The sequence below is a fragment of the Amblyomma mixtum genome, chromosome 3 (genome assembly GCF_055824585.1).
Source record: "Amblyomma mixtum isolate Tamu chromosome 3, ASM5582458v1, whole genome shotgun sequence".
Classification (NCBI taxonomy): Eukaryota; Metazoa; Arthropoda; class Arachnida; order Ixodida; family Ixodidae; genus Amblyomma; species Amblyomma mixtum.
The window spans coordinates 269,625,938-269,770,116 of NC_143014.1; the positions used below are offsets into that span (position 1 = coordinate 269,625,938).

The 144,179-nt window shown below is 49.8% G+C and overlaps 1 protein-coding gene across 1 annotated transcript; it reads right to left on the reverse strand.

Annotated features, from left to right (window-relative positions):
- Positions 1-4,647: 4,647 nt before the first annotated feature.
- LOC149354714 (uncharacterized) lies at positions 4,648-99,156 on the reverse strand. The gene is made up of 3 exons (XM_089576027.1): positions 99,058-99,156; positions 8,128-8,280; positions 4,648-4,767 (listed from the first exon to the last, which is right to left on the reverse strand). The coding sequence occupies exons 1-3, from the start codon at positions 99,154-99,156 to the stop codon at positions 4,657-4,659; spliced, it is 363 nt and encodes a 120-aa protein (XP_089432153.1). The 3' UTR covers positions 4,648-4,656.
- Positions 99,157-144,179: the final 45,023 nt, after the last annotated feature.

Sequence of the window (144,179 nt, forward strand, 5' to 3'; positions counted from 1 at the left end):
CACGTGCCCCCTAAGCCACGAATTCACAGCCCTTTTCGGATAAAGCTCCGGAAGGCTCACTGAAACTTGGCGATTATCCTGGGTGATTATTTCTTACGTCATGACCTCATTTTGCGCGCATTGACTTCGTTTTTACAATGGACCACCACCTCGCCCCCACCTCTTCCCTCATCACAGGTACATTTCGAAAAAAATAAAAGATCAATGTGTGCCAGGTGTTTCTCACATTAGCTCATTTTTTTTTGTTTCCCGATACAAAATAGCCGGACTTCAGAAATACTTAAACAAAGCTCTGCGCTTCTCTTAAAACGCACCGTTGAACCGTGAAGAGAGTGTGTCCTGGTGTCTCAATCGGTTATTACAAAATCGCGTAGTGCGCTGCTCCTTTCGAACCACTGAGAGCAATGAGTGCGCTCTGCGTACTTCCAGCACTCACGACGAAAACACAGCAGGGCATTCAAGAAACAGAGATGACGTTTCATTGTTATTTGCTGCCTGTTTTCGGTTTTGTTTATTGGGGTTTAACGTCCCAAAGCGACTCAGGCTATGAGGGACGCCGTAGTTAAGGGCTCCGGAAATTTCGACCACCTGGGGTTGTTTAACGTGCACTGACTTCGCACAGTACACGGGCCTCTAGAATTTCGCCTTCATCAAAATTCGGCTGCCGCGGCCGGGATCGAACCTGCATCTTTAGGGTCACCAGCCGAGCACCATAACCACTGAGCCACCGCGGCGGGTCCTGCCTATTTTTATTATTGCGTGTGTTTGTGTCAATACTGCTTCTTTCGCGCGCGAGAGGACGGGATATAAATGTATTTTTCGTGCATACTCCAGCAAAGGCTTTTTTTACGGCTGTCATTATTATACTGTCTTTGTTGGAGTAGTGATAAATCTATGGTGGAAGCGAATAGTGCTATCCGACGAATAGTTTCGCATCGAAGAGATCGAATAATTCAGCCATCACTTCCGCCGTGGCATAATCAACAAACAAACCATGAATTTTATTTTTAACTATCGAAATAAAGTCGTACATTCAGGGCTTTCACGTCCCGAAAAGATACATTTTCTATAAGGGACAGCGCCGCAGTAGAGGGTACCGGATTAATATAGTCCGCCTGGAGTTATTTAACGTACGCTTGCATCGCACAGTATACGGGAGTGTCCGCATTTAGCTTTCATTAAAATACGGCCGCCATGGCCGGGGTCGGAGTTGCGACCTTGGGATGAGAACCTGAACGTCGCAGCTACGAAGTCACCGCGGCAGGTAAGAGAGCCCTTTAATACCCTTCACTTGTCATGAATCTTCCGCGCAACGTAATGGGATAGATTTCTGCGTTTGTAGGGGTGACTCCGTCGCACTGCTAGCAGTCTATTGTGGGCTAGCGGGGTAGTGGCGGGCCAAAGGCAGTGGACTGACACGTCATTTCTGCAGAGCAATTTATGTTGTGCAAGCGACATTCTGCGTGAGAATAAAAGATTTGATGTGTGCTGCTCTGCCGTCTCAGCTACAGGCGTCAATTGCTGTAGTAGGCTACGCTACGGCTGAAAACCGAGGTTTTTGCTACATTGCGAACATCTGCGTCTACAAAAAGCATTTAACGTCTTCGTTCGGATCGTCGAGGCTGTCGTTTGGTTGCCACGCGGGAGCAAGCTAAACTCTCTGCTCCCGGTAAGAAAACAGGAGGCGTAGTAATTGTTCTCTGTTTTCGCCCCGTAATCGGAGCCCCCCTTCCCCCCCCCCCCCCCCCCGTGTGTTTGTAGAAGTCGAATTGATATCTCGATCTTCGAAGCGCCGACTATGTGAAGAATTCCTTGGATACCTGTCGCCTCATCATGAAACAGAGGGAAATTGAGCCAATTCCGTGCTCGAGCTTCACCATTAGTGCTGATATTAGGGACAGCTATAGGAAACTGCAGGGCAGTAGGAGCTGGCACGCTTCATTACGCACTCGCCTGTTTAGCTATTGGGATAACACCCCCGACACGCGAGCTGCGTGTGCCTGAGCTTCGTTACTTATTTTTACCGACGTGTACAGCCTAGGAACCGCAGGGATGAAGGGGTGGTGTGGACGATGCTGTATACTGCGCTTCAGCACTGCAGGAAGGGAACAAGCAGCTGTACTTAGTTAACTGCCACTTCACCACATGCAAAATCAATTATGTATTCTCAGGAATAACAGAAAGCGAATTCAGGAGAATGTGACGCCTATAGCGGCCACTTCCACACCGTGGAGGCAGAGCTACGAGTGTGGAGTGCTATTGTTTGATAAGTTGACTACGTTTTATATCACACTGCGGGTGAAAACAAAGCACTGACTGGCAGTCCGTGCATGCTTGCTCGTTTATTTTATCACTCGCCGACATTTTTCAGTGGCAGAAAATATATATTTTTTTTTCATTTGGATAGAAACTCCCTTAAATCAAATTAGCTATGAACTTCGAAGCTGGGTAGTTAACTTTGCATTGCTGGCAGCGACTCAGCCAAGCTCTGCCGAAATTATTTTACCTAAGAGTTGGAATGCGTGCCATGTAGCGTCCGCTGCACTTCCCAGCCGCAATCAATTATGCCAGGCGGATATGTACTAGTTGCGTGCGCAGCCGTCGTTTGGATGGCCAGCCTGGTGGCACATTTTCAATTGCACCTTTGTATCCAAAGCTAAACTCATGCTTCTTTTCCCCCTAAGTACAAACGTGTGGAGGCAAAAGACCCGCACTAGAGCTCTGAGGAGAGCGGACGTGTCTGGCTGCTCCTCCCGCAAAGTATTCGTGCCTCTGGCTAGCGTTGCGGCTGGTCAGGGGTCATGCTGCGTGTCTCCAGCAAGCCCCCGACGCATGCGCGGCACTCCCAACGCGCTGCGACTCATTTCCCCTACCTGGAGCTGATGCTGGTGCTGCGGCGGACAAGCTGCCCCCCACGCACCCAGTACTACGAGCTGCCCCCCCCCCCCCCCCCCACCCTCGTCGGCACAACGTTGTTTCCACCCATCCGTTTGCTCTCGCACGCAGGTAACAGAACAGGGGAGTGGACACTCAGGTTCCACCACCTGTTCGGCACCACCTTGGTACGTAATGTTGCATGGTGTCGTGGCATGTGCTGGAGCTCAGGCTGTAGAAAGAGGCGACACGTTATCAGTTGAACCTCGCGCTGGGCCCGCTGAAATGTCCTAAGTCGTGATGGTTTTACGCTCATTTTGGCTCTATTGCTCTCGTGTGGAATTTGCCACACTCTTCTTTTTCTAAGGTGCAGAGAATGCCCCTCAATGCGCTTGTCAACCGTGCTCTATTTTTCGCTCTCGACGTCCTTTTCACACTATTTTTAGCACAGGAGATGTTGGAGTGCATTTTCTACTCTCGAGTCCAGTTATGGCGTTCTAGATAATGCAGACCGTGACGCACGTTACTGAGGACGAATAAATGGATACGCTTGTACTTCACCGCCGCTTGGACCCGACGTCTCAAAGTATTCGGGATCGTCGAATTATTCCGCAGGGCCGAATTACTGAACACGGGCTGAAGCGAATGTGGCATAAAGATCAATCCTCTTGGCGTGTTGACTCTTTCGGACATCCACGCGTCTCTAGGAAATTCCACTCAGCCGCGAACCGCCGCTTGGCATCAGAGGAGCAAGGTCAACCGCATCGCCACCACTTCTTGCCCGCGCGACTTACTCCAGTGATGCACACAAAGTGAACGAAGCAGGGGAAAACGTGGGGGTGCTTGCCAACGTCTTCGTCTGGGCGAAGCATTCCTCGTTGGCAGAGGAATAGGGCCTTCACTCCGAGGAGGAAGGCTGGCTGAGGAAGACGTGATGGGTAAACGGCGTTAGGATGGCAGGTGTGAAATCTGTCCAGGTATGGTGGCTGCTAAAGAGGATTAACCGGTTCACCTGCCATAGTGAAGAAAGATATGTGCCAGCTCAGCAGAAATCAATCCAGGAGGTGGGGAGGGTGGAGAGATCGCAAACATGGGCCTGAAAGGCTGTATGTCCCCACACGGGGAGCTGCGACAGGTGGCATGGTATGGTGTAGTATATTAAGTCAATGATTAAACAATATCTAGTCAGTCAATAGTCATCGGTCAATAACATTAGTCAATAATTAATCAGCTAATTAATGAACACAACAGTAGTACTTAATGCCACTGTATAAAGCTAGTATATAACGTGGGTAATTAACTGGTTTAATTAATGTAGCTAATTATTCAGGCCATCTGATGTCATGAGAGCGTGACGTCATCCATACGTCTGATGACGTCACGCCTACAACCAACCAGAGTACAGCAACAAAATGCACACATCGTCGAGCGGTAGCATCGGAGATCGGAGAGTGGAAGGTGTTGAAAGGGGCCGACTTGGAGCCACCAACGTCGTGGCAAACGCTAATACTTTCGCATTTCTGCAATGCAGTCTCTGCAGTGATTTTTTTATGTTTTTTAATCTGTTCACGTTCAAAATCTTTCAAAGTACATTTGTCGAAACGTTGGCAAGCATCCTGAGACTTTACCCTGCTTTGTTCACTTTGTGTGTGTCAAAAAACCACCTGCCTGCCCTCTCTATCATTGACTGCAATGAGAGATGACGATTATCGACTGTACTCTCCATTTTGCCATCTGACGTTAAAAATGCGTAAACGTGCTTTTGAACGCTTACCCTTCTCCTCATCGCCGCGTAGTATCTGAGGTGATCGGCCCTGAAACACCGGTAACAGATCCTCCGGGTGGGATTAGAACAGCCTTGTCTTCGGCTCCTCTCTGTGGATCCTGTGGGAACTGCGATCAGGCGTGTTGTATATTACCACAATTCAAGAGACAGACAAAGTTTGCTCGCAATAAAACTATATGACAACACACAGTGTCCCATCATGCAGCGATGCCGACAATGACATCGCTGTCCGCAGAATATGTGGATAAATCCGTACCTCCCGGCTATCGGCTCAAGGAACCAATGGACTACAGCTGAACGCCGGAAGTGCGTTCCCATATGGTGTCCCATCTCTTGTTAGGTGCGCATGTGGTGTCCCATCTCTTGTTATTGTGGGCATGTGGTGTCCCATCTCTTGCTAGTGTCCTTGTTGCGCCGCCGTTCATTTCTTCTTTGTCCATGTAGCTCAATTTCATTTCATCTGGGTCCGTTGGATGACGCTGCCCACCCGCCCGGTTAGTATCTGCTCGGGTTGAGAGATGGGCAGCTTCGTTGCCAGGGTTTGCCTCGTCGCTAGGGACCCAAAGAAGCTTCATACGCGTTTCTGGTTCCATTAGCTTCTTTTTAACTGTGGTCCATCCTATTTACCCGATATGAAGCATCCTAATGCTGACATCTAGTCCAATATTATAAATTTCATGCCTTCAGTGATGGCTGCGCTTTCAATACCGGCTTCTGCAGCCTCCACTATATTTTGTTTGTATCTATTTACTCTTGACAGTTCTTCCTATTCCGTCCACGACCGCTATCGCATACGTGTATTGCTTATGAGTGAAGCGTCTACATATGCTGCTGGCTTGAGCGCCAGAGTTGTCCCGACAGACTCTGCGCGTGCGCGCCTTGGCCCATTGTTGTGGTCACCCGCTGGTGACCGCTGGAATTCTGGCTCTTCTGGAGCGCCCTGTTAGCGGGGAAAAGATTAACCATCTTGAGTATCTCGTCGTACTGTTGCGCGCACAATAGCCTCCACCAATGTGCTGCTCTTTGCACTAGTATGATTTCGCTAGCAGTATTGTAAATGAAAGCCTTGACGCATATCATTCTGTAGTCATGCCTCCCTTTGCCGAACAAGCGTTTATCAACCGGGAGGTAAGGCAATCACATCCTACAGACGCGCTGTCCACCACAACTTTATTTTTACGCTCTGACGCCTAAGTTCAATTGTTGCTCAGAAAGAAGTTTGTCTATGCCAATAAGTTAACCCCCCAGCATGGTTCGCGCAATAAGCTGTTAGGGAAAAATGTGTCTAGCACGTGACTGACAGCCGAACGGATACTAGCGTAACTTTTTCTAAATAGCGGGTAACCGAAGTGCTCGATATGGCCTTAAGTGGAATGCTCTGTTTTTTTTTTTACTCCTATCCGATCGTGTTTCGTGCAATTCTTCCAACTGGCTAGGCGTATGTCTCAGTCTATGTTTCAGGCTAGGCCTAAGTTAACGAGGGGCTGGATTGGAGCTAATGGGTTCTGAATAATGGTTTTTGTAACAGCCGAAAGGGTACGACTGCACAAAGAAAATACGATGCATTAGGATGTTGTGTATGGCTAGGGAAGCGGTCTGACATGGAATGTTACCTGGCTGAAGCAAACGAAACCTAAAAGGCAGTTTGCGCGAGGCAATTTAAAAAGAACATGCCATGTTGAAAAGCCGTCGTGACGTCCGCGACCTGCCGTATGGTTCGTTCATTTGAGTCTTGAGCCATGGGCACCTAGCTGCGGAGTGAAATGGCATCGCATCTGGTATCTTCAGTTCAGAAGGCATTCGCACGTATGCTGGTCGACTTGTGCCAACGAAGCTAAAAAGGACTTCAGTGCATTCCATTGTGTGCCGAATTACTTGGGTGGTGTGCCCGCGCGCTTGCGCTTTTCGCTTTAAGACAGATGTCTATGGGCGTGTGTCAAGTCCCCAGGAGGAGTGCTTTACAATCTTCAAGAATATTTGCACGGTTATTTTAGTTCATGCAGCCCGAAAGTGGTTTCTTAAGCCTTTAATATACCAACTTTCAGCTTGAGCGAGAAATAGCCGCCGTATACCCCATGGGTTTCAGTAATGCTGCCTACCGCAAACGAGAGAGTATATAGAGTCACAGAGGCATGAAACGCTTCGCAGCGATCGACACCGCTATGTGGCGCTACATAAAGAGTCTTCAAAGTTGCGTCCTTCACTGCGACAATGAAGTGATAGTACCCCAAGCTTCACATCGCCCCGACATAACGACTGCGCCTACACCTGGGTAGCTTAGATAGCCCAAGTCAATCTAGATCACTGTTTAATAGTGGTCAGCGGAAAGCATTCAGTTGCTAGCGGCTATGCCAAAGACCACCTGCACTGATGTGGACAATACTGTAAACGTCGGACAACGTAGCAAGCTCAGCTTTCGCTGCAAAAATATGTTGCGCCACCTCACTGCGTGTAGGAAACGTGCTTCATCGTAGTTGAGACAATTTGTAACCGCCTTACCGAGGTCCTTCGCCAGTGCCGCTCCATAAGCTAGCAGCTCAATGTGTAGGGTGTTTACTACGCATGAAGCTAACAGGACACGAATATTCTGACCGTGTTTCAATGAAGCTTTTACGGCATCAGGACAGCGATGTTCGGGTTCTGCTGCAAAGCGAAGGGCGTTTTGGTTAAACTTGAAACTCATTTGCTGTGGAACGCCGCCCGTAAGGATTGGATGTTGGCAATACGGTGTGTAACAGAAACACTTATCCGTCTTAGCATCCTAAAGTGAGAATAAGAGCCCCCCCCCCTAACATAATAAGAGCCCGCCAACAGCCCCTCGGGTCGGTTGCAAGATTCTAGGAGTACCGCGTTGCTCCTCTCCACGCGACTATATTTGGTAGGAATATGGCTGTCGCGTCCTGACTTTCCCAGCGCAGCAATCCCCTTTATTCTGTCCTTTGTACCTCCCTCTGCAATATCATTTTCGTAAGTAATTACCTAAACATTTGCGCATAGGTGACACAGGCAAATTCAGCGATATTATGTCCGGTCAGAAGACAGGGGACCAATATTTTTGAAACTCCTTTAAGGAGCACCTCGTGAATCTATTCAGGTATTTGAGGACTGCCCGGAGGCTTTGTAAGGGCGCCGCTCACAGCCAATTCACTGAAACAATGTATGCTAGCTGACCAGGCAAGGTTGGGCTGTTTATGGTAGGGTAGCCTTCTACTTTCGATGTGCGGCGGGGCGAGGTAAAGGAATGTGATACCCTGAAACCTTAGATAGTGACATCAGCCGCGCCTGAGTCGAGCGACCACGAAGGGCGCATTTTAGCCTGCACCGTGGCCCACCCGGGCGACACCCTCAGCGGCTAGTAGTCGTCAGCGGCGGCTCTAACTTACGGCAGACCAGAATGGCGGCGCCGTTTTCACAAGAGATATTTGCAAGTATGATTTTGTTCTGTCCAAGGAATCACGAACGCTTACCTTCATTTCTCGGCGCGAGGGAAGGCTCTTGATCTGATGCGCCTCCAGTGGCCGTTCCTCCTTTTGTCTCTTCGTGGCCGGCCGAGTCTGCTGACTCCGGCTCCTCGCCACGCGAACCCCCTGGTGCCGGCCTCCTACTCTCAGTGTCTTCTTCTGCAAGGAGAGCAGATGACTTCATGAGCACGAGGCGACAGGGAGGCTGCGCTGCTGTGCGCCAGATTGAAAGTGTGCTGCCTACTGCAGCAAGGAATGGCATTCACGAGAGTAGCGAGACGGGTGAGTTCGCGGAACATGTCCAAGCACCAGCGCCTATCCTTGGTTTCTCCTGCGTCTCTTCGCCTGTTTTTTTCGTGCTGTTTGTAAAACAGGAATGACGCGCACGGTTCGCACGTACGGTTCATGTACTGTAGAACGTATTGGTCTCTGCAGCACGAAAGGCAACGAAGTTTGAGCGTTATGTTACTCCATGCTTTTTGTGACAAGCATAAGTTTTCCTGTTTTCTGATTAGTTTACGTCCTGTCGTGCTATATCCAAACGTAATTTTCATCTTAAGTGAAGAACCGAAAACTGTCTTTCTGTGTAAACTGGCAGCTCCCTTGCATACTGGAAGGATCTGTAAAAATCACTCTTCCGAAAATAAACGCGAGTGCGTTCTCGAGCGGCTCGCGGTTTCCTTACATCGAAAGCGGGTCCTGGATACAGCCACGGCGGCTGAGCGTAAAATGAGACCTTAAAGAGGCGCCCATGTCTATTTCTCTCGCGGCCGCGCACGAAATGCGTTGTTACAAGCCCAACATCCGTGCTCCCTCAAGGCGCTCTTGACGCGTGTGAATGTTGGTGAGTGCGCCGGAGCAATGCCTCAATAAAACTTTCGCTGGGCTACTCGGGGTCCATTATTTTGGGTCACAACTTAGCGCAGCATAAAAACATTCACAAGTGAGTCCGTTGTCCTGTGTGCCTGACTTGTGAACGTTGTCACGTTGCGCTAAGTGGCAACCAAAGAGAATGCGTAAATGGCGAGCTCAGCACGCCACGTAAACGCTTTCTTGCAGCTTACATTCGCAAAATGGTTCTCCGGATTCTTTGTGGAAGTCAACGACATTTGGATTACAGCTATCGTCGAAGTGCACTTACCGCAGCACCATGGAAGCGTGTGCTTGCTCTACGTGGGACACGTCGAAAGTGTACTAGTAAACTGCCACACACTAGCGTTCGTTGCGCGCATAATGGGTAGCAGAGACGTCCCAAGGACTATTATATGCTGTCAGGTGAATCGCCTTTGCCTGAACACGGCGTAAATGGCAATTTAAACCTCAGTGATGTTCAGACATGCTACGCGAAGCGGTAGCTCGAAGTAGTAACCGCCCGAGAATGACTGTTTTTATAAAAAAAGACATTAAGGAACGAGGACATATTTGCTCCATATTTTAAAACAATCCCCCACAGAGCAGAAGTCTAACGAGCAATTACTCACGATCTGTGGCCCCATATTGAAGCCTCAAAGCTATCAATCTTTCTGGAATAATCGGTTCGGATCCCACCGGCGGCAGTGTTGTTATTTCTTCTGCTTTTCTAATCAATTAGCTTTAAGCGATAACATGTTCAGTAATATTCTAAATTGACCAACACAACAAAATAAATAAATTAATTTAAAAAAAAATCTCCTGTGCCCCATGGTTTCTGTGGCTGTTGGCTTCTTTCATATTTATAACGAGCCCCTCATTCCCCTTCACTTGTTTGCTTAATTGCTTAGCGAGGGCCTCGGTTCTGGCAGCCTTGACTCCATAGGAAGCATAAGAGGGTTCTCACGCAGCTTCCACCCTCTCCGTTCGATGACGCTCTACGTCACACCTGCGGTAACTCAGGACGTTCTACGTCCGCCGCTTATGAACGTGGGTGGCGCTGATGAACACTCTCAAGGTTAGGTTACTTGTAAACATAAATACCCCCGAAAGCAGAAGATTTGACAGCCGTCGCCGTAGCTCAGAGGTAGAGCACCGGACGCGTAATTCGGAGGTCGTGGGTTTGGATCCCACCGGCGGCAGTGTTGTTTTTTCTTCTGCTTTTCTAATCAATTAGCTTTAAGCGATAACATGTTCAGTAATATTCTAAATTGACCAACACAACAAAATAAATAAATTAATTTAAAAAAAAATCCCCTGTGCCCCATGGTTTCTGTGGCTGTTGGCTTCTTTCATATTTATAACGAGCCCCTCATTCCCCTTCACTTGTTTGCTTAATTGCTTAGCGAGGGCCTCGGTTCTGGCAGCCTTGACTCCATAGGAAGCATAAGAGGGTTCTCACGCAGCTTCCACCCTCTCCGTTCGATGACGCTCTACGTCACACCTGCGGTAACTCAGGACGTTCTACGTCCGCCGCTTATGAACGTGGGTGGCGCTGATGAACACTCTCAAGGTTAGGTTACTTGTAAACATAAATACCCCCGAAAGCAGAAGATTTGACAGCCGTCGCCGTAGCTCAGAGGTAGAGCACCGGACGCGTAATTCGGAGGTCGTGGGTTCGGATCCCACCGGCGGCAGTGTTGTTTTTTCTTCTGCTTTTCTAATCAATTAGCTTTAAGCGATAACATGTTCAGTAATATTCTAAATTGACCAACACAACAAAATAAATAAATTAATTTAAAAAAAAATCCCCTGTGCCCCATGGTTTCTGTGGCTGTTGGCTTCTTTCATATTTCTGGAATAATGATTTTTGAAATAAAAGTGCACTTTGTGGCAATCAAAGGAATGAGACCAAGGCATCAGCTACACAGCACCGCATGGCACAAAAAAAGGTGCTGGGCGTCTCTTTGTCGTCTCCAGGCAGTGCACACGAAGGTATTAATCGTAACTGTAGTTTGACCTAAATTCCTCTTCATCACGCAGAACGCTCCCAAATCAAAGGATTAACGTAGTTTCCTATTCAACCCTTTGGAATGGCATTTCGGTTTCATCGGCTAGCCGCCCAAGTAGGCTATGTTAGCTGGCCCTGAGCGCTCCTGGCTTTCAGCTGGATCTAGGACGAATTTTTTCAACTCTTACGATGGCTCCAGGAAGATTAGCAGTGTAGCTATTCCGTATACTGCGCTGAGATTAGCCTTAACCGTAAGTTTTCGCTTCTGAAGAGACCCCTTTTGAATAATAGCGATTATTGCTCTGAATTGCGACGAGGGTCGAAGGGACTGATGAGAACTGCTTTTACATGAAGTCAACGGCCCGTATTAAAGCGGTAGAGGCACTAATAACCGCGCAGAACAGCAGCACGCTTCAACGCAGCGCAAGCACTGCTCGCGCTCGGTCGACCAACGTCACAGAAAGGTGTGCGCTAGCGGTAAGCTGTAGAAAAGTCGAACTACGAACTAGCGCAGTATGAGGGTACACTAATTACTACAGGAGTAGAAGGAGCTTTGCAGTTTAGTGTACACAAGGGACAAAGAAGGCTGACACTAACCTCCGTCGCCGGCTTCATCGTCGAGGTCACGAATGCCCCTCCGTGCAGCAAAAATCCTCTGGCGAATCAGGCGGGCTAAGAAAGCTCTGAACCCTGAGCTTCCGGGCATTGTGGACGTTACTTGTTTGGTTCTGGAATCCTCGAGCTCGCTCCAGAGCACGCGGCACGCTCACAAACGGCTTTCGTTTCCGAACCACGCGACGCAGGAGCGCCTCCGGTGACGAGGACGACGACCAAAGCTGCGTCGTGTTATTCAAGAAAAGCTCAGTGGTAGTGTTTGCAACATATATCTCACTGTACGTCTCCATAATATATCACATCGACCGAATTCCATAGGTGGAGTTCGTAAATTACTTGTGTGGTACCAACCTATAGATTCGACTGGTGGCCTCACATAAAGAATAATGTCGTGAAAGAAAACCGTGCTCTCGTTTGGCTGACATGATAGGAAATAAAAAATTTGCAATGCGGGAAGGCTCTTTGCGTATAAGGCTAGCTGTGTGAGGCCCACACTGGAAATCGGTTGTGTCTTCATCTCTGGTTACCCAAATTACATGCTCAGCACTTATTCCAGTTGCAAAGGTGCGGTTTTCGTCTTTACTTTGGAGTCCCAAAATTCGTATCTAACGCCTTTTCTAACGGTTGTCCTTTACCTGGAGGCCCTCATTTCCGACTCCCGCTTCCAACCGCTCAAGGGCTGAACCTTCCTGTGGTCTTCTGAGCCTACCTTCGGTGTGGCTACCCCTATTTTCGTTTCGCATCCCTCTGTTTTTCACTTGTTTATGACCAGGTTTCTGTTCCCTCAGCTTGTGTTTGCACAGATGCTCTTATCAAAGCTTAATGTGAACCTCATCTCTTCACTTCGGGTTGTTTGTTCAAATGCTGAGGTGGTTCTCTTTTACGACCATATTCTTCCATCCAATGGAAGAATTCTTCCCTACAAAGATGGCATGAAGTTAGTACAGTTTAAGCTCAGAGATAAATGGCAGTCTGAATGGAATATTGAAGGTAATAATAAGCTCCACTTAGTTAAACCATTTATAGAAGAATGGAAGTCATGCTCCCACCAAGAACGTATCATCGAAGTTATTTTATGCCGCCTCCGTATTGGACACACACATCTCACACACAACTTCCTACTTACAAAAGAAGACAAACCTGTTTGTGAAAAGTGCGGAGATGATCTAACAATAAACCACATATTATTCTCATGTACAGAACTTGAATCACTAAGGAAAAAACATTTCACTACCTTTTACAAAGAACACATTCCTTTTCATCCAGCATTGATTTTAGGCGAAGATGCACTTGTCAGTATACCCTGTGTTTTTAGCTTTTTAAGGGAAGCCAGTATTCTTCATCAACTCTAATCTACTCACCCTGTGCTTCACTACATACAATTATACACCTCAGCCGCTTTCTCAATCATGAGAAGGAGGCTGAGGTCTTTATCTAAGTTGTTGGGAGCCTCGAAATCCTTGCCGAGCCAAGGATGTCTGCGGAGGTAACCCAACCTTCAAAAGTTTCTGCTATCAGACATTTTTTAAAATTCTTGTCTTTCTTCATCTAGTTAGTAAAAATAACTTTTAGGCCCTTTACACCACCGTTTTTATCCACTTTGTTTTCAAACTCTGCTGAAGCATATTTTTTCCATACCTTGTTCTTGGCGCATGATAGCCTTAGCTGCTTATGCGCCAATAAACCCAACACAACACAACACACACTTCCATCCAATGGGAGGCACTTGGCTGCTAATATGCTGAATGGTGCTGTACTCGTGGAATACCTTGACAAATTCCCCCATAAATCTGTCGTCTCGCCACACGCATGTGGCAGCAGCCAAGAGGCGGCAGTCCGGATTTAGTCTCAGGCTCTTTTAGACTTTCCGTACGTATCCACAAATAACGGGGATATTTTGGGCTGAATCTTTGGCACCTTGGATTTTCGCAACATTCCTTGCAACGGTCGTCGTTATCGCAGATTAACTCTCACTTTAAGTACCTCTCGAAACATCAGAGATTCCTGTTTTTAGCCTATCCCTTGAGTTTTCGGTACCCTATATTGTGAAAGCACTCCGTTCCTTCTTAGCCCCAGGGCACTGCGGTGTTTTCTAAAACAAGATTGCCGACTTCTTTTGTAAATTGGCTCTCGTTGTAGCTGTTAGTTTTAGCCTGCCCAACCCAAGTATGTTGGTAAAATCCCGTTTCCAACGTTACCAAATTATCGCCGCTCGAGGCCGTGCTCGCTTACTACCTCGGATAGCCATCATTTAATGTAACCTTGGAATACATGTACATTCACATAGATACCGGCTCTGTGAGATGTCAGTGGTTTTAAAGTAATGGAGAGTCCCAGCCTCATTTGGGTATCTATGCGGATATGGATGCACAACGACAAGCCTTTGCATCTTGTGTAGGGGAGTAGAATCACTCAGGACTGACATTCTATCTTGCCGGCGTCTAGCACTTGAAAGGAGGACTTATGCAGAGAGCCCCTCAAGAGGTTAGGTCATAGCTCTGGGTTCTCCTTTGGCGCGAGCTTTCGAGAATATACGTCGAACCCGGTTTGTTAGTATATACATGAGTTCATTACTGCAACCGGCGGATTTAAATGTTAACTGTTCTCATAATTCTTACAAAATCTATCACGCTGTTGTGCGTTTTTGTTTTCATTATTCCCAGCCAGTTCTGTGATCTATTCATTCTTAAGAGAAGTTGCTGTAGGGCTAATTTTGCTGGATATTTACATCCTTACATTTTTTGAGCTTGTTAAAAATCAAGAATGCAATATTCATTCGGCTTCAGTACTGTATCTTATTCATGTGAGCCTTGATCATATACGCCGATATCGTTACAATTCCTTTAAATTTCTTCACCCATTTTCTGGGAAAAGCCCTGATGCCATTCAGCTAAGTTATAAAAGGAAGAAAGATGACGTTTCGGCTCCCAGCACGGGGTCCTTAGAGTGAGTGAAGGAACTTTATTTCCGCCAGAAGAAGACCCGTGCCCCTCCGCGTCCGCACGCGGGCGTCCGAGGAGGGGCAGCGTCACAGCTGGAAGACTAGCAGCGATATAGTTGCGCAGCTTATGCTGCCAGGCGGGTAGCGTTGCGTTCTATACTAAGGTCGGCGCTTCTGATTATGGTCGCCCATTCTCCTACATTATTAATTCTGCCATGCCCTGGGGCACTGGGGCATCGCGATATTATGTGTTCTAGTGTAGCGGTATACCCGCAGAACTCGCAGGCCTCCGCACACTCCCACGTGTCACCTCCTGTCCAGCTCCTCCAGTGGGGGGCTGCGATGTTCCTAGCCTAGAGTCTTCTCCAATCATAGGCCTCAGCCGAGCTAAGCGATCTATCCGTAGGAGGATAGATCCTTCTGCTCTTGTTTTTATTGTCTGTGATGCTATTAAAAGTATTGGTTTCCTCATTAGTACTGAATTCATGTGAGGTGTCCACGACTCCCCGGGGTAAAGAGGAGCGGGCCAGCCTGTGGGCGGCCTCGTTTCCAAAAAAGCCCGAGTCGGCTGGGGTCCGGATAATACTGATATTGTCAGCAGGGATGAAGCCTCTTAGATATTTAGCCTCCATCTCGTGGATGCGTCGCTTGCTGTAATTTCTAATTGTGTCTTTGTAGTCGCTTACTACATATTTGGTACCTAGCTGAGTTAGAGCTATCGCTATTGATCGCCATCTTATCACTTTAGATAGATCAATTTAAAGAAAGGAGGGCGAAGAGAACGGCCAGAAAAATGGATATCTGGCCTGCTACTCTGCACTGGGAAGGGGAGGACGAGAAGAAAGAGGGCCTTGATAGATGATGCTGAGGGAAGAAGAGATATAAGAATATGTGCACGTACATTTGATGGCAACATAACCGCGAGTCAAGGCCCACGTTACTCTACAAAACGTGAAAACGCCCGCATTGTCTGGACTGCTTGCTAACTCTGCGGCCAAGCGCCTAGTCCTCATAGAGTGGCCTGCTGTCCAAACGCTTCACGGCAGACGCCAGCATTAGCCTTCGGCGCGCATATGCTGGACAAACCACAAGTACTTGCTCCAAAGACTCAGTTAAGCCACAAGTAGAACAGTCCGGGGTGTCCGCTGGTCCGATGAAATGTCAGTACGTTCACGTGAAAGCGACGTCTATACGAAGTGTATGAATCAAGCATGCATGAGGCCATGGAATTCCACGCGGAGCCCAAAATGCCATACCCGGGTCTAGCATTTTCGGGCGGATGTTCCGAGTGTCTGGCTTTGCCCATTATCTCGCAATCGCACTTTATATTCCGAGATAAGGCAAGTGGCATCTCATCCAGAGAAAAGCACCACTGTACGGAGGTAACTGCTGAGAGCACTCTTTCCTTCAGCATCGGCTTTGCATACAGGCCTTCATACAGGAATATCTCAGGCAGAGCCATCACCCACGGCGGCTCGACGGGATGATATGGAAAGGCATAGCCTGATGGCATCTGAGGCTGATAGCAGTAAAGTGCACTTGAAAAACTGCTATCCGGCCGCTCATCCAGAGTCTTCGTCAGTGAGTGACAACAGTGTCGGGTAAGTAAGCGTAAATCTATTGATATTGGGCAAGCACGTGCCTCCACAACCATGCCTTACTTATAGGCGTTCCATGACAATCCAAGGAAAGCCTTGAGCACCTGCGCTTGAACGCTCTCTAAAGACTGCAAGCAACAAATGCTCATATTAGTCAGTACTGGGAGGCTGTATCGGATGTAGCATACGAACAGAGTCTGCTATATTCTTAGTAAAGATCGCTCCGTTGAACCCCATTTTATGCCTGCTACGAAGGGAGCATAGCACAGACTAGTCACTCTTTTCTTTAGCATACTGGTGTGCCTCGACCAAAGCAGACCACGGGCAGTGATAATGCCCAAGAATCTGTGTTTGAAGACATCATGTATCTCCGCTCCGTGCAGTGGTAGCGGAAAACAGATCTGCGCGTGAATGCGACCGCCGCACACTTTCCCAGTGCTAAGAGTAAATCTTGGCGCCATCGGTATTTCCATGCAGATGTAAGAGCTCGCTGCAGTCTTACATGCATTTGTGGGCGTGTCGAACCAGAATGCCAGATGCAGATGTCATGGAACACCATGGTAGACCTGAGGACGAGTGGTCTCTCCATCAGGTGTAGACTTGTAAACTGAGTGGCCCCTGAGATAGCTGACAATCCGCAGGTACAGCCGGCCGCCAACACCCCAGTCGTCAAGTGCTTCAAGAATGATGTCATGAAGGACGTTGTCGTAAGCCCCTTTGATATCCAAATAGACAGCCGCTACGAGTCTGCCGCGACGTTTCTCGCGTTCTACTGTCGCAACAATGCCTATGACGCTGTCGACTGAAGATCGTCCCCGCCGAAACCTGGTCATTATGTCCGGATAAAGGGAATAGCTCCCTATATACCACTCAAGTCTCACCAACACCATTCGCTGCATAAATTTTCCAACACAGCTTGCTAGGGCAACTGGCCGACATGAACTAAGCTCGTAGGGAGGCTTTCCTAGCTTCAATAGAGCAACGAGGCGGCTGATCTTCGAGTGTTTGGAATTTTGCCGGAAACAACGGTGTAAGAATTTCTTTAGATGCTGACACTGCGCCCGGCGGCGCGACCCGATCTTGTTTGCCGCTCCCTGCGCCTCCCTCGATAACGGACAGATGGCACCACGCGACGGGGGCTTGTCTCGTCGCCGCATTCCGTCGGCCGTAATGCAGGGGTAGCGCATGTGTTGCGCGATTGTTCGGTGCCTCGGTGCATTACGTGGGCTTTGTTAAGTGCGGCAAGGAACAGTAAGAATGCGGCTGGTGTCGACACCAAATCAATTTGGACTACTTCGTGTTTTACTGCTACGACTGCATGAACGCGCGGAACAGCAGCAAGGACGCGACGGTGTGATCCTTCCGAGCTCGTTACCGAAATAAATTCATTGAAACGCTTTTTTTTTTTATTCGCACGACTGCCAAGAGCATGGTCAACTGTAATACCTCTTAAAGATAAGCGATCGGCCTCAACGTGCATGCTTGCACACTTGGGCCAAAGACCCTATACGCTTATATTCTCACATTGCTTGATCGGTGATCTCATATCGCCGAAGCTGTGACGATATGAGGCCCTCCATGAAGAAAAGATGGTTAACATCGGTGACCTGGGTTGTTTGATGCGCACAGAAATCTCAAGGGCGTTTGCGCATTTCGCCTGCATCGCAATACTACCTCCGAAGCCGGGAATCGCCCCCGCACTGTCTTGATCGGCAGCAGAACGAGCGCCAAGAGGGGAAAGAAACCATCCGTCCCACGGGTTCTTCAGTGGCGGCGCTCAAAACGTTTTAGTGGCTAGTGCAGTGTACTTTTACATAAACGACGCGAAAATAATTTGCGAAAATGCCGCTGGCGTTCCTCCCGCCGAGCTCATCTTTTCCGCTCTCACAGATATTGCTGAGCGGCTGACGATCGCAAGCAAAGCTAGACCGGCATGCATGCGAAAAGGTCAAATACTTGAGGCTCTGAACTGGACTTGGTGGATGACAGTTCCGAAGAATTGCAGAACGCCTTCCAATGTGACTATGCTACTGTGACGTTCCGTGCGTGAAATACCAGGGCCCATACCTGAGAACATTCTTCTGGAGGGTGAGCGAGTGTGACGTTCCGTGCGTGAAATACCAGGGCCCATACCTTCGGCGGAATTTTCTTTGTGCTCAACCGTCCTACTCCCTTGTCACCCCTTAAAAGGTCCGCGTTCGGCGGCGCCGCCTAGACGGAGCCCCCAGTGGCGGCAAGCCACTGAAGGGGTATAATGGTACAAAGGCGCCGGCCGGAGGGAAAGCCAGCCCAATTAGGCATGCCTGGCCGTACAAGGACAAGAGAAGAAAGCTGCCGGCGGGAGACAAACGAAATTCCAACGACGGATGTCGGGGATGCCGCAGGGCGCCGCCGTGGAAAGAAGGAAGAAAAAAAAAACATTCCAGTCGGGAAAACAGGACATCGGGCGTGGCCGGCGGAGCAGATATAGCTGGCGAGTGCGGACGAAAGGCACGGAGAGAACGAGATCGTTCACGAAAAAGGGTCCTTCAGCGCCGAAGCCGGAAGGCGCGCAGCTTCTGCCAGCCACCGACGGATCGCAACTCCGGAGACCATCCATCGCCCCCATGACGGCGTCGCCACGTAAGCTCGGACACCCCAGCCTCTGTTGTACCATGTATAATTATTGATTACATCATTTTGTTTAAACTGAGCCATACGGTGTCTTCTTGCCTCTCCGTCCCGTGTGGACCTGCGCATTATGTGGGGTCGTCACACTGGTGTCAGAAGTGGGGTCTCAAAAGCAAATGTCCTCTGAATGCTGCGACATTCATGACTTCAAAATTGTAATCAAAGGGGAATCACGGGACTGATTGTGGGACTTCGACCCCCATTTGAGAGGCTTGAGGCACCGGAGGGCTGGAGCGGAAAAAATGTCTGTAACTGACGGAGCTCCCACTCCACAGCCGTCGCTCGGAGCAAGCATGCTGGCATTAGGAAGCGTCATTCCGACGTTTACGGGAGATAAGACAGGGGTTCCAATCTGCGATTTCTTTTCCATGCTAGAAGAGATTGGGAAAATGGGGGGGTGGTCCGATGCTCAAATGCTGGGAATGGCGAGGTGTAAGATGGCAGGAGCTGCTCATGATTTTGCTTGGCGAAACGAAAAAGTAAAATCCACAAAATCATTTGCGGAATTTAAGAAGCTCGCGTTCGAGCATTTCGACACTGAACCACGTCATGTGCGGGTACAGAGGTTCCGTGACGCCGGACAGATGGTAGGGGAGGACGTGCGAACGTTTGCGTCGCGGCTTCAGCGCCTAGCGCGCGATACGCTGAGTAGGGAGGAGGAAGGAGACCAGCTAAAGAAGAAATACGCGGAGGAACTACTTAAAGAGGAAATGACCGCTTTGTTTGTGGCTGGTCTGCAAGACCCCGTGCGCCGGTTCGTGCTCTCGCGCAAGCCGAGCAATTTCGACCAAGCCGTGGCGGCCGCATTGGATGAGGAACGAAATGAGGCGCTAACGGCGGCCGCAGCGAGAGTTCGCGTCATAGAGAGAGCGGTGCCCAACCCTGAGGTTGCTCTCTTGACAGAGCGGTTAGATCGCTTAGAGCAGCTGCTATCTCAGCAGGTGGAACGCCAGGTTGGAGCGGGCGCTCAACGGCGCCCATTCGCTGGAAACCGGAGACCGCCACAAAGCTACAGGCGCGGTATGCGAGATTTTGAAGAAATCGCGTGCTTCGCGTGCCAGGGTCGCGGACACATCGCAAGGTTCTGCCCAAACGTGCGCCGTGGGGAGCCACAAAGAGAAGCAGGCGAGACACGCCCTAAGCAAGCCTACAGCGAGGCTCCAGATACAGGGACAAAAAGCTAGGTTGTCCTCCCCATCCTGATGAGTGTGGGGAGGGAGCAGCAGCTAATGAGGTGGTGGTGGTTTGTGTGGCCGACGAGGCATGCCCTGTTGTGCGTTGCAAGTTAAATGGTTGTTGCATGGAATTGTTGATAGATACGGGGTCAAAGGTGACCTTGCTTAAGGAAAGCAGCTTTAACACGCTTCGAAGGAAAGGGGATCGCGAGGTGTTGGAAGCGTCTGGTGGTATGGCAACCAAATTTGTAGGCATAACGGGGGATCCTCTTGGCATAAGTGGGCTCTACCGGTTACACTTCACTCTCGGCGGAATTGCATTGGAGCACCCCTGCTACGTATGCCCGGACTCGGTGTCTCTGCCAAACGGAGTGTCAGGTATATTAGGGCAGGATTTTTTGAGAAAAGGGAAGGTAGTAGTCTCATTCTCTGAAGAAGAAGTTAATGCGGGGGGCTCAAAAGTTCCGGTTTTGAACAGGAGCAGGGCTGAGGTTCGCAGTACCGATATTGACACCCGTCAAACAGTGGGATCATTAGAGAAGGTATATTCGCGGGTTGCCGTGAAGCTGGTCGATGAGGCTGTCGTCCTTCCGTGGTCGGAGCACATTTTGTACGCTTATGTGCCTGCAGATGTAGAGAGCGGCGCCGTGGGAGTGCTTGAACCGGTCGACTCTCTTAGTAATGGACTGAAGGCAGCCGCGTGCCTCGTGACTGTTAATGACGCCCACAGAGTGCCCCTACGGGTGGTTAACTGTAGCCAGCAGCCACTGAGCCTTCCCAGGAACAAAACATTGGCTTTCTTCACCTCTGCGATAGAGACACATGAGCCCACCGATACGGTACTCGCAACTGTAGAGCATGCTAGTCCTTCGGCTCCTCCAAATGCGTTGTTCGATCTTTCCCACGTAAAATCCAGGGAGAGGGAGGCTCTGGCTAGTTTGCTGAACGACTACTGAGAGGTATTCGCCGCGTCCAACCTGGATTTGGGCTGCTGTGGCGTTATAAAGCACAGGATAGAAACCGGCACTTCATCGCCCGTTTACCAACGTGCGTACAGGATTCCTTACTCCCAACGTGAGGAGATGGAGCGGCAGGTGTAGGACCTTATTGATCGCGGCATTGTCGAACACTCAAAGTCACCATGGGGAGCACCGGCACTATTGGTGGAAAAGCCAGATGGCTCGTATCGATTGGTGGTGGACTACCGCAAACTAAATGCCGTAACTCGCATCGATCCATACCCCATTCCCAATATACAGGAGACGCTTTCTCAGCTGGGCTCTGCCAGGTACTTCACGGTAGTGGACATGGCGGCGGGATTCTGGCAGATAGCAATGGATCCGGCAGATGCTGAGAAAACGGCATTCAACACGCCCTCAGGGCACTATGAATGGAAAAGAATGCCGATGGGTCTGGTCAACAGCCCTGCTGTCTGGCAGAGAACCGCTGATGTTATCCTGGCGGGTCTTCTGGGGAAGCTGTGCTTCGTGTATATGGATGACATAATCATATACAGTGACAGTTTTGAGAACCACTTGCGCGATATTGAGCAGGTTTTGGTGCGACTAAGAGGAGCTGGTCTCAAGCTGAAGCCTTCTAAGTGCCAATTCCTCAAAAACGAGGTGAAATACCTCGGGCACATTGTTTCAGCTGACGGCGTGCGACCGGACCCTGAGAAACTAAGGTGTGTCTCGGATTTTCCATCCCCGACTAGTGTCCGCCAGGTCCGGCAGTTTCTCGGCCTGATCGGTTACTACCGAAGGCACATAGAGGAGTTCGCCAAGCTCGCTAAGCCGCTCACTGCCTTAACAGCCAAAAATGTCGCCTTTCGCTGGCGCAAAAACGAGGAGGATGCTTTTGGGGCCCTGAAGAGGAAGCTAATGAGTGCACCGCTGTTGCGCCACCCGGATTTTAATTTGCCCTTCGTTTTGGCCACAGATGCGTCAAAGTTCGCAGTTGGTGCTGTGTTATCTCAGGTTATCGAGGGCAAAGAACATCCCGTGGCTTTTGCTAGCCGACAGCTGAGCCCCACAGAGCAGAAGTACGGAGCTACAGAAAGGGAGTGCCTCGCCGTTGTCTGGGCAGTAAAGCACTTCAGATGCTACCTTTACGGCCGCCAATTCAAGCTAGTCACAGACTGCCATCCTCTGAAATGGGTTATGAGTGTCAGGGACCCTAGCTCGCGACTCGCTAGATGGAATCTACAGCTGCAGGAATACTGCTTTGAGGTGGAGCACAAGTCAGGAAAGACACATCTGAATGCTGATGCGCTCAGCCGTACAGCTGCCGTGTCAGCTATAGATGAGTTTGTCCCCGTAGTCGACCCCGCCGAATTACGCACAGAGCAGTGCAAAGATCCTGACCTGAAGCGAATAATCGAAAGCTTACAGGGCGCACCATCTCACCCCGAACAGCTAGGTTATTTCATTGGCAAAGACGGCACCCTGTGTCGGCGCACGAGGCCTACCAGGAAAGGGAGACCAGAGAAAACCGCTTGGGAGAGAGTCGTCATACCTCGGTCGTGGACAGAAAGGGTTCTTCGCGCGTTCCACGATGCGCCGTGCGCCGGTCATTTTGACGTAGCGAAGACACGCAGGCGCGTCGAGCGTTTGTACTTTTGGAGTGGCATGCGACAGGATGTTAGAGACTACTGTGCGAAGTGTCATTCCTGTCTGGAAAGAAAAACACCCAAGGGACGCAGGCCAGCACCAATTCAGCCGTTCCCTGAGGTTTCGGCTCCCTTCGAGCGGACAGGTATGGATATAATGGGCACATTGCCCACGACCACTTCTGGAAACAGGTACATTTTAGTATTTGTCGATCACCTTTCAAAATACGCGGAAGCGGTAGCACTCCCAGATCAGAAAGCAGACACGGTTGCAAGAGCATTTGTCGAACAGATCGTGCTCCGACATGGATCTCCGAGGCAACTCTTGACAGATCGGGGAACGAACTTCGTGTCGCAGCTAATGAGGAGAGTTTGCGAGCTGCTTAAGATCACTAAGAAGCAGACAACACCGTACCATCCGGCTTGCAATGGCGCGGTGGAGCGACTGAACCAAACCGTGGCCGGGTTCCTGTCACATTTTGTTTCGCGCGACCAGCGGGACTGGGACTTGTGGCTCCCGTATGCAATGTTTGCCTACAATTCCGCAGCACACGAGAGCACGGGCGAATCGCCATTCTTTCTTCTCTACGGCCGAGACCCGGACCAGCCTAGTGAAGTGCCAGAGGGCCCCCGTCGTGTCCCATACGCTTCACTGGACGACTATAAGGTTGAGCTAGAATCGCGCTTGCAAGTGGCGAGGGACATCGCAAAGGAGGCCTTAAAGAAAGCGGCGAAGCGCAGGAAGGAGGTACACGATCGCGGTGCTAGAGACGCGCCGTTTGATGTGGGGGACGGCGTGTACATCGAAAACTGCCAAAGACAGATTGGGTTGGCTCGTAAGTTCCAGACGAGGTGGAGAGGACCGTGCGAGGTTGTCGAGAAGCTTTCTCCGGTAAACTTCAGGGTCCGAGACGTGAACCGCCGCTTGATAAGGATACACGCAAATCGCCTCAAGTCGGCACCGGTTCAGTATTCACGAACTGAGGAGGGGGAAAGAGCAGATTTTGATGGGGACCGAAGTGAAGCGGAGCGCGCAGATTGTTCGCAAGAAACGCCCTCTCCTGCATTTGTTCGGCAAGCGCCAGAGGTTACGGCAGGAATGCCACCGGATTTACTTCATGCATTGCTGGAGGAAGGAGCGCGCGAGGTTGCCGCGCAGATAACGCCAAGAGAGGCTCCTGCCACGAGCCCTCGCGAGTCTCAAAGCAGACAAGGGGTCACAGAATTACTTGGTACGGCTCATGAACGCCGATATCCGCTTCGAAATCGGAAAGCTAAGTCGGACTAATGGCGTAAACAGAGCGGAGTTGGGGACTGGTTAAGACTGTGTAATGCTGCAGCTCATAACATTGCTATGTGCTTATGTGTTAAAATATCGGAGTTGCTAGTTAAACCTTTCTGCCATTAAGTGACACTTTTACAGGATGCAGAACATGCCCGACTTCCTTTCGTTATCTATATATTTTTTTTGTCTGTGCCGTGATTGTGCTGGAAGTGGGAGCTCCTTTGTAACTGTGGTAAATTTATTTCGTCCAGTTTGGACTAGCAAGGAGAGGCTTGGGTGCTGAGTTTCATGTTTGTCTGTGAAAGAAGATCAGTGCTGCCCCTGGAGACGCCAGTTATGACAGCTGCGGCATATGGTGCAGTGCAGTGGTGTTGTGTGCAGCGAAAAGTGTTTTGTCGGACGGAATGTGCGAGGCGATTCATAAAAAGAAGGGGAGCTGCCTGGACTCAAATGTTCGGAGAACATTCTTCTGGAGGGTGAGCGAGTGTGACGTTCCGTGCGTGAAATACCAGGGCCCATACCTGAGAACATTCTTCTGGAGGGTGAGCGAGTGTGACGTTCCGTGCGTGAAATACCAGGGCCCATACCTTCGGCGGAATTTTCTTTGTGCTCAACCGTCCTACTCCCTTGTCACCCCTTAAACGGTCCGCGTTCGGCGGCGCCGCCTAGACGGAGCCCCCAGTGGCGGCAAGCCACTGAAGGGGTATAATGGTACAAAGGCGCCGGCCGGAGGGAAAGCCAGCCCAATTAGGCATGCCTGGCCGTACAAGGACAAGAGAAGAAAGCTGCCGGCGGGAGACAAACGACATTCCAACGACGGATGTCGGGGATGCCGCAGGGCGCCGCCGTGGAAAGGAGGAAGAAAAAAAAACATTCCAGTCGGGAAAACAGGAGATCGGGCGTGGCCGGCGGAGCAGATATAGCTGGCGAGTGCGGACGAAAGGCACGGAGAGGACGAGATCGTTCACGAAAAAGGGTCCTTCAGCGCCGAAGCCGGAAGGCGCGCAGCTTCTGCCAGCCACCGACGGATCGCAACTCCGGAGACCATCCATCGCCCCCATGACGGCGTCGCCACGTAAGCTCGGACACCCCAGCCTCTGTTGTACCATGTATAATTATTGATTACATCATTTTGTTTAAACTGAGCCATACGGTGTCTTCTTGCCTCTCCGTCCCGTGTGGACCTGCGCATTATGTGGGGTCGTCACACTACCCTAACTGATGTTCTGCTGCAAAATACTCCACCGACCAACCGAAAATCGTGAAAATTATATATGCAGTGAATCTTTTTTAAAAACGCTCCCGGCATATTTTCCGCCGTTCATACCACCGTATTATTTGACACCCAAAAAGCGCAGGGAATGCAAAAAAACTGCTAGCGGCCATGAGATCGCCGATCGCAATTATTTGCTGCGCTATCGTGCCATCTCACACATAGTGTGCCTACATAGGAGGTTCTTCGGAAGGTGAAGAGATATATACAGGCTGGAGAAGCACAGACCGTTAGAAGCCGTTAGAAGCACAAACTCTTTTGTTTGCCGTCGGATGCGTCGTGACCTCCATGCTTTTGAACCCGGGATGCTCAGTGGTCAGAACGACTGTTGTGCCGCAGGACAGCGGTGCAATCTCGGCTGCGGCGACCGCGTTTAGACGGAATCGAAACACAAAAGGCGCCCGTGTGCACTGTGCGATGTCAGCACTCATTAAAGAATCCCAGATGGTCAAAATAAATCAGGAGCCCCCACCGTGGCCTCTCTCATATAGTTCATCTGTCGCTTCGTGACAGTAAACTGCACCATTCTCAGTTATTATTCCACTGCGGCCTGATCGAATAGGTATTGTGTGCAACAAACAAATTTAGTGCAAATAATAACTTTGCTGGAAGATGTGATTTCTTATATTCACAAGATTCGCCACAACACACATTTATTCGCAGTTTGATGGGCAATTTTTGGGTACCTAGGACGCCAGATCAAGGGAGCAGTTTTGACGATCACTGCATCCGTCTTCTTGGACGATGACTTCGTAGACGTCTCAGAAACATGCATCCCCTCATTAGCTAGCAAGAACAATATAACAGGAGTTACAATACTATATCTGTCCTGCGCCACAGGTTCAGGTAAAGTCCCAGCAATGGCTCACTGGTTATAGTGCTCGGCTGCTGACTCGAAAAACGGGGGAGCAATCCTGGCCGCAACGGACGCATTTCGATAGAGGCGAAATGCTAGCGGCCCGTGTACTGCGCGATATCAGCGCACGTTAAAAACCCTAGGTGGTCGACACTCTCCGCAGCCCTCCCCTACGGCATCCTCATAGCCAGAGTCACTTTGGGACCTTGAACCTGAACATGCAGCGCTGGCAGACGAGGGACAAAGGAGAGACGACACACACAGGGCGCTGTGTCGTCTCTCCTTTGTCCCTCGTGTGCCAGCGCTGCATGTTCAGGATGTCAAACCAACTTGCCCAGCAACACTCCCTGCTCAACCTTGAACCCCTTGGAACCAAACCAAAAAGGTCCGGCTGAGCATGCACCGAAGGAGCTTTAAAAACTGACATGTGATCAGCGCAAGTCTACTAGCCCGAACAGCAGTTGGATGCAAATGACACAATGCCTATAATAGCGGTAAGTCGGCTTTTGTACCCGGCTGGACTTCTCAGGTATGCCGCAGCAGCAAAAAATACATCTCATCCTTCAGTTGCATAGGCCGAGACAACCGTCCACGGGCTTGCGGAACGATCAACTCTGGCGGAGCCAAACCGCAACACAAAAGCCTAGTTTTAGCAGAACTTGTGGGTCCATGGTGCCCACTGAAACGCAGAAGCAGAGAACTTCGAACGTTTCCGCGTTTAGATGCACTCTGGCAACACAAAATATTGCCAAACACAGCTTGAAACGGCACCGAAAGCAGGGCACGCCGCGTAACCGCACCCGCCGCTCCGCAAGCGATATTGGCCGCTCCTCCACAGCGCTCCCGCCCAACTGCGGTCGGCGCATGCACTAGAGCGCGAGCATAATCTGTGCGCGTTCTCTCCCGCGGCGGGTGGTCAGTGTCAACACCTAAATATATTGTTACACTGTGCCGGAAACCATTGTTTCATTGCAATAATTAGGCTGCGCATATCGACTGTTCATGCCAAGGTGAGAGAGAGTTGAGTAAGAAACGCCCTCGGGACCAGTTGCAGACGAACGCCTGCACGAGGCAAATGCCGTGTCTAATTCAGGCATCGTGAAGAGCTAGTCGTAGTAGTCGTCTTGCGAAGGTGGCGCCAAAACCTTCGCCTTGGTAATAATACTTAGGCATGCACATGACCAATTTGCAAAAAACTTCCGCTGCCTCTTCTTCAGTGCGGCGCCGGTAAAGGGCCAGGGAACGGTGCCTGTCTTGCGGGGATGAACGCGAAATTCTGACAACTGGCCAGATTCGCGATAGAGGCTTGCGAGGGCCCAGCGATCAACAGAACTGTCTCCATCACTGCTTCCGTAACCTCTTGAGCTGGCGCTGCATGTCCTCTTGAGCTCGGCGAAAGAGGGCGAGATCGTACGTAGATTTTGTTCTTCTGAATTTTCTCTCGCTGCGCCGGCTGACTGCATGCAGCCTCACGAATTCCGCCTTTATAGAAGACACCCTCAAATTCTGAAGTCACACAACACGAACCATTACGTTGCCCTGACATTAACCGGGGCCTTGTTCGCAAAGAAGCTTCATTGTGAGCAAGGCTCCCTTGCCAGCAGTCAAAGCGTCTTTTTTCTTCCTTTCTTGACTTAGCTAATAGGCATCAGTGTTTCTCCATTTGATCGCCCAGACCAGAGGAAATTCCGTAATACTCTTTATTTCATCAGCTATTTTCTTCGTTAACACGTTTTGGCGGGCTAGTTGGTTAAGCATCTTGAATAAACAGCGCGAACGAAGACAAGCACAAAATACAAGAAAACGGACGACACAGCGCTGACTAACAACTGAGGGTTTATTGCTGATCATACAAGTATAAATAGATAGATGTCGGCAAACGTTGGACAGACCGGACGATGTATCAATAAAAGGCTGAGCGAACACAGCTATAAAGTCTCAAAAGTAGTTTCCGGTCACCTCGGCATTCATTGCCGCGATTGTGAACGGGCAAAGACTGAGAAAAAACAGTGCGTACCGCTGTAGCATGAAACTAAGGTCATAGCCAAAAGTCGGGAAAAAACTGCGAGGGAAATTATCGAGGCCTGCAACATATTCAAGCAGGGAAATGCACGTATAAGCACTCCTTCGCTAACACTACTGCAAAAAGAGCTGTCACTCCTGGGGGCTGATAATCTCCGCTGATTTCTAGCGCGCTTCTGTTGCTCTTGTCACATTTATGTTTTTTTTTGCACTTTGTATACCTTTCTCTCTCTCTGCCGACATCTATGTATTTATACTTGTATGATCAGCAATAAACCATCAGTTGTTAGTCAGCGCTGTGTCATCCGTTTTCTTGTATTTTGTGCTCGTCTTCGTTCGCGCTGTTTATTTATGATATTTTCTTCGGCTTTCATCACCAAACCCTGGCAGTCTCACTGCATGGGTATAGGCCACGGATGAAGAGGACAACTAAAACGCAGGCCGCCGGCTTCTGCAAATCTCACTGCAACTACTCGACATGGATTTTTGTGCTGTGGGTGTTGTTTCAATGGGCACTTCACCCTTTGTGTACTTTCTGCTCATTTCTTCTTTTTCTTTTATAGCTCATGTCCATGGTTCGTACCTATTTTACCCATTTGCTGTTTTTTGCACGTAATATGCTCTTCCCTCATTCAACAGCTCATCAGCTGCGCAGAATCTATTTCGCTGCTTACTTTAGACTGAATTAAATTCTGGAAATAGTGAGGAAGAGCTAGATTTTTATTCGTAAGATACGATCTTGCCGCCACAAGGTTGAATCAAGCTTCCTGGCACAAATACGCCGGCTTAAGGAAGCAGGATTTCCTGATCACACTCTGGCTAAAGTCACGGAAAGGATCTTGGCCAGGACCGGTAGGCCAGAGGTCATCGTGACAGAGGATGCGAGGAAAAAACGATCGGTAGGAATTCCCCATGTCCACGGCATTTCACATCGCCTAAAAAAAGTGGGGGCGAGGTATGGGGTAAACGTTGTTTACACCGCGAGGAATAAGCTTGCTGGTGTGTGCAGTGCTGTGCGAAAAACGCTTGAGCATGGTGGTGTCCGCCGGAGGGACAGTTGTACGATAGCCCACAGAAAAAGGATCACAGATTGTGACACAGGTGTTGTATATCGCATTCCACTTTCCTGTGGTAGGAATTACATCGGCCAGACCGGTCGGTGTATCAATGAGCGTTTAGCGGAACACCGGAGATCATTGAAAGGTGCTGTCTTCCAACCTCTCCTTGCATTGCAGGGGTTGCAGAAACTGCTTTCCCCACCTTGATAGGACAAACATCTTGTTCAGGCACAGAGATAAGGTTTGCCGGGAACTGATGGAAGCTTACTTGATTAAAAAAAGAAGGAGACGCGTGTGCCGCATCACCATCGGTCAGCCTGCAGGAACAGGAGGTTCCTTTTATGCGCAGGTTCTTGAGTATGAACAGACAGTACGGAGGATTGGCTTGATGTGATTACACTTGTTATCCTGTTGTTATGTTCGTTTTCACGCAGGAATGATATGTCATGCTTTCCTTGCACGCGTGGTAGTGGTTGTTGTGTTTCAATTTTGTATTTTCTAACGCCTTTAAAAAGCTTCCCTTTCCTGAATAAAAATTCAGTTGATAGTCTGCGCTTGTGTTGTGTCTCCTCGTTCGCTTTGGTCCTCGTTTTTTTGCGCTGCTAAGCATGAATCCACACCAACTAGCCCAACTTTCAGTACTTGTGACGATTACCCAAGGATTCAGTCAGCATTCCGGTTATTGCTTGGGCGGATGGCTGTATTTTGTGAGTGGCCGCCGGGCAGCAGTCAATAGGCGCCTACCTACGCGCAGGCGTGCATGACGCCACACTATCCTCAGCAGCTCCGTAGGCAACTGACTAAAACATTTTATTCGTCGGAAAGAGCTTGATGTTAAGAGGTTGCGTTAAGTGGTCGAGAGTATATAGCCCTCGACGACTTTGTCAGCCCACTCCGCCGCCAGAACTTCCGTTCTGGTCTCAGAGCTAGCCAGCACGGTCTCCCACCGCTTGAGGTAGGCAAGCTGTCTTGGCAATGCACAGTGCTGGAATTCCCGCCCGCTCGTTCCTCTGGCGGGCGCGAGATGGCACTACTAGCACCGTCTCTGCGAAGCGTTGCTGTTTTGATTCACCATCGCTGCTGACGACAAGGATTCGCGATTAATTCTCACCGAATCAGGGTACTATTCAAGCAAAGTATACGACCACGAGATGAAAGCAGAAAATGTTGAAGCGTGGGCACGAATAAGCTGAAGGAAATGAATTGTACAATGAAGCAGAAGCACGCCAAATGCGTTCACTTTTGTGCGGTCCGTGCTGGCGATAGGAAGTGACGGGTCAGGCTGGCGTCACATCCCATCCCGTGTAGTGAAGGCCTTCCTAGGAGGACGCTCGGAGCAGCGCGCTTTGAGAAATAATTTGTTTCGGTCACTCTGAGTGCCACAGCTACCTTTTGTACCAAAAATCTCAGCAGCAGATTCTTCGTTCACTATCCGTTTAATAATTCAGTCTGCTGCTTTCAGTTACATTATTGAAAAACGTTTTTTGGGCAATAAGACGTCGTCGCACAAGTCCTCGCCAACCCGTACAGTTGCTATCCTTTAATACAGTGATGTTTTAGGACTACGGGAGGAAGAAATAGTAGAGGAACAAGCTGAACAGAGAGACAGAAAGAGAAGGGGGCTCCTTGGCATCCACCACCGTACCTTGGCCAATCCCCCCGCGTGGGTATGTGCCATTTTCATGAGGAGAAGAAGAAGAAGAAGGGGGGATCAGAGAGGTATCAGGCAAAGTCAGAGAATAGGAATGAAAAATGAGTGGAGATCGCAGTCCACAAGGATTGTGAAGCCAGTGTATAGAACACTGTGATGGCTTTCTTTTAGACTGGGGTTGGAGTCAAGGTCCTGGAGCACTGGCCTCATTTAGCGGACACGAATACATGCGATGGAGCGATGCCTCGACGGATACTCCTAGCACAGGTTGCCATATTCTTTCGCCCCTGGCAGTTACAATGGAACTTTCCCACAATAAGCAGTAAGCGTTCAGGTCGCTGCTGGTATAATCCAGGATGCACGGATCATCCGAGCGATGGTCTTCAGCCTCTCGCTTTCAAACTAAGTGGGGTCGATGCAGTGTACGCAAACTGGGAATGAATGGTTTTAAAGAACGTTTCGAAGCACTCAATCGAGCACATGCAGCGCCTGAAGTATGCGCCGAGCAGTGTAGCGTCTATTGTCTGTACCAGCTTGCGAATGGCGTCCACCAGCCCCTTCAGCATCATGAGGGCTGCACGGTATTGATCTTAAAGCCTCTCTGCCGCAGGGTTTGAAGTCGATGACGCGAGTTCACTTTGAGGTTCCTCAGCAGTATGTAGGGTCGAAGCACTTGCCATACTCTTGTCACAGCGTGTTTTGATGAGCCTTCTCCGTTGAGCAAGACGCGGCATACTCGGACATGGCAGTCAGGCAGGAAGGCAGGAAGTTGGGAGGGAGGAACCATGGAGGGAATCTACTTGGCTGACATTACCAGTAGCTTTCTTGACATCTGTCTCCGGCTAGAGCCGCCTTCATTGTGTCGGAGCGGATGCACGGTGCGTCGAATTGCCTCTGACCAATCGCCTAAGCACAGTGCGCTATCGTTCATCCATGGGAATTTCTAGACGAGGCATCATGAGGTCCGTGACTGTTGGAACGTTCTAGCGCTTTTTCGTGCAGGGGACGGCGTTATGGGGCTCGCCACACTGTGAACACACTCTGGCGTTGTCGCAGGCTGCGCCAACGTGGTCGAAATTCCCGAATTTCTGGCATAGCAGTGGCTTCGGAATAAATATGCTCACAGCATGGCGAAAGTGGCCTACTTTCGCACGCGAAGGGGGACAGACGCCTTTTTGTACAACGTGAATATCGAGGCGGGAAACCCACCTAATAAAGATTACTTCTTTGGCCGGCTTTAGCACTGTGGGCAAGTATTCATTTTTGATTCCAACGTGCACGCCACAGATGGCGCCGGCAGTGGCTTCCTCGCCGGACGGAGCAGTATGCCGACTGCCATGCCTGAGATCTGAATGATGCCGCTCAGAGACTAGCGTGGCAGAGTAGTGGGCTTCTAATGACGACGTTCTTGCGGACACCACGCTGACGTCCAGGATTGCATTAGGCACAAGAGCCTCGAGCTCCATAGAGGCGGCTTGACTGTTAAGCCATCTAATGGTTTCGGTTGGGTGCAGAGGTAAGACGAGTCGATGAAATCAAGTGGCTGTTTCAAATATTTTGCAGAAGCATACACTATGTGCCCTAGCATTGTTTTCTGCTAGGTCCCCCAGTTCTTCACCTATAGCGAGAGCCAGAACAGCGCCTCGCAGCAGGGTGCAAGCGCGTTGGCAGCCATCGGAACAAAAAGGTCTCAAGGCCGGCGATGACGGAAAGATCGCGTGACCAAATATGGTGTGGCCCATACTCCCGCGCTACAAAGCGTCTATACTAATACCACAGCCAGGGATCTCCGCAGAGTCATAGAGGCCTGCGCTATATTAGCCCGACAGCGTTAAAGGCCGCGTGTCGCAGAAAAGCCGTCCTCGTCATCGTCATCAATGGCCGTGAGCAAAAAGTCCATGTAAAATCTCCACAGAAGCAACCTAGGAGGCAGGTGGGGGACCCTAGGTCACATGACCCACAATGGCACGTGGCAGCTACATTAATGAAAGGTCGCGAGAGGTTGCTCGGTAAAAGGCAACCTGAGACTTTCATCTTTTTTCATTCTTTCATCAAAACCTGATAACTTTCATCGAGGCTACAATAACAATTTTAAATGTGTTCAATCGCTGCGGCATTACCAGCCCTTGAATAATCCTTGAAAGAGCGTACGTGTCTCACTTTTTTGTTAAAAGAACATTACTCGACTATATTTAATGTGACGCTTACTAGCTGATGATCTGAAAGGCCTTTTTCAATGAACGCAGTGTACATAGAACAGTGGCGGTTAACAAACCCTACGTCCAGTATAGGAGAAGATCAACCTTGTACACGAGTAGGTTCATTTACCGTTTGAACCAAATTATGAGTAATCATAATATCAAGCATAACATCTGCGCTGCTCCCAGATTTTCCGCATGCTTGGAAGCGGCCCCAGCCTACACCTGGCATATTCATCATCATCATCATCAGCCTGACTACAGCCACTGCAGGGCAAACGCGCACACGGGATAACGCAGTGACCCCACCAAGAATTATTCCTTCCAAGGCATGCTAGGTCAGGAACGCCATGCACGAGGACGCATTCTGATGGGTCTTTAAAAATGACGGCTACACCACTACCCCTTGAGGTCCTATTCTTATGAATAACCTTTTAATGAGAAGGAAACACTATGTCATCGGCTAAGTCTTCGTGTAGTCAAGTTTCCTTAAGAACTGCTATGTGTGGGTCATAATCAAGCAGTTTAATTTCAAGCGAGACTTTCTTGTTTGGAACGCTGCGTACGTTAATATTAACCATTCTCAAGCATTTTTTACTAGATTTATTTCCGTTACTCTGTAACAACTGGCTATCTGTGGAAGCCACAAAGATGATGAAACAAATGGATCGCTCCAGTTTTCAGTGTGCAGTTTCGCGACAGCGCGAGAATTCGCGCGATGGGCCGATTTACTGTGACATCGTTGTCTTTTTCAGCCCTCTATCATTTTTTTCGTAGTCCTAGACATAAGGTATATTATTGATGTATAACTTATGAAACACCAAACAAACCTCCTGTTTGTTATTATGGTTCGGCTTTGCGCTTTGCCACAGTTTCTTTCGTACATCATGCACTTTCCTTGAAATGTCTTCACCAACTGCATATTTTCCCTTTAGTTTCTTTCCTCTTTTGAGTATCACAGTTTATGCCTGGTGTCTAATCGCTTCGGGATTACAAGATGCGTTCTGTCATCTCCCGGCTTACCTAATGTTAGTATTCGCTCAATTGGTATTAGGTCGAGTTGTAATATATCTTGGAAAATAAGTCTCTTCACGATTTTTTCAAGGGATTCATTTTTTTCTTTTCAGTTTTTGAGATGCCATAAACAATCAGATTTGATTTCTTGCTATAATTTTCAATTTGTCCTTGGAAGGACTTTACTACGCTTTCAAGTTTCCACAGCCATCCAATTTTTTCTTTATTTTCATTAGTCGGTTCTATTTCATATCTGCGTCTCTCATAGCCTGAGTCGCTTTGGGACGTAAAACCCCATAAACCAACCAACTAACCTTTCATATATCAGCTGCCAAATCCTAAAGTTGTTTTCAAATTTAGGTGATGTCGGGGCCTCGGTTCGATTGAGTACCTCCTCCCAGCTGTAATAATCATCGGATACCTTAGTGCATCTGCACGGGCACATGCCCGGCACGGGCACGGGCACGGCAGCACAAACAGTCATTAGAACGGAAGTATTCTCCATATGTTTTGCTCACCTGCGCGAGGTAGACAAACGGATCAGTGTTCTGCATTCTGTTGATGCTGTCATGTCCAGTGGCTGCGAAGTGAGCATGGGTCTCGTTTATAGCCTGAAAACATTATGCAGCACCCTGGAATCCAAATGCCGGGCAATCTTCGCGTGTTGCCGCAGAACGATGATACGGGTAGCCCCAGTATTTCAGCGTTAGGGGGCGCATTTCTTGACTCATGTCTTGATAAAAAGAAAGGTGGACATGCCCAGACAGATTCAGTATGCTGATGCCCGCATAGCTAGTGTTGAAGCATCCTAGAAGGCCAGAGCTGCACGAGGTAGACAAATGGGTTAGTGTTCCGCATTCTCTTGATGATGCCATGCCTATATAACAAGACGACAGTGATTATGGTACACCTCCGAGCCCAGTTTACGAATTGCGACTACCTGCCCTTCTTTAGAAGCCGCTCCATGATGAAAAAAAGCAGCACAGGAGTCATTACAGAAATTAGAGAAGCCTTCAAGGTCATCAGCGCCTAAGATCACTGAGTAAACATTCCTCCGATCGCCTTCACTTAATTTCGATGGAGGCGAAATTCTAGAGGCCTGAGTACTGTGCGATGTCAGTAAACGTTGAAAAACCCCAAGTGGTCGAAATTTCCGCAGCCCTTCACTCCGGCATCCATCATAGCCTGAGTCGCTTTGGGACGTTAAACCCTGTGGGAATCCTGGCTTTCCGCCGTTGCCTTTGCGCGGCCGTGCCGGCTTCCCGCGTTGTTTCTCCTCTTTCCCTTGCTCCCGCCTCAGGCGGTGGAGAGGCGGCTAGGTGACTAATCACTGTCATTTGACCACAGCTCCGCTCCGGCTCCCCAACGGCCTTTGCCATTGGCGCCTTTTGGCGGGAATTCGGGACCCGCTACGGGCGGCCGCGCACGGCGCGACCGTCCGAGCGGGGCCGAGAGAGAGAGACCCCTCCGAGACAGCGTAAGGTGCCTACGCTACTGTTTGTCCCTGCCGGCCTTTGCCGCTCGGACCAGTGCATATACTCGAGCTCGCCCGCTCGTGTCCTCTGACCTGCAGCGGCTCGAGCCTGTCCAGCGGGGTCCAGCGACCTCCGACAGGCGTACCTTGCGTTGTTTGCCCACTCTCTCTCGCAACCGGCCCAACGGTCGACACGAGAGAGAGATCACAGCACTGCCGCGGGGACATTCTCCTGCAGCGGCGTGCTAGCGGCGCGCATTGCTCGAGTCGCTTCGTGCGCGCAGCGGAGCCTTGCTCCTCGCCCGCCCCCGGGACGGGGTGACTATTGAGTGCGTGTGTACCTGCTGAAGGACGACGTGAATAAACGTCTCCTTTGTGAACTTGGAGGCTTATTTCTTTGCGGCGAATCGCTCTCCTCCCAGCGGAGGTTGAGTGCACCGCATCGGTCTCCCAGTGGTGTGTGGTGACGGCTGATCGGGGCCCTTGGCTCGCGCGAAGCTCGAACCCGCGGTGGGTGGTGGCCTGTGTCCACTTAGAAACCCACAACTGGCGCCCAACGTGCTAAGTCATTGGCGCTTACGCCTTTGATGGCACATTAGCCGAGCAGGTCGCCTTGACGATCACGCTTGCGCACCATGTCTAACACCCCCAGCGGGGCACTCGGCAGCTACATGTCGGCTCCCTACGGAGTTGTAGCTTCGTTTTATCCGCTGGCTGCTGTTCCTTCGAATAGCTAGACACCGTGGTTGGCCGCGGCCCCCATTGGGGTTTACGGCAACACAACCCAAAATGTCGACCACGCGGCTCCCATTGGAGTTGTATCCGGAGCACCCTGCGGTGCATCCGCTGGTCACATGCCTCAGCTGTGCAAGCTTTCCGCCCAGTGTGAAAGCAGTTCGTGTCACGCTGCCGCAACCGGCAGTTTCGAACAGCAGTAGCCGTGCCCCGCGAGCAGTCAATTCTGCTCTGGAAACGGCGAGGCGCTGGCCCGGTTCCCTACGGAAACCGCGCCGCTCATCGAACTAGGAGCCTTGCCTCCGTCGTTCGTGCAGCCCGCCCAAGCCTCCACTGAGGCAGGGGCGCAGTCGCTGAGGCCGGGGCTCCATTGAGCCAGATGCGGAGAAACATCGAGCCATACTCGAATTTCCCGCGCCCAAGGACGTACGCGGCCTGCGCGGTGGTGTGGGAATGGCCAACTATTATCGTCCTGTGCCCGCGTGCAGGCACCCTTGACCGAGCTCTTGGGAAAGACTGCCGCGTGGCGATGGGAGCCCGAGCAAGAGCGATCCTTTCGCCTCCTGTCTAGTGCCATTGCCGAGACAGCACAGCTCAGGCTACCCGACCTGACCAGACAGTTCGTAGTCCAGACTGACGCGAGCGATCTGGGTTTAGGAGCAGTTCTCCTACAGGAATTCGATGGCGTGCTGCAACCGCTGGCCTTTGTCAGCCGCTCCTTGCTGCCCTCGGAGAGGAATTATTCCGTGACCGAGAAGGAGTGCCTCGCCATCGTGTTTGCACTGCGCAAATTTGACGTCTACCTTGATGGAACGCAATTCGTGGTGCAGACAGACCACAGTGCGCTCAGCTGGCTGATGCGGCTCCGCGAGCCTGCGGGTCGGCTGGCGCGCTGGGCTCTCCTGATACAGCATTACGACTTTTCCGTGCAGTATCGAAAGGGGAGCACAAACGTGGTAGCTGACGCGCTATCCCGTGCCCCACTCGCCAGCGGCGCCTTGACGCCTGTAGGCGGAGGGGGCGAAACAGCGGACGAGCCGCCGGGCGGCAAGGAGGGGGAGCCCGCAAAGGGGTTAACCCATTCCGCTAACCAGGCAAGCAGCGCTTCGCAAAGCGGACGAGAGGCAAAGCTCTTCGTGAGCGCCTCGGAAGTGCCGACGCGAACGGAAATTTTGGCTGCAAGCCTGAGTGGGGACGAGACCATGCTCCCCTCTGGGATGACTGGAATCGTTTTCAGCCGTAAAGAGCTACTGAAAGCCCAGCAAAATGACCCCTTTTGTCGCGTAATGAGCGACGGTCTCAGGGAGACGGAGCGCCGTGACGCTACTGGTATTGTAGCGGGCGCAGGGGGGCAGAAGCCAGCGTGTGTCGCGGCGAACCCCGGGGATTCATATTTGCTGGACAATGACGGGTTCGTGCTGAAGTACATAGCCACCGATGACGAGTCCATCGACCCGTTCAAGGTGGTTATCCCCAAAAGTCTAAGAGGCGCACTTTTGCGATTCTCTCATGACGAACCACTGGCCGGTCATCTGAGTGGCTCCAAAGTTTTTGCAAAACTGAGTCAATCGGTGACGTGGCCCGGCATGAAGCGTGACATTTTCCGCAATTGCCGTTCCTGCCACGTCTGTCAAGCGGTGAAGTCACGGGGCGGCAAGCCGCCTGGAATGATGAAACCGATTGACAGTGTGCGTCCGTGGCAGATGGCCACCTGCGATTTGATGGGGCCTTTCGCCAGGAGCAAGCAGGGGTTCATTTACCTGATGGTAGTCGCTGACCACTTTTCCAAATGGGTTGAGTTGTACCTCCTTCGGAAAGTGTCAGCATGAGCGGTGCTGGATAAACTCCAGGAAGTGTTCTGTCGGTTCGGCTTTCCGGAAAGACTGATCACGGACAATGCGTCCTATTTCACCGCTCGGGTGTTCGGTAACCCGTGCCGTTCCCTCGGAATCGAGCACTACACCACTTCACCCTACCACCCCCAGTCCAATTTGACCGAGCGAATCAACCGAACGCTAAAGCCAATGCTTGCGGCCTTTGCCGAGTGTCAAAAGGATTGGGCAGACCATTTGAGCGAGTTTGCGTTCGCCATCCGAACAGCTGAGAATCGCTCAACTGGTTTCTCTCCCGCCTTCCTCAATTTCGGGTGGGAGCTGGCGAATCCGATGTCAAACGTCGTGCAGAGCCAGCTCGGGGATGAGCAGACGCGGGCAGACTGCTCTGCTTATGCGTCGACGCTTCGGGACCGGCTTGGTCGGGCTCTCAACAGAGCAAGGCAGAGTTTGGCGGCAGCCAGAGCCCAACAGAAGGCTCAGTATGACCGCAAGCACCACCGCCTGACTTTTCAGGTGGGTGATCTTGTCCTGAAGCGCAACCACGTCCTTAGCGATGCGAGCAAGGGGTTCTCAGCCTCGCTCGCTCCTAAGTGGCTTGGTCCGTACCGAGTGGTCAGAGTCTGGTCGCCACTCGCGTACCTGCTGGAGGATTCCCTTACGGGGAAAACCAGCCGTGCCCACATCGCAGACCTGAAGGCCTACGCGTCACGGTATGACGAGCTTGCGCCGGTACCCATTGGTATCAAAGGCAAGCGCAAAGGCACAACTGGTGCTGCGGAACGCAAGCGTACGGAGCACCGGTACAATCTGAGGCGACGGTCACCGGTGTGATTTATGCCGGACGGCGGACTTTTTCGCAACCGAAGGCACGCAGCCTCAGCTAGCTGGCGAGCTTTCTCGTCAGGCCCTACCCAGGTGAAGCACGGTGTGTTATTTTTTGTTGTTTTGGCAGCATGCTCAGTTCCAGCCTTGTGTGTTTATCAGTTTATTTATTTGTTTTGTTTGAGTCAGTTTCTAGCCACTTTCGTTTCCCCGCTTGTACGTCTGTTTTCGTTCTAACGTACCGAGATGTACATAGGCAAACTTCAGCCCGCTCGTGCTTGCTCTTATCTTCAAGAAAGAATAGATTGGATTAGGTGTCGTTTGTGCAGCGCGCCTTTTCTCATTTCCGGCCCGACTGTGGGTGGTTGGCTCGTTAAGGAGCCGTGTGTCGCGGTGCGCGAGTTTTGTGCGGCCCGTATGGAGGGGAAGTTGGCGGGGCGTTTGGGGCGATGGGGGGCGGAAAGTGCACCCTTTGACCCTCGCCGCGGCGCCTCTGGGCGCTTCTGATGAGGGGATCGTTGTCGCAGACCAGCGTCCGCGCACGTGCCGGTGAATGCGTGTTTCTGGCTGTGGCTGTGTGCGCGCGTAACCATGAGCCAAGGCGGCGCCTGTGAGTTGTGCCGTTGTGTGCTTCTGCGTGAGCGCGAGGATGAGAAGGACCCCTCGCTGTGGCCAAGGTTACACATCAGGACGCCGCCGAACGTCCGCGCCCGTTTGAGCCGGCGTGAAGGGGGTGCACTAACTGCCTTGTGCCGAACGGTGACGTCGTGTCCAAGGGCGCGAGGTTAGTGCTCTGCCGCGGCCCCGTCGTCATCAACGCACCCTACATCAACGGAAAGAAGACCGCCATCAGTCGTCGGCCCTCCCAAACCGTTCAACTTGAAGCCTGCGAGCGGTGAGCCGCCGACCGGCCCACTAGGCCGCGCCATCGAACTTTGAGGCTGACATCCACCTGTCACATAGTTGTACAGTTGAATTCACATCGCCTTGTGTACCGTGTATATAATCTGCAAACTGTTTTGATTTACTGAAGCGTATGCCAGTGTTTGTTTGTTTGCCCCTTTTTTTCCTTTGTTTGTGTGTTTTAGTTTTCTGGCTGGAACTGAAGTGTAGCTGGTTTTTTTTTGTGTATTCATTTCTTTATTTTGGAACTGAAGTGTAGCTTATTTTTTTTGTGTATTGATTTCTTTATTTTGGCCGCGTGCTTTGCCGATGGGTAGGAGGGCATTTAAGGAGAGGGGGATGTGGGAATCCTGGCTTTCAGCCATTGGCTTTGCGCGGCCGTGCCGGCTTCCCGCGTTGTTTCTCCTCTTTCCCTTGCTCCCGCCTCAGGCGGTGGAGAGGCGGCTAGGTGACTAATCACTGTCATTTGACCACAGCTCCGCTCCGGCTCCCCAACGGCCTTTGCCATTGGCGCCTTTTGGCGGGAATTCGGGACCCGCTACGGGCGGCCGCGCACGGCGCGACCGTCCGAGCGGGGCCGAGAGAGAGAGACCCCTCCGAGACAGCGTAAGGTGCCTACGCTACTGTTTATCCCTGCCGGCCTTTGCCGCTCGGACCAGTGCATATACTCGAGCTCGCCCGCTCGTGTCCTCTGACCTGCAGCGGCTCGAGCCTGTCCAGCGGGGTCCAGCGACCTCCGACAGGCGTACCTTGCGTTGTTTGCCCACTCTCTCTCGCAACCGGCCCAACGGTCGACACGAGAGAGAGATCACAGCACTGCCGCGGGGACATTCTCCTGCAGCGGCGTGCTAGCGGCGCGCATTGCTCGAGTCGCTTCGTGCGCGCAGCGGAGCCTTGCTCCTCGCCCGCCCCCGGGACGGGGTGACTATTGAGTGCGTGTGTACCTGCTGAAGGACGACGTGAATAAACGTCTCCTTTGTGAACTTGGAGGCTTATTTCTTTGCGGCGAATCGCTCTCCTCCCAGCGGAGGTTGAGTGCACCGCATCGGTCTCCCAGTGGTGTGTGGTGACGGCTGATCGGGGCCCTTGGCTCGCGCGAAGCTCGAACCCGCGGTGGGTGGTGGCCTGTGTCCACTTAGAAACCCACAACTGGCGCCCAACGTGCTAAGTCATTGGCGCTTACGCCTTTGATGGCACATTAGCCGAGCAGGTCGCCTTGACGATCACGCTTGCGCAACATGTCTAACACCCCCAGCGGGGCACTCGGCAGCTACATGTCGGCTCCCTACGGAGTTGTAGCTTCGTTTTATCCGCTGGCTGCTGTTCCTTCGAATAGCTAGACACCGTGGTTGGCCGCGGCCCCCATTGGGGTTTACGGCAACACAACCCAAAATGTCGACCACGCGGCTCCCATTGGAGTTGTATCCGGAGCACCCTGCGGTGCATCCGCTGGTCACATGCCTCAGCTGTGCAAGCTTTCCGCCCAGTGTGAAAGCAGTTCGTGTCACGCTGCCGCAACCGGCAGTTTCGAACAGCAGTAGCCGTGCCCCGCGAGCAGTCAATTCTGCTCTGGAAACGGCGAGGCGCTGGCCCGGTTCCCTACGGAAACCGCGCCGCTCATCGAACTAGGAGCCTTGCCTCCGTCGTTCGTGCAGCCCGCCCAAGCCTCCACTGAGGCAGGGGTGCAGTCGCTGAGGCCGGGGCTCCATTGAGCCAGATGCGGAGAAACATCGAGCCATACTCGAATTTCCCGCGCCCAAGGACGTACGCGGCCTGCGCGGTGGTGTGGGAATGGCCAACTATTATCGTCCTGTGCCCGCGTGCAGGCACCCTTGACCGAGCTCTTGGGAAAGACTGCCGCGTGGCGATGGGAGCCCGAGCAAGAGCGATCCTTTCGCCTCCTGTCTAGTGCCATTGCCGAGACAGCACAGCTCAGGCTACCCGACCTGACCAGACAGTTCGTAGTCCAGACTGACGCGAGCGATCTGGGTTTAGGAGCAGTTCTCCTACAGGAATTCGATGGCGTGCTGCAACCGCTGGCCTTTGTCAGCCGCTCCTTGCTGCCCTCGGAGAGGAATTATTCCGTGACCGAGAAGGAGTGCCTCGCCATCGTGTTTGCACTGCGCAAATTTGACGTCTACCTTGATGGAACGCAATTCGTGGTGCAGACAGACCACAGTGCGCTCAGCTGGCTGATGCGGCTCCGCGAGCCTGCGGGTCGGCTGGCGCGCTGGGCTCTCCTGATACAGCATTACGACTTTTCCGTGCAGTATCGAAAGGGGAGCACAAACGTGGTAGCTGACGCGCTATCCCGTGCCCCACTCGCCAGCGGCGCCTTGACGCCTGTAGGCGGAGGGGGCGAAACAGCGGACGAGCCGCCGGGCGGCAAGGAGGGGGAGCCCGCAAAGGGGTTAACCCATTCCACTAACCAGGCAAGCAGCGCTTCGCAAAGCGGACGAGAGGCAAAGCTCTTCGTGAGCGCCTCGGAAGTGCCGACGCGAACGGAAATTTTGGCTGCAAGCCTGAGTGGGGACGAGACCATGCTCCCCTCTGGGATGACTGGAATCGTTTTCAGCCGTAAAGAGCTACTGAAAGCCCAGCAAAATGACCCCTTTTGTCGCGTAATGAGCGACGGTCTCAGGGAGACGGAGCGCCGTGACGCTACTGGTATTGTAGCGGGCGCAGGGGGGCAGAAGCCAGCGTGTGTCGCGGCGAACCCCGGGGATTCATATTTGCTGGACAATGACGGGTTCGTGCTGAAGTACATAGCCACCGATGACGAGTCCATCGACCCGTTCAAGGTGGTTATCCCCAAAAGTCTAAGAGGCGCACTTTTGCGATTCTCTCATGACGAACCACTGGCCGGTCATCTGAGTGGCTCCAAAGTTTTTGCAAAACTGAGTCAATCGGTGACGTGGCCCGGCATGAAGCGTGACATTTTCCGCAATTGCCGTTCCTGCCACGTCTGTCAAGCGGTGAAGTCACGGGGCGGCAAGCCGCCTGGAATGATGAAACCGATTGACAGTGTGCGTCCGTGGCAGATGGCCACCTGCGATTTGATGGGGCCTTTCGCCAGGAGCAAGCAGGGGTTCATTTACCTGATGGTAGTCGCTGACCACTTTTCCAAATGGGTTGAGTTGTACCTCCTTCGGAAAGTGTCAGCATGAGCGGTGCTGGATAAACTCCAGGAAGTGTTCTGTCGGTTCGGCTTTCCGGAAAGACTGATCACGGACAATGCGTCCTATTTCACCGCTCGGGTGTTCGGTAACCCGTGCCGTTCCCTCGGAATCGAGCACTACACCACTTCACCCTACCACCCCCAGTCCAATTTGACCGAGCGAATCAACCGAACGCTAAAGCCAATGCTTGCGGCCTTTGCCGAGTGTCAAAAGGATTGGGCAGACCATTTGAGCGAGTTTGCGTTCGCCATCCGAACAGCTGAGAATCGCTCAACTGGTTTCTCTCCCGCCTTCCTCAATTTCGGGTGGGAGCTGGCGAATCCGATGTCAAACGTCGTGCAGAGCCAGCTCGGGGATGAGCAGACGCGGGCAGACTGCTCTGCTTATGCGTCGACGCTTCGGGACCGGCTTGGTCGGGCTCTCAACAGAGCAAGGCAGAGTTTGGCGGCAGCCAGAGCCCAACAGAAGGCTCAGTATGACCGCAAGCACCACCGCCTGACTTTTCAGGTGGGTGATCTTGTCCTGAAGCGCAACCACGTCCTTAGCGATGCGAGCAAGGGGTTCTCAGCCTCGCTCGCTCCTAAGTGGCTTGGTCCGTACCGAGTGGTCAGAGTCTGGTCGCCACTCGCGTACCTGCTGGAGGATTCCCTTACGGGGAAAACCAGCCGTGCCCACATCGCAGACCTGAAGGCCTACGCGTCACGGTATGACGAGCTTGCGCCGGTACCCATTGGTATCAAAGGCAAGCGCAAAGGCACAACTGGTGCTGCGGAACGCAAGCGTACGGAGCACCGGTACAATCTGAGGCGACGGTCACCGGTGTGATTTATGCCGGACGGCGGACTTTTTCGCAACCGAAGGCACGCAGCCTCAGCTAGCTGGCGAGCTTTCTCGTCAGGCCCTACCCAGGTGAAGCACGGTGTGTTATTTTTTGTTGTTTTGGCAGCATGCTCAGTTCCAGCCTTGTGTGTTTATCAGTTTATTTATTTGTTTTGTTTGAGTCAGTTTCTAGCCACTTTCGTTTCCCCGCTTGTACGTCTGTTTTCGTTCTAACGTACCGAGATGTACATAGGCAAACTTCAGCCCGCTCGTGCTTGCTCTTATCTTCTAGAAAGAATAGATTGGATTAGGTGTCGTTTGTGCAGCGCGCCTTTTCTCATTTCCGGCCCGACTGTGGGTGGTTGGCTCGTTAAGGAGCCGTGTGTCGCGGTGCGCGAGTTTTGTGCGGCCCGTATGGAGGGGAAGTTGGCGGGGCGTTTGGGGCGATGGGGGGCGGAAAGTGCACCCTTTGACCCTCGCCGCGGCGCCTCTGGGCGCTTCTGATGAGGGGATCGTTGTCGCAGACCAGCGTCCGCGCACGTGCCGGTGAATGCGTGTTTCTGGCTGTGGCTGTGTGCGCGCGTAACCATGAGCCAAGGCGGCGCCTGTGAGTTGTGCCGTTGTGTGCTTCTGCGTGAGCGCGAGGATGAGAAGGACCCCTCGCTGTGGCCAAGGTTACACATCAGGACGCCGCCGAACGTCCGCGCCCGTTTGAGCCGGCGTGAAGGGGGTGCACTAACTGCCTTGTGCCGAACGTGACGTCGTGTCCAAGGGCGCGAGGTTAGTGCTCTGCCGCGGCCCCGTCGTCATCAACGCACCCTACATCAACGGAAAGAAGACCGCCATCAGTCGTCGGCCCTCCCAAACCGTTCAACTTGAAGCCTGCGAGCGGTGAGCCGCCGACCGGCCCACTAGGCCGCGCCATCGAACTTTGAGGCTGACATCCACCTGTCACATAGTTGTACAGTTGAATTCACATCGCCTTGTGTACCGTGTATATAATCTGCAAACTGTTTTGATTTACTGAAGCGTATGCCAGTGTTTGTTTGTTTGCCCCTTTTTTTCCTTTGTTTGTGTGTTTTAGTTTTCTGGCTGGAACTGAAGTGTAGCTGGGTTTTTTTTGTGTATTCATTTCTTTATTTTGGAACTGAAGTGTAGCTTATTTTTTTTTGTGTATTGATTTCTTTATTTTGGCCGCGTGCTTTGCCGATGGGTAGGAGGGCATTTAAGGAGAGGGGGATGTGGGAATCCTGGCTTTCAGCCGTTGGCTTTGCGCGGCCGTGCCGGCTTCCCGCGTTGTTTCTCCTCTTTCCCTTGCTCCCGCCTCAGGCGGTGGAGAGGCGGCTAGGTGACTAATCACTGTCATTTGACCACAGCTCCGCTCCGGCTCCCCAACGGCCTTTGCCATTGGCGCCTTTTGGCGGGAATTCGGGACCCGCTACGGGCGGCCGCGCACGGCGCGACCGTCCGAGCGGGGCCGAGAGAGAGAGACCCCTCCGAGACAGCGTAAGGTGCCTACGCTACTGTTTATCCCTGCCGGCCTTTGCCGCTCGGACCAGTGCATATACTCGAGCTCGCCCGCTCGTGTCCTCTGACCTGCAGCGGCTCGAGCCTGTCCAGCGGGGTCCAGCGACCTCCGACAGGCGTACCTTGCGTTGTTTGCCCACTCTCTCTCGCAACCGGCCCAACGGTCGACACGAGAGAGAGATCACAGCACTGCCGCGGGGACATTCTCCTGCAGCGGCGTGCTAGCGGCGCGCATTGCTCGAGTCGCTTCGTGCGCGCAGCGGAGCCTTGCTCCTCGCGCGCCCCCGGGACGGGGTGACTATTGTGTGCGCGTGTACCTGCTGAAGGACGACGTGAATAAACGTCTCCTTTGTGAACTTGGAGGCTTATTTCTTTGCGGCGAATCGCTCTCCTCCCAGCAGAGGTTGAGTGCACCGCATCGGTGTCCCAGTGGTGTGTGGTGACGGCTGATCGGGGCCCTTGGCTCGCGCGAAGCTCGAACCCGCGGTGGGTGGTGGCCTGTGTCCACTTAGAAACCCACAACCCCCATTAACCAAACTGAAGCCTTCACTGAAAGGAAAAAGCCGCACCTTTCGTTCACGGGGATGGTCGTCGAACATAGGTTTTTTCTTCCTCCTGTCTCCGTCTTCCACCCATTTCTTCTCTTCCTCACTCGCCGGTAATCTTTCCTTTCTAGGGTTACCTTGTTTTTGTACTCCTCCCCCTTCATTTTTTCAAGTTTCTTTTAATTTTTTCCCGCCTCATCAACGCCCCTTCCCTAGTAGTTTACAAAAAAACTGCCTTAACCCTAGTTTTCTACTGCCCTTGCTTCCAACCCCACACCTCTTCTTGGCGAGTCTGATTGCACTTAGCTTAGCGAGCGTTCGTTTGCGACGTAACTCCGCTGTGCTCACTGATGGTTTTCGCTCTCCGTGTCTTGGATATTTCCCGAGGGTGCCTTGCTTATTCGAGGTATCTTTTTTTCGTGATTGGTCTTTATTTTTACCTTTGCTATAGCCACGTGGGCCCTAGCACGCGGAACCCGTGAGCTGTCAACAAAGCTGTCATCCTCGCGACGGTGCGAATCCATCTATAGACAGATTGAGGTGGCCGCTGCGATGACTGCCTTTTGCCTCGGGAGAAAAGGTTCCGTCCCTACCTCGTGTCCAGGCCACTTCAAAGGGGCGCTTGAAATACCGCAAGAGAGAGTCAGCCGGGCATCCAGACAGCGGCACGGAAACAAAGACCGCAGAGACCCTGCAATGAGCAGCGGCGGCAGGGAGAAGCAGACGTTTTTTTCCACGCTACCTGCTGGCACAGGTAGAAGAGAATGACTTCTTCGGAGAGGGTGGCTTTGCCAGAAATGGTGCTCGAGGCTCGGCTTCAGCGAATTCCACTCAAACTGGCGGTGAATCGCCCTCGCTGCCAGGAGTGTTGCATTACGATGATCATCCCCATCGGATTCGCTCTGAGGGGTCAACTGCGTTGGGCGGCAACCGAAGCCTTTTCGAGGGATCCCTGATTAGATACTCATCCAGTGCCGAGATTCTCCAGTTAGGCAGCTATGGGCATAATATGGTGTAAAATACGCGCATGGGTATGCGATGCGATGCCTCTTTGAGAATTGGAAATATGTCAAATAAACTTGTACAGTCTCCTCTTCAGCGCTCTCCGGCTCTGTCTAGTCGGTCACCGGCCGCCTGGTTCCTGAGCAACGTCGTCCACGCAACCTGAGGCATGACATAAAATCTGATCCACAACTCATGACAGCGGCGGGGTGGTCTGCATTGTGTCCTGGCTCAGGTTGGGGCAAGTGTATTGCCTTCCCTCTTTGAGTACTGCCAGGCTTAGCATATGTGCTGCTCTTCCGAGTAGTGAACGTCGGTGGCAGTAGCCCTTTTTAATTTGAATCTTGCTTTGCACCAACATCCTTGAGAGACTAGCGATCCCAACTGCGGCCAGCCATGGACTGGCGAAAGCTGCGTACGACAGACCTAACGTTGAAAACGAAACATGCTTTTATTCCTGCTAGCCGTAGCTCAGGTGCTCCATTTCTCGGTGGCAGATGCTGCGACTAGCAACATTTTTTACTTCCTTTTTTTATTTTTATTCATAATAAATAGCCACTAAAAGCAGATTTGCCTATCTCGGGGAGTGAGGACGAGGAGGAGGTAGAGGAGGAAAGGCAGGAAGGTTAACCGGAAAAATAATCGGTTCGCTACCCTACAAAGGCTTGCTACCCTGCAGGGGGAGTGAATACTCGTAATAAACATCGGCAACTAAAATTATAATTTAAAACCCAACGTTTCGAAGACGACTCGGCTCCTTCTTTAGGGGTGACTGGGGACAGTAGCTAGCGTCTTTAATGCTTTCTTCGACTGGTCGGTTTAGAGCGCTCTGGAGTGCTCTGACACGAATCCTCCTATTCGGCTGATCGATACCAGGCGCTCTTTTTGTATTCGGCTGGGTCTTTCGGAGCAGCGACCTCCAGCGCAGAGCGCTCTCACACGCTCCAAAAAGGAAGTCAGAGCGACCGGCGCTCTGGGTCACGTGAGTACTTCTTACCAATCGCGCGTCGCCGGCACGCATGCGGTACACTACGGCGCGGGTGCCGGTCGTCTTGTGTTTTGATGTTCTGCCGAAGTTCCGCGCTACCTTTAATCACACGAAATTGATCCGTGTGTCAAGCCTTGGAACGTTTATTCGCGGTTCGAGGCAATACCGACCAACGCTGTAACATCGAGGAGCGCACCATTGGCATTTTGAAGTACAAAAAGACTTAGCAGGACGCACCTTCTGCTGTGTATTTGCGCCTCATTTTGAACACATCTTTGCCGCTATGTTTGTGCTATGCAAATGAGATGGTCGAAAGAAGGAATTCGATGATGCGAAAGGTGCGGGAGTGTGGGGTGGAGGGGTGAATGTGTCAGCGACGTTGTCAGTCTGTGCGGAAGCGGTCAATGCATACTTTCGTTCTTTGACCTGCAGAGCGAAATCCCTGTGCACATACTGTGGGCAGGCTTCCCTTTGCACGGTTGATGTTGTTCAGGGTCTATTGAATGTGCCAGGATTACCTGCCTTTTTTGGTAATTTGTTTCGTTTCCGATGATGCTGATCTCTTCGAAGTTGATTCTGTGGCCTGAGTCTTCGAAATGTTCCTCTACAGGTTTGCGCTCTCTTTCAAAATTAAGAGCGTCGTTTTCACCCTGCCGAATTATTTCCTTTAGATTTTTGTTTTCGCCGACGTAGCTTGCGTCGCGGTCGGCGCAAGGAATTTTGTAGATAATGCCTTGGGCTCTTTCTCTGCATGGCCGGTCTTTGGAAACAGGTAAGCAAAGCGCAATAGTGTTTGCAGGCTTGTGCGCAACCTGGAGACCCCCTTTTTTTCGGATTTGGGCGATGGCTACGCTGGCACCACGGACGTAAGGCAGAGTGACGTGTTTTGGTGGTAGCGTTGGTTGTTGTCCATTATTTCTCGGTGCATGTTGTTGTGATCTTGCAGGCGGATGATTTTTCGAGTAAACTTGTTGTTTATGGTGAGTTCTTTGAATATCATGCGTTGTTCTTTTCTTCCGTCGAGTTCTGTGCTGCAGTGTGTCTCAACTCTTCTAAACAATGACTTCACCACTGATGCTTTATGGACAGTCGGGTGGTTCGAAGCGAAGTGGAGATATGGGCTTGAGTATTTCGATGGAGGCGGAATTCTAGAGACCCGTGCACTGTGCGATGTCAGTGAACGTTAAAGAGCCCGAGGTGGTCGCAATTTCCGGAGCCCTCCACTACGGTGTCACTCACAGCCTCAGTTGCTTTGGGACGTTAAACTCCATAAACCATAAAGGTTCTGACCGAGTCATTATTTCCAGAGTCAAACTGCCCCTATCGTAGCCTTGACTTTACTGTCACTGGTGTATTAAAGTGAGTTCAGTGGACAGATATCCTATCTGCCGAAAAACGTCCTTTATTAGACTCCACACATCGGCCATGCCCGTCACAGCCTTACTTTGCGCCAAGGTCACTTTGAGCAATGGTTGGTGAATTGCAGCCTATGAGAGCAAGCAGAGGCTATTGATAATTGCTATGTGTTGCGTCGAGAACCTGTGTTCTTCTAGAACATACTACAGCATGTTCTTCAGAAGGATATTGAGATTCCGCCTTATTTTTTAAGGTTTCCGTCTGCAATGAAAGACTGTAGTATTCTGTGTGATCTTTTCTGTGTTTTGGGGTTTAAATTGGGGAGGTAAATACGTATTCCCCCGTTTAACCGCGGCTGACACAGTTCAAAAACGCGCGGACCCCACCCTGTGGTCGCGAGCGCTACCGAGCGCTCGCCGACCGCGGCGGGCCTTGCTCTGCGGGAACAAAGGAACGACACACTGGCTTACACAAACAACGCATTTATTGCTATAACAACAATAACGCCAGCTAGCAACAAAATACACTGAGGAATCTAGGATGTCCTACTCACCAGCACGGTTACGAGGGAAAGTTCGCTCACTCTAGGGCAAAGGGATAAGCTCTGAGGCCGGACGGGACGGGGTGGCCGGAGCAAGTTCCGACCACGAGGCGCCCGCGGCGAAGAGCGGAGCGGCTCGCGAAACGTCCGCGAGCATCCCGGTCCCAAGGAGAAGAGGCCCCGTCGCTCCCCGCGAGCGTGCAGCAAAACGCCATCCGTGGCACTGGTGTCGCTGCGACGCGAGCGCCCTCCCCTGTTAGTTAAAGTAACCAAACTGAAAAGAGTGCGTTTCGGAGGAGCTACCTACAGCTGGAGTGCATTGCGGGAAAGCGAACCACAGGGGACGAACGAGTGCGTCCCCACAGTGTTCACAGGACTGCTTGGCCCCTGGAAAACCCAAATGACGGATCGCCATCCGGAAGCGCCGCATTCAACGAAGTCTCTTGTTCAAAGGATGGTGCTAATTGGTTTGGAGGATATATGCTGCTCAGGATGAACATGCTGACCGGATGCCGTTTCCTGAAGCGGGTGCAAGCCTAAAGGAATTTTGGTTCGCTGGAGCAGTGAGGTGTACACGGCATGGAAATGTGGGACGGGGTTTAAGGAGTGCGAGCCGAACGAGGTTGTTTTCCGTGCTATTAAGATGATGAAAACATTCTGTAGCGTGATGGACTTGCGTTCACTTCCTGAATTGGTAAGGACAGAGGTTTCAACACCCTTGCACCAAAAAAGTTTTTGTTATATTTGTTATCGCCACAAATGACAGCACGGCAACCATTTACTATCTTCCCTTTTTGTATGCTTCCTGTTAGGCTCCATTTTGAGATCCTTTTAAGAAAGAATCGTTCTGTGAGAAGCTGCACGATGATACGGGAATGCAAAATTGGGGGCGGGGTATTCTACCGTTGAGGGAACGGTAGTCGTTACAGAGTGTGACTAAAAGACTTAGCGTACCGAAGACGTACTGGCGCAGACGCATACCTGTTTTACGTACGCGAGTTGCGCACGCGCAGTGGTCTTACCCGGCCATGCTTTTGCCACTGTGCATGCGCAGCTCCCATACGTAAAACGGGCATACGCCTCTCCTAGTACGTCTGCGGTACACTAAATCTCTCTAGCTTTTATTTTGACGTTAGCGTCGCCTTTCCCTTCACACTGAGCGCGCACATAATTCCGCTCTGGCCGGTGGTAGCAAGAGTATAAAACGATAAAAAAAAAACAATATGCCCGCAAAACCACTAAACACAAAAAAGGAAACAGAGGGAGCTTAGAGCTCTAACATCATCGTGCTACTGCGCGTGCCAGCGGTCTCCACCCACTCAGTACAGCCACAAACGCGTTAATAGCTGCCCGCAGCGTCATCAGGCAGAATTGGGCCTGTAATTCAGAATAGGCTCAAACTACTTGTGCGTAGGATAGATGTCAGTTCGTTTCAAGCCCACGTCACAGACAAAACGGTACATAACGTAAGAGAATCAAATACTTCGTGTCCAAATGCAACGGTAAAAAAAGAACGAAGGCGAACGCTCTCGGGCAGTCATGCTGGAATCCTCTGCATGGTTTAATTGAAATCGGCTTCAAATTAACGACGCTACAAAATATGTCGTGCGTAGAAATAAACGAATATGACGCAGGCGCACCCAGAGAAGACCAGCGACAGCGATGAAGCGCCTTCACCTCTTGCCTTAGTACAACAAGGTACTAAGGCAACAACAAGCTGACAAAAAGGTCACGTGTGCAGAACGACATCAGCGTGCCATTGAGCACGTGGTCACCATGTCTCGAGGAGCCAGCAGCTTCAATCTAAGGACAAATGTGCCTCGCGGACGGCGGCCGGAGCCGGTGAGGGTGACCCTTGAGTCGCTTCGTCTGGACTGTCCTCTCCTGTGCGGCCGACGGCTGCGATACGCCACTGCGGACGTCGGTGCATGAACAGCCGTTACGAGCGGCGGCGCCGCATCTCCTAGATGGTACCGTAAAAATGCTTCGACTGCTGCGAAGGCGTCTCAGTGCAGGCTGGAGTTTTCACTTATGGCGGGCGTGGATATTTATTTCGGTGGAGTACTATGTTGGATGCCTCTTTGCTCGTTTAATGACATTTATGCGTGCTAGCGCTTCACGTATGCTTTTGACTCTAGCTGCGCGCCTTTTTCCTTGCATATGTGAACGGTCGCAATACCTATTTTTACTCTATTTTGTGTGTTGCTCATAGGTCTTGTAAAGTACTCTTTAGACTATGAGACCGCTGTGCGTCAAATTAGCGCGGGCCTCATGTTGGCCTCAAGTGAAGGCATTCGATTCTCTTCGATGCTCTGGTGAGGTTGTTTCTATAGCGACGAAAGGGAAGGACCCACAGAGCCTGCGCCACAGCTTGCCGATGCAAGAAAGGGGTCGCCTGGCTCGGCATCGGGACGATGTGCGGTGGACACATGGCTCACCAACTGTCGAAAGACGTTCGATGGTGAGGAGACACCCATCTTTTATTTACATCGATGGCTGTAATGGACCAATCCCTGAATCTACTACTTTGGCACACCCTTCCACATAGCGAGGGCTGGTTAATAAGGTACAGTAGGCCGGGGGTCATCATCATTCCAGGCCTAACTATGTTCACCGGAGGAAAAGGGCCTCTCCCGTGATTCTCTTATTAACCTTGCCGCGTGCCAACTGCGACCACTTTATCCAGGCAAACATCCTTACCTCGTCCGCCTACCTTACTTTCGTGCCCTGCTACGCTTGCTTTCTCTTGGCACCTACTCCTCTGTTAATCCGAGGACACTACTCTAGACGTACCAAACCCGAGCAAGAATCTTGCCATCTGATCATCTTGTCTTGTTCTCGTAACTACCCCGAGCTTGCCCGAATTACTCGGGTAAGCTCGGGTAAGTTCAGAGGGGCCTGTGCAGGACGGCGGCACGCCACCAAGGTCATGTCACCCCAACTTCTCCTGGCAGGTGGCAGTTAAAGTAATGACTCGTCGCGAGAGGGTGCTCTGGAAGAGCAACACTCGTCGCACAATCCCTACCGGTGGCTGTCATAGACACATCCACCTGGAAGTGCAGATACACATTCCTTAACCGCTGCGCCACTGCGCCGAGTGTGGTATGAGCACTGCCGCAACCCATGAACGTTGAGTAGCGAATTACCTGTTCTGCATATATCGGCATATGCCCATGTGCAGCTTGGGACATTGAAACGCCCGTACCATAATAAGGCGAAAGCCTTTAATGGCTCTACTGTCGTGACCAAGACATGTTAGCAAATTTGTCCGCGTTTCAGATTGGTCGAAATGGTCGTGATGTCACTTCGCGCGAATTTTGACGTGTGTCCACCGAAATGTGTGAGACAGTTACTGCGCAATTTCCTTTCCTCAAATTCAATTTTCGACGGGTGTCCACTGAGATATGTGAGGCAGTTGCTGCGTAGTTTCCTTTCCTGGTATACAATTTTCATTTTAATCATTACGGCCCCTCTTTCTCTTTTTTCTTTCACTCCACTTCTTCCCTTCCGGTACGGTGCGGTTCATGTGTCCACCGAGATGACAGAAAATTACAGCGCCATTTCCTTTCCTCAAAAAGCGCTGCGTTCAAAGGGCAACGCATCGCGCCGAACGGGTGGTGGCGTTGCGTGGACTCCCTTGCAACGCTACAACACGCTGTGGCGTTCCACTCCTAAAGGCAAAGATTAAGCACCATTAATGGGCAGCTAATTAATGCGCCAGCAGAATGTGAAGTCAACATTTGTATGTTCAGTACAGTTAGACGGAATGTGGATGCCGGCGCAACGGCAAAGTTGTGCCTGTACAATGCTGAAACATGACTCCGTAGGAAACTCAAAGCAAGGCTGTCCCCGTCAGGCCGTACTGATTACAGTGGTGAGCAGGCTTGTCTAGAGCGCTCGGGCGGTGCACTTCCTTGCAAACAAATCCAGATTTTGTGGCAGCCTCTAGGGTCCAGCTGCAACGCTTGCACGGAAGTAGCGCCAGATAGCCTCGTAAACAAAGCAGGCACGAAACCTTTGCCCTGTAATGAGGGGCTGCTCTCTAATTTCGGTTTTTGTTACCAAGTGCGCACTGCTCAAGCGCTCTAGACAAGGCTGCTCACCACTGTACTCCAAGCTGGCCACTAACCACTCACCTCACCTCTTTTGCTAACCTTGCAAATCTGCCTTATCTTTCTCATTACGTTTTCAGGCGGGCCGCAGAGACTGAGGTGCAGCCATACTAAGGACTCACTGGGTGCCGTCGACACCGCCTGCCGTTCCCCGCTGAAGAAAGCGCATACAGGGGCTCGAGCAGCCCCGTCGAGGCCAGCGAGACCATACGGGCTTCCATCGTGAACAAAACATCTTTCTCAGATGAAAGCCGCACCTTCTGTGTGATGGGGTTCTAATTTTGCAAGATTTATTTATTGATTCTCTGTTCCTTTGATTGTTGATATGTTCAACTCTATTTTCATCATTTGTTGAGTGTATTCACAATAATATTCAATTTATCTAGAGGCTGTTCGTAATCATGCGTGTTCTTCTCCCCTCGTCTGTTTCGCACTACGGAAGTTGTTATGCCAGGGCACCAACTGCTTTCAGCAGTATTCTGGTTAGCCGTGGCCTCTAGCAACACTCACCAAACCAATAATGTTCTATTTCGACCATGCCACTGCACCTGTGGCTGTGGACTAGTGCACTGCACGGGCTCGGGCGGCCCGGAAACCCGGGCTCGGCCCAGCCCGTGGGCCGGGCCGGGACATGATCTGTTTTGCTGGGCCGGGCCCGGGCCTTAAGTTGCGGGCCCGGGCCGGGCTCGGGCTTAAAGCTGCGGACACGAGTCGGGCTTGGGTCCGTACAGAAACGGCTGGTGTCCGACTATTCATTCACTATTGCGGAGTGAAGTACTCAACTGCGGCATTGGAGCAGCGACAAGGATGAGCTCCGACTTATAGTGCGCGCTGAAAAAAAAAACAAAGCTTCCTTCATTGACTTATTTATTTACTTAATTCCACACCGTGGTGGCTTAGTGGTCAAGGCGCTTGATTACTGAGCCGGGGAACCAGGGCTTGCTCCTATAGCCTCGGCGGCCGCGATTTCTTTTTGGGCCGCAAGCATGACAGCCATGTACTTTATAGTATCATTGCTCGTTGAAGAAACCCAGGCGGTCAAAATGATCCGGAACCCTCTACTTCGGTGTCTCTCACAGCCTGACTCCCCTTGGGCCCTTAAGCCCCAAAGACACAGCTTTTATTTTGTAGCTATATTTTCGTCATGTGAGAAAATTCACAAACTAAAGCGCGTTTGGTTTTCTTTCTGATCAGCTCACCGGGACGTCTCGTAAATGAAATGGCCACAAAAGCTCGCGAGAGTGTGTAAATTTCATCTCATAACCACATCTATCCCTCCTCGCTTCTTCAGCCTGGTTGTCATGACAAGTGTTTTGCCCTGTAAGTTGTCATGTGGTTTGCGCGTTACTTTCTGCTCCACCAGTAAGAGTAAAATTCAACCGGTCTTAATTGGCCATTGATCGTTCGTCATCCCAAAACATACCTATATACTATTCAAAATGCATTCGGGAAGAATATAATAGTCTTATAGTCTTTCGAACACACACCGTGAAATACTCAAGCCTTTTAGCTTTTCGTTTTCTGCGGAAAGGCGACCAGTTCCGCTATGAGTTCACCGTGTGAGATCATGTTCACTAAAAAAATGTCATCCCACTGCTTGCTAGGCAGCATTAATGTTTATGCTTCCGGGCGGCAAAATATAACTGATTAAAATCACGGGGGAATGCAAAGTAGTCTATTACGCGGCGCATATGCAGCCCTTTTTATTTGGCTCTCGGAACTTCCGAGTTTATCTTTGCGCACCTACACGAGATCACTGTCCAAAAGACGGGTCTGGCAGGCACTACCCTTAATCACCTAGTTCTGGGTTAAAAAGAACCAACTTTCGGCAAGACAAACTGTGGTTTCAGAACCTTTATCGGCCAGTTTCTTATTGGTCTAGTAGCAGTCTACTTGCTCAGAGTGAGCAGTATACCTCAAGCGTTACTGTGGAACGGGCCGCCGGGCCCCGGCTCGGCTTCACTCCGGGATTCACGGGCTGGGCCGAGCTCGCAAGAGCGATCATTTAGTGGGCCTGGGTTGGGCCCTGGCTTGAAGCCGCGGGCCAGGGCCGGGCTCGGGCTTCAGGTCTTGGGCCTGGGCCGGGCATGGACCTCAGATTGTGGCCCATGCAGTGTTCTACCATGGACATCAATTTTAAAGCGACATAGTGGACAAACTGATGTTAGCCTGTATCTATATTTTACCACAATCTAGTGACCAAAGGCACAACATTAAGCGAAAGGATGAGCTTCCAAATTAGGGGACGCTTAAGCTCCGCCTTTAAGGGTATGAAGCGGTAGCGTTAATGGCTCCCTTCACGGTTTTCTCTTCCCGCAAAGTCACTGCCCGCTGTTCTCATTCACACATTTGTCGGAGTAATCTCTATACACAGTTTGCCCAATTTTGTCTTTGCGCTCTTCCTCACTGCAATCTACGCACAAAATATTGTTTCTAATGCAAACATACAAATGCTCACCGCACTACGCACACAACTACATGGCCGCAAAAGAGCGTTCCACCCGGACGCAGGCTCCGCGTAGAAAGAACTTTATACTGCCGGCCGCCATCTGTCGGGGCTGCGACGTACATCAGATCAGGAGGGTTTTCCAGTGGCCGCCGCATGTGACCACCGCTCTGCCGCGTCAAGTAAGAAGGATATGAAATGCTAGCATGCACTTTGTCTCCCCTTAATTACTTCTTCCGTAATTATAACTTGTATAATACTTCATACTCATTAGCGTACACACGTGAGATGCCACTTTACGTGAAAGACCACACGACATGCTGATAAACCCCTGCCTGTACCTAAGTAGCACAGGGACGTGACACACACATCGCGCTCTTTTCTAGAGCTAACCTTTGCAATCCATTTTCATAAGGGAAGTCCTCTATGCGACCCGCGTCTCCTATTCGATGTTGGCATGATAAACAGGTTACACCTACTGTGCGCAGTCTTCCTTTGGCGTTCGAGTAATGGGAACATGAGGCGGTCAAACCTGTTTTGAGGCGGGCGACTTAAGTCTTGTGAATATAGAATTCAAATTTAGCGTCCAACGATTCATGTAAATTAAAGGTGTCGTTGATCGACGATTGCTCTGAATATAGCGTAGCGGAATATTTCCACGCGTTACAGAGTTTGCAAAAAGCGCACACCCAGCTTGAGTTCAGTGAGCCGAAATGTAACTTTTTAAGGCTGCGACAGATTGGTAATTGAGCAGTTTTCGGAAAAGCAAGCACACGAAAAAAAGCCAAATGTGAACAGCTGTCGGCCCTCGGTAACTTTTGTCCCATTGTTCCTCGTGGTGGGTGGAGAAGGGGTTTGAGCGGGGTGCAACGACGACGTACGATATCTGATAGTTAACGGAAGCAAGTGAAGTGGACACGACGTCGTATGAAAAATCGAGCCTCGTGTAACGTCAACGGCGAATCGGAGCGCCTTTCTGTACTGGCGCTGAAATTCCTGGGCGCATATTTGAGATTCCTTTTTGTGAATGCCGGTACAGTGTGACTTTTTTTGTTTGTTTGCATCACATTTCTGTTTCTCCTTGATCATGCGGATTCTTTCTGCACTGCGGAATTACCTGGAACATGTGTAGGTCCCTCAAACGACGATACTTCAGACCAACAAGAATTCTAAACACGAAGCATGTAAATGATACCCATATCAGTGGACACCACTGTAGACCATAGTGGTGTATTTATTGCATGCGGAGCAAAAATAACTCTACAGCCATGATGTTGTGACCACGACGAAAAAAACAATGAACAGGGGCGCTATGCTGGAAGGCCCGAGTTTGCTGAAACTCGGAATCTTCCAGAGTTCTGGCGACGCCCTCAGATGAGTGAACTAATGGTAGCAAGACAAAATCCCACCCTCGTCACGCCTCCAGCTTCATTGGGTTATCTAGATATATTCCGTGCTTTATCACCACATCGGCGCCACCTCATGGGCTTCTTGGGCGGTCTACAAAGAACGGGTCACGTGAGCCAACCGCCGGGGCACTTTTCATTTGTCTGTCGCTCCACCAAGTGCATTGCCTGTGCAATTCGACAAACGAGGTTTGTTGAATTTTATAATGCACTTAGTACACCTTTATAAGCATTTTATAGCGTAAAGATTTAGATTTAAAGCGCTTTAGAGCGATTCATGCATTATTAAATTTTGCTTTGTACCGCGAGGGAACGCTAGCAACGCTACATCATGTGCAACGCTATGAAGGCTACGGAAGCAGTCCGCAAAAAAAAATAGAGGTGTACAACTGCGCGCTGTTTCGTGGCCGTGTGGTCTAACGCGTCCCTCCGGAGAGTCGACAGGCAATGGGAGTGCGTGGGTTCAAATCCGGCATGGTTGAACTTCTTTTTTCGCACATTTTTTTTCATCGAAAGTTGAATTTCGCGTGACTTGAATGAGAAAACTCGTTGTGTTCAGAATCGCTTGAATATTATGCCGTGTTCTGAAATGAACAGCATGCATCTGTTCATTTTATGCATACCGCATACACCATACAACATGCATACACCACCTCGATATGGCCGGTTTTCCCGTGTTAAGTGTTAAATTTTGAACATAGTGTTGATTCCCACAGTGACAGAAAATAGTACTGCCTCAAGAGTCAGCTTGGCTGGATTTCCCTGCTCTCCTAGAAGAGCAGAAGCTGCTCAGGCAGGATTTTCATGCAGCCAGCTAAAAAGAGTTCCAAGCTGTGGGAGCGTCAAGTAAGAGTGCAGAAAAAGTTGTACAACGCTACGAAAAAATATTTCAAAACAGCAAACAATAAATCAGACACGACAATAAAGAATGCTGACCCCGCAGTGTATACGAGAAATGGTTTATTCTGGAAACAGCCAGTGGCATGGATCACAGTGCATACAAATTAAAGGGCACGTGCAGTAGATGTACACCAACACACAATCAGTCAAATGCTCTAAGACTGAAAAAAAAATGTGGAGCCATAGAACAACACTATTTGATAAAACGAAAACCTGACCAATGTACTAACAAAGACCTGACTCGAAACAAATTCACACTCAACTGAGCAAGAGCCAGCTTGAAATCATTCACACCTCCGAAAAATTATCGACAAAACATACAGTACTGGCTACCTCAACACTGGCACTGCATAACATGTCAAAACGACCAGAGATTGACAGTAATGCAAGACAACACCAAACTTGGAATCCCTTTTCAGGACATGAAGATCAGACACCCATACATACCATTCCCAACCCTCATACACAAAATGAGGCCAATGCTTAGGGGTTTGTGAATGTTCGAACTTTTTGGACAGCGTAATTGAATAAATTTCAGTTCAGTTAGTCGAACGAATCAAACAGTATATGTTCAAAATTGTTTTAAATGAATCCAATTTGCTCTCAAATTTTCAGATACTTTCCAAATAATTGACACAACGCTTCATTAAGCTCCACCGTATTTTTCTGCAATTAATCTTCCAAAAACTGCACACATTGATGACGTGTACCAGTATAGGTATTCTAATTGGAAAAAGTACTATTTGCACTCCCTTACATATTCTACTTTTATACAGACACTATTAACACGACCACCTCACCACCTACACTACAAGTTACTGCCCGATACAATTTGATGCAACGAATTGCAATGATGCAATGATTTGATGGAAATGTTACAATTTCCTCGGTAGATTTATCAACACACACACCCACATGCACACATATTTCACATTTCCGCCCACACACGCACAAAGGTGATCACAGCAAGCCGATGAGTCCTCTCTCTTTCCTCGGTAGCATGTGTATTACACATCAATTGGAAGTCAGACAAGTTCCTCGATGCCACTCAAGTCTTTATCACTGGAATCGGTGGTGCTCGACTCATCAGAGGAAGAGTTGCACGAGTCAGAAAGGCTGAAGACAACCGGATGAATTTTATTGTCAACAATCATATCGCGTTGCCTTGCTTCAGCCTCAACTTGCTCCACATGAACACAACAGTTTTGCCAGTTTTCCTGGCTTACAGACGCCAGTGCTTCCGGCAGGAGCTTTTCCACTTCAGCCAAAGTGAAACATTTATTGCGACTTGCGATTATGAATATTGCATAAGAATGCAATCTGCCAAGTGACACAAATGCTACCGTTTAAAAACCCATTAAAATGCATGCATGAAATAGCTGGAAAAATCCATGCACCTATTACGTGCGCAAACATGAGGCAAAACAAAAAATTATCTACACTGTGTGTAAAACTGCTCAGTTACTGATAAACGGAAGCGGTTTTTCAGGTTTAATGCCCTAAAGTAACTCAAGCGATGAGGCATGCCATGGTGAAGGGCTGCCAATAACTTCAACCATATGAGGTTCCTTAACATCCACTGACACTGCACAGTTCACGGACCACTATCACTAATAAATAGGAGAACATTCCATTAACCGTGACATGCATGAAAGCAAAAACAGAGCATTCTTGCAACCATTGTGTTCAGTACATAATGTGCCTTCCTCGTGAAATAGTTGGCCTTCGCCACGTCAGAGCTGGACTTCGAAGGAGCCTTTACGCCAATGTAGGTCCCGTCGACGCATCCCACGACGTCTGTGATGCCGCCGCGCAGAAGGAAACGCTCCTTAACATACGCACGCTCGGCCGCAGCCGTGGGGAACGCGAGCCACCGCTTCTGCACAGCCGCGTCGATAAGCGCGTCGGAGACGACCCTCACACAGCGGCTCACAGTGCTTTGGTGGCGTCCAATAAAGCGGTCTGCGCCGACGCTCCCCTGGAAGCTGCCGGTCGCGAACAACCGGAGGGCGCAGAGGACTTGCTCTTCGACCGAAAGCGAATGAGGCTCGGTACGCACTCTCCGCAGGCGTGCGCCGTCGCCTAACTCTTTACACAACCATCGTACCGATGTTTTGGAGAGGCGAAAATGTCGCTGGAATTCGTCGTCGGCCATGGCAGTAAACGGGTCCAGCCGGCCGTACTGACATTTGCCGTCAGAGGAAGCGATGACCCAGGCTGCTGCTGCCGCCGCCATGACAGTCCCGAGATGAATTCGGGGCACTTCACCGTTCACGAGTTTAGCTCCGAGTTCACCTGTCAATCAAAACGATTGGTCACGCCCCCGGCGTGCCGTACATAAATTATAGGCGTACGCGCTATGGGTGGGCCACTCCCAACATCCCTGCCGGCTACAGGTATGCTGCGCGGCTGTGCTGATTGCTGACAGAAATCTACGATGTTGACCATCGAAATATAACAGGCAAAACGGACGTCATCGCTGATTAATCTAAGCACATCTGCGAAGGACACGAAACATGGCGACAGCCGCCGATTTCTTCGCTCGCATACCAAGATTGCACAACACGATAGCCTGTTGCAACCACGTAAGACACAGCGCAACGCTGACGGCGCGTCACACCTGCTTGCAAGGCGTCAAACACGGACCACGACGACGAAACGGTGCTTGGAGCACGTCGTACTCCAACAAGATCGCATCACAGGTGTTTGGCTTGGCCGTGCTTTCATCGGTGATAAAGACCAGCATCAATGTGTCAAACACATCCGGGATCGACAAACGGTCGCTGCTCTAGACCCAGTGCAATAACGAGCTTGTAATTTCCAACACGCAAGCACTGCGTACTTCCCAACCGTGACACTTTTCTCTGTTATAAGTCTGATTCCATTATTACAAACAGGACCCTTCATCTGCCCGAACGATATTATTGCGATGTCACTGCGGTATACAACGGCGATCGACGTTAGTGACAAAACCAGTCCGCAAAACCTTGAAGTGCGCGACGTAAACAAATACTACGCAGATACGCGCGCCACCACCTTCACAGCTTTTAGTCAGCGTCTGATGACATAGGATGAGTTGTGTCGCTGGGTAGCACGCTCTTCGCATCCGCAGTGCACTAAAGAGGCGTCACACAAAACAGGCATACGTAATGAATCATTGAATACAGCCAAACAGCAATTTTTTCTCACAGCGCATCACAGCCGCTCGCACGGCCAATTTCTACCGCCGAGATTCGCCAAGAGCGTACTAAGAGCAATGGTTGGCCATAGCGGGGTGCGGCAGCGGCCGTAGCAGCGGAGAACTCCACCTGAGGTCACTGCAGAGAGCAGCAGTGACGCGGGGGGTGCAGTGCAGTTCAGTTTTTTGCTGTTGTGTATTATGCAAGACAGAAGATGCATGACTGTTTTTTTTTATATACGACACAATAAAATACATTATGGCAATGGCCGAAAAATAAGACAGATTCAGCGTGTAGTAGTTGCCCAGTCTTTCCAGTCGAAGGCAGCGCTACCGGCGGCGTGTCAGCGCAGGAGCTCTCTCGTTTTCGACACGGTGGGCTGCCGCTCTAGTTCGTATGCAAGCCACGTTGCAAGCAATGGCCTCACTATCGCCACTAGCGGCAGAAAGTTTCAAATCTTTGTTAATTTCCTAAAGCTATGTTTTTCAACAACGCTTTATTGGATTCAGATTTTAAAATAAATTTGGAAATGAACAAAATGTTCATAATATTATTTTTGCCTTTTAACGTATTCGAGAGAATAGAAAGGGTTGATACAAGAGTGCACCCAGTGCGCACTGTTCGTCTTCGGAAATGGAGAGACAGATAGAGCCTGAAAGAGAAGACACGCCCTTGACGCGCCCGAAAAGGCGTGTCAAACAGCTAGCGGCGAGTGTGCAGATAGATAGCAGAGAAGTCACGATTTCGCGATTGCTGACATGGCGCTGATAACTTCAGGTAGCGCTGCGGCCTGGTATTGTGCAGTGAATTGTGTTTGAAGAGTGAAACAGGCGCGCGGGGTGCGCTTGTATCGCCTTTACGTGGCATTATCTCTACATTTTATTGTCCGCTGCCTGCGCACGTTCCGCGCTATCTTCGTTCACTGACTGCCGTCATCGCAAACTCGGATGAAACTCGGGCGAGCGCCAAACTCGGGCCTTCCGGCATAGCGCCCCTGATCTAGCTGCGTAGAACCTAACGCCATAAAGTGATAAGTCAAGGTATCATTAGAGCTAATATTTGCATTTCTTTCGCGAGAACATTTGCGGCTCGTGACTGTATCAGAAATAATGCCTAAAACAACCACCGCGCTTGCTTTCCTTTTCTAATATCGGGCCCTCCTCAAAAACTAAGCGAAATAATTAGTTGTCTGACGAAACGCACAGCTATATGAGAAGTAAGATGGCCCTTTTACTTTCTATAATTAGGTATCTGGTCAGAGCGAAAGGAGAGATGTGCGTAGGAGAGGTATATTTTTAGCGCGCTGTCACGTAATCAACTCGTACCATGCGCTGTGCGAAACAAGGTATGTGTCTGTTGTGAATGGAAGTATTACTGATTCTCGGAAACTTCTAAACAAATCCTGCACCACCTTCGCATTTATATTTGTTCTCATTTCCTGATGTTGAAGCTGTTTGAATCGCATAAATATAGGCCACACGATTTGTTTTTGCTCGTTGGTGCATTGCTCGCTGGGCTGTTTGAGTGCACCTTCAGCATGGAAGAAACTGGAGTGCCAGCATTGTGCATGGGTTCGCAGCAGTCCACTGTGTTTGTGTTTCATCTCTTCGCTGTAAACAAATCAAGATCCCTCGTGGTGAGTGTCAGTCACGACTGACGAGTAAAAACAATATCGCACTAGAACTTGGCTAATTATAGCGCTTCTCTTGGGTAATTTTCTCAGTTGGTCATATACGTTGTGTACGTAGCAATTCTGTCCAAGAGACACGAAATACGGAACCTCTCGAAGCAACTTCGGATTCACATTGCATTCCTTTATGGCACTGGTCAGAACGCGTATCCCGGAGCCGTGGACGCCGACGAGGCGTTCGCAGGATACGAGCCACGATGTCCTTCGAGGAGCTGCCGCCGTAAGCGAGCTCGACGTGGCACTACGCTTCTTCGCCACGCCTCACGGGTCAAGTAGCAAGGCAGCCCTGGAGAGTGCGCCCAGTTGAAGACTGCGGTGTCCACGCTCAGCTGCCCGCTGCTGCTGCGACCACAACAGCGGCAGCTCCGCCCAGGCGAGAAAGCCGGGGACGCTGCAGTCGACGGAGACATCCTTTAAGCGGCGCCATCTGTCCGCGCTTTTGGCGTTACTCAACCCTCGTGCACAAATTCACGATTTATTTCTGGTCTAATATTTTAACACCCCTGTGCAATAAGGTTTTGGAGAAAACGAAGCAGCCAGCAAAATGTGTAGCAATGACCGCATGTCCGCCTGAATCGTAATTACCTACAGCGTCTGTGCTGTTAGAGGCCGCGATATGCAGGTAAATTGGAACCGGGTGGCCTGCCTCCAAATCGGCTTGTGCCACACACTTGTCTACCAACGTTGAATGGCGCGCTCGGCTCTGGATTATTCAAAATCGTGCCAAGAATGTCGTTTTGATGCGAGAAGCAACGCTCCAAGCGACGTCATTTTAACTGATGTCTGAATAATCTACGACGCCCCAAACAAACGCAGTTCCGTCGATAAACTTTGCGAAAAACGTGGCCACCATAGAGGCATCGACGTCGAGCGGCTAACTCCCACTACAAACCCCGTAATAGGGTTTCTCTGAACCTTGGGTATATTTAGATACCGCGAAACATAGAGGCTTCGCTCGGCCCGTCATGAAGACTTAAAAATAACGGCGTTTGTTCCTGTGAACAAATAAAAAAAAAAGTCCACCTAAAGCCGCCTCCACCGACGCCAACACGCGATATCGCCTTAAGGAGCCGGCGGATCGCTGCTGAACGTCGAAATGCTTGATTAAATATTCACTTGATTCATTTTGTTGTCCTTCTGAGATGCTTGTGCACCTTACGCCGCGCAGCAGATTAAGTAACTGTGTACCGAGAACCACCGAAATTATTGGCGCAAACAAACTACCTCACTAGTATGCCTTAAAAAAACAAAACATGCTTCCACGCTTCCTGCGAACGGATCTTCGGAGCACGTGAACCATAGCGCAAAGTTGGTTGCGTGTGAACCAACGCTGTTTTTCTTCACAAATTATCTTCCGCTTTGTGTCTCCGGTCAGTCGTGGTACAGGAGCCACGTGATCTAATGAAATTCCCAAGAGACTCACTTATTTGTCGGCAACAGCTTCGACGCAGATGCGGAACAAGATGATGGCGACACTGCACAAAAGCTATTCAGACCCTTCGAAAATAGGAACGAAAAAAGTTAATGAACCAATTCCTAAAAATCAGGATGAGGATCCGGGAAATTCTTTCGAAATTTTATACCTATAACGAGAGACCTCCTTTCCCTTTTCTTTTTACGGGGAGAGATTCCACTACCGAACTCTGGGTCGCTGCCTCAAGTCAATGAGTTGAGGCTGCAGTCCGGCGGGCGTCATTGCTACCCAACACCTGTGTGATGCTGGCGACGGGAGTTTGTCACAGTGTTGGGAGCAGAGCAGCTGGAAGAGTGGCTCAGTTCTCCTGGAAATACGGTACGAAGGTGAGGAATTTTCTTTGCAAGAGGTGCGCTAACTGAGCGGCGCGTGGACAGCTCCGACGTATGTGTATATTGTGAGAATGGCCGGCACTCCATATAACCAAAAAATTTTGCCGCGTATGCGAAGAAGATAACGCTACCGATTTATTTGTTCTTCAAGCCCCTGCCATAAAAAAAGCTAATTCAAGCCTTTTTCAGCGGCGCTGTGATTAGCTGCCCCCTAGGTCAACGCCAGTGTATATCTTACGGTATTTTGCGGATTGTTCTCAAACCTGTTCGTGGTTGAAGCCCCTCGGAAACACATCCGCCCATCAGGCTCAGACTGTTTTGCATGATCTTTCTTTTACCTGCATGAATCATATGATGGTATGCCTTCTACCTCCAATTCTCACGATTTTCAAAGCCTGAGTTATTGTAGCGCAAACTACAAGGTAGCACAAAACCGTTTGTAAGTACTCCTTTGCGGCTATGTATTCAAGAGGCAGACTTTATACCTATTCCTGCCACTGTTACGCACTTCCAAGACTATAACTGTGGAAAGGTTCGCAGTCCACATCATGACTAGTTGCACTGCTGACGGGGCTACAACTGGCTAATCCACAGGCGTGGGTGTGCTCCATTTTTGTTGTTGTTGTTGTTGTTGCTCTCTAAATAATGGCGCCTACCCACTGCGGCGGATTGGCCACGACACAAGCGGCAACTGAGAGGTGCTCAGAATGATAAACAATGAAATAAATAACGAAAAAATGTAATGGTAATCATGATAATAATAATTAGAAAATAAATGAAAGAAATTGATTTTTCAAACTGAAATAAGCTAAACAAATACTGTGAGATCGGTGACTGAAAGAGGGAACGGGGCTAAACCTGCCACGTTCAGGAAAGCTTTCGTTGTAGAGAAATATTGATCACGAGAAAGAGCTCAGGACGACAGCCGTTTAGTGTCTGAAAGGAAAGTTTGATTGGCGCAGAGCACATTCCAGTTACTGTGCCCAAGGGAGGAAGCACCAAGAGAGAGAACAACTCCAGCTGACAGACTTAGACCTAGCTGCCGTAACGGATGCTCTAGCAGGCGGCTCCGTAAAGAGGAGAAACGGCGGCAGGTCAACAAGAAGTATCTATGGTTTCGGGTTCGCCGCAGAACGGGCACAATCGGGAGACCGCCAGACCAGAACTATAAAGGAAGAAGTTTAAATGAGGCACGCGACAACGTAGACCCGTGAAGGAAACCTCAAGCTTGCGTGATCGCGATCCTTTACGGCACCACGGGTAAAGGAGATGCCGGAGTTCTGAAGAGGAGATCTGTGCTGATGCTGCGAATTCTTGCAACAGCAAACACCTGCGAAACCTGGCCGCAGTAATATATGCGCTTGGCGGAAGCAGAGATACCACTGGGCCTTCAAGAGAAGCCTTCGCCAGAACATCAGAAACCTCATTGAAATGGATTAATCTGTGCCCAGGCACCCAGACCAACCGTAACAAATACACGCGTAGTGGAATCAAACATTTGAGTAAGCGAATTGCCTGAGATGGTGTAGGCGCGGTGAGAGATGAACGCAAGGATAATAAATCCGTCATAATTATGACGGAACACAAAGAGCTGTTTGCGCAACGGCAGGACTACTGCTAGAAATTCGGCCAAATAAATAAGGGTGTAATCGGGAGGGCAGAGTGATAATGACCCGTCAAGGGAGATTGAGAAAACGCCAACACCGGTCTTTTCTTCACACTGTGACACGCCTTTGCACATTTCTTTAGCCCATCACTCTAATATGATTCCACAAGTGGAATCTGTTACATAATTAGGTGTTACTTACCACCCAACCTTAGATTGGAGCCTTCAGATAAAGAACAACGTGCGTAAAGGAGAACCCGCTCTAGGCCGGCGGAAACGAATCGCCAATAAAAGGTGTGGGATGCGCCGCGACACATTATTGTTACTATACAAAGCTTATGTAAGATCTATACTTGAATTCGGTTGCATTCTGTTGAATGGTAGCGCAAACTACAAGGTTCAACCCTTAATCTTACTGGAATGGCGTGCTCTACGTCTCTGCCTTGGTCTCCCAAAATCAGTTTCAAACGCCCTGCTTTATCTCGAAGCCAGTATGCCCTATTTAATTTCTCGCTTTCAAATACTCACGGTGCGACCTTTCCTCAGGTTGTTGGACCCGATGACTGATGTCAGTACTGCTATTTTTATGTCTCAGCCGGCCTTATTTTTTTGCCATCATTGGCCACGAAATGAAATGCCTCAAATTATCTTAACGCAGAACCTTTTAACACCGACTGGTGTTGACCTCAGTTGTTTGCAAGGGTTCACGACACGCCGGCAGCAGTGGAATTCCAGTTTTACCACGTCTTCCCATCTCATGCGAAACACATGCCCACAAACATTTTAAACGTTATTCTTTCTGGTCATATGGGGGAATTACCCCATAATGTGGTGCTTTCTACCGATGCCTCCGTCAGCTGCCAAAAAGCAGCAGTTGGCATCTTTACGCTGGATTTGGCATGGAGCTATTCTGTCCGCATCCCAGATTATATCCCTATATTCTTTGCACAATTTTTGGCTCTTGGCATGGCACTGCACAAAATTCCGTGTCATGTATCTGACGCTATCATCCTGGCTGATTGTTTGTCAGTTTTAGTCTCACTTGAAACTTCACAAAAAGATTTTTGGTGCCGCTTCCTCCGATTTTTTGTCCCGTCCGTTTAAAGGAGGTCCGTTTTGTCTGGGTTCCTGGTCATGCAGGCATTCATTCAAACGAGGTGGCTGATTATTTAGTAAGGTCAGCTCTTGACGGGTCAATAACGCATCCCGTCCAGAATTTCAGTCTGCTTCCGATCTCCAGGTTTCAGCGGTTCCAACACATATCAGCCAGGTTACGCGATCCCTTACTAAATACTACTGATTATCAGCACTTAGCGTATAAATGGAACATCCATTCGTGTAAAACCAGGCAGTGTGAGGTATCAATGACGCGACTGCGTTGCAGGATTCCGAACTTAAATTTATACCTATGCAGGTGTGGGTGGTCACAGACAAACCAATGTGACTCATGCGGGGACGCTGAATCTGTGGACCATTTCTTTCTCTGCTGTCCAAAGTTCGCACTTCAGAGAAAGATTTACCTGGAGGTCCCTCTGTCCAGGTTAGGGCTGCCGTTATCTCTGCCAGTGTTGTTATCGTTCGGTGCGAGCACCAAAGGATTTGCATTTGGTTCAATTTGAGGGAATCTCCATGATTACATAATTGCAACTGGTAGGTTGATTTGCTAACTCTTTTAAAATTCTTGGAGTTTTCTTTTTCTTTTCGCCACCATGTTCTTTGTTATTTCACTTCAAATATTCTCCTGTCGTTTTCCATGAATAGATTTTTCAAAATTCACGTTTGGCTCCGATATTTTATCGTAATCCTATGGAAATGTCCTTATTTATACCACTATAGCTTGGCCAATCCCCCAACGGGGGTATGTGCCATTAAAAAGAGTAGGAAGAAGAAGAAGAATTCGACCTTGAGCCACAGTCTCAAGCTGTTCCGGGGCTGTTCAGCTGCTGCCCAGCGACTGCCAGCAGGTAAGCGAAACAGGCACTGCAAAGTGTTTCCTATCATTTTGTGCTCGTACCCAGCTCGCTTTAGTGTGGACTTCACTGGTTCAACGTAGACATAACGTGATGCTTGTCATGCGCCAGGCTTATGTGACCGTCAGCGCACGGGGCCTTCAGAAGCGAACAGCGTTTGAGGATTTCGTTCTTTTCATGTAGAAGTGTGCTCACTGTCCCGCGTCTTTTGTGCAGGAGTGCCCACTTGTAACTGCTTCGAGAGACAGACGATTCCCATAGCGCTGGTTCAGCCACGCACACTGCCTTCGGTATGTTAGATGGCCCTACACTATTTTAGCGCCTCTCATTTGTTACCCAGCAGACAGTGCTGTTGAGTTCAGTTCAGTTCAGTTTCCTTCAAAAATTTCTGTAGAGGTATCGCATGAGAGGATGTGTAATATAAAATACCGTGGCTATATTCTTAAATCGTGTTCTTGCCGAAGAACGAGTGTACTGTAACGCGTTTCTTAGAAAATAAACAGAAACAGAAGATGTGGAGATAATCTCGTTTGGTTTGGTTTAAGGGGGTTTGACGTCCAAAAGCGACTCAGGCTATGAGGGACGCCATAAGCCTCGTATACATGGAGCCCGCACGCCTGCTAGAGGAGGAGGAACGCCCAGACGAAAAGTTCCCTTTCTCGACTGCTGCTCTTTCCGGTCGGTTGGTTCGCGCGTTCACGTGCACGCTGTCTTCGAGGCCGGCAGCGGGGTCGCTTTGATTTCCAATGGGTGTCTCTGCTGCCGGAAAAAAAAATCTCCGAGCACGGCCGGTCTCGGCGCGCGCGCTTTCTCGCTCTCTCCTTTTACGGCCTGTGCAGGCGCCGAGAGAACAAAGCATGGAGAACACCACTATCCAAAGCCGGGGTTTCTAGTGATTTCGGCGTTTTTTTTTTTTTTTGAAAAGGCGGTCAAGTATCTTCCACGATCCAAATTCTCGAAGTCTTGTAACTAATCGTTGAACCACATCTAGAAGATTCACCCGTCCTATGCTGCCCGGAAGGGGTTGATAGAAGCCACACCAAATGCTTAACACACCTCATTTCTGAGAATTTTCTCCGAATTCTTCTCGTCAACTACACAAAGAAATTGACAAACCAAAATGACAAGCCATCTGGTTTCATCCACAAGCCAACACGAAAGCATTTAAGGCTGTAACTGGCATCCGTTGAACTGCGAGCAGCACGACAATGTTGTATAGGTCATTACAAGCAGCGCCTGTTATTGTTTTCAGTCCTTCTAAGAATGTGAAACGATATCGGAGTTCCAAAGACCAACGGATCTTTCTGATCTGGTGTGTTTCACGCAGTGAGAACAGATGGCACAGATACCTCGAATGTTTTCAAACGGCAAGAGGCTATTGTTTGGTTCGTACATTTCCAAGTATCGAAAGAGACTATGCCAGCCCTGAAGATGAAAATAAATGTTTTCCTAACCGTGGCTTCGCCTTGTAATATCTTGCCTCACTTTTATTCCTGTTAGTCGCAAATGCTACATACCTATTCGCTAATACTATGCGTCATCATTGCATGCCGACTTCAATGTTTTGAGATCCATCTACTAGTTCCCTGCTTTGCGCGCCGATAGCAGTGGCTGCATAACATATGGTTGTCAAGTCCTTGTTCAGTACTCGCAACAGCCGTTCAGCAATATGTGCAAAGTAACCGAACCAGCCCCCGGAGAGTTGCGGCGATAGGTAGCAACCGTAAGAAAGAGCGCGCGCGCCGTGTGCTCCGAGTTCCTGCACAGCGCCTGCCAGACATGAGAGGAGGCAAGAGAGGAGGCAAGAGAGGAGCAAGAGAGGAGGCTCTAAGCCCTTCCAACCGGGTCGGGCAGAGCCAGCCCACCCCCTGCAGTCGGGCTGGCCCAGCTCGACTCGACGGTCCTTTAGCTCGACCCCCTAGCGTATACATGAGCCCGACAACCGGTTCTCGGCCCGACAGCCTACTTAACCCGACTTTTGTCGGGCTCGTGTAAACGCCCAGATAGTCGAGGGCTCCGGAAATTTCGGACAACCGGAGGTTCTTTAAACGGCACTGACGTCGCACAGCACACAGGCCTCTAGAATTCCGCCTAATCCAATTTCGGGCGCCGCGGCCGGGATGGACCCGCCGTCTTTCGGGCCAGCAGCCGAGCGCCGTAACTACTCAGCCACCGCGGCGGGGCGATAATGGCGTGGATACGTCGTCCCAATGGTTGAAGTGGTCAACAGGTAATCAAAATGCGTATGTGCGGCGTACAGTGTGAGGAGGTTGATGCAGTGAGCTGCAGAATTTTCCAAGAAAAAGAGACTAGCAAAACGCAAGCGGTACCAACTGACATATTGCTTTCTGCTTTCAGAGATGACATTTTGAGATCGTAGGAATAGTGAAGATACAACTAACCAGACGCAGTGATTTTGAAGCTGCTGCGCGTTATTCTTGAGCAAGGCTTGATGAGCATCGCAGGTGTATGATCCAAAATTCTGTTTTAAGTCTTAAAAGGACTTTTCATGGAAATAATTTGATGTGCTTCTGACCATGACGTCGGGGTAATTTTAGGCATCTTAGTATTTCGTGGGGCATTAAGGTGCGCCCAATTATGTGTGAGTTCAAGGACAGGTTACTTGACAAGTTGACGCCCATGTAATTAATGGGAAGCTGAAGTGTCTCGTAATTTGTAAAGCCGCGATTGTCCGCACTTCGGCATTTTATAATCCACTAGAATATGATTATTTCCTTTCTGCCCTCCTGGGAGCTACGAAATTTTGGAATAAAATTGCGCTGCTGCCCTGTCGGCTGTCGGAAACCCGCTAGGCGACGACAGCACTAAAGTCCATCGGTTCTGCGCCTGCGCCATAGCGCTCGGTTCTGTGCGTGAGGCGCTCATTCAACTCCAGGATGTGCTGGAACCCACTCCGTTTTACCGTGGCAGCGGTTAACGCCACGCATGAAACAAGTTAAGCTAAAGAGGGGCTCTCGCTATCTCAGCTGCATGACGAAAAGTGTGCCGGAATTCACGTGTTTTCGCAGGAATTACTCGGAGTCTTTGGCCCATGGTACAGTCACTAGTAACGTTGGGCGCGGCGGCGTCGTCTGCATCATCAACGCGTCCGTCAGTGGGCGGCGTCCCGGCCAGACGCGAGATTGTTTGCTGCGGATGCCCAAGTGCAATGAGTCGGCGGCCGGCTAAGAATGGCAGCCTTCAATTCCGGCCTCGAAAAATGTGACATAACAGCCTTTCCAAAATTCTTCCCTTTTTCCATGATGCCACGTATTCCGCTTACGTGGCATCGTTGCCGTTGCCATTTTAACTCTTGACGTCACGACAAGGCGTTACGTTGATTGAGCAGAATTTAGTGGACGTCACGCATGCCGTCTTGACAAAGCGCCACGCTTGCTGGCAAATTGCCAATCACTGAGTGGTCCCAAGACAATGACAGTCATGAAGTCAAAATATTGATGTGGCCATAAACATCCCTAATCCGTCATATAAAGACCCTAGTCGAAGCAGAAATAACTGAAAAGGCGACCGCGATGCGACCACCATCGCTTCCTTCTTGGCCCTCGGTAGTTGAAATGTGTCCTCAGTTGTGTATTTCCGTCCCCGTGCTTGGCCAGCATAAGGCGCTGCTTTTCCGCTGACATATGCTTGCCTTCTGATCTCACGCAAAAGTTATTCAAGCGAACGTACGTGGTAAGTGCCGTCTGATGCACGACGTTTGAAATTTTTTTCGTCTCAGCCTCATCTCTATCGGTTCCAACTCTTTTTGAGGCGTACTGGGATCTTAAAGGAGACATGTGGACACGGGAAAACTCGAAGTGCCTCGCGGATCAGAAACCGGCTAGAACAACGAAGTTACTAGTTATGACAACTAACAATGAACGCCAGCACAGCGCGTGCCCTCTGCTAGTCATGGGAACGCTGGAGTAAAGTCCCGCCTGCTAATGATGCTACCGGCTGTAAACGCTGTGCAGAGGCCTCATGTTGCAGCAGACACCACTCCTGACTGTTTGGCTCTCGTGGCCAATCGGAGGCGACAGCCATAGCCACTGTATGGGTCAGGCTGAGGCAGTACATTTCTCCAGAATGTTTTTTTTTTTTTAGTCCTTTCTTATTAGTGCATAATAACAACGTTCTAGGGCGGTAAACATGTCAGATAGCCGCTTTCCCTTTATTTCTTTATCGAAGACCATTTCAACGCGCCTAAATGAGTGCACAGATTTCACACGGACATTTTCTATTGCGTGCGTGTGCCGAAGTGGTACAGGACTGCGGCTGAAGGAACACAGCAGTGACAAACCGTAACATGCGAACGAGTCACGCAAGTGCTTCCCGCATGAGCACAGCGTTCAAAAATGCGGTCATGAACACGGGAAAACACAACACAGCAAAGCCACAGTCTGCCAGCTGCAGCAAGCTGCCAAATGCTGTTCACCTCACCGACACTCATGAGACGCTCGACAAGGTTGGTATGGTTGTATGATGGAGGCTGCTTCGAGGACGAAGTTGATATCGTGTACTAGACATAGTCATTCCACTGATTGTGCGCAAAAGATCCAACAACGCAGAAGAAGCACTGTTTATGCACTGCCGTTTCTCCACTGTACAAAAAGCATCAACCTTAGCTCTACGTGTTCATGCCGCTGCTATATGATAACATGTGTTAATGAGCTTTCTACTCAAAGCGGAGCTTGAGCGAATGCTACGAACGCCGCCGAGCTCGTCGGCAAGGATGGGACGCCCATCGATGAAAGCCAGGTTACCGCCAACGACGTCGCCATTCCGCACATGGTCCAATCGACGATGCATTCACTCTTCGTAATCATCAAATGCTGTGCGCCTACTTACGACTCCTAGGACCCCCCAGAACTACCATAATTTCTTTAGTGAAAAAAGAGAAATGATATTTTACTTTTTCAAATTTAAATTTTTTACCGCTTCAATGATCAACCACTGTTCATCTTATATAATTTGTTCCAGCAGCAGATTTATTTAAGGACTCTTTCTATGCTACCAAACACTGTCGGCAATTATACGTTTTTTATTATAAAAGGAGGCAATAATTTTAAGAATCCGTTTTCACAAAACTTTAATTCGTCGATACTTTACACGCAAGCCTTTTCCGTCGATCACTGCTTGACTCCGCCGATGCATGGATTCCAAAAAGCTGCCCGTGAGCGCCTAGCCTATGTTTCCCCACTTTTACAACAGCTTCTCAACTTTTGCTCGGTACTTCCGGCTTTTTCCCTCGGACGATGCGCGCTGCTTATCCAACGAGTTTCAATTGAAATAATCTCAGTAGACCAGCTCAGCCACTGCTCAAGCTCCACTGTCCTCTTCACCGAATTTTTCCAAACGTAGAAGAGTACTTGGGGCCGTAATAGGGGACATTCAAAATTCCGCAAGCGCGCTTTCCCACATAACTCTGTTGCCTAAAACAAGGTGGCCGACATCGCTATAAAGAAATTACATGGGCTACAGGACAGGCGCTAACGGTGTGGATAGAATGTAAGAAACATATTTTGGAAGAATCAAACAAAAAACTAGTCTTTCTTGCTTTGTTTCAGCTGGAAACGCATGGTCAGCCATCTTGTTTTGGGCAACATGTTATGCGGGAAAGCGCACTTGCGGAATTTTGAATATCCCCTATTCCGCTGAAACACATAACCAAGTGCCGGATCCCTGCCTGCCTATGAAAGCTCATCTTTTTGAAGAATGCCTTGACCAACGTCTTCGCTCAGGGTAAGTTGGATTCGGTTAAGGAGACAAATTGCACGAGCGGAGAATCAGCCTCGTCCAATTACGAGACTGTCTCTGTGGTTTAACTTGGGATGTTGATAAGAAGATCCATGCAAAATGGCTTTCGGGCGGCTTATGCAGTGACTCCCACCATTCCCACCCGACACGATCTTTGATTCGTCTAATGAAATCAATCTCTTCCATTCGTCCCGTATTCACACCAGGTGTTACTTTAACTGCATCATCCTGGAAGCGCAATTCGTTTCACAGGTGTGCGGGGTTTGAGTTGAGATCATGTCCATAAGTTTAGCACATTGTGCATCATGTCTGAGAGTCCATGGAGTCACTGTAGAGCCTGGTAACACAGCCAAATCTTCGGAAATGTCGATTGCGGTATGTCTAGAGTTCTTTACACTCGCGCGAACAATGTCTTTCTCGAAAGCTTGGTCGGTTGTTCTGGCGTGCCTCCTGCGAAGCTGGAACAGCCAGATCTCCTATGAACATATGTCGCTTCAAAGGTTTCCAAGGTGTGGTCTGCTTGATCGAAATCCAATGAAAGCTGATAGTGCTTCATCCCCCAGTAGTGGCCAAAAATAACTGCCATTTGAGCAGTCTTGATTGCATTATGCTAGCCTGACTGCATATAAAAATATGCAGTTAAACTGGTAATACCGAAATATGTCACCTCAAACGTAGTGCACGTTAATAACAGCTTAACAGATGGAAAATGGACGCATAGGGAAGTGCCTCTGAAAGGACAAGAATGAAAAACAAACTGCAGGCAGACAGTTACTCTCCCAGAAGCTCCTGGCGGAAAAAGAGGGCATTATTGCATTATACCACACTAAGAAATAGCAAATAAGAGTTTAATATTCACGATATTTTGACTTCATGGAAAAGAAATTGAAAATATCATTTCATTTTGTTTCCTAGAGTGTAACTCTGGCCAGCGCAGATGTAAAGTCAGTACCCCTTGCATCATTTTACCTCGCAGGTTTCTTGGAGTCCTGCATCTGCCCAGATAATGAGGCGCAACTCACGCAGCAACAGCGGTCGCTTCCAGGGCAGTCAAAGGAGTGCGGCGGTCCACCAGAGCCGGAGCGGCTGTGATAGGAGTTTCCGCCCCGACAACGCCGCCGCTCACAAGTCGCTCATTATTGAGGTGAAGCTGCAGGGCCTATCCTTGGTTGACACCCCGAACGAAGGCCCTGGCGACCAAAAGCTCGCCGAGCAGCAACGACTCGACACCGGCGAAGGCGTCAAATCGACGATCTCACAGCCCATTTCGGTGGCCCCCATGGATCTCTGCAGCTGCCGCGGTCAAGAGGACCTTCAGGCGCAAGTGCCGCCGCGCTGTTCCCGCTCGGGGCAAGGCACCACTGATGCCACAGCGCAGGTATGCAGTGGCTGAATGCTTCGTGCTTCAAGTTACCTATGCACAGAGCCGTTCGTACTCGCGAATAAGAGCTGCGTTAATTCTCAGTGCTATAGTTTTAGCGTTTTATTGTTTTTTATGTTTCCCGAAAGCCTTCATACGCAGTTGCTGCTGCAAACTAAACTCCGAAAATGTCACCTGCTCTCTAAAATCCGACCAGTCAGTTTTCTTGCAGTTCGGGTGAAGGAGAATACCGGGACTGCCAGACACTTATTTATAGGTTATATAAGGATATTATAAGGGGGTCTTTTTTTATGGAGCATCAAAAAGGTATGGTTATGTTTCATTCGTTAAGCAAATATCCATTATGCTTCGTTAGTTTCTGCCCCTTGGTTACCTCGGACAATAACCGTCATATTTGTTCTCATGCGTACTTTCTCGTTAATGGTTATTCTAATGGAACCTCAGCGAAGGTATATCTTCAGAAGGTGTTTTTCGGTAGCGGAAATCGTTATGAAAAGAATGATGGCTAGAACACGCATTAATGAATGTTTGATGCCGTAAAATCGAATTGTTGATGTGAAAGAAGTCAAGGTGCAAGACTAAACAGAGACTTCATGTACTTATAATTCACAGGTGCAAGAAAGGCGGTAAGGTGGGTGTAATCGACCACTTCGAGGAGCGTGGCTCCGCGTGGTTGCGCAGTCAAGGTGCACTTCACGATTTCGAAGCTTTGTGGCTTCACACAGCCAGTGAATTAGTTCTACGGGCATGCTGCAACTCGTACTTTACAAACTGTCTGGCTGGTCAGCGTTTTCTGTAAAAGTGATTTCCACCAAAGGTACCCGGTTAATGATGCCTACTAGTAAGGATCTTAGGAACTAAATTTTGTCGCAGGACAGCCCTTGCAGGAGACTATAACAGTTAGTAAAGCTGGCGGGAACAGCTTCCCGGCTTGGGTTCATTAAGCCACAACGCAGGTGTGCTTACGTGTGATTGCCTGGGAATACAGTAATTTTTGAGCAACTACCGCACGACAGATCGCAAACACATGGTCACGCCTCGGCATTTTACTTGTCCCATTCGTTCTAAAGATGCTGTGGAATGGGTTATGTGTTCAAGGAGTCTGAACCTCCTCACATATTTGGTACTCGATTGGCAAGACGGCACAATTAGACCCCGGATGCCATATCTAGCCGTGTTTCAAACAAACGAAGAATTGGAATGCCTTTTTGCACGAACCGTGAACTGAAGTGGCGCTTCAAATAGGGCCGTTTTGGAGGCTGGTTCAATTTGCCGGATGCCGGTAGCCTTTTTTCGTAAAATGGCACAGTGCACCCTTAACTGAACATTGAAAATTCTACCAGAATTTCTGGTGGGTCGCATGGGCTAACAAATGTAGTCAGACAGCTTGAGGAGGCCCAGGCGACCATTACAACCCCGCACAGACAAGAGCTCCATAAAACGAAAAGATGAAAATCTGTTGCTTTAAAAGAAAGCGGCAAAATTTACAAAAGAACAAGAGCAAAAGAGTACGTGATCACTCCAACGGTTTACAATGAAAAGACATCACCGTGAGGAAACAAAGAAAAAAATGCAAAAACTAGAATCAAATGACTGACTACAAAATTCGCTGAAAAAATTACTTTTTTCTGTATTAGGTGAGCGGTCAAAGAGAGTACGGAGGGACGAGATTGACTGGCATGTTTTGTTTTTCTCTCGCATAACTCTTTCGTATCATGCGCTGTATTCGGGTGCGAACTTTCCTGGTGTGAAAGGAAACGCGACATGAGAAACCTGTGAAAACGAAAAAATGTGCTACAACGCTTTACGACTATTTTCGCTCATTTTCTGAGACTGTAGAGAGATGAAGTCCCTGAATGTAGAAACCCCTGCGCGTCACAGCGTTGCTCGCTGGACTAGGTGAGGGCAGGTGAGGGCAGTTCAGATCATAGACTGTGTATTGCCCGAGGACAATCTTATAAGTGGTGTACGGTATACCCGCTGGATGAGGGGAGTCTCCCCGTGGAGCTTGCCCTCTCGAAACAAATATCTGTTGAACATAGCATTCCTTTAAGAACACGCAAGTTGTCAAAGAAATCGCTAAACTTCTACGGGGCATTCGCAGGGAACGAGCCTTGATGACCATCACGGAGCAGCCGCCGTACGTGAGCGCCCAGTTCCCAAAGTGGCACTGCGCATCCGCGCTACGCATTACGCCAGGAACCCTTTTGGCGGCCACCATGCCGGGTAACAAGGCAGCCCAGCAGCCTCCGGCGAGTTGAAGACTGCGGTGTCGACGTGCCCTTATAAAAATGGTCTATAGACAGTCTATAGACTTCTTATTGACTCTATTGACTTCCTATAGATATTGCCTTTTGTCTATTCATAGTCTATAGACCGTCTATAGACAAAAGTCTACTAAAAGTATATGGCCATAAATCTATAGATTGTCTATAGACTGTCTATGGCATTTGTATTGCCTATAGACTTTCGTCTATAGACAGTCTATAGACCTTATAGACAGAAGTCTATAGACAATCTATAGACTGTCTAAAACTTTTTTTGTAAGGGTGGAGCGGGCGCGTGGCTCGCTATAATTGCTTAAATGCGTTTTTTTCCACTTGCTTGCCTTTTGTCATTTTCTGGGAATACTACCTCTTTAACCGCACTTGTTGCCTATAAATGCCTAAATCCGCCATTTGGGTCCTCGGTGAAAGTATGGAAAGTATCTAAGTATGGTGAAAGGCGCACGCCAATACACGCAAAAAACGCGCGGGTTTTGCCAAACATTTATCTCGGAGTGTAGTTGGCGCAACCAAAGAGGTTATATAACCTCCATGAGTATAACCCGACTCCCGAAACGGCGCTGTCCAGCCGGGGACCATCCCCTCAACGCGCTCCGTCCAGCCCGAGGACGTCGCCTCAACGCGCGCAAGACTCGTTCACTCGCGCGCTCACTGCTCGCTTATCGCTCGGTCGACTCTCGGCCGCCTAGCCCTCCGCAGAGAATAGCTGTTTCTTTTCTACCACTTCCAGAGCACACGATACTGACTTGAGCGGGCTCACAACCTTTGTTTAGTCAGATCTGTCCATTTCATTTCTTATTAACGTGCCGGAAGAAAAGACATCGAGAGGCGCTTGTTGCAGGCAGTGGATTTCGCAGTTTGGAGATGTGCGAAACTTCAGTATCAAGTGAGAAGCAACGCCATGCAGAGCAACACTTCGCTACCAACAAGCATATTGCAAACCTGAACCGAACGAAAGACGGGACACCGCAGCTTCCACTGGCAGAGACTTTCAGCGGTAGTTCGAGAGTGAAGGAATCTTCCTTTGCAAGAAGTTGTGTCAAGCATTTTTGGAGGCAGATATCCCGTTGTGGAAACTAACAGTGATCTTCGGAGCTTTCTGGAAAAGTACACCAAGCAGCATGTTCCAGATGAATCTACGCTTCAAAAGACTTACGTGAAAGAGTGCTACGAGGATACTCTCGCCAAAATCACAGATGAAATCGGGGACAACTACATTTGGGTGTCAGTCGACGAAACCACGGACGCTAGGGGGTGGTATGTGGCCAACTTCATCACCGGAACATTGAGCCCAGATAAAGCCGGACGCGCAATCGAGCTCAACACAGATGTTCTTGAAAAGGTGAGCCATTCTACGATAGCGCGTTTTTTCACTTCATCTCTGGAGCTTCTATGGCCAGCAAATATTCAGTATGAGAAGGTGCCTTTATTCGTCACGGATGGGGCATCAAACATGCGTAAGGCAGGAAAAAGACTGACGCTTTTATACAAGATGGTTCACCTGAATTGCGTTGTTCACGAAATGTTGCCGAATGTGTCCGGTTCACTTTTCCCCAAGTCGACGTGCTAGTACGTAGCACAAAACAGGTGTGTCTTAGATCTCCGTCAAGAATTGCTGCTTTCCGCGCCACAGCACCTGACATTCCTCTGCTGCCAAAGCCTGTTTTGACTCGATGGGGAACATGAATAAACGCAGCAGTATATTATGCACGGCACTTGGAAGTCGTCAAATATCTCTTTCAGGAAATCAAGGATGACGCTGCGTGCGTGATCAAAGCAAGAGCTACGTTCGAAGAGATGAGTTTGGAAGGAGGCCTGACATACATCAGTGGAAACTTCTAAACATTGACGTAAAGGATGACAAAGTTAGAAAAGGCTGGACTCTCAATTGATGAATCACTGAAGGCAGTCGAAGAAATACATGCAGCACTTCGAGGACTGGAAGAAAAGGGCGCTACTGCTTCTACGAACATGCAACAATTGGTAGAAAAAAGTAGAGGCCTAGAAACAATTTTCCAAATGATAGACCATCTACGCGGAGACGGTACGGCCACATCACCTGAAAGCCTGAGCCCCTATGAACTCGAACTCTGATGTTTTAGGTTCGCGCCATTAATTTCATGCGATGTCGAAAGAAGCTTTTCAAAGTACAAAGCTATGCTTAGCGAAAACCGAAGGAGCTTCAAGTTCGAAAACTTTAAATTAAAGAATTACAGAATTCTGATCATTAAATGTTCAGAAGTCAAACTGCTAGAGGCAACTGCGCCGAGGCAGGTCTCGGGAGTGCATGGGCAAGGCTAAGCGGGCGTCTTCTGCGAAGTGCGGAATTCATTCGTCTCTAGACACGGCAGCGTCGATTCCGCGGCGAATGAACTCTGTCAGAATTAACTCTGAGCTGAAGAACGCGACGGTGGCGGCGTCGACTTCGCCGCAATTGATTCCCGGCATGGCGCTTACTTGGTGGGAGCAATGAAGTAGGCAAAGGCGGTGGCTTCACAGACATGGCGGGCATCACGGGAGAGGGGGCACGGCGTGTTCGAGCGGCGAGGCTAGGTTCTTCGGTCGACTGCGCCAAATGTGAGGACGTTGCTGGGGCGGGATGGCTAAAGTTTAGGATTGAAGAGTATATTGACCGCTTTTGTTCTTGTCCACACATAGAAACACGGGGCTAGAGTGCAAGAGCGCTCCTCAGTGCTGCCAACCCTGATGTGCTCGGTGGATAGGGACCAGGGTCTTCACCGCATGAGGACGAAACAGGCACACTACGGAGGGAAGTCTATAGAAGAAGCCGTAAACTTGATGGTTTATTTACATTATTTACAGTAGCAAGGAGACCAAAAGTCAGAAAGGGATGAAGCTCTTGACAAGAGGCCAGTGAAGAAGCTCTGTGACACAGCACAGATTGCTGCTTAAATTTAGTTCACATTCCGCAGGCACCCAGCTAGGGAATCTGATCTCTGGTTGAGCGTCCAATGGGCCGTTAGCCACTTCTTAGGCTCCGCCCTCCCCACGTGACCACGCACAACGCACAGACACACACACTAGCGAGGAGGAACTTGGCGTCTCTCAGTCGCGAACTGTTTGGTTTGCTGCGGACCGACCAGGCCCAAAGGTCGTTAGCCGCTGTGTGATGATCCTGATCGATGGAGACGCGAGTGCTGACGGTTCACACAGGTGACCTTTTCAGGGACAAATCAGCCGTGTCACCCCTCCGCTTTGTCGGCTGCTCAGGGCGCACGCGGGTAATGAGTTGGCGGCAACGACGCCACCGCCGTCGCCGCCACTGCGTCTCTTCCGTCGGTCCACGGGCAGTCCGGGAGAAACACCGTACTCAGCCTCCCCGGCGAAGGAGATTAGACGCCTTTGTGCACGCCGACGCCGTCGCCAGTAGCTGCCCCACGCCAGTGTCTCTTTTGTCTCCCCGGAACAGCAGTGCCGTCGGCCGCAGTGGCCTCATGGCGCCTGACTGGCTCGCCTGTTTCCGCTGCTAGTCCACAGGAGCGCAGTTCGGCACCAGAGCCCCATTCAGCATCGCCGGCGAAGGGGATTAGAGCCTTTGTCCACGCCTACGCCGTCGCAAGCAGAAGCCGCTCCCAGGCCAGCGTTTCCTTGCGTGTTCTATTAAAAACAGCGCCTTTGATCAGCGTAGCCCGATTGCACCAGCCCGGTTCGCCGTTCTCTGCTGCCTGGCTCCCGATCACAACAACCCCCAGAGCCGCTTCTCACCTAATTTGCAACTAAAAATTCCATAGATTTCCCTAGAAATGAAAAATAGTGTTATAGTGTGAAAAAAAAATGTATATTTATGCGTAGTTCAGTAGCAAGTTTTATCATGCAGCTACCCTATTACCAGATGTATTTGAAATGAAGGATCTAAAACGAAGCACTTCTAAATGAAGCTGCAGATAAACCGTAGCGCTCTTTAGAAATTATAAATTAATGGCGCTATATCGTGCATGTGTGTTTTTTTTTACTTTGGTAAACATGCATCGGCATGTGGAATTAACTGAACTTTTTTCCCTCATGTTGTGTTGGTTTAGACATCAGCCGAAGGATACCACGTACAAAATGCCTGGAGGTCTCTTGAGGAGTGTACGGAAAATGCGATATAAAAGCTGCTTGTTCATTTCCTGCGATTGCTGTAGAGGGTGGCTGACATAACAGTTTTAGTGAATTAAAACAATGAAGCAGTGATTGTTACAGCTTTTGTATGCCTCATGTGACTTCAACTCACTTTGCTCGTCCTGGTGGAACTGGGAATTATGGTTTATGATGTTGGAAGGTCTAACGTCCCAAAGCGACCCAGGCTATGAGAGATCAAATAGTGAAGGGCTCCGGAAATTCCGACCAACTGGGGTTCTTTAACGTACACTCACATCGCACAGTACATGGGCCTCTAGAATTTCGCCTCCATCAAAATTCGCCTGCCGAGGCTAGGATCGAAGCCTCGTTTTTCGGGTCAGCAGCCGAGTACCGTACATTGAGCCACCGCGGCGGTTGAACTGGTAATTGTGAATTGTTCCCCTTGTTAGACTAGATTTCCAACACGGCGCTCCTTCATCAAAAAAATGGCACCCTTGTTGTTTCCTAGTTATCCAAATAAACATTCAGATATGCTTACTAAGTTGGAATATCACGTCGTGCAGCGAGCTCCAAATACAGCGTGAGGAAGGGGCGCGCATGTTGAGGAAGGGCATGGCGCGCCAAGTCACAGCAGCGAATGCCACTGGCCACTTCAGGGACCATACATGTCCGACTACGTCCGTGTACAGGCTGGTTCGCATGCAAGCAAGCGACTAAAAATTAAGCAGCGCAGTGCAGTGAAAAATTTATGACATGTTGCAACATCGTCGCTCTGACTGCTGGAGCCGCCGCGATGGCTCAAAACATCTTTTGCGCCTTAGCAACAAAGCGTTTTCACTTGCATGTGAAACAGGCTTTAATCGAGCGCGCAGCGGCGTTTTACGGGACTTAGTCAGTTGTAGAGAAAAAACAACTAAAACCTTGTAATGTCTTCCCAATTTCAGAGAGAAAAAAAAAACGAACTCTCCGAGCAAATGAAATTTCCCTAGATTATACAAAAAATCCCTATTCCCCTAAACAACGACCAAATTCTCTAGATCTAGGCAAAAATTCCTAGGGTTGGCAGCACCGGCGGTTCTCACAAAAGGTTTGACAAGTTCATGGCATGGCGGACAGCGTGGAGTAAAAAAAAATTGAGGAGGGAGCGTGACGTCACGCGGCCAGCGTTCGCAAGCCTAGTGTTTATGAAGCCGCTTTCTCCTTCAGTTTTAGTCAGCCTTTTATGTTTCGATTCTGGTATGCTTTAGTGCGCGCGTAGCGCGGCGTGTGGCGCGGAGCGTCTGCAGCAAGGAGGTTGATCTACAGTCAGTCTGCCATGCTATTCCGCGCATGCGCGCGCGCAGCAGGGCTAGACTTTACCGCACGCTATCACGTGGCGTCATCACAGGGGGACAAACTGTCTCTTTTACCTATATCTTTACTTGTTAAGACTAGGAGTTGTGTTCCCTACCATAACCATAATTTCCCTCTCTCTGCCGGCACATAGAACGAACTTGCCAGACAAGGTAACAGGTAAAATACAAAGGTTTAATTACATGAAGAAAGTAAGACAAGAAGGTAAAGTAGGGAGACAAGGTTACAAGATCTAAGAAAAAGCCCCTTTCCCATGCCGAACAGCGGCTTAAATAGGGTGTCCTGTCCCCAGGTCCCTAGTTGGGGAAATTGGTTAATCAAAAATGTGTCCAATCACTGTGAACTGGGTCACGTGTCCATTCGTAGTGGTCCGCCCACAAGGACGTCCCCCAGTTCACCCTCGCCACTTCTTCGAAGATGCTGTCCGGCCGATCCCTCGCGGCAACGATGACAAGCCGTTGAGTTCGAGCCATTCGTCAGCCGAAACACGAGTCCGACGCCTGCACTTCACAGCGAGCCGCGGGGACGGAGGGCCGGCGTCGCACTTGCGCCGAAAGGTTCCAGGAAGACCGGAAGCCGTTACCGAAGCGCGAGCACGCCAGCACCCGCGCTGGCCACAAACAACACAGAACAGCCGCCGACACACCATGCCGTTGCGTTTCGTTTGGGTTCGGCACCGCTAATGGGAGTTGAGCCGTTCCCGTGCAGCGGATGTCCCCCCATAAACCACTAGGGGGTCCCCTTGTTGACGCCGCTCCCTGCTTTCGGGGTGCCGGGGCCGCCACGCCGACGCCTCTCCGAAGTCCTGTCTATTGACAGTTTCCAGATGTCTGGAGATTCTTTGTAGACCGGCGTTACGCGTCTTTAACACATACTGCACCAAGGAGCCGTCCCGATGCTTCGGCGCTTTAGCGGAAGGAGTCGAGCGTAACACCTCCGCACCAACTGTGTTGCATGGTTTTCCTAGCGTGCAACACAACACACCAGAATAGCTCGACAAGCCCGAGCCCCGGCGGCCGGGAGCTCCCGATGGCCTCCCGCGCCGCGTGCAAAGTCAAAGCCTTCTCCCACTTATCTCCCCATACCGCAAAAGAAAAGAGAGAAAGACAGAGAGAGAGAAAGAAAAAAAAACTTGACCCCTCCCCCGTACACACAGAGATCCCGCTGGAGATTAGCCGGCACCCACAAGCCTTGACATGGCGTCGGCGTTGGCATTTTGGACCCCCTTTTTGTGTTCTATTGTGAGGTTGTACTTTTGCAGAGCCAACGACCGTCGAGTGAGCTTAGCACTATGTGGACTGCAAAGGGTGAGGTAGTGAAGAGGGTTATGGTCGGTGATGCTCGCACCTTAGTGCCGAACACCCACTCCTCGAGTTTATCTAGTGCCCAAATGATGGCATAAGCCTCCCTTTCAATGGTGGCCCAACGGGCCTGGGCCGGATTCAGTTTCCTGCTCAGGAAGGACACGGGGCACTCCCTACCCTCCTCGTCGAGTTGCGCTAGACACGCGCCGACGGCGAAGTCGGACGCGTCTGCGGCGAGAACATATTCTCGCGTGGGATCTGGCGCGCGTAGCGCTGTCGCGGACTTTAGCCTAGCCTTGACCTCGTCGAATGCCCTTTGGGCCTAGCTTTGCAAGGAGCTCCTGAGTCAATTTAGCTGTGAAATTTGTGCCCTGATCGCAGCAGATCGTCTCTGGTACACCTAGTTGCGCAAATATCTGTAGTAACCCGTCGCAAGTAGCCCCCGCAGTCAAGGCCTTCAAACTTATTACTTTTAGCCACCCTGAATGGACGTCCACTGCACATAAAGCATAACGGTGTCCTCTAGCGGAAGGCGGCTCGAGCGGGCCTACAGAGTCCATGTTTACCACTTGGAATGCGACGCCCGGTCTAGCTAAAGGTGAGATCGGCACGCGGTCCTGTGTTCGCATAGGGGCTCTCATCTGACAATCATGGCACGTGCGGCAGCGCTGCTTCACATCGCGGGCTACCGCTGGCCAGTAGAATGACGCCTTAATGCGCTGTAGAGTTTTCCGCTCGCCAAGGTGTCCTGCCCATGCGGAATCATGGGCCATTTCTAGGACTTCCTTGCGGCGTTCTGATGACAGAACGAGCTGGAAGCACTCGTGCCCGGCGACGTGCTCTCGGTGATAAAGCAGCTCGTCGCGCACGAGCATGCCGTGCGTGCCTTCCTTCGCCTGTGCCCATGCTTCTCTCAGCGTTTCGTCCATCCGTTGCGCCTCGCGGAATGTCTGCCGCGTCGTTTGCGCTGCCTCTTGCGAGGTGCTCTCGACTGTCACCTCGCCTGCGCGCACTACTTCCTCGCTCTCGTTCTCGCACGATTCCTGCCCTGGGTCTAAGTTCTCATCTTCGCCCTCAGGCTCGCCGATAGGTGGTGCTGCCACTCTGTCCTCCAAGAGCTGCTCGTAATCATTAGGGGTTATCAGCGCGTCTATGCCCTTTGCCAACTTGTCGGTGATTGCACACAGTATGCCCTTCTCCGAGGGGTAAAATGAGACCTGGAGCGCCCTCCGTAGTCGACATCGGCACGTATGCCAGCTCGGCAACTACTTGCTCCCCAAACGCGCCTGTCAGTTTGATAGTCGACCCCGCGCTGTCGTACCTTGGGCATAGTGATTTGCGAATGACGGTCACGTCCGCCCCAGAGTCTATCCGCGCGTCAAATGTTTGACCTGCACTCTTTAGCGTAACCGTGCTGGCCCCGCCGACTTCTGTTACTCGCACTGGCGCGTCCTCCGCCTCAAGTGGTGCGGCTACCCGAGCAACGACCTCTCTGTTCTCACTACGATTTTTCTTTGTCGCCTCCCTCGCTGATAATGCGCCCTGCGGGCATTCCTTCGCTACGTGCCCGTAGCTGTAGCAATTAAAACATTGTTTCCTGCGCCGCGAATGGGGGCTAGCGTTTTCTGAAGGCCGCGCTGTCGTTGTCCCTTCAGCTTTCTGTTTTTCGTTCGCACTTGATGTCCTTCCCGCTGTTACTCTGCACCTGACACTCTCCTCGAATGCCTGTGCTATCGTAGCAACTTCTTCGGGTTTAAGGAATCCTCGCTTTTGGCTTTGATTTAGCACAATGTGTGCTCTTGCGTCTGCGCTGAGACAATCCTTCAGACGGTCCGAGACTACCAGCTGTTTAATTTTCTCCAACGAGTTAGCTTCACTGCTTTCGACATAGTACTCCCAATAATTCTCTAATCTGACCGCGAATTGCTCCCACGACTCTTCCGGTCTCCTGCTGGATGATTGGAAAAGGCGCTTGTACTCCGCAGCTGATAATCTGAGTCCCTGCAAAATTTTGCTTTTTAGAATGGCGTACTCTCGCCTTTCATCTGAAGACAGACGTGTAAGGAGTCCCCGCGCCCTCTCACTGAGTCGCGGCAACACAAGTCCGGCCCACCACTCTGTTGGTACATCGTAGGATTCCAAGGTTGCCTCGATGTCTTCAAACCAACCCGGCACTAATGCTTCTTGAGTAGGCATTGTCGCGAGTACCCCCTTCAACAGGCTAGCAAATTTTAGTTTCCGGTCCTCCCACAACCGCGTACCCGCACCTGAGCAGCTGCTCCCCTCGACGGACGCGACTCCACTCTGCGATTGCAAACGTACTGTTTCTAGGACCCTTTCAGCAATTTTTAATTGTAACTCCAGCAGCCTTTCTTGATGCTCCGACGCCGTCTGTGGCGAGGCGTTACTACGGCCTTCTACCATTTCGCTTGTTAGCGCCGGCACCTCTCCCCCTTCCCCATCTACACCCGGGTTCTCCATTACTGTTTCTTTAGCGATGTCACTCCTCAAAACCCAAGGCTTTGACATTACACGCAAACACAAGAAACCAAACGGGTACTCGCCTAGCTACCGAAGCGTCGCTGTCGGTGCCCCGGCTGGGTCAGATGAGCCTGGAGGTCTGGTGGGTCTCCTTGGTAGCTCGGTCGCTCCCTCCGCCACTCTCGTCGTCGTTGTCGCTTGTCCCCGGTGAAGTTCTTCCGCTCAGCCTAAGCAGATCCTGTCGACTGCGCCAGTTGTGTTCCCTACCATAACCATAATTTCCCTCTCTCTGCCGGCACATAGAACGAACTTGCCAGACAAGGTAACAGGTAAAATACAAAGGTTTAATTACATGAAGAAAGTAAGACAAGAAGGTAAAGTAGGGAGACAAGGTTACAAGATCTAAGAAAAAGCCCCTTTCCCATGCCGAACAGCGGCTTAAATAGGGTGTCCTGTCCCCAGGTCCCTAGTTGGGGAAATTGGTTAATCAAAAATGTGTCCAATCACTGTGAACTGGGTCACGTGTCCATTCGTAGTGGTCCGCCCACAAGGACGTCCCCCAGTTCACCCTCGCCACTTCTTCGAAGATGCTGTCCGGCCGATCCCTCGCGGCAACGATGACAAGCCGTTGAGTTCGAGCCATTCGTCAGCCGAAACACGAGTCCGACGCCTGCACTTCACAGCGAGCCGCGGGGACGGAGGGCCGGCGTCGCACTTGCGCCGAAAGGTTCCAGGAAGACCGGAAGCCGTTACCGAAGCGCGAGCACGCCAGCACCTGCGCTGGCCACAAACAACACAGAACAGCCGCCGACACACCATGCCGTTGCGTTTCGTTTGGGTTCGGCACCGCTAATGGGAGTTGAGCCGTTCCCGTGCAGCGGATGTCCCCCCATAAACCACTAGGGGGTCCCCTTGTTGACGCCGCTCCCTGCTTTCGGGGTGCCGGGGCCGCCACGCCGACGCCTCTCCGAAGTCCTGTCTATTGACAGTTTCCAGATGTCTGGAGATTCTTTGTAGACCGGCGTTACGCGTCTTTAACACATACTGCACCAAGGAGCCGTCCCGATGCTTCGGCGCTTTAGCGGAAGGAGTCGAGCGTAACACTAGGTTTCAAGGTTGTCGCCGGACGCTCCCTCCTCAGTTTTTTTTCCTCCATGGCGGGCAGGCTGACAACTCATGCAGGAAGGAAAAAACTAGGAGGGAGCATGACGTCACGCGCTCAGCCTGTGCAAGCCATCCCCCTCTGACGCCGCTGCCGAGGGGCTTTTGCGCACTGACTCATGGAAAATAGGCCCTCCACAGTTAGCAGACTGCCAACCAACGGTGCTTTTTAGTGAACGTCCGTGCTCCGATGTAGCGCAGAAGCGCAGCGCCCGTCTTGCAGCTCTGGCGGAATGCGTACCGAGCTCGAGGTTCTCTGAAGGCTCCGCGTCTCAACACTTCTGTACTCGAGTTTTTGGGTGCTCTGTAGAAGACTGCAGGTAAACTTTTCATCAAAGGGTTCGTCGGTGGGCGCTGCGCATTTGAACTAACGTCGCTGTACGCTATACGTGTACGGTACGGTACTCCAGTACCGCCGTGAAGAGGCGTTTTGATGGTCTTGCTAGAAGTACAAATTGCTCATGCCCGCTTCGAATGTCGCTAGAATTCAGAATTTTTCACAGCGGCGTGCAGCCACGACCTCGTCTCTGTTCAACTGTGGTTCATAAAGAGAATGAAAGGGAATTCCTTTCGTCGTTATACACACATACGGACCGTTTATTTCAGCGTAATCTATAAGCGGAGAATTCGAGAATATGCGAAGAAAAAGAGCCTCTAAAAAAGGGCGCAGTGGCTTCCAGAGCGCTCACGGCGGACGGACGTGTTTGAGCGCTCCGGCGCGCTGCGCAAGATTCTATTTCTCGGGCAGGCGGACTTCGGCCCGCCAACTGGCCCGCCGTTCACCGCTATTCTCGAGGCACAAGTCGCGCCGAATACGCTCGCGCACATACGCGGTTCCGGCGTGAAATGCAGCAGTAAAGTATTTCCCCCTCTCGCTGTCGAGAGAGAGTGCCGACCGCTTTACGTCTGCCCCTGCGCGGAGTCTCCCGGCCCTCGGTGTTAGCTTGTTTCTCGGTTTCGGAGCCGATGCTCGGAGTTGACGCGGTGCTGTGGGCTCACGCCGTTGCTCGAGAAGTGGCTGCCCTTGTCGGAGAAGACGACGGCAGATACCGTCCTATAGAATAATGCAGCTTTCGTTACTGCAACCTGACAGGCGTTGCCATTAGTGACAGTAGCAAGAGTTTTCTGTTTGTGATTGCGATAAGGCCCCCGGGACGGCGTTCTTCTGTACGGATCCTGCATCCCGGCACGCAGCATTTCATTGCGCAGCTCAGACGACCCAGCCGCACTTCGCGAAACACACGGGCGCACTGAGGTACTGGCCTCGCGGCACATACAAATCTCCCAGCTCCATGGCCTGTGTGCGCTTCTCAAATTTCGAACGCAGCCGTGTTGGTCGTGACACAACGCAGCGAGAGAACAAAACCGAAACCGAAATCTGGCTAAGAGCTACCGCTACCTTGTCACGTGAGGGCTTATTTCCCAAGATGCTTTCCTTGGAAGAAGAAAAATTTAGAGGAGAGACCGTCACGTGACATTTTTTGAAGCGGAAAACAAGCTCGGCGCTATCTTGTCTAGGCTGACGTCATTGTGAAGTCAAGGGCTTCTTCTCCCTTTTTCCTTCCTCCGTGATGCTTCCTATTATATTTTTTGTGACTAGACTTAAAGATTCTGACGTCACGCTCCCTCCTAGTTTTTTTTCCTACATGTGACAACTGTTCCGTCTATCCCACATGGTCTACCCACTGCCACTGGCTCCAAGCGGGAACGGCGGGAACCACGAGGGAGGCAATGCTGGAAAGCTGTCGCCATCTGTCGTGCAGCTGGCGAAATGGAACTGGGCGCTTGGGAGGTGCCGACACCTCACACTGGGACAGCAGTCGTGTTTTCTGCCCACTTGTTCACAACTTTTTGTTTTGTCATTTTCGAACGGCTAATTGTATTACTAACGTCACGAATTCAAACGAGCGATCAGAGAAACCGAAGCGTAGGCGCTTGACGAAACACGAAACCGACCAGATGCTCGAAGCTAGGCTGACACTCGGCGGCGCTACGTGATTACCGCGGGCAGTACGCCGGCCGTACAGGGGGACGTTCAAATGGTTTTTGTGTGGTACTGCTGCGTACCCGCGCATGCATTTCTTGCGGTTTTTATGTCTTACGCTTAGGTCAATCATTGCACCCTTTGTGACGCACACGTTTCCACCGACGCAAAGAGTTTGCCTTTTGCGCGAATAAATTTGTTCTCAGCTAACGCATGGGTGGCTTCTTCCGTGCTCTTGTCGCTTGGTGCGCTAAATTTTCAAAATAAGAAAAATACATGAAATGCTACTGCCAGATGAGCCATTTATGACCAATCGGCACCACATTAGATGCTGATTGTCTCGTCATTGCGCCAGGCTTGCACGCACACTTCATTACGTCACCCTTTAAAGGGTCCCTGAAAAGGGTGTTTGAGGTTCGCTATAGAACGCTTGCATTATGTATAGTACAGGTCACCTACCGTTCATGCCCATAAGCAAGCCGATAATTGTCAATATTGCCACGCGCCTAACGCGCCGCGCGGCCTCCGCGCTGAGTCGAAGACGACGACGAAGCGGCGGTGGGCTCTCGTGGCGCGCTGTTCTGTTCTGTGTCGTGGAAGCTGGCTCGATAATTAAAAGAAGGCTCCTGGTCTTGGGTTCTTTCTGACGTCTACCTTCACGGCTCCTCTGGTCGTGACAATATCATTTTAAGTACTCCCGCTTCCGCGCCTCGAGGAGCCCAGCGATGCCGAGCTTTCGCGCGAATCCGCGCGCAACGCGTCATGTAGCGCTCGTTACGTCAGCAGTGCACTGCTATCATTGGTTTGCCGTTGCCAGCTCCGTCAACGCCAAACCAGTTTAGGTGGCGTTGGCTTCCCGCACGCGTCGGCGGCTGGCGGAGGGGCCAAGTGCGTGGAGCCGGCGGACCGACATTTCAGCGCGCAAAATTAACGAAAGCAGAGGGAAAGGCGCGAAGACGCAGAAATTCCAATTTCGATTACAAATAACCCATTTCTCACAAAACGCAACAAAACAATTTTTTCTGGAGGATATTTGTAACCCTGCGTCCTTTAGTGTCTCAGGCGTATCGCATCTTTGTTGAGGCCCTCTTTCACAGCCCCTTTAAGGTTGCCAACGGTGTCAAAAGCAAAAGGGTGTACGCATTCCGAATCTTTTTTTAGTTCCCGATAGAAAACCCTGCGGCATTTCTTTTTCTCTACAATCTTCTTGTGCTTGCAGCAGATCTATTATACTATCATTCGACAGCTGCTGCTCCGAAGGTAGCGAGATGGAGTCCCTGCCGCGGTGGCTGCAGTCCATATATATATATATATATATATGTATATATATATATATATATATATATATATATATATATATATATATATATATATATATATATATATATATATATATATATATATATATATATATATATATATATGTGCACTGCAGCCGCCGCGGTGGCTCAGTGGTTATGGTGCTCGGCTGCTGACCCGAAAGACGCGGGTTTGATCCCGGCCGCCGCGGTTGAATTTCTTTGAAGCAGAATTTCTAGAGGCCCGTGTAGTGTGCGATGTCAGTGCACGTTAAGGAACCCCAGGTGGTCGAAATTTCCGGAGCCCTTCACTGCAGCGTCTCTCATAACCTTAGTCGCTTTGGGACGTTAAACCAGATAAACAAACCAACCAACCATATGCACTGCTAGATTGTTTCTCCGACGAATGTCCGAGCCTCCCTCAAACGATGGAGTATACACGCCACGTCTTGTCGCGTAATCGTTCCGTGACGACATAGGACCCTTCGTATTTCGGGGTTAGTTTACGCCTTGCTGACTAGAGACCCCCACATCGTCTCCATCTTTATAGGACGGAGCTGGTCGACGTCGGCAGTCGAAGTTGCTCTTCTAGGTCTGTTGCGCACGAGACGCTCTCTCCCGGGTTTCCGACCTGATGAGCTGACAAACTGCCTGTCGTGGTACCGGGGTACAAATGTTAATAGAGGTTTCCAAGTTGCACGCCGGTGCAAGTCGACGCTGCTGTCCGTACACGACCTTATAAGGCGTTGTTCCAGCAGAACTTTGCAGGGGTGTGTTGACTGCGTATGCTGCCGCCCGAAGGTCCTGGTCTCCGTCCGCCTCACCTTGTTTGTTATTAGTGCAGAAGGGAGCCAGTCGCAATTGTATCGTCTGGTTTGACCGCTCTGTAAGAAAATTCTTTGGCTGGTGGTACGGCGATGCAAAGTGGTGCTCCACCCTTGCCGGCGCAGGAAGGCACGGACTTCGCGACTCTAGAAGGTGGTTGAACTATCCGAGATTAGTTTTCGGAGAAGGCCATGCCACCATTCAAACCGATCTTGCCAGAAGTCAACGACGCGGTGGGCAGCGAGGCACGGCAGCAACCTCTAAAAATTTTGAAAGATGATCTACAGCAGGATTCTGTGTGACCTTTTTGTGTTCACAGGACTGCTTGGCCCCTGGAAAACCCGAATGATGGATCGCCATCTAGAACCGCCGCATTGAACGAAGTCTCTTGTTCACAAGACGGTGCGCCTTGGTATGGAGGATATATGCTGCTCAGGACGAACCTGCTGACTGAACGCCGTTTCCTGAAGCAGGTGCAAGCCTCCCGGAATTTTGGTGCGCTGGAGGAGTGAGGTGTACACGGCATGTAAATGTGGGACGGGGATTACGGAGTGCGAGCCTAACGAGGTTGTTTTCCGTGCTATAGAATTGATGAAAACATTCTGTAGCGTGATGGATTTGCGCTCGCTTCCTGAAAGGACAGAGGTTTCAACACCCTTGCGCCAAAAAAGTTTTTGTTATATTTGTTATCGCCGCAAATGACAGCACGGCAATCATTTACTATCTTCCCTTTTTGTATGCTTCCTTTTAGGCTCAATTTTGAGATCCTTTTAAGCCAGAATCGCCGTTTAAAAAGCTGCGAGATGAGACGGGAATGCAAAATGGGGCGTGAGGTATTCTTGCGTTGAGGGAACGGAAGTCATTACAGAGTATGACTAAAAGATTTAGCGTACCGAAGGCGTACTAGCGGAGACGCATACCGGTTTTACGTACGCCTGTTGCGCACGCGCAGTGGTTCTACTCGGCCAAGGTTTTGCCACTGCGCATGCGCAGCTTCCGTACGTAAAACGGTCATACGCCTCTTGCAGTACGTCTCCGGCACGATAAATCTCTCTAGCTTTTATTTTGATTTTAGCGTCGCCTTTCCCTTCACAATGAGCGCGCACATAATTGCGCTCTGGCCGGTGGTAACAAGAATATAAAACGATAAAAGAAAGAATATGCCCGCAGAACCACTAAAAACCCAAAAAAGAAAGGGAGGAGGCTTAGACCGCTAACATCATCGGGCTACTGCGCGTGCCAGCGGTCTCCACACCCCTGATTTCAACGCTAAACGCGTTAATATCCGCCCGCAGCGTCATGAGGCAGAACTTGGGTCTGTAATTTAGAATGGGCTCGAACTAACTGTGCGTAGGGTAGATTCCAGTTCCTCTCAAGCCCACGTCAAAGACAAAACGGTGCATAACGTAAGAGATATAACCAAATACTTCGTGTGCAAAATGCAACGGTACAAAAAGAACGAAGGCGAATGCTTTGCGGCAGACATGCTGGAATCCTCTCCTTGGTTTAATTGAAATCGGCTTCAAATTAGCGACGCGAAAAAATATGTCGTGCGTAGAAATAAACGAAGATTCCGCAGACGCACCCAGAGGATCCCAGCGACAGCGATGAAGCGCCTTCCCCCCTTGTACTAACAACAAGGTACTAAGGCAACAACAAGCTGACAAAAAGGTCACGTGAGCAGAACATCAGCGTGCCATTGAGCACGTGGTCAGCATGTCTCGAGGAGCCAGCAGCTTCAATCTAAGGATTCCTGTGCCTCGCAGATGGTGCCCAGATCAGCGGAGGGTGACCCGTGAGTCGATTCGTCTGGACAGCCCCCTCCTGTGCGGCCGACGGCTGCGATACGCCACTGCTGACGTCGAGGCATGAACACCCGTTTCGAGCGGCGCCGCCGCATGCCCTAGATGCTACCGTAAAAATGCGTCGACTACTGCGAAGGCGTCTCAGTGCAGGTTGGAGTTTTCACTTATGGCGGACGTGGATATTTATTTCATGTGGAATACAATCTTGGATGCCTCTTTGTTCGTATAATGACACTTATGCCTGCTACTGCTTTATGTATGCTTTTGACTCTAGTTGCGCGCTTTTTTCCTTGCACATGTGAACGGTAGCAATACCTATTGTTACTCTATTTTGTGCGTTGCTCAGAGTTCTTGTAAAGTACTCTTTAGACTATGAGACCGCTGTGCGTCAAATTAGCGCGGGCCTCATGCGGGCCTTAAGTGAAGGCACTCGCTTCTCTTCGATGCTCTAATGAGGTTGTTTCTATACCGACGAAGGGGAAGGACCCACAGGGCCTGCGCAACAGCTTGCCGATGCAAGAAAGTGCTCGCCTGGCTCGGCATCGGGACGATGTGCGACGGACACATGGCTCACCAACTGTCGAACGACGTTCGATGGTCAGGAGATGTCCATCTTTTATTTACATCGATGGCTGTAATGGGACCAATCATTGGGTCTACAACTTTGGCGCAGCTTTCCACATAGCGAGGGTTAGTTAATTAGGTACAGTAGGCCGGGGGTCAGCATCATCCCCAGCCTAACTATGTTCACCGGAGGAAAAGGGCCTCTCCCATGATTCTCCAATTGACCCTGCCGAGTGCCAGCTGCGACCACTTTATCCAGGCAAACATCTTTACCTCGTGCGCCCACCTTACTTTCGTGCCCTGATACGCTTGCTTTCTCTAGGGACCTACTCCGCTGTTAATGCGTAATCACTACTCCGGACGTACCAACCCCGAGCAAGAATCTTGCCATCTGATCAACTTGTGTTATGCTCCGAACTAACCCAAGCTTGCCCGAATTACTCGGGTAAGCTCGGGTAAGTTCAGAGGGGTGCCGCACCAGCTGTTGCTGTGGAGGACGGCGGCACGCCACCAAGGTCTTGTCACCCCAACTTGCCCTGGCAGGTGGCAGTTAAATTAATGATTCGTCGCGAGAGGCTGCTGTGGAAGAGCAGCATTCGTCGCACAATCTCTACCGGTGGCTGTGATAGACACGTCCACCTGGAAGTGCAGAGACGTATCCCTTAACCGCTGCGCCACTGCGCTGACAGTGGTATGAGGACTGCCGCAACCCAAGAATGTTGAGTATCGAATTACCTGTTCTGCATGTATGGGCATAAGCCCATGTGCAGCTTGGAACATTGAAACGCCATATTTAACTTTCAACCAAGAGGATCATTATTTAGGCGGTGCCAACCCTGGATCGCGGTGCCGAGTTACATCTCACCGGTCATCTTACGAGCTACATTTGTTGAAAACACGTTCATAGCAGGCCACGATTCCGGCGCCCGAACGAACAGCCATATGTTCGTCTTTCTTCGGTTCGTTCTAAAACAATTGTTGGGTTATTTCAGAACTTCGACGGGGCAGGCCTGGGCACGATACTGGAAAAAAGTTTTTTTGATACCGATACCCGATACCCTCGAACATTTATTATTCATTTATAGTAGCCTCGGTATACCCTGCCGTGCCGAAGAATTATGGCAGGGAATGGGCACAACATTAAAGGGGCGAATAGTAAAACAAAATCACGTGAAGCGAAATTCCGATACTGATAAAAGATACCATACCAATATTTATTTCCGTCACATATACTATATCTCTTATCGTTTATACTTCGATAAATCACTGAAGTCGCCATTATTAGCAAAGCTGACGATGTCATTTGCAAAGTTAAGATATTTCTCCTTGGTTTCTTGAATTTTTAGTGTTTTCGATGAGAGCCATAGTAAAAAGATGCTTAAAAGAATGCGGCCACACAGATTTCTTTGAACTCCAATTCCTTTAAGCTCTACTATCTGCGCAGCTGATTTCTTTACAACTTTAGCATTTCAGTGAAGCCAAGGCTACGTTAACGCGATCACTTCCTTAAGTAGCTTAACGAAATCTTTTGTTTTTTAACAGCTAATGTTCTTCATGCGAACCGCTCTCTGAGGACTTCACTGCATACGTATATGTAAACCTGAAACTCCTTGTGACGTTCTTCACTTGTTACTGGAGGATTTACCGGTTTCCTCTGCGTTTGCTCTGTGTTAAAGGTGCAAAATCCGGGCGCTTGGGAAAACCGAACAGTCACTCCCCCAGTACTATATAGTACTATACAGGGTGTTTCACCTAAGACTTTCTGCAATTTTTAAAAATAAGCTATTTGAATTAGATGAGCGCTTTTTCTGGCATAGCATTGTCAGTGGTGTAGTACATCATAATGCAGCTAAGCCGTGCTAACTAGCAGCCTTGTTAGCCAATATTTAATAGTTAACTTTTAAACTATTACCGTTGGGCTCCTTAATTATTGAGAGGCATGCAGCCCACCGTAAGTAATGTCCATATCCGTTTTTAGAATTTCGAGAACGCGATTATCCTCGGCGCTGTGGCCCAACAAATTTTGGCTATTTCGACGAGTTAGGTTCACTGGAGAGGTTGCTTTGCCTGCAAGCTTCTCAAACCGCATGTCTTTTGGCGCGATGTAGGCGAAATTTGTTGGGCCACAGCGCCGAGGATAATCGCGTTCTGAAAATTCTAAAAACGGATATGGACATTACTTACGGTGGGCTGCATGCCTCTCAATAATTAAGGAGCCCAACGGTAATAGTTTAAAAGTTAACTATTAAATATTGGTTAACAAGCCTGCTAGTTAGCACGTCTTAGTAGAATTATGATGTACTACACCACTGACAATGCTATGCCAGAAAAAGCGCGCATCTAATTCAAATAGCTTATTTTTAAAAATTGCAGAAAGTCTTAGGTGAAACACCCTCTATACGCTGTACAGGCGTTCGAGGTTGAACATTCTCCGTTAAAGGCTAGAATGAAAGCAACAAAGAATGTAAGGACTAAAGGTTTCTTTAGGCAGCATATATCTTGCTAATCTGTGTTAATTAGATGTTTCTTTACGGTAGTAAGAGCATTTCCTTAAGGCACTCTACCGAAAGAGCTCCGCGATGCGGCCATGCTTAATCGAAGCAAATGAAGATATCCTCTCTACAGGTGCACGCCAGCGCGTTGCCCGCTGGCGTGTTATAGTTTACGAAGGCGTGTTTTGTACACGGGTAACACTGAATCGTAGCCACGCCGACGCGAGGATGCTCGGGGTAAAGTTAGGAAACTCTGGTTTCCCTAGCATCACTTTGATAACTGCGGCTAGTTGGAGCGTTGCTCCTCCAAAAGAAAGGAAGGCGTCAGCATTGGGCAGTGACGCTGCCGGTACTGATGACCCCAATGACCTTTGTGCGGAAGCATGCGTGACCTTTATCGTGGTTACAACGTAAACAGAGAATCTTCTGTCAGCTTAGCATGAAGGTGAAAGTTGGCAACAAGCGGAACTGTTGGCAATCACCGGAACTGGAATAGGAGTTAAGGGATGATCTTTATACCATCCATAACAGTCAGCCTGGCTCTTCATTTCTACTGCCTCCGAGTGTGCAGAAACGCTTAACATCTGCCAAACAACGAACATAGGAAAAAAGACGATTGACCGGGCAGTGGCATTGTCATCATCTCATCCTAATTCTTCCATTTTTTCACTGTGCTACCGCCTGTGCCATGACCGCTGGCCCAATGTCTGGCTCACAGCTGCCTCAAAAACTGCGGCACACTTCTTTTTGCGAGCATCGAGTATCGTTAAATAACACGACACACTAAAAGTGTATTTTCGTACAGCAATGATTTCAGATTTTCATTTTTCCCAAGCGATGCCTAATAACGGTACACAAAATGTGTCCAAATATAGTATCGAAGACCCATGCATCTCCGATACTGGCCATTTTACGATATCAATTTTACGAAAGCCAAACTTCAGTACTGACCGCTTTTCCTGGCTCACTGACGAAGACCAACGACTTGTTATTCACACTTAATTATGAGGCCTTAGACTGTGCAGGGTATATTAAAAGAGCAAAGAGGGAGTACATAGCAGAACTAGACATGCACATTGCTTAAAATCTGCACTTTCATTTTTTTTAACTGTTTGGAAAATATGTCCAGCTGCTCGCCAGCTTTCGGTACCACTGCTTAGAATGACATTGGCGTTAGCAGAGCAGTTTCAGCCTGCTTCAATTCCACTGGCGCAACTATTATGTCACTATTTTTCATGCGGCACATTTGCATGTTCAGTACAGTTAGACGGAATGTGGGTGCCGGCGCAACGGCGAGTTGTTCCTGTAGACTGCTGCAACATGACTGCGTAGGAAACTCAAAGCAGGCCTGTCCCCTTAAGGCCGTACTGAATACTCCAAGCTTGCCACTAACCACTCACCTGACCTCTTTTGCTCACCTTACAAATCTGCCTTATCTTTCTTATTGCGTTTTCTGGCGGGCCGCAGAGACTGATGTGCAGCCATACTAAGGACTCACTGGGCGCCGTCGACACCGCCTGCTGTTCCCCGGTGAAGAAGGTGCATACAGGGGCTCCAGCAGCACCGTCGAGGCCAGAAAAAGCACAGGGGCTTCCATCTTGAACAAAACAACATCTTTCTCAGATGAAAGCCCCACCTTCTGTGTGATGGGGTTTTAATTTTGCAAGATATATTTATTGATTCTCTCTTTCTTTTCCTGTTGATTTGATCAACTTTATTTTCATTATCTGTTGAGTTGATTCACAATAATATGCAATTTATCTTGAGGCTCTTCGTAATCATGCGTGTTCTTCTCTCCTCGTCTGTTTCCCACTACTTACATTTTCATGCCAGGGCACCAACTGCTTTCAGCAGTATTGTGGTTAATCGTGGCCTCTAGCAACACTCACCAAACCAAATATATTCTATTTCGACTATGCCACTGCATCTGTGACTGTGGACATCTGTTTTAAAGCGACATAGTGGACAAATTGATGTTAGCCTGTATCCATATTTTACCGCAATATAATGACCAAAGGCGCAACATGAAGCGAAAGGATGAGCTTTCAAATTAGGGGACGCTTATGTTCCGCCTTTAAGGGTACGAAGCGGTAGCGTTAATGGCTCCCTTCACGGTTTTCTCTTCCCGCACAGTCACTGCCCGCTGTACTCATTCACACATTTGTCGGAGTTATTTCTATACACATTTTACGCAATTTTGTCTTTGAACTCTTCCTCACACCAATCTAGGCACGTAATATTGCATCTAATGAAAACACATAAATGCTCACCGCACTACGCACACAACCACATGGCCGCAAAAGAGCATTCCACCCGAACGCAGGCTCCGCGTAGAAAGAACTTTATACTGCCGGCGCGCCATCTGTCGGGGCTGCGGCGTACATCAGATCAGGAGGGATTTCCAGTGGCCGCCGCATGCTAGCACCACGGTGCCACGTCAAGCTAGAAGGATAGGAAATGCCAGCGTGCACTTTGCCACTCCCTTAATTACTTCGTCCGTAATTGGAACTTGTATAATACTTCATACTGATTAGCATACACTTGTGAGATGCCACTTTACGTGAAAGAGCACACGACATGCTGATAAACCCCTGCCTGTACCTAAGTAGCACAGGGACGTGACACACACATCGCGCTCTTTTCTAGAGCTAACCTTTGCAATCCATTTTCATACGCGAAGTCCTCTATGCGACCCGCGTCTCCCATTCGATGTTGGCATGGTAAACAGGTTACACCGACTGTGCGCAGTCTTCGTTTGGCGTTCGAGTAATGGGAACATGAGACGGTCAAACCTCTTTTGAGGCGGGCGGCTTAAGTCTTGTGAATATAGAATTCAAATTTAGCGTCCAACGATTCATGTGAATTAAAGGTGTCGTTGATCGACGATTCCTGTGAAAGTAGCGTAGCGGAATGTTTCCACGCGTTACAGAGTTTGCAAAAAGCGCACACCCAGCTTGAGTTCAGTGAGCCGAAATGTAACTTTTTAAGGCTGCGACAGATTGGTAATTGAGCAGTTTTCGAAAAACCAAGCACACGAAAAAAAGCAAAATGTGAACAGCTGTCGGCCCTCGGTATCTTTTGTCCCATTGTTTCTCGTGGTGGGTGGACAAGGGGTTTAAGTGGGGTGCAACGACGACGGACGATATCTGATAGTTTAAGGGCGCAAGTCAGGAGGACACAACGTCGTATGAAAAAATCGAGCCGCGTGTAACGTCAGCGGCGAATCGGAGCACCTTTCTGTACTGGCGCTGAAATTCCTGGGCGCATATTTGAGATTCTTTTTTGTGAATGCCGGTACAGTGTGAATTTTTTTTTTTTTTTTGCATCAAGTTTCTGTTTCTCCTTGATCATGCGGATTCTTTCTGCATAGCGGAATTACCTGGAACATGTGTGGGTCCCGCAAACGACGATACTTCAGACCAACAAGAATTCTAAACACGAAGCATGTAAGTGATACCCACAGAAGTTGATGCTACTGCAGGCCACGGTGATATATTTATTGCATACGGAACAAAAATAACTCTACAGCCATGATGTTGTGATCACGAAGAAAAAAACAATGAACTGATCTAATTGCGTAGAACAAACGCCATAAAGTGATAAGTCAAGGTATCATTAGTGCTAATATTTGCATTTTTTTCGCAAGAACACTTGAGGCTCACGATTATATCAGAAATAATGCTTAAAAGAACCACAACGCTTGCTTTACTTTTCTAATATCGGGCCCTGCTCACAAAACTAAGCGAAATAATTAGTTGTCTGACGAAACGCACAGCTATATCAGAAGTAGGATGGCCGTTTTACTTTCTATAATTAGGTATCTGGTCAGAGCGAAAGGAGAGATGTGCGTAGGAGAGGTATATTTTTAGCGCGCTGCCACGTAATCAACTCGTACCATGCGCTGTGCGAAACTAGGTATGTGTCTGTTGTAAATGGAAGTATTACTGATTCTCGGAAACTTCTAAACAAATCCTGCACCGCCATCGCATTTATATTTGTTCTCATTTCCTGATGTTGAAGCTATATGAATGGAATAAATGTAGGCCACACGAATTGCTCTTGCTCGTTGATGCATTGCTCGCTGGACTGTTTGAGTGCACCTAGCGGTAAGCATGGAAGAAACGGCGGCGCCAGCATTGTGCGCGGGTACGCAGCAGTCCACTATGTTTGTGTTTCATCACTTTGCTGTAAACAAATCAAGATCTCTCGGGGTCAGTGTCAGTAACGACTGAGGAGTAAAAAAAAAATTATCGCACTCGAAGCTGGCTAATTATAGCGCTGCTCTTGGGTAATTTTGTCGGCTGGTCATATACGTTCTGTACGAAGCAATCCTATGCAAGAGGCACGAAATACGGAACCTCTCGAAACAACTTCGGCTTCACACCACATTCCTTTATGGAACTGGTCAGAGCGCGCATCCTTGAGCCTAGGACGCCGATGAGGCATTCACAGGATACGAGCGTGATGTCCGTCTAGGAGCCGCCGCCGTAAGCCAGCTCGACGTGGCACTACGCTTCTTCGCCACGCCTCACAGGCCAGGTGTAGAAGGCAGCCCTGGAGAGTGCGGCCAGTTGAAGGCTGCGGTGTCCACGCTCAGCTCCCCGCTGCTGCTGCGACCACAACAGCGACAGCTCCGCCCAGGCGAGAACACCGGGGACGCTGCAGTCGACGGAGACATCCTTTAAGCGGCGCCATCTGCCCGCGCTTTTGGCGTTACTCAACCCTCGTGCACAAATTCCCGATTTATTTCTGGTCTAATATTTTAACGCTCCTGTGCAGTAACGTTTTAGAGAAAATCAAGGAGCCAGCAAAATGTGTAGCAATGAGCGCATGTCCACCTGAATCGTAATTACCTAAACTGTCTGTGTTGTCAGAGGTAGGGATATTCAGGTAAATTGGAACCGGGTGGCCTGCCTCCAAATCGACTTGTGCCACACACTTGTCTGCCAACGTCGAACGGCGGGCTCTGCTCTGGATTAACCAAAATCATCCCAAGAGGGCCATTTTGATGCGCGCACTAGGCAACGCTCAAAGTGGCGTCTTTTTAACTGATGTCTGAATAATCTACGACGCTCCAAACAAATGCACTTCCGTCGATAAACTTTGCGAAAAACGTGACCACCATAGAGGCATCGACGTCGAGCGGTTCACTGGCACTACTAGCCTCGTAATGGGGGCTTCTCTGAACCTTGGGTAAATTTAGATACCGCGAAACATAGAGACGTCACTCGGCCCGTCATGAAGACTTAAATATAACGGCGTTTGTACACTGTGTTCAAAGCCAAAAAACAAAGTCCCCCTAAAGTCGCCTCCACAGACGGCAACACATGATATCGCCTGAAGGAGCGGTCGGATCGCTGCTGAACGTCGAAATGCTTGTTTAAATATTCACTAGATTCATTTTGTTATCCTCCTGAGATGCTTGTGCACCTTACGACGGGCAGCAGATTAAGTAACTGTGTACCGAGAACCACCGCAATTATTGGCGCAAACAAACGTCGCTAGTATATGCCTTGAAAAAAAAAAAACAACATGCATGCATGCTCCCTGCGAAAGGCTCTCTGGAGCACGTGAAGCAAAACGTAAACTTGGTTGCGGGTGAACCAACCCTGTTTTTCTTCACAAATTATCTTCCGCTTTGTGTCTCCGGTCAGTCGTGGTACAGGAGCCAAGTGATCTAACTAAAGTTCCCGAGAGACTGACTTATTTATCGGCAACAGCTTGGACACTGATGCGGAACAAGATGATGACGACTTTGCTGAAAGCTATTCCTACCCTTCCAAAATAGGAGCGAAAAAAGTTAATGAACCCATGCCTAAAAATCAGGACGAGGATGCGAGAAATTGTTTTGAAATTTTCTAACTCTCACGAGAGACCTCCGTTCCCTTTTCTTTTTACCGGGAGAGATTCCACTACCCATCTCTGGGTCGCTGCCTCAAGTCAATGAGTTGATGCTGCAGTCCGGCGGGGCGTCATTGCTACCCAACAGCTGTGTGATGCTGGAGACGGGCTGTGGTCACAGTGTGTGGAGCAGAGCAGCTGCAATAGTGCCTTAGTTCTCGTGGAAGTAAGTTACGAAGGTCAGCAGTTTCCGTTTGCAAGTGGTGCGCTGACTGAACGGCGCGTGGACAGTTCCGGCGTATGTGTATATTGTGAGAATGGCCGCCACTCCACATAAACAAAAAATTTTGCCGCCTATGCGACGAAGATAACGCTACCAATTTATTTATTCTTCAAGCCCCTGCTATAAAAAGGGAAAATTCAAGGTTTTTTTTTTCAGCTGCGCTGTGATGAGCACGCCCCTAGGTTAACGACAGCGGGCATCTTACGGTATTTTACGGATTGTTCTCAATCCTGTGCGTGGTTGAAGCCTCTCAGAAACACAACCGCCCTTCAGGCTCAGACGGTTTTTCATGGTCTTTCATTTACATGAATGAACCATACGATGGTATGCCTTCTACCTCCAATTCTCACGATTTTCAAAGCCTGAGTTATAGAAGCGCTAACTACAAGCTACCACAGAACCGTTCGTAAGTACTCGTTTGCGCCTATGTACTCAATAGGCAGATTTTATACCTATTCCTGCCACTGTTCCGCACTTCCAAGACTAGAGTTGTGCAAAGGTTTGTAGTCCACGTTATCACTAGTTGGAGTGCTGGCGGGGCCACAACCACAATTCGCTAATCCACAGGCGTAGGTGTGCTCCATTTGTGTTGTTGTTGTTGTTGTTGCCCTCTAAATAATGGCGCGTAACCACTGCGGGGGATTGGCCAAGACACAGGCGGCAACTGAGAGGTGCTCAATGTGTTTAACAATGGAATAAATAACGAAAAAAATGTAATGGTAATAATGATAATAATAATAATTAGAAAATAAATGAAAGAAATTGATATTTGTAAATTGAAATAAGCTAAACAAATACTGTGAGATTGGTGACTGAAAGAGAGAACGGGGCTAAACGTGCCACTTTCAGGAAAGCTTTCGTTGCAAAGAAATATTGATCATGAGAAAGAGCTCAGGAAGGCAGCCGTTAAGTGTCTGAAAGGAAAGTTTGATTGTCGCAGAGCACATTCCAGTTTCTGTTCCCAAGGGAGGAAGCACCAAGAGAGAGAACAACTCCAGCTGGCAGTCTTAGACCTCACTGTCGTAACGGAGGCTCTAGCAGGCGGCTCTGTAAAGAGGAGAAACGGCGGCAGGTCAACAAGAAGTATCTATCGTTTCGGGTTCACCGCAGAACGGGCACAGTGGGGAGACCGCCAGACCAGATCTATAAAGGTAGATGTTTAAGTGAGGCACGCAACAATTTAGACCCGTGAAGGAAACCCCAATCTTGCGTGATCGCCATCCTTTACGGCACCGCGGGTAAAGGAGATGCCGGAATTCGGGAGAGGAGATCAGTGCTGATGCTGCGAATTCTTTCAAGAGCTGATACCTGCGAAACCTGGCCGCAGTAATATATGCGCTGGGCGGAAGCAGAGATACCACTGGGCCTTGAACAGATGCCTTCGCCATAATATCAGAAACATCATTGAAATGGATTCCTCTGTGCCCAGGCACCCAGACCAACCGTAACGAATACACGATGAGTGGAATCAAGCATTTGAGTAAGCGGAGTCCCTGAGATGTTGTAGGCGCGGTGAAAGATGAACTCAAGGATAGTGAATACATCATAATTATGACAGAAGACAAAGAGCTGTTTGCGCAACGCCAGGACTACTGCTAGAAATTCCGCCAAATAAATAAGGGTGTAATCGGGAGGGCGGAGTAAGAATAACCAGTCAAGGGAGATGGAGAAAATGCCAACACCAGCCTTTTCTTCACAGTGTGATACGCCTTTGCACATTTCATTAGCCCATCACTCTAATCTGATTCCACAAGTGGAATCTGTTACATATCCAGGTGTTACTTGCCATCCAACCTTATATTGGAGCCTTCATATAAAGAAGAACGTGCGTAAAGGAGAACGCGCTCTAGGCCGGCTGACACAAATCGCCAATAAAAGGTTCGGGATGCGCCGCGACAGATTATTGTTACAATACAAGGCTTATGTAGAACCTATACTTGAATTCGGTTGCATTCTGTTCTCTGGTAGCGCAGACTACAAGGTTCAACCCTTAATCTTACTGGAAAGGCGTGCTCTACGTCTCTGCCTTGGTCTCCCAAAATAAATTTCAAATGCCCTGCTTTATCTCGAAGCCAGTATGCGCGATTTAATTTCCCGCTTTCAAATACTCACGGTGCGAACTTTCCTCAGGTCGTTGGACCCGATGACTGATGTTACTCCTATTTTTGTGTCTCAGCCGGCCTTATGTTTTTACCATCATTGGCCACGATATCAAATGCCACAAATTACCTTAACGCAGAACCTTTAAACACCGATTGGTGTTGACCTCAGTTCTTTGCAGTGGGTTGACAACACGCCGGCAGCAGTGGAATTCCATTTTGACCACATCTTCCCATCTCATGCGAAACACGTGTCCACAAACATTTTAAACGGTATTCTTTCTGGTCATATAGCGGAATTCCCCCATCATATTGTGGTTTCTACCGATGCCTCCGTCAGCTGCCAAAAAGCAGCAGTTGGCATCCTTTCGCATGATTTGGCATGGAGCTATTCTGTCCGCATCCCAGATTATATCCCTATATTCTTTGCGAATTTTTGGCTCTTAGAATGGATCTCCACAAAATTCCGTGTCATGTATCTCACGTTATCATCCTGGCTAATTGTTTGTCAGTTTTAGTCTCACTTGAAACTTCCCAATAAGATTTTTTGTGCCGTTTCCTGCGATTTTTGTCCTGTCCACTTTAAAGGAGGTCCGTTTTGTCTGGGTTCCTGGTCATGCAGGCATTCATTCAAACGTAGTGGCTGATTATTTAGTAAGGTCAGCTCTTGACGGGTCAGTAACGCATCCCGTCCCTAATTTCAATCTGCTGGCGATCTCCAGGTTTCATCAGTTCCAACGCATATCAGCCAGGTTACGTGATATCTTACTAAATACTACTCATTATCAGCATTTAGCGTATAAATGGAACGTCCATTCGTGTAAAACCATGCAGTGTGAGGTATCAATGACGCGACTGCGGTGCAGGTTTCCCAATTTAAATTTATACCTACGAGGATGTGGGTGGTCACCGACAAACCTATGTGACTCATGCGGGGACGTTGAATCTGTGGACCATTTGCTTCTCTACGGTTCAAAGTTCGCACTTCAGGGAAAGGTTTACCTGCAGGTCCCTCTCTCCAGGTTAGGGCTCCCGTTATCTCTGCCAGTGTTGTTATCGTTCCGTGCGAGCGCCAAAAGATTTGCATTGGGTTCAATTTCTGGGATCCTCCATGATTACATAACTGCAACTGGTAGGTTGATTTGCTAACTCGTTTAAAAGTCTTGGAGTTTTCTTTTTTTTTCTTCGCCAAATTGTTCTTTGTAATTTCACTTCAAATATTCTCCTGTCGTTTTCCATCAAAACATTTTTCAAAATTCACGTTTGGCTCCGATATTTTGTCGTAATCCTATGAAAATTTCCTTATTTATACCACTATACCTTGGCCAATCCCCCCACGTGGGTATGTGCCATTATAAAGAGGATGAAGAAGAAGATGAAGAAGATTCACGCGCATTCGAGCGTGAGCCCAACAACAACAACGAGCCACGGCCTGTCTCCGGGGCTGTTCAGCTGCTGCCCAGCGACTGCCAGCAGGTAAGCGAAACAGGCACTGCAGAGTGTTTCCCGTCATTTTGTGCTCGTATCCTCCGCGCTTTAGTGTGGACTTCACTGGTTCAACGCAGACATAAGGTGATGCTTGTCATGCGCCAGGCTTATGTGTCCGTCAGCGCACGGGGCCTTCAAAAGCGAAGAGCTTTTGAGGATTTCGTTCTTTTTCAGTGGAAGTTCGGCTCACTGTCCTGCTTCTTTTGTGCAGGAGTGCCCACTTGTGGCTGATTCGAGAGACAGACGATTCCCAAAGCGCTGGATCACCCACGCACACCGCAGTCGGTATGTTAGAGCTCCCGACACTGTTTTAGCACTTCCCTCTTCTTACCTAGCAGGCAGTGCTGTTTAGTTCAGTTCAGTTTCCTTCAAATGATTGCTAGACACGTATTTCTTGACAGAATGTGTAATATAAAAGAGCGTGGCTATATTCTTAAGTGGTGTTCTTGCCGAAGAAGGAGTGTCCTGTAACGCGTTCCTTACAAAATAAACAGAAAAGGAGGATAGGGAGATAATGTCGTTTGGTTTGGTTTAGAGGGTTTGACGTCCAAAAGCGACTCAGGCTATGAGGGACGCCATAGTAAAGGGCTCGGGAAATTTCGGACTACCTGGGGTTCTTTAAACTGCACTGACGTCGCACAGCACACAGGCCTCTAGAATTCCGCCTAATCAAATTTCGGCCGCCGCGGCCGGAATCGAACCGGCGTCTTTCGGGCCAGCAGCCGAGCGCCGTAACTACTGAGCCACCGCGGCGGGGCGATAATCGCGTTGATAGGTCGTCGCAATGATTCAAGTGGTCAGCAAGTAATCTGAAATACGTATGTGCGGCGTAGAGTGTGAGGAGGTTGATGCAGTGAGCTGTAGAATTTTGCAAGAAAAAGAGGCTAGCGAAACGCCGGCGATACCAACTGACATATTGATTTCTGCTTTCAGAAATGACATTTTGAGATCGCAAGAATAGTGAAGATAAAACTAACCAGACGCAGTGACTTTGAAGCTGCTGCGCGTTATTCTTGAGCAAGGCTTGATGAGCATCGCAGGTGGATGATTCAAAATTCTGTTGTAAGTCTTAAAAAGACTTCATGGAAGTAATGTGATGTGCTTCTGGCAATGACGTGGGGGTGATTTTAGTCATCTTAGTATTTCTTGAGACATTAGGGTGCGGTCAATTATGTGCGAGTAAACAGGTTACTTGACAAGTTGGCGCCCATGTAATTGATGTGAAGCTGAAGTGTCTCGAAATTTATAAAGCCGCGATGGGCCGCACTTGGGCATTTTATAATCCGCTAGAATGTAATCTTTTCCTTTCTCCCCTCCTTAGAGCTACGAAATTCTGCTCTGCAGTCGCAAACCCGCTAGGCGACGCCAGCACTAAAGCCCATCGCTTCTGCGCCTGCACCAGCAGCGCTCGCTTCTGTGCGTCTGGCGCTCATTCAACTTTAGGGTCTGCTGTAACCCACTCCGTTTTACCGTGACAGCGGTTAACGCCACGCATGAAGGAAGGGAAGCTCAAGATGGGCTCTCGCTATCTCAGCTGCATGACGAAAAGTGTGCCGGAATTCACGTGTTTTCGCAGGGATCACTCGGAGTCTTTGGCCCATGGTACAGTCACTAGTAACGATGGGCGCGGCGGCGACGTCTGCATCATCAACGCTTCCGTCAGTTCGCGGCGTCCCGACGCGTGGCGAGAATGTCTGCTACGGATGCCAAAGTGTAGTGAGTCGGCGGCCAGCTAAGGATGGCAGCCTTCATTTCCGGCTTCGAAAAATGTGACATAACGGCCTTTCCTGAACACTTCCCATCCCTCATAATGCCAGGTATTTCGCTTATGTGGCGTCGTTGCCGTTGCCATTTTAACTCTTAACGTCACGACAATGCGTTACGTTGATTGAGCAGAATTTAGTGGACGTTACGCATGCCGTCTTGACAAAGCGCCACGCTTGTTGGCAAATTGCCAATCGCTGATTGGTCCAAAGACAATGACAGTCATGACGTCGAAATATTGATGTGCCCTTAAACATCCCCAAGCCGTCATATAAAGGCCCGAGTCGAAGAACAAATAACTGAAAAGGCGACACGATGCGACCACCATCGCTTCCTTCTTGCCCCTCGGTAGTTGAAATGTGTCCTCAGTTGTGTATTTCCATCCCCCTGCTTGGCCAGAATAAGGCGCTGCTTTTCCGCTGACATATGCTTGGCTTCTGGTCTCAAACGAAAGTTATTAAAGGCGAACGTACGTGGTAACTGCCTTCTGATGCACGACGTTTGACATCGTTTTTTTTCAGCCTTATCTCTCTAGTTTCGCACTTTTTTTGAGGCGTACTGCGATCTTAAAGGAGGCATGCGGACACGGGAAAACTGGAAGTGCCTCGCGGATCAGAAACCAACCGCAACAACGAAGTTACTAGTAACGATAACTAAAAATGAAGGGCAGCACACCGCGTGCCCTCTGCTAGTCATGGGAACGCTGGAGTAAAGTCCCGCCCGCTAATGATGCTACCGGCTGTAAACGCTATGGAGGGGCCTCCTGTTGCAGCAGACACCACTCCTGACTGTTTGGCTCTCGTGGCCAATCGGAGGCGACAGCCAAAGCCACTGTATGGGTGAGGCTGAGGAAGAACATTTCTCCAAAATGTTTTTTTATTCGTTACTTATTGGTTAATAATAACGTTCTAGGGCGGGAAACATGTCAGGTAGCCGCTTTCCCTTTATTTCTTTATCGAAGACCACTTCAACGCGCCTATAATGAGTGCACTGATTTCACACAGACATTTTCTATTGCGTGCGTGTGCCGAAGTGGAACAGGATTGCGGCTGAAGGAACACAGCAGTGACAAATCGTAACATTCGAACGAGTTACGCAAATGCTTCCCGCATGAGCACAGCTTCCAAAAATGCGGTCATGAACACGGGAAAACGCAACACAGCAAAGCCACAGTCTTCCAACTGCAGCAAGCAGCTAAATGCTGTTCACCTCACCGACACTCATCAGACGTTCGACAAAGTTGGTATGGTTGTATGATTGAGGCTGCTTCGAGGACGAAGTTGATATTGTATACTAGACATAGTCACTCCACTGAGTGTGCGCAAAAAGAACCAACAACGGAGAAGAAGCACTGTTTATGAACTGCCGTTTCTCCACTGTACAAACAACATCAGCCTTAGCTCTACGTTTTCATGCTGCTGCTATATGATAACATGTTTTAGCTTTCTACTCAAAGCTGAGCTTGAGTGTAGGCTACGGACGCCGCCGAGCTGGTCGGCAAGGCCTGGACGCCAATCGATGAAAGCCAGCTTACCACCAACGACGTCGCATTCCGCACATGGCCCAATCGACGACGCATTCACTCTTCGTAATCATCAAATGATGTGCGCCTACTTACGACTTCTAGCACCTCCCGGAACTAGCATAATTTGACTACTGAACAAAGAGGAATGATATTTCACTTTTTCCAATTTAAATTTTTTACCTCTTCAATGATCAACCACTGTTCATCTTATATAAGACCAGAATTTGTTCCAGGAGCAAATTTATTTAAGGGCTCTTTCTGCGCTGCCCGATACTGTCGGCAATTATACGTTTTTTATTACAAAATCAGTCAACAATTTTAAGAATGCGTTTTCAAAAAACTCTAATGCGTCAGTACTTCACACGCAAGCCTTTTCCATCGATCGCCGCTACTCTCCTGAAGCATGGATTCCAAGAAGCTGCCCGTGAGCGCCTAGCCTATGTTTCCCCACTTTTGCAGCAGCTTCTCGACTTTTGTTCGGCACTTCCCGCTTTTTTGTTCCTCAGACGATGCGCGATGCTTATCCAACGAGTTTCAATTGAAATTATCTCAGTAGACAAGCTCAGCCACTCCACAAGCTCCACCCTCCTCTTCACCGAATTTTTACAAGCGTAGAAGAGTGCTTGGGGCCGTAATTCCGTTGAAACACATAACCAAATGCCGGATCTCGGCCTGCCTCTGAAAGCTCAACTTTTCAAAGAATGTCTTCACCAACGTCTTCGCTCAGGGTAGCTTGGATTCGGTTAAGGAGACAAATTCCACGAGCGGAGAATCAGGCTCGTACCATCGCAGTACCGTCTCTGTGGTCTAACATGGGATGTTGATAAAATCCATGTGAAATGCGTTTCGGGTGGCGTATACCCGACACGATCTTTGATTCGTCAATGAAATCACTCTCTTCCATTCGTCACGTATTCACACCAGGTGTAACTTTAAATGTCATTTCATTTTTTTTCCCTAGAGTGTAACTCTCGCCAGCGCAGGTGTAAAGTCAGTAGCCCTTGCATCATTTTACCTCGCAGGTTTCTTGGAGTCCTGCATCCGCCCAGATAATGAGGCGCAACTCACGCAGCAACAGCGGTCGCTTCCAGGGCAGTCAAAGGAGTGCGGCGGTCCACCAGAGCCGGAGCGGCTGCGACAGGAGTTCCCGCCCCGACAACGTCGCCGCTCACAAGTCGCTCATTATTGAGCTGAAGCTGCAGGGCCTATCCCTGGTTGACACTCCGAACGAAGACCCTGGCGACCAAAAGGTCGCCGAGCAGCAACGACCCGACACCGGCGGAGGCGTCAAGTCGACGATCTCACAGCCCACTTCGGTGGCCCCCATAGATCTCAGCAGCTGCCGAGAGCAAAACGACCTCCAGGCGCAAGTGCCGCCGCGCTGTTCCCGCTCGGGGCAAGGCACCACTGATCCCACAGCAGCAGGTATGCAGTGGCTGTATGTTTCGTGCTCCAAGTGCTCCCTGCTGCGTGCTCCCTGCCGCGTACCAGCTGCGACCACTTTATCCAGGGAAACATTCTTACCTCGTCCGCCCACCCTACTTTTGTGCCCTGCTACGCTTGCTTTCTCTAGGGACCTACTCCGCTGTTAATGCGAAAGCACTACTCTAGACGTACCAACCCCGAACAAGAATCTTGCCATCTGATCATCTTGTTTTGTTCTCGTCACTAACCCAAGCTTGCCCGAATTACTCGGGTAAGCTCGGGTAAGTTCAGAGGGGCCTGTGCAGGACGGCGGCCCGCCACCAAGGTCATGTCACCCCAACTTGTCCTGGCAGGTGGGAGTTAAAGTAATGACTCGTCGCGAGAGTGTGCTCTGGAAGAGCAACATTCGTCGCTAAATCCCTACCGGTGGCTGTCATAGACACATCCACCTGGAAGTGCAGAGACACATTCCTTAACTGCTGCGCCACTGCGCCGAGAGTGGTATGAGGACTGCCGCAACCCATGAATGTTGAGTAGCGAATTACCTGTTCTGCATGTATCGGTATAAGCCCATGTGCAGCTTGGGACACTGAAACGCCCGTACCATAGTAAGGCGAAAGCCTTTATGGCTCTACTGTCGTGACTAAGACATGTTAGCAAATTTGTCCGCGTTTCAGATTGGTCGAAATGGTCGTGATGTCACTGCGCGCGAATTTTGACGGGTGTCCACCGAAATATGTGAGACAGTTACTGCGCAATTTCCTTTCCTCAAATTCAATTTTCGACGGGTGCCCACTGAGATATGTGAGGCAGTTGCTGCATAATTTCCTTTCCTCGAATACAATTTTCATTTTAATCATTACGGCCCCTCTTTCTCTTTTTCTTTCACTCCACTTCCTCGATCCCTTCCTGTACGGTGCGGTTCATGTGTCCACCGAGATGACAGAAAATTGCAGCGCCATTTCCTTTCCTCAAAAAGCGCTGCGTTCAAAGGGCAACGCATCGCGCCGAACGGGTTGTGGCGTTCCATGGACTCCCTGGCAACGCTACAACACGCTGACGCGTTCCACTCCTAAAGGCAAAGATTAAGCATCATTAATGGGCAGTTAATTAATGCACCAGCAGAATGTGAAGTGAACAATCACGTAGCAGAATGCAGCACTCAGGCTTTCGCTTTTCTAAAGTTCCTCGTAATTTCATTACCTTCAACCAAGAGGATCTTTATTTCGGCGGTGCCAAACCTGGATCGCGGTGTCGAATTACACCTCACCGGTCGCCTTACGAGCTACATTTGTTGAAAACAGGTTCATAGCAGGCCACGATTCCGGCGCCCGAACGAACAGCCATATCTTCCTCTTTCTTCGGTTCGGTCTAATAACAATTGTTGGGTTATTTTAGAACCTCTACAGGGCAGGCCTGGGCACGATACTGGAAAAAGGTTTTTTTGATACCGATACCCGATGCCCTCGAATATTTATTATTTATTTATAGTATTCTCGGTACACACTGCCGTGCCGAAGGATTCTGGCAGGGAATGAGCACAACACTAAAGTGGCGAGTAGTAAAATAAAATCACCTGAAAAAAAATTCCGACACTGATAAAAAGATACCAAACCAAAATTTATTTCCGTCACATACACTATATCCCTTATCGTTTATACCTCGATACATCACTGAAGTCGCCGTTATTAGCAAAGCTGACGATGTGATTTACAAAGTTAAGATATTGCTCTTTGGTTTCTGTAATTTTTAGTGTTTTTGATGTGAGCTATATTAAAAAAATGCTTAAATGAATGCGACCACGCAGATTTCTTTTGACTCCAATTTCTTTAAGCTCTACTATCTGCGCAGCTGATTTCTTTACAAATTTAGCATTGCAGTGAAGCCAAGGTTACATTTACGCGATCACTTCCATAAGTAACCTAGCGAAATAGTTTTTTTTTTAGAGCTAATGTTCTTCATGCGAACCGCTCTCTGAGGACTTCACTACATACGTATATGTAAACCTGAAACTCGTTCTGACGTTCATTTGTTACTGCAGTATTTAGCGGTTTCCTCTGCCTTTGCTCTGGGCTAAAAGGTGCAAGTTCCGGGCGCTTGGGAAAACCGAACAGTCACTCCCCCAGTACTATATATGCTGGACAGACGTTCGACGTTGAGCATTCTTCGTTAAAGGACAGAGTGAAAACAACGAAGAATGTAAGCACTAAAGGTTTTTTTAGGCAACATATATATTGCTAATCTATGTTAATTACGTGTTCCTTTTACGGTAGTAGCAGCATTTCCTTAAACCACCCTTGCGAAAGAGCTCCGCGATGCGGCCGTGCTTTAATCGAAGCAAATGGAGAAATCCTCTCTACAGGTGCACGCCAGCGCGTTGCCTGTTGGCGTGTTGTATTTTATGAAGGCGCATTTTGTCAACGGTTAACACTGAACCGTAGCCACGCGGACGCGAGGATGCTCAGGGTAAAGTTAGGAAAGTCTGGTTTCCCTAGCATCACTGTCACAACTGGAGCTTGTTGAAGCGTTGCTCCTCCTAGAGAAAGGAAGGCGTCAGCATTGGGCATTGACGCTGCCGGCGCTGATGACCCCAATGACTTTTGTGTGGAAGAGTGCATGACCTTTATCGTGCTTACAACGTAAACAGAGAACCTTCTGCAAGCTCAGCATGGAGGTGAAAGTTGGCAACAAGCGGAACTGATGGCAATCACCGGAACTTGGAATAGGAGTGAAATGATTATCTTTATGCCATCCATAACAGTCAGCTTGCCTCTCATTCCTATTGCCGCCGAGTGTGCAGAAACACTAAACATCTGCCAACGAACGAACATAGGAAAAAAGACGATTGACCGGGCCAGCAGCATTGTCATCGTCTCATCCTAATTCTTCCATTTTTTCACTGCGCTACCGCCTGTGCCATCACCGCTGGCCCAATGTCTGGCTCACAGCTACCTCAAAATGTGCGGCACATTTGTTTTTGCGAGCATCGAGTATCGTTAAATAACGCGACACACTAAAAGTGTATTTTCGTACACCAATGCTTTCAGATTTTCATTTTTGGCAAGCGGTGCCTAATAACGGTAAACAAAATGTGTCGAAATATAGTATCGAAGACCCATGCATCTCCGATACTGTCCATTTTACGAAATCAATTTTACGAAAGCCATACTGCAGTACTGACCTCTTTTCCTGGCTCACTGACGAAGACCAACGACTTGTTATTCACACCTAATTATCAGGCCTTAGACTGTGCAGGGTATATTAAAATAGCAAAGAGGGAGTACATAGCAGAACTAGACATGCACATGGCCTAAAATCTGCACTTTCATTTTTTTTAACTGTTTCGAAAATATGTCCAGCTGCTCGCCAGCTTTCGGTACCACTGCTTATAATGACATTGGCGCTAGCAGAGCAGTTTCAGCCTGCTTCAATTCTACTGGCGCAACTATTATGTCACTATTTTTCATGCGGCACATTTGTATGTTCAGTACAGTTAGACGGAATGTGGGTGCCGGCGCAACGGCGAGTTGTGCCTGTAGACTGCTGTAACATGACTGCGTAGCAAACTCAAAGCAGGCCTGTCCCCCCAAGGCCGCACTGAGTACTCCAAGCTGGCCACTAACCACTCACCTGACCTCTTTTGCTAACCTTGCAAATCTGCCTTATCTTTTTTATTGCGTTTTCAGGCGGGCCGCAGAGACTGAGGTGCAGCCATACTAAGGACTCACTGGGTGCCGTCGACACCGCCTGCCGTTCCCCGGTGAAGAAGGTGCATACAGGGGCGCGAGCAGCCCCGTCGAGGCCAGCAAGACCACACGGGCTTCCATCTTGAACAAAACAACATCTTTCTCAGATGAAAGCCGCACCTTCTGTGTGATGGGGCTCTAATTTTGCAAGATTTATTTATTGATTCTCTGTTCCTTTGATTGTTGATTTGTTCAACTTTATTTTCATCATTTGTTGAGTTGATTCACAATAATATTCAATTTACCTATAGGCTGTTCGTAATCATGCGTGTTGTTCTCTCCTCGTCTATTTCGCACTACGGAAGTTGTTATGCCAGGGGGCCAACTGCTTTCAGCAGTATTCTGGTTAGCCGTGGCCTCTAGCAACACTCACCAAACGAATAATATCCTATTTCGGCCATGCCACTGCACCTGTGGCTGTGGACTAGTGCACTGCACGGGCTCGGGCCGGCCCGAAAACCCGGGCTCGGGCTTAAAGCTGCGGACACGAGTCGGGCTTGGGTCCGTACAGAAACGGCTGGTGTCCGACTATTCATTCACTATTGCAGAGTGAAGTACTCAACTGCAGCATTGGAGCAGCGACACGGATGAGCTCTGAGTTATAGTACGCGCTGAGAATAAAAACAAAGCTTTCTTCATTGATTTATATATTTACTTACTTCCACGCCGCGGTAGCTTAGTGGTCAAGGCGCTTGATTACTGAGCCGGGGAACCAGGGCTTGCTCCTATAGCCTCGGCGGCCGCCATTTCTATTTAGGCCGCAAGCACGACAGCCATGTACTTTATAGTATCATTGCTCGTTGAAGAAACCCAGGTGGTCAAAATGATCCGCAACCCTCTACTTCGGTGTCTCTCATAGCCTGACTCCCCTTGGGCCCTTAAGCCTCAAAGACACAGCTTTTATTTTATAGCTGTATTTTCCTCATGTGAGAAAATTCACAAACTAAAGCGCGTTTGGTTTTCTTTATGATCAGCTGACCGGGACGTCTCGGAAATGAAATGGCCACAAAAGCTCGCCAGAGTTTGTAAATCTCATCTCATAACCACATCTATCCCTCCTCGCTTCTTCAGCCTGGTTGTCATGACAAGTGTTTTGCCCTGTAAGTTGTCATGTGGTTTGCGCGTTATTTTCTGCTCCACCAGTAAGAGCAAAAATCAACCGGTCTTAATTGGCCATTGATCATTCGTCATCCCAAAACATACCCTTATACTATTCAAAATGTATTCGGGAAGAATATATTAGTTTCGGACGCTTATAGTCTTCAGAACACACACCGTGAAATACTCAAGCCTTTTAGCTTTTCGTTTTCTGCTGAAAGGCGACCAGTTCGGCTATGAGTACACCGTGTGAGATCATGTTCACTAAAAAAATGTCATCCCACTGCTTGCTAGGCAGTATTATTGTTTATGCTTCCGGGCGGCAAAATATAGCTGATTAAAATCATGGGGGAATGCAAAGTAGTCTATTACGCGGCGCATATGCAGCCCTTTTTATTTGACTCTTGGAACTTCCGAGTTTATCTTTGCGCACCTACACGAGATCACTGTCCAAAAGACGGGCCTGGCAGGCACGACCCTTAATCACCTCCTTCTGGGTTAAAAAAAACCAACTTTCTGCAAGACAAACTGTGGTTTCAGAACCTTTGTCGGCCAGTTTCTTATTGGTCTAGTAGCAGTCTATTTGCTCACAGTGAGCAGTATACCTCAAGCGTTACTGTGAAACGGGCCGCCGGGCCCCGGCTCGGCTTCACTCCGGGATTCACGGGCTGGGCCGAGCTCGCAAGAGCGATAATTTAGTGGGCCTGGGTTTGGCCCGGGCTTGAAACCGCATGCCTGGGCCGGGCTCGGGCTTCAGGTCTTGGGCCTGGGCCGGGCATGGGCCTCAGACTATGGCCCATGGAGTGCTCTACCATGGACATCAATTTTAAAGCGACATAGTGGACAAATTGATGTTAGCCTGTATCCATATTTTACCACAATCTAATGACCAAAGGCACAACATTAAGCGAAAGGATGGGCTTCCAAATTAGGGGACGCTTAAGCTCCGCCTTTAAGGGTACGAAGCGGTAGCGTTAATGGCTCCCTTCAGGGTTTTCTCTTCCCCCACAGTCACAGCCCGCTGTTCTCATTCACACATTTGTCGGAGTTATCTCTATACACAGTTTACGCAATTTTGTCTTTGCACTCTTCCTCACTACAATCTACGCACAAAATATTGCTTCTAATACAAACACATAAATGCTCACCGCACTACGCACACAACTACATGGCCGCAAAAGAGCGTTCCACCCGGACGGAGGCTCCGCGTAGAAAGAACTTTATACTGCCGACCGCCATCTGTCGGGGCTGCGGCGTACATCAGATCAGAAGGGTTTTCCAGTGGCCGTCGCATGCGAGCACCACTCTGCCGCGTCAAGTAAGAAGGATATGAAATGCTAGCATGCAATTTGTCACCGCTTAATTACTTCTTCCGTAATGATAACTTGTATAATACTTCATACTCATTAGCGTACACACGTGAGACGCCACTTTACGTGAAAGACCACACGACATGCTGATAAACCCGTGCCTGTACCTAAGCAGCACAGGGCCGCGACACATCGCGCTCTTTTCTAGAGCTAACCTTTGCAACACATTTTTATACGCGAAGTCCTCTATGCGACCTACGTCTCTTATTCGATGTTGGCATGGAAACAGGTTGCACCGACTGTGCGCAGTCATTGTTTGGCGTTAGAGTTATGGGAACATGAGACGGTCAAACCTGCTCTTGAGCTTTGAGGCGGGCGGCTTGGGTCTCGTGAATATAGAATTCAAATTTAGCGTCTCACGATTCATGTAAATTAAAGGTTCATAGTGATGGTTCAACAGCGCAAACACAAACAGACCAAGAAGGAGACAAGACATATACACAGTGTTGAATATGTGAATGCTGTGTGTGTGTGTCTTGTCTCCTTCTTGGTCTGTGTGTGTTTGCGCTGTTGAACCATCACTATGAATCTACACCAACTAGCGCAATCTGCAGTTCTACAAATTAAAGGTGTCGTTGATCGATGATTCATCTGAAAGTAGCGTAGTGGAATGTTTCCACGCGTTACAGAGTTAGCAAAAAGCGCACACCCAGTTTGAGTTCAGTGAGCCGAAATGTAACTTTTTAAGGCTGCGACAGATTGGTAATTGAGCAGTTTTCGGAAAACCAAGCACACGAAAAAAAATCAAATGTGAACAGCTGTCGGCCCTCAGTATCTTTTGTCCCATTGTTCTTCGTGGTGGGTGGAGCAGAGGTTTGAGCGGGATGCAACGACGACGTACGATATCTGATAGTTCAAGGGCGCCAGTCAGGAGGACACGACGTCGTATGAAAAATCGAGCCGCGTGTAACGTCAACGGCGAATCGGAGCGCCTTTCTGCGCTGGCGCTGAAATTCATCGGCGGCTATTTGAGATTCCTTTTTGTGAATGCCGGTACAGTGTGAATTTTTTTGTTTGTTTGCATCGCATTTCTGTTTCTCCTTGGTCGTGTGGATTCTTTCTGCACTGCGGAATTACCTGGAACATGTGTAGGTCCCGCAAACGAAGATACTTCTCTTCCACATCACTGCAGCGTAAAGAAGACGAGCACAAAGGAAGAAAACACTTACGACACGGACAAACGCTGCACTCACAACTGATTTTATTTCGCCAGCAATGGGAAATATAAAGATTCCGCCGCTAATGTGCGCGCAGGAAAGTACACATGCCATGAATAACAAAGATACATTATACATCAGATACATCTTATCGTGTGGCCGAGAAAAGATCACATTCCGCTTTGTACAAATGAATAGAGGTATCGCTTACACAAAAATCACCCTTTTTCTTTATATGGTACGCTTCTAGTAGTTCACGTGCAGTTTGATCTTTGCTTTTTCCTAGAATCTTTGCACCGTCAAAATGAGGCGAACAATCCTGGCAAGACCTGGAAAAAGCAAAGATCAAACTGCACGTGAACTACTAGAAGCGTACCATATAAAGAAAAAGGGTTATTTTTGTGTAAGCGATACCTCTATTCATTTGTACAAAGCGGAATGTGATCTTTTCTCGGCCACACGATGAGATGTATCTGATGTATAATGTATCTTTGTTATTCATGGCATGTGTATTTTCCTGCGCGCGCATTAGCGGCGGAATCTTTATATTTCCCGATGCTGGCGAAATAAAATCAGTTGTGAGTACAGCGTTTGTCCGTGTCGTAAGTGTTTTCTTCCTTTGTGCTCGTCTTCATTACGCTGCAGTGATGTGGAAGCAAAGTAACCAACTTGCCCAGAAGCTCGTTTTACAGAAGATACTTCTGACCAACCAGAATACTGAACACGGAGCATGTAAGTGATACCCACAGCAGTTGATGCTACTGCAGGCCACGGTGATGTATTTATTGCATACGGAACAATAGTAACTCTACAGCTATTATGTTGTGATCACGAAGAAAAAAACAAATTAACTGATCTAACTGCGTAGAACAAAACGCCATAAAGTGATAAGTGCAAGTATCATTAGTGCTAATATTTGCATTTCTTTCGCAAGAACACTTGCGGCTCGTTATTATATCAGAAATAATGCATAAAACAACCACAACGCTTGCTTTCCTTTTCTAATATCGGGCCCTGCTCACAAAACTAAGCGAAATAATTAGTTGTCGGACGAAACGCACAGCTATATGAGAAGTAGGATGGCCCTTTTACTTTCTATAATTAGGTATCTAGTCAGAGCGAAAGGAGAGATGTACGTAGGAGAGGCATATTTTTAGCGCGCTGTCACGTAATCAACTCGTACCATGCGCTGTGCGAAACTAGGTATGTGTCTGTTGTAGATGGAAGTATTACTGATTCTCGGAAACTTCTAAACAAATCCTTCACCACCTTCGCATTTATATTTGTTCTCATTTCCTGATGTTGAACCTATATGAATGGCATAAATGTAGGCCACACGAATTGCTCTTGCTCGTTGATGCATTGCTCGCTGGACTGTTTGAGTGCACCTAGCGGTAAGCATGGAAGAAACGGCAGCGCCAGCATTGTGCACGGGTTCGCAGCAGTCCATTGTGTTTATGTTTCATCACTTAGCTGTGAACAAATCAAGATCTCCGGTGGTGAGTGTCAGTAACGACTGACGAGTAAAAAAAAATTATCGCACTAGAAGCTGGATAATTATAGCGCTGCTCTTGGGTAATTTTCTCGGTTGGTCATATACGTTCTGTACGAAGCAATCCTATCCAAGAGGCACGAAATACGGAACCTCTCGAAACAACTTCGGTTTCACACCACATTCCTTTATGGAACTGGTCAGAGCGCGCATCCTTGAGCCGTGGACGTCGATGAGGCATTCACAGGATACGAGCCGTGATGTCCGTCGAGGAGCCGCCGCCGTAAGCGAGATCGACGTCGCACTACGCGTCTTCGCCACGCCTCACGGGTCGAGTAGCAAGGCAGCACTGGAGAGTGCGGCCAGTTGAAGACTTGCGTGTCCACGCTCAGCTCCCCGCTGCTGCTGCGACCACAACAGCGGCAGCTCCGCCCAGGCGAGAAGGCCGGGGACGCTGCAGTCGACGGAGACATCCTTTAAGCGGCGCCGTCTGTCCGCGCTTTTGGCGCTCCTCAGCCCTGGTGCACAAATTCCCGATTTATTTCTGGTCTAATATTTTAACGCTCCTGTGAAGTAACGTTTTGGAGAAAACCAAGGAGCCAGCAAAATGTGTAGCAATGAGCGCATGTCCACCTGAATCGTAATTACCTACACTGTCTGTGCTGTCAGAAGTAGGGATATTCAGGTAAAGTGGAACCGGGTGGCCTACCTCTAAATCGACTTGTGCCACACACTTGTCTACCAACGTCGAACGGCGGGCTCTGCTCTGGATTAACCAAAATCATCCCAAGAGGGCCATTTTGATGTGCGCACTAGGCAACGCTCCAAGCGACGTCTTTTGAACTGATGTCTGAATAATCTACGACGCTCCAAACAAATGCACTTCCGTCGATAAACTTTGCAAAAACGTGACCACCATAGAGGCATCGACGTCGAGCGGCTCACAGGTACTACTAGCCTCGTAATGGGGGCTTCTCTAAACCTTGGGTAAATTTAGATACCGCGAAACATAGAGACGTCGCTCGGCCCGTCATGAAGACTTAAAAATAACAGCGTTTGTACACTGTGTTCAAAGCCAAAAAACAAAGTCCCCCTAAAGTCGCCTCCACCGACGGCAACACGCGATATTGCCTGAAGGAGCGGTCGGATCGCTACTGAACGTCGAAATGCTTCTTTAAATATTCACTTGAATCATTTTGTTATCCTTCTGAGATGCTTGTGCACCTTACGACGGGCAGCAGATTAAGTAACTGTGTACCGAGAACCACCGCAATTATTGGCGCAAACAAACGTCGCTAGTATGCCTTGAAAAAAAAAAGCATGCATGCATGCATGCTCCCTGCGAAAGGCTATTTGGAGCACGTGAACCAAAACGCAAAGTTGGTTGCGGGTGAACCAACGCTGTTTTTCTTCACAAATTATCTTCCGCTTTGTGTCTCCGGTCAGCCATGGTACAGGAGCCGCGTGATCTAATGGAAGTTCCCGAGAGACTGACTTATCTATCGGCAACAGCTTGGACGCTGATGCGGAACAAGATAATGACGACATTGCTGAAAGCTATTCCGACCCTTCCAAAATAAGAGCGAAAAAAGTTAATCAACCCATGCCTGAAAATCAGGAAGAGGATGCGGCAAATTCTTTCGATACTTTATAACTCTAACGAGAGACCGCCTTTCCCTTTTCTTTTTACCGGGAGAGATTCCACTGCCCATCTCTGGGTCGCTGCCTCAAGTCAATGAGTTGAGGCTGCAGTCCGGCGGGGCGTCATTGTTATCCAATTCCTGTGTGATGCTGGCGACCGACGAACTGTGGCCGCAGTGTGTGGAGCAGAGCAGCTGCAATAGTGGCTCAGTTCTCCTGGAAGTACGTTACGAAGGTCAGCAGTTTTCGTTTGCAAGTGGTGCGCTGACTAAACGGCGCGTGGACAGTTCGGACGTACGTGTATATTGTGAGAATGGCCGCCACTCCACATAAACAAAAAATTTTGCCGCGTATGCGACGAAGATAACGCTACCAATTTATTTGTTCTTCAAGCCTCTGCTATAAAAAGGGAAAATTCAAGGTTTTTTTCAGCTGCGCTGTTATGAGCAGCCCCGTAGGTGAACGCCAGCAGGCATCTTACGGTATTTTACGGATTGTTCTCACTCCTGTGCGTGGTTGAAGCCGCTCAAAACACAACCGCGCTTTAGGCTCAGAGGGTTTTTCATGATCTTTCATTTATATGAATGAACCATACTTTGGTATGCCTTCTACCTCGAATTCTCGCGATTTTCAGAGCCTGAGTTATAGTACCACAAACTACAAGCTACCACAGAACCGTTCGTAAGTACTCGTTTGCGCCTATGTACTCAATAGGCAGATTTTATACCTATTCCTGCCACTGTTACGCACTTCCAAGACTAGAATTGTCGAAAGGTTTGCAGTCCACGTCATGACTAGTTGCACTGGTGACGGGGCCACAACCACAATTGGCTAATCCACAGGCGTAGGTGTGCTCCATTGTTGTTGTTGTTGTTGTTGTTGCCCTCTAAATAATGGCGCCTACCCACTGCGGGGGATTGGCCAAGACACAGGCGGCAACTGAGAGGTGCTCGAAATGTTAAACAATGAAATAAATAACGAAAAATATGTAATGGTAATAATGATAACAATTATAATTAGAAAATAAATGAAAGAAATTGATATTTGTAAATTGAAATAAGCTAAACAAATACTGTGAGATCGGTGACTGAAAGAGGGAACGGGGTTAAACGTGCCACTTTCAGGAAAGCTTTCGTTGCAGAGAAATATTGATCATGAGAAAGAGCTCAGGACGGCAGCCGTTTAGTGTCTGAAAGGAAAGTTTGATTGGCGCAGAGCACATTCCAGTTACTGTGATCAAGGGAGGAAGCACCAAGAAAGAGAAGAACTCCAGCTGACAGTCTTAGACCTAGCTGTCGTAACGGATTCTCTAGCAGGCGGCTCCGTAAAGAGGAGAAACGGCGGCAGGTCACCAAGAAGTATCTATCGTTTCGGGTTCACCGCAGAACGGGCACAATGGGGAGACCGCCAGACCAGATCTATAAAGGTAGAAGTTTAAGTGAGGCACGCGACAACGTAGACCCGTTAAGGAAACCTCAAGCTTGCGTGATCGCCATCCTTTACGGCACCGCGGGCAAAGGAGATGCCGGAATTCGGGAGAGGAGATCAGTGCTGATGCTGCGAATTCTTTCAACAGCAGATACCTGCGAAACCTGGCCGCAGTAACATATGCGCTGGGCGGAAGCATAGATACCACTGGGCCTTGAACAGATGCCTTCGCAAGAATATCAGAAACCTCATTGAAATGGATTCATCTGTGCCCAGGCACCCAGACCAACCGTAACGAATACACGCGGAGTGGAATCAAGCATTTGAGTAAGCGGAGTGCCTGAGGTGCTGTAGGCGTGGTGAGAGATGAACGGAAGCATAGTGAATCCATCATAATTATCACAGAAGACAGAGAGCTGTTTGCGCAAAGCCAGGACTACTGCTAGAAATTCGGCCAAATAAATAAGGGTGTAATCGGGAGGGCGGAGTGAGAATGACCAGTCAAGGGAGATGGAGAAAAAGCCAACACCAGCCTTTTCTTCACACTGTGACACGCCTTTGCACATTTCATTAGCCCATCACTCTAATCTGATTCCACAAGTGAAATCTGTTACATATGTGAGCGCCAGCTCATCCCCGCCGACGGAGATCCTTCGCCGGAGGGCGAGCAACCCGAACTTTGGGTCCGAGCAACCCGAGCCGCCCGTGGGAGGAGAGAGTGATTTGAGGAGAGGATGAGGAGGATGAGCGCTCGCGCGGCGCGTAAACAACAGACTGAGGTGTTGGACACGAAAGAAGCAACACGGCCTCTAGTTAACCCAGCGCTCCTTTGTAACAGACGACGAATAAACATCTTTTGAATTGTTCGTTTATCCTAACAATTCAGAAGTGGGATAGAGTCAACGTTCGCCCGAACTTACGAAGTCAACCGGCAAGCCCCACCATGCCTGTTACCCGCACCGGAGCATCTTCAACGGATATGGCAAACGAAGATGGCGGACGACCGAGCAACGATGGCGGGAACGACGACACCGACGACTCAAGTGAAGGCGCATCCGACAACGCGGTGACAAGTGGAAACTTACCTCCGATACCTCAGTCAACGATTAACGTGGCGGAAATCCTGCAGGCCAGTGTTCAGGCAGCAGTGAGAGAAGCCATCAACGGAATTGCCTTGCTTCAGACGCAGCAAGCAGCGGCCACACCCATCATCGGCGCGGGAGAGACAGCTCGGTTAGCGCCATCGTTTGATCCAGTGTCATCCAGCTCTCCGACAGTAGACGCTTGGATAAGACGCGTGGACGACTTGGCACAAGTCTACCATTAGTCCGACCGGCTGACATCTGGCAACGCACTCTCGAGGTTGGAAGGGCCTGCGAAGACATGGTATGTCTCCCTCTCATCCGTCGACAAAACATGGCCGGAATGTAAAAAGAAATTAAGCGCGCCTTCCCCACGACAGCGGGATTCCAACGACTTCATCGAGAAATGGAGGAGCGACGACAAAAGCGCGGTGAGCCCATCGAGTGTTATTACTACGACAAGCTCTCGAAAGCTCGCCGTTGCAACCTCACAGATGAAGCTTGCATTGAATACCTCATCACGGGGCGACACGATGACGACGTAATTAGAGCAGTCAGCGTACGCACGTACGAGTCGCCGGAAGATCTTCTTCACTGCCTGAAACGTATCGAAGAAAGATTAGGAAACACTGCCCCCAAAAGTTCAAAATCAAGTGGTCCCCCGAACCATTCTCGTTTCCCCGCATATGCCAACGCCCATGGCAACAAAAGCGAAGCAATGGCGTCCACCTTGAACACTACCGACCATAAGAACTTTTCTCCGAAGGCGAGGAGGAAGCCTCCATGGAATGAAAGAGGAGAGCCCCTCTGCTTCAACTGCAGCGAGTACGGCCACGTGTCTCTCAATTGCCCGGCACCACAGCGAAAGGCGAGATGCAACTCTTGCGGACGAGTGGGCCACGGAGAAAAAGACTGCAGGGCAAAAACGGAGAGAGGAGCGCGCGTCGCTCAGAACGTGTTGGGCTTTGACCTCCGAGCCGCTGAAGAGGCGAACGAAAAGTACTTTATGATGGCGGAAGCGAACGGCTGCGACATAAGAGCATACGTCGATCTCAGCAGCCAATGCGTAACTCTGCGGAAGGAGGATGCCAACCGAATCGGAGTCGCTTACACGAAGTTGACCAAGCCGTTTACTATCGGGGGCTACGGGTCCGGACATGTGACACCGTGTGGAGAAACGAACATCACCCTCACGGTCGACCAAGCTACAGCGGACGTTCGCGTCCTGGTCGTGCCGGAAGCGTCACAGTCCATACCCCTACTCGTGGGCCAACCTTTCACCGAGCAACCACACGTCCCGATTGTGAGGCGGAAGATCACAGTGCGGATTTTTGAGGAGCACACGAACGAGGACAACAGAGACGACACGCTTCAGTCCATTGAAATTCCAGAGCTCGCAGAACGACCTGTGTGCCTATGGGCGAAGGAAACAACGGCTGTGCCCCCAAAATACGTGGGTTTCATTAAGCTCTACGCCACTGGTAGCGCACCACGCTCGGATGTCTTCATGGACATGCAGCTCCGGTGCCAAGAAGGTCGAGAGCATTGCATACCAGGCTGTGTCCTCAGCGTTGACGGGACCAGCGAAACAGTAGTCCCTATAATGAACATTTCCAATCATGAACTGACCATCAAAGAGAACGAACGAGTCGCACGAGCGGAAATTTGCTACCCAGACGATGCATCGCCACAAGAAGGTGAGTCGGACACCAGCATTGTCCAGCCCTTAATGATACAGAGCGAAGAGAATCAAGTAGGTCGTGGTGTTGCTCCTGAGGAACGTGCAAAGCTCGAACAACTTATTTTTGAGTATCGGGACTGCTTCGCAACCACCGTTTCAGAGATTGGCTGCACAAATGCCGCTGAAATGAGCAATGAGCTAACAACGCTGGAGCCAGTGAAATTTCGTCCCTACCGACTCTCTTACGCCGAACGGGCACACACAAAAGAAATGATTGAAGAACTAAAGCAAGCTGGCATTGTTGTCGACTCCAAATCGGATTATGCAAGTCCTATCCTACTGGTGCCAAAAAAGACAGGGGAGCAACGAATTTGCGTGGACTACCGTGCCCTCAACCGTGTCACAAAAAAGAATCGGTATCCACTGCTTTTAACTGAGGATCAACTGGACCGTCTGATAGGGAAATCCTTCTTCACGAGCCTACATCTTGCGTCAGGCTACTATCAAATTCCTATGACCGAGGAATCGAGACACAGGACTGCGTTCGTTACTCCAGACGGCCATTACGAATTCGGTCGAATGCCATTTGGCTTGGCCAACGCACCAGCAGTGTTCCAGAGAATGATCAACGCTGTACTGGGTCCACTACGATACACCGTGGCTCTCGCCTACATGGATGACATCCTGCTGCCCACATCGACCGTGGAAGAGGGGCTTGACCACCTGAGGATGCTTTTGGATGTCCTCCGTGCAGCGGGATTAGCGCTGCGATTAAGCAAGTGCCGTTTCTTCTCCGAGAAAGTCGGTTACCTTGGCTACGACATTTCTGCCAGAGGAGTGCGACCCGGAAGTTTAAAGATCCAGAGCGTCGCTGACTTTCCCGAACCAACGAATGTACACCAGGTGCGTCAGTTTTGGGGTCTGGCAAGCTATTTTCGAAGATTTGTAAAAGGGTTCGCCAGCATTGCTAAACCTCTAACGCGACTGACGTCTAAGGACGCAGTTTGGAAGTGGACTTCAGAGCACGATGCCGCGTTCACTGAACTGAAGATGAAGTTGACTGAAAGGCCAGTTTTTGCGCATTTCGCGTTCGACGCAAGAACAGAGGTGCACACGGATGCCAGCAAAGACGGCCTAGGAGCAATATTTCTGCAAGAACAAGCAGATGGGCAGCTTCATCCTGTCGTCTACGCAAGCCGGCGGACAACTGACTACGAAGAGAGATACCACTCATACGAACTAGAAGCGCTTGCGGTTGTTTGGGCGTTAGAAAAGTTTCGAGTGTACCTAATCGGGATGAACTTCAAGGTGGTCACTGACTGCAACGCAGTACGGGCAACGATGAGCAAAAGGAATCTGCTTCCCCGTATTGGCAGATGGTGGCTGCGACTGCAAGAGTTTACCTTCGACATGGAATATCGTAAGGGGGCGGCAATGACTCATGTTGATGCACCTAGCCGCTCTGCATACGACCCTCCAGAAGAGACGGATATTGTTCCTGGCCTTCACGTTCTTGCAACATGCATAGCGACAGAAGACGTGCTCACCGTTGCCCAGCTGACTGATCCGAAGGTTCGAGCCTTGAAGGAAAGGCTAGAAAAAAAAGAAGACCTATCCAAAGAAGACAGGCGCGTCAAAAACGAATACCGGTTGCGTAACGGCTGTTAAGAGTGGACAACGTGGTCCTGGGAGCCGGGTGTGACTCATCGCAAAGCAAGGGATATGACGAGGCCTGGCGCCGGCGGCAGAAGCATAGACGACGACGGACGGGGTTGTTGCTCTCCAAATCACCGAACCTCCGAACCGATCGAAGGACGCTGTCTCCCACGGGCCTGGGAGAAATTACTGTCAGACGAGTGTCATCGTTAGGCAAAGATGCGGCGAGAACTTGCGTCAGCAGCAGCAACGCTGGAAGCAGAGATGCACATGAAGCACGGCGGAAGCAGCGGTATACGTTGGCCGAGTCGGCCTTCGGGTCACCGAACGGGATGATGCTACGCAGGGTCACGCTGAGCGAGGCTGCTAATTGAAAGACGCTGTGTCGAAGGGGTCTCGTGCTTCGGCCATCCGGCGGGGGAGTTCGAGAAGGTTCAACCACCTGCGAGAAGACTGCGGGATTCTGCTTTCCCACGGAGGCAACGCACAGAAAACTTGCGGCAGTGGTCAAGGTGACGCACCTGTGTTTGATGACTGTCTTCCCCTTCTCATCCCCCGAGCTGTGAGAGAGCGAGAGAGCTTCAGCACCGCCCCGTGCCGTGGGTGGTACCGCCAGCGTCATCAATGGCCCATCCGATTGGACAACGTTATTCGAACTAAGTTCCCCAGTCAGGGATCTGGGGAACGCGAACCGTATTTAACGGGATGTTGTTGTGTGATCGGGACATTCGATTCCATTCTCTTCTGTAAATATGTAGAATAAACCCTTCTGTACAGTTTCCTCGATAGCGCAGTCCGACAACGTCATTCGGAGCCGGTACCTGTGGGGCTAAACGAGTTAGTCATCTCCAGGACCCCTCCGTCTTCAACACTGGTTCCAGCGGTGGGATAGAAGCCCCATCTCTAACACTGGTTCCAGCGGTGGGATTGTGGCCCCGTTCCCAACACTGGTTGGCAGCAGCTGGGATGGACCGTGCGACATCGTACTTTCTCCACGGGTGAGCGTTTTGGCTTTTGCTAAGGGATTCACCAGGCTGTAAGATTCAGAGAATAATCTTGACTGGGAATCAGGGCTTTGTCGTTTGAGAGGGGTTATTCTCAAGGCATTGTGGAGTTAGCAGAGCCAAAGCGGAGAAGGCGTTGTCATGGAACTGATGGAATTGTGGAGGTCGGACTTGCTGTTGATATGCGAGGAACTGTCTTTTGAAGTGCCGAGCAAAATAACCAAAATTGAACTGTGCGAATTCATTCGTAAACAGGTCAACAATAACGATCAACTGCTGGTAGATACGTTTAATTTGGTACAGGGGGAAAAAGCCCGCAAAGAAAAACACGACCAAGAGGCTAAAGAGAAAGCCGAGCGGGAGAAAATAGCAGCTGATCGGGAGTGGGAAAAAGAGAAGGAACGGGAACGGCAACGGCAAAAGTGGAAGGTTGAAAATGAAATCAGGAAACTAAAGATATTAGAACTTCAAAACGAACTGCGAAGAAAGGGCGGTAGTGTGAGAGCCGGAACTCCTGAAAGAGCAAGCGATGCTTATGAAATAGGTCCGCAGGCAAGACCCGCAAAGTCTGTGACCGTAGCCGAGTTGGTAAATCGCGACACCACGAGGGAAGTGGCAGAGAACTTGTGCAACTGGTACGGTGGTCCAAGGGAAGCCGCAGAATTCGAGACCGTGTCCAGTGTAGTTGGACGTAATGCTAAGAAAGAGCATTCCGAGATAGCGTCTCAACGACACGAGTGCGAGGATTCTCCTCCAAGTGAGGTAGGAGTGGCAACGGACAACTTTGTCGGGACAGTTGCGAGCGCGACACTTTCAGTAGAATCGATACAGGCGTCAAACCGGCAGGACTGCGAAAAGGGAGATTTTCCTATCGAGAAAGGTTTCGAAGTGAAAACAGCGGAAATCCCTTTTGAGAGTAACAACCGCGGTAAGAGCGAGTTGGGATGTCACAGTGGCTTCAGTGACAAAGGCACGGGAGAGGCTACCTTGGCAGTGCTGGAGCAAGCAGAAGGCGAGGCTGCCGAGCAAAAGGACAGCCAGGCGGGCTCAGTTGTGGCTGAGCACTGCAGAGTAGAGAATGGCGCGCAGAGCGGCAGGCAAGCGGGCTCAGTTGTAGCTGAGCACTGCAGAGTAGAGAATGGCGCGCAGAGCGACAGCCAGGCGGGCTCAGTTGTAGCTGAGCACTGCAATGTAGAGAAAGACGCACAGAGCGACAGGCAAGCGGGCTCAGTAGTGGCTGAGCACTGCGATGTAGAGCATGACGCACAGAGCGACAGCCAGGCGGGCTCAGTTGTAGCTGAGCACTGCAATGCAGAGAATGGCGCGCAGAGCGACAGGCAAGCGGTAGAGGACAACTCCCGAAGGAATGAGCCGGGGATCTCGGGGGAAGCTTCATATCCGTCTGTCAGCTGCGTGGAGCTGGCACTCTGCTGCGAAGGCACAGAGGCCAGTTTTGAATTCGAGGAAAATTTCCAAAGTGCGACGGAAAAACTAGAGATAGCTAGTTATGATCAGGAGACGCACGCGGTACAGTCTAGGCGCAGAAAAAGAAAAAGGGCAAGAACCAAGAGAAAACGAATCAAATTCAAAGCCCTAAATTCGGTTGCGCGGACAGGTGCGAAAGAAAGAAATGCGGTGGAAGGAAAGGCGAAGCCTTCCCGCGTTGCGCCTCGCAGACTTGCAACTGCAGTTAACGATCTGGCGACACGAGCATCTCGTTCGAAGGCTGACTGCAGTAATGAAAAGGGAAGAGCGCGTCTTCCAAGCAGGACAGGCGCGAAGTGCTTCAAGGGGCATCGGCCTGTAAGAAAGACTAGACCGCGCCGTCGGGACAAAAAGCCAGTTAGAAAAAAAGCAAAGCGGCCCAAGAGATCAGAAAGCGCCAGGTTGCGCGGTACTCGGCGTATGCGAACGCAGGCGTCGAACAACCGAGACGACACATGCAGGCGTGTTCGGCGGGCGCACTTGAAAAGGAATCGTCCTTCACATTTGGCACCGCATTCTAGGAAGCGCGCAGGACGAAAGGGTGGCCGAGCTTCGTGCTTGGGGCGAGAGAAAGAGGTACCTTCTCGCGCTGGTCACTGCTCGTGTCCAGACCTTTGCTTCAGACCACTTACTATGGTAAAGAGTTTTTAGTCCAGTGTGACGTCAATGATAGAGGACTGGGTGCTATTTTAATTAAGTCAAGTTGGCGACGGCCACGAAGAGCACCATGTTCAGTACGTCAGCCGCAGGCTGACATGTAGAAAAGCGTTAAGCGCTTTAGACAAAGAGCGCGCGTTTGGTTTAGGCGGCACAGATGTTGTCGGGTTACCAGAGTTACTTGAACGGCGCGAAGTTCATATTTGAGACTGACCACCGTCTAAAACGTGCTTATGACAGTTTTGTCCCCCCCCCCCCCCAAAAAAAATGGTCGCTTGCTTAGACGGAGTGCTGCTCTCTAAAAACAGAATTTCTCGATGCGTTTCAGGAACGGAAAACCGCACGGAAATGCTGATGGATTCAGCCGATTGTTGTAGACAGGAGTACTTGGTAGGACCACCTACTGTGTGTGGGTTTTTGATTTTAACCTTGGTTCAAGCAGTCCGTCTTTGGCGATTTCAAAGGGGATATTTTGCGCTTTCTCGGGACCAAAATTACGCCAAAATTCAGTCATGTTTTAGTAAACATTTGTTGTCATTGTGGGAAGCCTGGTGGGTCTTTGGCAAATTCCGAGCGCTTGCTTGTGGGTCAGTGCCCTGTCTCGTGGAACAGTCCACTGATGCCATTCTTTGTTGAATGTTCGAGCTTGGATGCCATTTCTGGAAACCAGCCCTTCCACCCGACTCCGGCCTCATCTCTTCCTGCCCAGCGGTCGTGAACGCTGGCCATTCGAGATTTTTCGGGCCGCGGACGAGCTGTTAAGAGTGGACAACGTGGTCCTGGGAGCCGGGTGTGACTCATCGCAAAGCAAGGGATATGACGAGGCCTGGCGCCGGCGGCAGAAGCATAGACGACGACGGACGGGGTTGTTGCTCTGCAAATCACCGAACCTTCGAACCGATCGAAGGACGCTGTCTCCCACGGGCCTGGGAGAAATTACTGTCAGACGAGTGTCGTCGTTAGGCAAAGATGCGGCGAGAACTTGCGACAGCAGCAGCAACGCTGGAAGCAGAGATGCACATGAAGCACGGCGGAAGCAGCGGTATACGTTGGCCGAGTCGGCCTTCGGGTCACCGAACGGGATGATGCTACGCAGGGTCACGCTGAGCGAGGCTGCTAATTGAAAGACGCTGTGTCGAAGGGGTCTCGTGCTTCGGCCATCCGGCGGGGGAGTTCGAGAAGGTTCAACCACCTGCGAGAAGACTGCGGGATTCTGCTTTCCCACGGAGGCAACGCACAGAAAACTTGCGGCAGTGGTCAAGGTGACGCACCTGTGTTTGATGACTGTCTTCCCCTTCTCATCCCCCGAGCTGTGAGAGAGCGAGAGAGCTTCAGCACCGCCCCGCGCCGTGGGTGGTACCGCCAGCGTCATCAATGGCCCATCCGATTGGACAACGTTATTCGAACTAAGTTCCGCAGTCAGGGATCTGGGGAACGCGAACCGTATTTAACGGGATGTTGTTGTGTGATCGGGACATTCTATTCCATTCTCTTCTGTAAATATGTAGAATAAACCCTTCTGTACAGTTTCCTCGATAGCGCAGTCCGACAACGTCATTCGGAGCCGGTACCTGTGGGGCTAAACGAGTTAGTCATCTCCAGGACCCCTCCGTCTTCAACACTGGTTCCAGCGGTGGGATAGAAGCCCCATCTCTAACACTGGTTCCAGCGGTGGGATTGTGGCCCCGTTCCCAACACGGCACAGTATTCAAGAAGAACCAAGAAACCGACTCAAACGAAGGACTGCTGTGGGTGGTTCCAAACCAGGCTCGCTGGAGAATTGTCAGGACATGTCATGATGACATTGGCCATTTTGGAGTGGAGAAAACGTTGAAGAAACTTAGGGAAAGGTATTGGTTTCCCAGCATGAAGCATTACGTTAGAAGATACAAAGCTTCTTGCATCGAATGTCTTTTCCACAAGACGCGATCTTGAAAGAGGCCGGGCAAACTTCATAGCAATGACAAGGGCAACAAGCCATTTCGATCAATACACATCGATCACCTAGGCCCATTTGCAAGAAGTCTGGAAACGCCTACATAATTGCAGTCGTCGACTCTTTCACAAAGTTCGTATTGTTGCGTGCAGTCCGCAACTCATCAGCTGCACCAGCGGCGCAGTTTCTACACGATGTGGCAGGAATCTTTGGCCCACCGGCTATGGTGATCACGGACCGCGGAACTGCTTATACAAGTGCCAAATTCAAAGCAGCGTGCGAAACTTACAACATCATGCACGTCAAAAACGCTACTACCACTCCGCGAGCTAACCGGCAAGTTGAAAGATTTAATCGCATGATAACCCCGGCAGTGGCAAGTTTGACGAAAGATGCAAACGGCAAAGACTGGGACTCTGCGTTGCCTCAGGTGATGTGGGGCATAAAAAATACGCTCCACAAAGCCACTAAAACTACTCTGTTCGTACTGCTCTTCAACTTCAGGCCACGGGGCATCAGAAGCGACACCGTGGAAGACGCCCTCACCCAGGAATTTGACCATGAAGTTGAAACCAGGCGAGCCGCAGCGGCGGAAAATAACCAAGAAGACCAACGCAAGCAACAGGAGCGGTACAACAGGAAGCGGGCGCAAGAGCCGACATACAATCCCGGAGATGTTGTACTAGTTGAGCGAGAACCGGCAGCAAGTGGGGAGTCAAGGAAACTCAAAGAAAAATACAAAGGACCGTACATCATCCGAGAAGGGCTTCCCAACGACCGCTACCGCATCGAAAACGTGCCTCCGGCGCGGCAAAGGCGAAGAGCATACAGCAGTATTGCACCGGTTGACAAGCTGACGCTTTGGGACCGGGAATTCAACGAGTCAAGTTCTGAAGAATCGGAACGCGAGGACGATTCCGACCGGTACGGTCGGTGGCACAGGATGGCCGAATGTGAGCGCCAGCTCATCCGCGCCGACGGAGATCCTTCGCCGGAGGGCGAGCAACCCGAACTTTGAGTCCGAGCAACCCGAGCCGCCCGTGGGAGCAGAGAGTGATGTGAGGAGAGGATGAGGAGGATGAGCGCTCGCGCGGCGCGTAAACAGACTCAGGTGTTGGACACGAAAGAAGCAACACGGCCTTTTGTTAACCCAGAGCTGCTTTGTAACGGAAGACGAATAAACGTCTTTTGAATTGTTCTTTTCACCCTAACACATATCTAGGTGTTACTTGCCATCCAACCTTAGATTGGAGCCTTCATATAAAGAACAACGTGCGTAAAGAAGAACGCGCTCTAGGCCGGCTCACACGAATCGCCAATAAAAGGTTTGGGATGCGCCGCGATACATTATTGTTACTATACAAAGCTTATGTAAGACCTATACTTGAATTCGGTTGCATTCTGTTCTCTGGTAGCGCAAACTACAAGGTTCAACCCTTAATCTTACTGGAAAGGTGTGCTCTACGTCTCTGCCTTGGTCTCCCAAAATCATTTTCAAACGCCCTGCTTTATCTCCAAGCCAGTATGCCCGATTTAATTTCCCGCTTTCAAATACTCACGGTGCGAACTTTCCTCAGGTCGTTGGACCTGATGACTGATGTCAGTACTCCTATTTTTGTGTCTCAGCTGGCCTTATTTTTTTACCATCTTTGGCCACGATATCAAATGCCACAAATTACCTTAACGCAGAACCTTTAAACACCGATTGGTGTTGACCTCAGTTCTTTGCATTGAGTTGACTACACGCCGGTAGGAGTGGAATTCCATTTTGACCATATCTTCCCATCGCATGCGAAACACGTGTCCACAAACATTTTAAACGGTATTCTTTCTGGTCATATAGCGGAATTCCCCCATCATGTGGTGCTTTCTTCCGATGCCTCCGTCAGCTGCCAAAAAGCAGCAGTTGGCATCTTTTCGCATGGTATGGCATGGAGCTTTTCTGTCCGCATCCCAGATTATATCCCTATATTCTTTGCGGAATGGTTGGCTCTTGGAATGGCTCTGCATAAAATTCCGTGTCATCTATCTCACGTTATCATCCTGGCTAATTGTTTGTCAGTTTTAGTCTCACTTGAAACTTCCCAAAAAGATTTTTTGTGCCGCTTCCTGCGATTTTTTGTCCCGTCCACTTTAAAGGAGGTCCGTTTTGTCTGGGTTCCTGGTCATGCAGGCATTCATTCAAACGAGGTGGCTGATTATTTAGTAAGGTCAGCTCTTGTCGGGTCAGTAACGCATCCCGTCCCGAATTTCAATCTGCTGGCGATCTCCAGGTTTCAGCGGTTCCAACACATATCAGCCAGGTTATGCGATCCCTTACTAAATACTACTGATTACCAGCACTTAGCGTATAAATGGAACGTCCGTTCGTATAAAACCAGGCAGTGTGAGGTATCAATGACGCGACTGCGGTGCAGGATTCCCAATTTAAATTTATACCTACGCAGATGTGGGTGGTCATCGACAAACCTATGTGACTCATGCGGGGACTGTTACGAGGTACGGGCTGTCGACTCGGTGAAGGCTAGGAATTGGGTCTTTATTAAAAGAATTGACCCATAAAAAAGAGGGTCCCAGGCCCTTGGAAGGTACAGACTGGCTCCGCGAGCAGCTGCTCTCTTCCGCTGCTGGAGGAGGACTCCCTTTGTCGGCTGACGGTCGAGTTTTCGAACGCAGTGTTCACGTGACCAAGCCGCGGTTCTTGGAAGAAGCGTCCTTGGGGGCCGAATCCAGACCACCCCGAGTACCGATGCGAGATGAGAGGGGACAGCCGCGACCCTCATAAACATGTCAAGTTCGGGAGGCGTGCGTCTTCGGCTGAACATGAGCCCCGCGTCCACGACGAGGCCGGCACCCTGCGGCGCCGAGGGCAGACCGGGACGCTCGCGGCAAAAACAGTTTCCCGGAGTTCGCGGGACCGCAGGCCAGCAGGGTCGTGCAACGCAACAAACTCCTCCCCCCGATGAAGTCCTTCGCCGAGGCTGCGTCCCCAGATGCAGGGTCGAGAGAAGGCACTCCGGACGGCAACAGGGCAAATGCATGCGCACACTTTGCACACACACACACACAAACACTCACATACGTTCACGGAAACCCCTGGCTGACGGTGCCCAAGCGACGAACGACTGCCAGACGCCGTTTTCCAGAAAACTATCCCTGCTTGTTCCTGCTGAACAAGTATTCGGCTCTCGACAACACATGGCAAAGCACACAACAGCAAAAGCAACGCAGAGGTCTAAGACAATGCTTTAACGCCGTCTCATATTCCCGTAGCTTAGAACCCTCTACTCAGACCGTCCGCATTTCGGTTCTCACTTCCCTTTTTGTATTTTACGTCGAAGTTGAACTCTTGCAAGATGAGGCTCCATCACAGGAGTCTGCCATTCTTGCTCGACATTTGCTTCAGCCATGACAAAGGGCAATGGTCGGTCTCGACTGAGAATTTTGTACCTTGGATGTAGCAAGACAGCTTTTGAATGGCCCATACTATGCACAGGCACTCTTTCTCAGAGGTGCTGTATGATTCCTCTCGCGGCGTCAATTTACGACTGAGGTACAGCACGGGATGTTCTTCTTTTTTTTCGTTTATCTGAGAAAGCACGACACCTAGGCCACGGTTGCTAGCATCGCACTGGAGAACGAATTCTCGTGAAAAATCTGGTGAAACCAGCACAGGTCGCGATGACAGAGCTTCCTTCAAATTTTGGAAGGCCTCCTACTTGGCGCGTGTCCAGCTGACCACATCAGCCTCCTGCTTCCGTAGGCTGTCTGTGAGCGGACTTGCCACTTCCGAGTAATTCAGAATGTAGTGCTGGTAGTAACCAGTCATACCGAGAAAAGACCGCACGTCCTTCTTGGTTGTCGGCATGGGGAAATCTCTGATAGCCGCCACTTTAGTTTTCAGGGGCTCACGCTTTCCCCGCCCTATTTCGTGCCCCAGGTATGCCACTTTGGCTCTACCTATCTGGCACGTTTTCGCCTTTAACGTCAATCCTGCGGCCCTAAACCTCTAGAAAACTGTTCTAAGGTGTTCTACGTGAGACATCCAGTCCTTCGAGAATACAGCCACATCATCCAGATAGGGCAATGCGAAGTCACTCAGACCTTCAAGCACCCGGTCCATTAATCTAGAAAAACAGAATGGTGCGTTTTTCAGGCCAAAGCTCATAGTAATCGGCAGAAAAACTCCGAAAGGTGTGATGAACGCCGCATAGCGACTGCCCGTTCAGTTAATGGCACCTGCCAGTAACCCCTCACGAAATCAAAAGTAGAAATAAACGTAGCCCCGCTTACCAATTCCACTCTTTCCTCAATATTGGGCAACGGGTAGATTTGGTCTTTTGTTACAGCATTCAATCTCCGGTAATCCACACATGGTCGTGGATCCTTTCCGGGAACCTCGACAAGCAGACACGGGGAGCAATAATCGCTGCTTCCCTTTTTAAAGACTCCGAGTTCTAGCATTCTGTTTATCTCTTTCTTCATGATTTCCATTTGTCTGGGGACGCTCGGTATGGCTTTGACTTGAAAGGGACCTCTGATGTCAGCTCAATGTCATGGGTTATTAAGTGGGTTTTTCCGGGTCTTTTCTGGAAGCAGTCCGAAAATTCGGTAATCAGGCCCTTAATATCCTCCACCTGCTCACGACTCAACTCAGATTTGTCGACGGTGTACGCGAGCATCTCCTCAATTCGGGAAGCTGCTTCCTCTTGAAGAGAAGGAATTTCTACCGGAACGTCTTGCGGCACGTTTATGGCTACGCTGACTATCTCCTTCCTTTGTAGGAATGGCTTCATTAGGTTAACATGATAGACCCGTTCTTCGCGTCTCCTACCAGTCAGTTTGACCAAGTAGTTAACTTCAGAGATGCGTTCCAGTACTTCAACGGGTCCCTCCCATTGCACCTCCAACTTATGCAGCCTGTTAGGGCGCAGTATCATTACTTTGTCGCCAGCTTCGAACGATCTCTTCCTGGCATTCCTGTCATAGTAGCGTTTCGCCACCTTCTGTGCTCTCTCCAAGTTTGACCTAACAATCTCTTTTGTCTCACTTGACCTCTGCAGTAGTTCGAACACATACTCAACTACGCTTCTGTCCACACGTTCGTCCTCCCAGAGCTCATGAACTAGTCTTACCGGACCGCGCAGATTCCTCCCGTATACCAGCTCTGCTGGAGCAAATCCAGTCTCTTCATGTGGCACTGTGCGCAAGGCGAAAAGCGCGCCCGGAATACAGCAGTCCCAGTACAATTTCCTCTCTGAGCACATAGCTCTCAATACTTTCTTGAGCACTGCATGCCACCTTTCCACGCTTTTATTCTGTGGATGATAAACAGAGCTGTGTAAGATTCGTACCCCACATTTTTCCAGAAAGGTAGTGGTCAGTGCACTAGTGAAAGCCGTTCCCTGGTCAGTTTGTATTTCCGCAGGGAATCCGACACGCGAAAATACAGCTAACAGACCATCCACCACCTCAACAGAAGTTGCTTCCTTTAGTGGCATGGCCTCGGGGAATTTAGTCGCGGGACACAACAACGTCAACAGATACTTGTGCCCTGATTTAGTTTTTGGTAACGGCCCCACAATGTCAACAACAACTCGGTGGAAAGGCTCGGAAATTATAGGTACGTTTACCATTGGAGCCTTCCACTTGTCCGTGGATTTTCCCACTTTCTGACAAATCTCACAGGTTCGGACAAAATCCTGAACATCCCTGAAACAATCTGGCCAGTAAAATTCCTGAAGCAACCTTGCTTTCGTTTTGTTTACGCCAAGGTGTCCCGCCCATGAATTGTCGTGACAGAGGTGTAGCAATTCCCTGCGATATTGAGCAGGTACTAATAGCTGGTCAAATTTCTTCCCTTGTTTATCTTCGTAGTGACGGTACAGAACTCCGCTTTCCTCCCGGAAGGAAATGTTCTGTGATGACATGACTTCTGTCATGTCATTTCTGAATACCTGAAGAGTCGGGTCGCTTTTCTGTTCCGACCTCAGCCTCTCTTTTTTGACCTCAAGCAGCTTATCAAGGCTGTGCGAAGTAGGAGCGACAAACGAAGTCTTTAGCTCGCTTTCTGGTTTTCTAGAGCGCTGGCTGCTCTGCGCCTTGTGCGATACGCCAGCCTCGTTTTCCTTAGGTGCAGCCATTTCAACATGGCACCTTTCCTCCTTCTCCCCAACTTCGGCATTAATTAGTTCACTGGCATCAGCTGCTGTCTCCTGATCTTGGTAGATAAGCTTCTGCGAAAGTTGTCGCGCTTTAGTCCGAGTTACAGCCATTACTTGGGCTTCGGCGTCAGCGAAAGCACGACCCCTGTCATTTAGAAGTTGTTCCGAACTATTCGAAAAGAGGTAAGGGTAGCCTTCGGGCAGACCCTTCGATACAGCTGCTACCGTGCTTAGTGTGCCAAATGGACCTTCAATTTCGGCCTTAGCCATCGGCAGACACACAGAGTCTTCACTGACTGCCTGACGAATCCATGCGCACTCCGACACATAGTCTTCCTTGGTGACATATTTAGGATGCACAACATTCATGGTGGCTGCCGAATCCCTCAGTACTCTCCATTTCTGCCCATTTACGAAGAAATCTCTAGTGTATGGTTGCAAAAGGTCATGGTTTCTTCGGTGGTCACTCAACGAGGCCAACACTGGCGTTTCTTTCGGGCAGTTTCGAGCAAAATGACCTGGCTGTTTACAAATAAAGCAAGTCAAAGGCATCCTTTTTCTATCTCTGAATAATTAGCACCACTCTCTTTATTCGCAAACTCCTTAACCTTACGTGAGGTATCAGGGCGCAGAGAACCGCGTTGTTTGTTCTCCGCTTCTCCGCAAGCTCTCTGCTGCTCTCGGGAATAAACTTTCTGGCCCTGGTATCCGTTCCTGAAGTCCTGACCCACCTTAGGCTGCCGAAAGCTGCGGCTTGCCACGTACTCGTCCGCAAGCTGCGCTGCTTTTTCCACGGACAGTCCATCTTGCCGGTCCCTGACCCACAAGCGGATGTTTTCTGGCAAGGTGTCATAGAACTGCTCCAGACAAACCAAATCCTTTAGCTTTTTGAAATCGTCCCCTGCCTTTGAGCCTTTTACCCACTGCGTCAGGTTATCGTTTAAAGTGCAGACAAATTCCAGAAAACTTTCATTCTGCTTTTTTCTGGATGTCCGAAATCTCCTCCTGAACTCTTCTGTTGAGATCCTGTACTTCCCGAGCAGGCGTGATTTCACCAGATCATAGTTACCCGCTTCACTAGAACTCAAGCGAGCCACAACCTGTGAAGGTTCTCCTGGGAGCAACGCCATCAACTTTTCTGGCCATATGTCGCGGCTAATGGACTGCCTCTCGCACATCCTTTCGAAATTGACGAGGTAGAGAGCAATGTCATCGCCTACTTTCAACGGCTGAAGCAAGTTCGTCATCTTAACATTACCTCCCTGAGGTGTGACGGCACTTTCACCCCGTTCTAACCTTGCCCGCTCGAGCCTTGCCTTCTCGATTTCGAGCTCAATCTTTTTGTTCTCTCTCTCCGCTTCCAACTCCGCCTGTTTCTTTTCTTTCTCTTTCTGCCTTTCTCGCTCGACAGCCTTCTCTTTCTCCACTCGGCGTATCTTTTCCCAAGCATCCGTTATCTCGTCCTCTTCAAACTCCACCTCTTCAATTGCATGGCGAATCTCTGGTTTCCTCATACTTTGGTTTACCTCTAAACCAAGTTCAGCTGCCAACAGCAGCAATTCGTCTTTGCTCAGTTTCTTTATGTCCATGGTTGGAGAGAGCCGACTACAAAATTTGCAAATTAATCAAACACCCAGTGGTGAATAAATGCAGTCGATTCCTCAGATAGAACCCTGTTCTAAATCATCTGGCAATCGTAGTCGCTTCAGCACTCACCCAACCAGGAGCCCTTGATGGCCACCGTGTCTTCCGAAGACAGGAACTGCCAAGTCCGGCGATCCCAGATCGTCGATGTTGTCTTTGGGCGGTTGTCTTGGCACCAGGCCTTCACGCTGCGCTGCGACGAAGGTGACTCCCTGAGCCACGTAGCGGAGCTCCGATGATCCCGGATCCTCGAAGGCGCTCTCTCGTCAGCAGTTGTCCACCAGCCTTGTCCTTATCCCGCCGCTGCCAACCAGTTTGTTGCGAGGTACGGGCTGTAGACTCGGTGAAGGCTAGGAATTGGGTCTTTGTTAAAAGAAGTGACCCATAAAAAAAAGAGGGCCCCAGGCCCTTGGAAGGTACAGACTGGCTCCCCGAGCAGCTGCTCTCTTCCACTGCTGGAGGAGGACTCCCTTTATCCTTTGACAGTCGAGTTTTCGAACGCCGTGGTTACGTGACCAAGCCGCGGTTCTTGGAAGAAGCGTCCTTGGGGGCCGAATCCAGACCACCCCGAGTTCCGATGCGAGAGGAGAGGGGACAGCCGCGACCCTCACAAAGATGTCAAGTTCGGGAGGAGTGCGTCTTCGGCTGAACATGAGCCCCGCGTCCACGACGAGGCCGGCACGCTGCGGCGCCGAGGGTAGACCGGGACGCTCGCGGCACAAACAGTTTCCCGGAGTTCGCGGGCCCACAGGCTAGCAGGGTCGTGCAACGCAACAGGACGTTGAATCTGTGGACCATTTCCTTCTCTACTGTCCAAAGTTCGCACTGCAGAGGAAGATTTACCGGCAGGTCCCTCTCTATAGGTTAGGGCTCCCGTTATCTCTGCCAGTGTTGTTATCGTTCCGTGCGAGCGCCAAAGTATTTGCATTTTGTTCAATTTGTGGCAATCTCCATGATTACATAATTGCAACTGGTAGGCGGATTTGCTAACTCGTTTAAAAGTCTTCGAGTTTTCTTTTTTTTCTTCGCTAACATGTGCTTTGTAATTTAACTTCAAATATTCTCCTGTCGTTTTCCATCAATACATTTTCCAAATTCACGTTTGGCTGCGATATTTTCTCGTAATCCTATGAAAATTTCCTTATTTATACCACTATACCTTGGCCAATTCCCCCACGTGGGTATGTGCCATTATAAAGAGGATGAAGAAGAAGAAGAAGATTCACGCGCATTCGAGAGTGAGCCACGGCCTGTCTCCGGGGCTATTCAGCTGCTCCCCAGCGACTGCCAGCAGGTAAGCGAAACAGGCACTGCAGAGTGTTTCCCGTCATTTTGTGCTCGTGTCCTGCGCGCTTTAGTGTGGACCTCACTGGTTCAACGCAGACATAAGGTGATGCTTGTCATGCGCCAGGCTTAAGTGTCCGTCAGAGCACGGGGCCTTCAAAAGCGAAGAGCGTTTGAGGATTTCGTTCTTGTTCAGTAGAAGTGCGGCTCACTGTCCTGCTTCTTTTGTGCAAGAGTGCCCACTTGTGGATAATTCGAGAGACAGACGATTCCCAAAGTGTTGGTTCAGCCACGCACACCGCAGTCGGTATGTTAGAGGGCCCGACACTGTTTTAGCTCTTCCCACTTGTTACCTAGCAGGCAGTGCTGTTTAGTTCAGTTCAGTTTCCTTCAAATAATTTCTAGACAGGTATTGCTTGACAGAATGTGTAATATAAAAGAGCGTGGCTATATTCTTAAATCGTGTTCTTGCCGAAGAAGGAGTGTCCTGTAACGCGTTCCTTAGTAAATGAACAGAAAAGGAGGATAGGGAGATAATGTCGTTTGGTTTGGTTTAGAGGGTTTGACGTCCAAAAGCGACTCAGGCTATGAGGGACGCCATAGTAAAGGGCTCCGGAAATTTCGGACTACCTGGGGTTCTTTAAACTGCACTGACGTCGCACAGCACACAGGCCTCTAGAATTCCGCCTAATCAAATTTTGGCCGCCGCGTCCGGGATCGAACCGGCGTCTTTCGGGCCAGCAGCCGAGCGCCGTAACTACTGAGCCACCGCGGCGGGGCGATAATGCCGTGGATAGGCGGTCGCAATGATTCAAGTGGTCAGTAAGTAATCTGAAATACGTATGTGCGGCGTAGAGTGTGAGCAGGTTGATGCAGTCAGCTGTAGAATTTTGCAAGAAAAAGAGGCTAGCAAAACGCCGGCGATACACACTGACATATTGCTTTATGCTTTCAGAAATGACATTTTGAGATCGTAGGAATAGTGAAGATACAACTAAACAGACGCAGTGATTTTGAAGCTGCTGCGCGTTATTCTTGAGCAAGGCATGAGGAGCATCACAGGTGGATGATTCAAAATTCTGTTTAAGTCTTAAAAACACTTTTCATGGAAGTAATATGATGTGCTTCTGACCATGACGTGGGGGTGATTTTAGGCCTCTTAGTATTTCTTGAGACATTAAGGTGCGGTCAATTATGTGCGAGTTCCTGGACAGGTTACTTGACAAGTTGGCGCCCATGTAATTTTTGTGAAGCTGAAGTGTCTCGAAATTTGTAAAGCCGCGATCGTCCGCACTTCGGCATTTTATAATCCACTAGAATGTAATTATTTCCTTCCTCCCCTCCTGAGAGCTACGAAATTCTGCTCTGCTGTCGGAAACCCGCCAGGCGACGCCAGCACTAAAGCCCATCGCTTCTGCGCCTGCGCCAGCAGCGCTCGGTTCTGTGCGTCTGGCGCTCATTCAAATCTAGGGTTTGCTGGGACCCACTCCGTTTTTCCGTGGCAGCGGTTAACGCCACGCATGAAGGAAGTGAAGCTCAATAGGGGCTCTCGCTATCTCAGCTGCATGACGAAAAGTGTGCTGGAATTCACGTGTTTTAGCACGGATTATTCGGAGTCTTTGGCCAATGGTGCAGTCACTAGTACCGTTGGGCACGGCGGTGTCGTCTGC

Excerpts from the sequence above, each read along its gene's own strand:
- LOC149354714 (XM_089576027.1), bottom strand. The coding sequence starts at position 99,156 with ATGGAAGCCCCTGTGCTTTTTCTGGCCTCGACGGTGCTGCTGGAGCCC. Across the intron at positions 8,281-99,057 it reads GGCGGTGTCGACGGCGCCCA|AAGAAGACACTGAGAGTAGG; the intron begins GTGAGTCCTTAG and ends CTCTCCTTGCAG. Across the intron at positions 4,768-8,127 it reads CCTCGCGCCGAGAAATGAAG|TTCCCACAGGATCCACAGAG; the intron begins GTAAGCGTTCGT and ends GCCTGATCGCAG.